The following is a 144,179-nucleotide window of genomic DNA, read 5'->3' as shown; positions in this document are numbered from 1 at the left end:
TAGATGCATATTTCTCATGAACACTTTTCACTGATAGATGACCTTTCTTTATATATTTCCTCATTTAGTATAAAAAAAAATACTTGTTAATAATTTACATAAATCATCAACTAGGAGATCTGACCCTATAAATAATAAAATCTTCCATTGAAAAGTAAAAATAAATTTTCATTGATTTGGGTTGGGTTGAAAATTTGTGGGATCATGAGACTGATTAAATCCACCCTTTCGGACAAACAGGATTAAATCCACCCTTGAAGGTTAGGGTTCGTCCATCAATAATTAGCAGAAGACAGAAGTAAAGAATATGAGCATATATATGCGACGAAAAGGACCAATTTTTTTGCTTCCCTAATGCGCAAGTTTGTTACATCGAATGTTACTAGGTTTTACGATTAGAAGAAGTATATTTCACCATCTTAAACTCCATCAAGAATCAAGATCATCCAATTAATAAAACAAGATGAGGACCCACGTGAAAGTTCATGTATCATATCAAATTCAAATCCTCAGTCAAATTAAGGGCCCGAAAGAAAAAAGCAACAGAAAAAGGTTCCAGCTACTGTTTTCATCAATCATGATTCCCACTTTCTTTTCGAATCGAATCATGCTTAGCGTCTCCTTTCCCACCCTATATTAACCATGGTTGGTTATTGTCCAAAAAAAACAAAAAAAAAAACCATGGTTGGTCAATTCATTCTCCTACTTAATTTTATAGCCATGTTAGCTAGATTAAATTTACAAATTAAATTATGGATCGCTGTTAAGAAGAATAATAGTAGGGAGACCAAAATTTTAAATTATATTTGCAAACCAAATTATGTGTTACCAATAAAAAATAGGCACGTTAGTCGACAGTTAATTAATAATTAATCAACACTTAAATAATAATTCAATCATTAAATTTCATATTATTTAGTTAACAAAATTTAATTTAAGCATTTACTTTCCTTATCATTACCCCTTATCTTAATTAGTATTATTCAGAGTTCGCAAGTCATCAATGTCATCAATTATTCTAGTGGACAGAGTTTTTTTTATCTTTAATTCATTATGTTTCGCCTTTTTAACCAAAATGATCTCTGAGATCTGCATATCAAATCACTTTGGTCCTTGAGATTGAAATTCAATAGAAATAGTCCCTGAGATTGTCCACCATCCATTATTTTGGTCATTCCATTAAAAACTCCATTAAGTGTCCTGAAACTCTAGGTCAAACGTTTGGGCAATTTTTAAAGTTTCGAAACTCAATCGTTTCTTAACCAAATTCAACCCATAATATATCAAAATGAAGATAGGAAAGTGTAGAACAAGATTATACCTATTTGGAAGCCCAATGGTTGCCGGAGATGGCCCGAAAATAACTTCTTCAATACTAAACGAAATTGAGTAATTCAAAAAAGAAAATCATACTTCTTGACGAGACGAAGAGAATGGTACCTTTCTCGACAGGTAAATCGTCGTGGTTTGGCCGGAAAATGACTCGAAAGGCTGTCTTGGTCTTGAGTTAATCACTTTCGAACCGTTTTCTAGCCAAACCACAGCAAATTAGTGGTCGAAAAAAGGTACCATTGTTTTCATCTCATTGAGAAGTATGATTTTTGTTTTTGAATCACTCGATTTCGTTGAGTATTGAAGAAGTTATGAACGTTTAAAGTTTACCCAGTTTCCGGCGAGTTTTTCAGTTTTCCCGCGGACCACTCACATTTCAGGCTATTTTCCGGCCATCTTCAGCAACCATTGGCCTTCCAAATAGGTATAATCTTGTTCTACATTTTTTTTTCTATCTTCATTTTGATATATTATGGGTTGAATTTGGTTAAGAAACGATTGAGTTACGAATCTTTGAAAATTGCCCAAACTTCCGGCCAAAAGCTCTAGGACACTTAACGGAGTTTTTAACGGAATGACCAAAATAATGGATAGTAGACAATCTCAAGAACCAAAGTGATGTGTTATGCAAATCTCAAAGACAATTTTTGCTAAAAAGCCCTTTGTTTCATATTCAAACATATCATTTCTTTTTCTTTTTAGTGTAGCTTCAAATAGTCATATTGCTAAGGGTTTAACTTTTTTTTTTTTCTTTTTGTAAGGGTTTAACTCTTGTTACTCAAACAAACAAAACATAAATGCTTCTTACGCATTTGTAACATGTTATATACGAAGATGCTTTCTTCTTAAATGATTACATCTGAACAGTTTAATAACATAATATGCAAATCAACAATGTGAAAAATCTAAGAAAGAAACAATAGTAGTTTGCAAAAGGAGTAAAAGATAAGAAAGCCAAAACAAGAAACACGATTTTGATGAAGCAGAGAAGGAAGATGTTGCTGTGAGATGTTAGGTTCGTGTGAGTGTGTGCCAATAATTTTGCAAATAAATCCAAAGAAAACCTATTGAAATTGAACAAAACCGTCGTATGCCCATACTGTCATACAGGCATACAGGCATGCAGCCATACACCAACCATCACATGTGAACTGTGAATATACATGCATGATTCTCCAGCTGCCCGTCAAAGTCGTCCTCGTTTCACCTGCCACGTGTAAGCATGCATGAGTGACAATTGGTAACCCTAGTTCTGACGTTTGGACAGAGGGTCACGACCATTCACCAGGATGAGGATATGTGAGTCTAGTTAACCAATCAGGGTGAGGAAATATTGGATCTGAAGCTACGAGCATTAAATGTTAAAAATTTTAACGAAAAACTTCCCGTACTATTTGTTTTAACAAAAAATCACATTTTTACATTAAAAAATCAATCATAGTACTATTCATTTTATCCTTTATTTTGTCCTTATCGTTAAAATTCAAAATTTCCAAATCATTTTCATTAATTTTCCTTTAAATATTTTGTTCTGATCTCTGATCACCCGTGCAACCGTGGTCCGTAGAGCCTGATACACAAGTTGTTGTTGGCTCATCTTGCAAGCAAGCACGTAAGTTTAGTAAAGGTTAAAGGAGTAGATGAGCATTCTCTCTATAGAAAATATGAATATTCTATCAATATTTTCATTCTCATTTATTGGTTTGTTGTTCTTACTGCAATATATTACAAAGAATCGAACTGTCTAATTTTTATATAACTCTTTAAATATTATTTACAAACCTTAATTAACTGTACAACTTTAAATCATCTAACAGTTATTCAATGGATAGCTGATCCGTGTTTCTCACTTGAACACTAAAATGTTGACCACGTTAATCAAACGGGTAAAGAATTTCTACTTTGGTTAGAAATTAGACTCTTCCAATCATCAAGACACGTTGAAAAATAAAAAATAATAAGTAGGAAGGTAATCAAAATATTCGATTGAAAATGTTGCTAGCATCCCCATAAATATTAACCACCCAGAGAAATAAATCCTCTATTGTCAAACAAAAATGTATTTACTCTTGATGGAGTAATAATATATGAATGTGCAGTCTCACTTAACAATCTAATAATATATCAAAATCATCGTTTAATAATATAGTAACACTATTTAAATATATAACATGTTTCTTTCTCATACAACTAGGGCTTTCACCTCTATTAAGGAGTATGTAGACAATTTTACATATATAAATAGCATTATTGTTAATAATATATTGTTACTGATGTTGTTTGGTAATGTACAATTTTGATTAACAGTCTAACATCATACACTCTTAGCTAACTTAAAAGGTAAATTGTGGTTGGAAACCAGTTGAAATTGAATTTGGTTAATTTTTTTATTACAAACGGTATCATTAAATTAATATATACTATAGTTAGTGTTTAAATATGAAAAACGAGTTAAAAAGAAAAAATTTATCCATAAAAACAATCGACCACGTACAAATTATGTCAACAATTCGATTCCTCTAACTTGTAACAACCATTACCATAACATATAAAATAATAGTCTTACATCGCATGTTTATTTTAGTATAATATTATGTACAATCTCAATTAAAAACTCTTACCATAATAATCTATTAAGACAAACACAAAGTATCAAACAAGTCATTGGTTGCAGCCGGCTAAACTTAAAAAAAAATCCTACTAGACTTTAGTTTACTGACTATGCTACTAAATTAGTAAATTAGCAACCCAAAGCTTGACCCAATTAGTTACTTACTAATTAAACTTTTGCTTCTCGTTAATCAAAGTTTTATTATAATTATATGCGGGGGAATGGTAAGCAGAGGGGAACAGAGAAGTACTTTTGGGAAGGTACACGGAGCTTCCCATCAATCGCTATCTGATTAGACAGTGGCTGATGGATGGAGCTCGACGACGGAACAGCATGGCAGCATGGCAGCATTGCAGCAGCAGCAGTGCAGCTCCTCCACTATCATCATGATCATCATGTGACGAATCCAACGCATCATGTTTGTGTTATGGGGGCCACCCACCTTCATCTTCCTCTCTGTTTATAATTATTTTTTTTTTTTTGTGGTGATTCTCTTTCTTTCCTTCTTTCCTTCTGTGATAAGACGCAGACCTGAATTCTGTTCAATGTGTCAACGCCGTTAGATTTTCTCCAAAATATAAAGTTGTTAGCTTGTCTTTGTCAACACCTTCTACACTTAGTTTCTTCCTCTTCTCATTTTACCCGACATACACAGAATTCACAGTACACATTTCTAAGGGAATTTTAACGAAAAGTTTCAATACTGTTTATTTTAATAAAAAATCATATTTTTACACTAAAAAATTAATCTTATATTGTTCATTTTACTCTTTATTTTCTCCTTATCGTTAAAACTCAAAGTCTTTAAACAATTTTCATTAGTTTTCTTTATTTCAAAACCACTCCCATTTTATTTATTTTTTGAATTGATTTTCACACTATTTTTAGTTAATCTGTCGCACATTTTTATTTATTTATAACTATCAGATTAAATAAATTAACAAAAATAATAGATAAAATTAAGGAAGAGAAACAAAAGTGTTTGCTTATCCTCTTCATCTTTTTTTCTAGCTTTGGAAATGATTAGAGTGATTTATATACTCTCTTTTATCTTCTTCACATCTCTACCTTAATTACGACTCTTGATTTGTTTTGAAACAAATCATTAAAGAGAGTACATAAATCAGTTTTTTAATGATAGTAGGGAGAATTAATGAAAAAAATAAAAGTAAAGAAAAAGGAGACGTGAAATGTGAAAAACACTAATGACTGCTATTTACATGTAATAACTCATTATCTTTAGGGGAAAAGTATTTCTTGAATATAACACTAGGACATATGCATTAAAAACTATCCTTTTTTTTTTGGTCAAGCATTAAATCTATCTATGTATTGTTTTTTTTTTTTTTTCCAAAGGCAAAATTTATTATAAACGAATAGAAAGATTAACATCTTGGGCTAAGATATTAAACAAAAACTCTGGACCAATACAATCCCATAAAAACATCTTTCTCTCCTGAAACACAAATTTAGCCACCGAGTGAGCAGCACCATTACCCTCTCTAGGCACAAAGGCAAAAGTGACAGACCTTATACTTTGCACCAGACTCTCAATGTCACCAAGAATGCATTCTAAAGTAAAATCAGGTTGCATCTCCTTCCTTAACATTTGGATAATGACCCGTGCATCAGATTCTACCACCAGTTGATCAAACCCCTACTTACAGCAAAACTCCAAAGAATCCCGAACAGCAACAACTTCCGCTATAGCAGTAGAGTGACAAAACAGCTCACCCAAGCCACCCGCAGGTTGCAGCAGCCCCGCAAAATCACAAACAACCCATCCCACACCTGCCCGCAACATATCCTTGCACCATGCAGCATCAGAATTGACCTTTAAAGTCCCAAACAGCGGTGGCTTCCACTGCACCCTCCTCGGCATCGACTCTATTGCCACATTCCCCATCCGTGGACTCTTCTCCACACCTTTCTGTGCTCTGGCACCCCTAAATTTCGCAATATTCTGCTTCCAAACCTCCACCACCTCCAAAGGCTAACAAGAAACACCATTAAACACAACCTCATTTCGATTTTTCCATAATCGCCATAACCCAAAGACAAACTCCTGCATGATCTCCACTTCATTTGCCATACCTCGAACCCGATTACAGAAATTCTCCCAACTTCCAAGAAAGTCAGGACCTTCCAAATGAAAGGAATTGAGTTGGAGATGAGAGGAGAACCAAAACAGGTGACTAAACTTGCACTGAAAGAATAAATGGTTCTCCATCTCATCAACTGTGCCACACACCCCGCAAACATTATCCACCCTCATACGTCGTCTTTGCAAATTATGACGGACTGCCAAAGCACTATTACAACACCGCCGTACAAAATATTTCATTTTATTAGGAACCTCCAAACTCCAAATCCTATTCCACACCTGAATACGTTCCGACACTCAACTTGTTGCACCCCTCCCCTTCCTCCCTAGGCTTCCATTCTCCAAAAGACTCCAAGCTACCCCATAACCAAATCTAATCGTATATACCCCATTAGTCGTGTAGTGCCACACCATCTTATCACAACACCCCATTCTACTGATCGGTATGCTAAGAATAGGTGCCACATCATCATAATTAAACCCAGCGAAGATGAAGTCCTTATTCCAAGCCTTCAAATCCTTGTCAATTAATTCACTCACCGTTGTTGCCTGCAAACCCTCTCATGGCCGAACCCTAAATGTAGAAGGCATAGGGAACCAAGGATCAGCTCGAATATTAATGCTCACCCCATCGCCTACACGCCAACGTAACCCATTTTCTAGCACCTTACGTGCTTCAAAGATACCTTTCCAGCCCCAAGACGTTCTTCTCCCACCACTGGCCTCCCTGAAAGTCCTACTTGGAAAATACTTCTCCCTCAAAACACGCCTTAAAAGAGACTCCAGATTGTGACGTAAACGCCACCCAATCTTTTCCAAAAAAGCAAGATTGAAACATTGTAAATCTCTAAAACCCAACCCTCCATTCTTTTATTTTTTATTTTTGTTTGCTTAGTTAACTTATCCCAAGCAACCCAGTGGACCCCCTTTCGCTGATCATTCCCCATCCACCAACAGTTCCTAATGGCCTTCTCTACGTCACGACATACACCAACAGGGAGCTTAAAACAACTCATGGCATGGTTTGGCGTCGCCATGGCCACAACCTTAATAAGAATTTTCTTCCATGCTGGCGAAAGAAACTGCTCAGCCTATCCCACCATACGAGATTCAATTTTCTCCCTAACCTCCTCAAAAACAGCTTTCTTTGAATGCCTGAAGTCCGCTTGTAGCCCTAAATACCTCCCAAAGTCATCCTTACTTTGAATATTGAAAATTCTCTCAATCGTCTTCCTAATCTTCTTCGGAGTTTTGGAGCCAAAAGAGATCGAACTCTTACTCAAATTGATTTCCTGCCCGGACCCAGCCGCATAAGTTTTCAACACCTCCACTACACCCTTCAATTCCTCCATCGATGCCTTACAGAACAATACCAAATCATCCATAAAAAAGAGATGTGAAATCGGTACACCAGTATATGTCACTTTAAACCCATGCAAAGCACCTATCTCTATCCCATTCTGAATTAAAGCAGAAAACCCTTCTGTGTATATAAGGAACAACTATAGGGAAATTGGATCCTCCTGCCGCAACCCCCTATGCGGGTGAATGTATCTCTGAGGAGTCTCATTCACTATAACATTGAAAGAAGCCGATGAAATACATTCCTTAATCCACCTACAAAACTGTGGAGCAAACCCCAATTTAGCCATCATAGCAAGCAAAAATTCCCATTCTACATGATCATATGCCTTTGCCATATCCAGTTTTATAGTCATACCCGCCATATCCTCCTTCGTTTGATGCATTAAGGAATGTAAAATCTCATGCACAATAAGAATATTGTCCTATATATGTTTCCCCGCCAAGAATGCCGATTGATTTTCACTTACTAGCCTTGGCATTACTCTCTTTAACCTGTTTGTAAGCACTTTCAAAATCACCTTATAAAGGATATTGCATAAAGCAATAGGTCTATACTGAGTCATATTCTTCGGGCACCCCACCTTTGGAATCAGCACCAAGTTTGTATGATTAAGTTTCCGTAAAAGTGACCCAGAATGCCAAAAAACTTTAACAATATTGACCACATCTTTCCCCACCACATCCCAATGGTCTCAATAAAAACTACCAGAGAACCCATCAGGTCCTGGAGCTCTAAAGGGGGGAATTTGGAAACTGCCTCTTTAATTTTTATCCCTGTCACTGAAGCAATCAAAGCCTCATTATCTTCATGGGTCATCTGAGAGTCAACACAACCTACAATTTCATCAACTTGTCTCGGACAACATGATTGAAATAACTCAGAAAAATAAGAGACCGCAATCGAACAAATGCCCGCTTCACTCTCATGCCATATCCCATTCCCATCCTCCAACCCTCGAATTTGATTGAATCGCCGGCGTTTCATTGTTTGGGCATGAAAAAACTTTGTATTCTTATCACCCTCATTAAGCCATTGAACCCTCGACTTCACTTGCCAATAAGCCTCTTCCTTGTTAATTGCTATCCGGAGCTCCTTTTCCATTCACCTAACCTTCGCCCAACCAAAATTATTTGACTACAAAGCCAGCCAGAGCGCACCTTTCAACCGGTCAATTATCCTCTTAGAATTCTGACCCCTCTCCTTATACCAAATCCGAAGACACCGCCTCAATCTCTTAAGTTTCTCACAACCCCCGTAAGCATAAGATCCCCCTTAACTCCCCCCCCCCATTCCTTAGCCACCAAGTCTCGACACTCCTCTAACTTTCCACACCTCGCATCATACGTAAACTGTCGCCCCCTCCGAACCCACTGCTTCTCCATGGAAAGAACAAGCATGGCATGATCAGAACCTTCCAACACCACATGTAGAATCTTCGTATCCGGATAGAGCTCATACCATCCCAAACTTGCCAAACCACGATCTAATCTTTGTTGAATTGGCATTACCTCCCTATTATTCCTCCATGTGAACGGATAACCGTCATAGCCCAAATCTATAAGTTCATTCCGCGCCACAAAATCACGAAAGTCCCGCAAACTAGCCAATGTTCTATAGTTACCCCCTTCTTTCTCATCATTACTCAGAATATCATTAAAATCCCCAATGAGGAGACATCTATCACTTTCTTTTTCAAGGCATCCACTCAAAGCCACCCATTGCTTCTTTTCTTTTTTTTTTGCATCCGTACTAGCATAAATGGCAAAAAGGCGCCAAAAACACTGCTTACAACTATCCCATATTTTAACCTCAATGACAAAATCTGCATATTTCATAAGAGACACATGTGACACATCCCTCCAAAACAAACACATCCCACCACCAATGCCACAAGGTTCCACTGCATGCATATACTCCATTCCCATCCTCCTTTTTAGATAACCATAGCGCCTAGATTTGTTCTTTGTTTCTAGTAGGATCACCATGTCGGGGGTGTGGAGGCTACATTGCTCCATCAAATTGTCAAATGTCAGGTCACCCCCGATACCCTGACAGTTCCATGCTAGTAGCTTCATTGGGCACTTGGAGACCCCTCAAGGCTGGTCTCCTCCGCCTCAGACAGAACAGTTGACGACCAACGTCAAACACACCTAAAGTCCCCTATAGCCAGAGCCGCATCAAACCTTTCAACCTCCTTTAACCCTCGCTTCCTTATCTTCCTCTCCCGAGAAATAGCCTTAATAATTGGCCCCAAATTAAAGGGATCCGAATCTTGACTACCCCCCACTGGAAGAAGCTCTGATTCTCCCTTGATCACCACTCCCACCCTCTCACCACCAAGATCACCGTCCATCGGCATAAGATTCAAATCAAACCCACCCCCAAGATCTTCAGACACAGCCCCACCCTTAGTACCATTCTCCACCTCATCCAAACTAAACAGCACCAAATTCTCTACTCCAGACTCAACCGTTCCCCCCGACCCAATCAACCCCTCGTCAAAAGCTTTCTCCCTTGCCTGCCACTCCAATTCCTCCCTCGCCTTTCTTTCCCTGATTTGTTCCACCCGCGTGCCATGCAAGTTACCATCCATCGTCATCACGCCTCCCCCTTGCGCACCATCCTGCTCGCCACTACCAGTCAATGACTCACTACCACTTCCATGTATTATATTATCCACCACCCTACCAAATGGTCTCAGTGTAGGACTACTACACCCACTACTCTCCCCTAACCCCGACCCTTGTCGATTAATTTACCGAAGTGGATAACCACGTAAATCCGATACCGCATTAAGACCCATAAAAGCATAGCCGTACGTCTGTCCACCAACACCCACAGCAGTAACCCCATCCAAATAATCTCGACACACTCTAATAGGGTGTCCCATATGACCACAGATCAAACAATAGTTTGGTAGACATTCATATTTAAAGTCCACCCAAATCAATCCTTTATCAGGAAACTGAACAAAAGTGCCTCGCATTAGTGGTTCCTTTACATTAAAACGAACCTTTGTTCTCAGAAATCTTCCAATACATTCCTTGCTCGCACTTCTATCAACTGTCAACACAGTACCCAACAGACCACCAATTGCATGTGCAACAGCCCCAGTCATGCTAAGGGGTGGAATGTTATGAAACTACACCCAAAAAGACCCAAGAGTAAGAGGCTCCCATCGATTCTTACCCATCTGCGTCCTATCCGCCACCATAACTAAATCATCCTTGAACGTCCACGGTTGATCCGCATCAACAACACGAGTCATATCCTGTTTAGTAACAAAACGTGCAAGGAAGCGCCGATTCCCCAAATCTCTAAGCAAGACCCCACTCCTCCCTCGCCATAGAGAAGTAAACCGATCAATGAAAGCATCCCTATGCACCTCCTTTGCAGTGAGAACCTCTGCAACCACACAAAAGTGGAATCCAAGCAAAGCCTCCTCAACCTCTTTTTTCCCTATAACAATGCCCTTTTGCTCCTTATCAGACAGCCTAAGGTTAGACCCAAACCTACGCCCCAATTCCTCCATCCCTGGATCATCCATGTGCGACGACCCCCAGAATACTCTGCCCCACCAAGAGATCAACACAGTATTGCTTTCTACCCCATACAGTCAACTTTCATGCAAACCCTAACCCTAGCAGACGAAGCGACACTCTGACTCCCCCAAAACCCTAACCCCTCCTTTCGAGGACCCTTTATACAAAATTTTCTTTTCTATTCATATTTTAATTTCAGTTTTAACAAAAACACTTTGAAGGTTTGAACTTTCAATAGGAGCTGACGAGATCAAATTGTTAAACTAAATTTATAAATTAAATAATGTATCATCAATACAAAATAAATACATTGATTAACACTTAAATAACATTTAGTTTAAAATTTTGAACTCACGCATTACCTCTTTGGGTTTAGAGAGAATCAAATCAATGATTCTTTTATCTTTGTAAACAGTGGTTGGCGGGGCATACTTGAAACACACTGTTGAGGATTGGTGGGTCCCGATTTCCACCAGCCCTACTCATTTAAGTGGACCTACCGCCCAAAACATCCATGATGTCAATCGCATTGAAGCAAAGTTTGTACATAGATAATGCGCAAAGCCCATGAACAATTCTGATCAAATAAAAATAAGAGAGGATTTGGAATTGAAATTATGAGAGAAAATGGGGCAGAGAGAGAGAGAGATGGGGCCTCCCTTCCTCTTTTCATCTTATTTTTGTTTCTGCAACTTATAAACATATATAAACATCCTCATAAAAAACAGAGAGAGAGACAGCAGTGCAGAGCACACTCTCCTCTCCCTCCACTTTACATCCCCATCTCCTCCCCTAATTACTTTAAATATATTATCTATAAATACTCCTTACTCTTAATTAAAACCCTAATTAACTTGGATTAAAAGGTAAGATGATCAAAGTTGGAAAAAAAAAAGAGGAGAAATTAAACTAAAAAAAAGGAAGAAAAAGCATTTCCATGTATAATATGGCATCAGATCTTAGAACCATTAACTGCAATCACCATCACCAGAACCACCACAAACTCAGCAAATTAACCCAAATCAGCAGCAGCAGGACCAATTTTCAGTCAATTGTTTGTTTTTGCTTTTTCACATCACATTGCAACTTGAGGTGTTCTCATCACTGAAGAAGTGAGTGTATGGTTCACCAGCTGGAGGAGGAGCGTATGGGTATGGGTATGGAGGTGGGGGGCCGGGCGGCATGTAGTTGACAGCAGGTGGTGGCCTAGCATACATCATTGGTTGGAACCTCTCATTGCCCATTGCCCTTTGCTGGTTCATCACAGCCTGCAAGTATTGTTGTTGTTGGTAGGGGTTACCAGGCATGGCCTCGGGCCCACCTCCTTGGAAGTACCCTCCGCCGGGGCCTCCTCCACCACCGCCATTCATGGCGCCAGCCGGAAGGCCTTGAACAGCTGGAATGTTGCCCATTTGGCTCATAGGCATGCTCATTGGCCCCATTCCCATGTTCATGTTGCCCATCTGACCCACATTAACTCCAGGCATGCCCTGAGGACGGCCACCCATGTTCTGAAAAGCATTTTTCATAGCTTGAACTTCACTCATTCCTCCTCCGCCGCCGCCGCCGCCGCCTCCACCACCCTTTTTACCCCCATTGCCATTGTTCATGCTCCCATTAGGACCCCCTTGACCACTGTTCCCATTCTTGGCATTTCCCCCACCACCATTTTTGCCATCCAACGGAGAGCCCCCACTTTTGCCTCCATTCTTTCCACCCCCGCCTCCTTGATTGTGGTGTTGGTCTCCACCACCGCCGCCGCCCTTCTTTCCTCCACTTCCATTTTTACCCTCATTGTTCCCACCACCAACAGGCACAGGCCCACCACCGCCTCCTCCTCCCTTCTTCCCATTAACCACAGCACCACCTCCATTCTGGGCACCACCATTCCCGCCACCACCCTTTTGGGCGGCGGCATTCATCATCTGAGGATGGTTCCCCTTCATCAACTCATTTATCATCCCCATGTTCGGAGGCATCCCCTGGCCACCATTGCCCATCATCACAGGCTTCCCCTTTGTGAGAGGATGATGGGGCTCATCCATGTTATCATCAAACTCATCGTCGTCATAGTCATAGTCATCATCGTCATCAAGGTCATCGTACTCATCGTCACTCAAATCCTCTTCCTCCCGCATGTTGAACTTCACCGCCTTCTGATTCGGGTTCGGGTTCTGGTCCTTGAAATTAGAGGGCATTTGCATGCCCTTCAATGGGGGCAGCTTCAGATCTTGGAACCCTTTCATTTGCTGGAGTTGCTGCAGTTGCTGCTGCTGGAGTTGTTGCTGCAGTTGCTGCTGCTGGAGTTGCTGCAGTTGCTGCTGCTTGAATTGCTGCAGTTGCTGCTGCTGAAGCTGCTGGTTCTGCTGCTGCTGCTGCTGCGGTTTCTGGCCGCCTTGTTGGCCGCTCTTTGGCTGGTTGTTAGCACCACCGCCACCGCCACCGCCGCCACCACCCTTCTGCCCGCCTTTACCGCCGTTGTTTTCACCCTTGCCATTGTCAATTTGCATGTTCTTGAACTGATTAGGGAGGTTGCTCTGGTTGTTGTTTGCCTTCGGAGCGCCCCAAAGCTCTGCATGTTTGCCGGATTTTGCAAGCTTCTTAATCAGAATAGCAGGGTCCACATTTCCGGAGACCGTCACCTTCCCCTGCTCTGAATCTATGTCGGTGGTGAAAACCCCTGTTTAAAAATCAAAACGCAAAATTAACCAACAAAATTTCAGAAAAAGATGCAAACTTTGAAATTCGTATCACACAAAACCAAAAGGGGAAATGTGATTCATCGCAAAGAAATATTTTTGTGACCGAATTTAAAATATGGATTAAAAATGGAGCATACCATCGATTTTCTGCAGGATTTTCTTTACTTTGTGTTTACACCCATCACAGTGGATGTTCACTTTGAGAACACATTTCTGCATGTACAGATAACCCAAAGAATACAGCAGAGTAAAAAGAAATATTCACAAAGGTGAAAAATAAATAAAAGTAAAAAAATTAGAGACATTTGAGTTCAAATGAAGCAAAGAATTAAGAACAAGAGAGGGAAAGAGTGTACCTGGATCTTCAAGAACTCTTCTTTACTCATAGTCACAGCTCAAATGCAACAAATTAACACAAGGTTACAATTAATAGATCTAACAAACAGAGGCTACAGAAAACACACACACACACACACGCACACAGAGAGAGGGAGGTGAAATTACAGGAGCTACAGAAAATGGGTTGTTTCCTTTTTTTTTGGGGGGACTTTTTCCTAGCGAAGAACACAGAGAGAAAACAAATGGGTCTGCGTTTCTCTGAGCAGAGAAAGTTTTGAACCAACAAAGTTTCAGTCTTTGTAGAGAGAGAGAGAGAGAGACAGAAGAGCTCAGAAGAAGAGGTGGGTAGACATTAAACTCTAATGGGCATCTCTGCTTCCTCTATTTCAGGGTTAGAGAGAGAGAGAAAGAGGAGTGAGCTAAAACAGAGACACAGAGAGAGAGAGAGAGAGAGAGAGAGTGGTGCCTCCTCCAAGGCGTTTTCTCACTCTTTTATTTTTGGGGCTTTATTATTTACTGATATTATTGCTATTTTATTATTTCTCTGCTCTGCAATTTGGCTTGGCTCGGAAGCTAACAATTGCTTTCTGGCTTGGCTTTGAACGATGGAGAACCGAGGGAGGAGGTGAGTGTTAAATAGTGATGGTCAATTGAAAAGGGTGAGATTTGGATTTAATCTTTGATAATTATTATCAGCGGATGCGGATGAAAACTGTGTCAGATTTTCCTCTCCCAAAATGGGTGGTACAATAAATAACGCCATTAAATAAGACCTTCTCTTTCCTTTCGTGTCTATGCTTGCTTTGTGGACGGGAAATGCGAGAACTTTAACTTGGCAGAAACATTTTTACCTGACCACCTCTTTAAAATCGACTGGATTTTGAGGGTCTGAGTGAATCCAATGCCATTGAGTGAGTAAATTCCTCGCAATGTCAACTTCTTTTGACATAAATCAACCAATGGGCAGGGATTTGTGGTGATGCAAGAGGTCTTAAAAGAAAACAAGAAATTTGAGGCATTTTATCAAATATATAACTTGCTTTTGGCTTTAAGGAAAACTCAAATACTGAATTTAAATTATGTAACTTAGTCAGAGGAATGCCATTAGACTAATCTTTTAGAGACATAAATAGGTGAGATGAAATTGATGATGATAAGTTCAAACTGCAATGTTATATAAAAAATAGAGATTGACTACAATACTTCTATGTAAAAAGAAATGGGAAATAAAGTTAACTATAAATTTAACATTGAAATACGTCTTGCACTTATAGTTAGGGTGAACAAGTTTTGAATTAGAATCGATTCATGTCAAGGTTCTAAAAGGCACTAGGAGCTAGTCACACAACAAGCTATGGCCTAACGCCTAGGCGTCTAGGCTCCCTTTCTTATTTTTTAAATGCCTGAGGATTAATTGTGACGGTGGCTAGCCACTTAGTACTTAGGCGGAGACTTTTAGAACATTGATCCATGCTCTTGATGATAAAATAGAATAAGAGCTCCCCAACCCTTTCCCAACTAGAGAAATCTTGTTCTGGAGACTGGTCGTATTACCTGAAAAATCATGGAAGCGCACTTAATCCCCTCACTATGACTACAGAGGTAGAGCACGATTTCCTCCATTCCATATTAAGTTTACTCGGATGTTACAATATATACATAATCATATCTGAACTCATAAAAGATTACATACTAATTCGACTTACACGTATTATAAAGTTCATGACTGGATCCTACACAATTAAGTACACATCAAGTGTACTGCAAACACGTTACATTGTAAGCTTTGAACCCAACACATTTCATTTAATTTGGTCAACTTGTACAGTGAAAATACTCATATACAATGTAACGTCAAAATACGTCATTGGAGACTAAAATCGACCTTAAAACAAAATATATTTAAATTGATAAACAAAATCTTACTACCTCTTAAAGGTGTACATAAGAAGATAATTGTGGTAAAAAGATTACCGCCTACTGAGGATTTAACACGTGTACATAAGAAGCTCGAGTTGACAAATTTACATTTCAAGAGCGTGGTCTTGAAAATTTCGCTTGGCACAGAAGATACATACATCGAGGTCATATGCTCGCTACATATAGTACATCACAACATGCCGTTTTTCTTAGCAATGATATTAGGGGCTGGTTTGATATTGATGTGCTTTGAAAAAAACTGCTTCTGCTGTGCTATAAGAATAAGCTCATTTTTGCTGCTTCACGTTTTTAGCTTTTTTTCATCCAAAACTGTAAAAATAAACTGTTTTTAAGTGTGTACCAAACACCTTTTTGAGCTCAACTTTTTTTTATATTCACTTTTTATAAAAGCACCTCAGTACCATACCAGTACTAGGTCAAAACGGCTTAGCACAGCTCACACTCTTCAAATATAGCTAGACATAATGAACGATGACCCCATCATGGTTGTGTTTGGGTGAATAATTAACATTAGGATGAATTCATTAAACGCCCAGGCGTGCAAAGGCTTCTTGGCTACAGTTAGTTGAAGCACATGCCTAAACAGATTTAAATACATTTTTGGCAGCTAATAGACAGCAAGCTTATGATGGAAGTGACAAGGGGCAAAGGGCAACTCACCCTAGGTAAAATGTACTTTTCCGTGGCATGGGTAGGTAAATAACAAAAGCAGATGATGACTCACCTTGCTTCATAAGCTATCACAAAAAATGGAAGGCTTGGACACTCGGGCAAGAAAGTCTATAACAGCAACAAAGAGTGTAGAAGAAAAGACTCTCAACACACTCAACTCTGAACTCAACAGCAAAAAAAAACAAATAGCTTTATTTTGTCTAACTCTTTCTTTTCAAGCATTAGGACCACTATAGAAAAGCTCTCCTTTGTCAGTTTTTAGAAGCTCTGCTACGATTTTATTTTTGTAGTATCGAATCCCTTTTGTAAACCTTGGTTGTATTCTACTTTCTAAAAACATATGTTTTGTAAAACACAAGGAGAATGGTCTACGAGGAAACAAACCTTGCCCGCCAAGGTTGTAACCTTGCTCGCCAAGGTTTTAACCTTGCTCGAATCTCCTACATTTGCATACCTTGGCTCGAATCTCCTACATTTGCATTTATATACAGTAGATCTGACTTTTATGCATCTTATTTGGTCTTTATGTTCCATTCCATTGCTTATTGTAGGGGTATATTTAATCCTGTCTAACTAACTACTCTGATTTCTATATTGTTAATAAAAGTTGATCACTAAGGAAAGCACCTAATTAAACATGAACTCCCTTATAAATGGACATACGATATTCAAATAAAAGTCCTTGTTTACAAGGCAAGAAAAAGAACTTGATATAGGCTTAACCCATCTGTAAACAATCCCAACGAATCAAGAAGTCTAAATGACTTGCGGCGCAAGTAACTAACGAATCTAATAACCAAAAAGATAATCAGTTGAACAAAGATAACAGTGGCACGCTCAGATCTATATTAGTTTTGATTGTGAGCCTGAATACCTAATAAAGGCCCCACAAAGGCACCATTCAAACTAATTCTGAACTTATGTTGCAAAAATCAAGCAGCGAACCTTGCCTGACAGGCAAGACATGGTAAGTTATGCGAGGGACACTCTAGCTTGAACAGGTTAAATAAGGAATGATCCTGCATAATCAACAACAAGTTAAGAAAGGTAATGTTAAGGAGACTAAATCGTGGCTTACCATGTTGGGTTATACTCGATGTGGTTCTAAAACAAGACTATTAATTGGTGCTTATTGTCACGTCTCCTAATGTCAGATACATGATGCCTTCATAGGTTGGATTACGAATTTCAAAAGTGACAATCACGTAACACCATGCGTGTTTTAGTGAATCACCTTCAAACTTAAACTTGTCACTATATAAATACTTGGTCACCTTTAAGATGTAATTATTCATGTACAAATAAATTTAGAGCTTACATATTTATTTAATCTACTACATATATCTTAGGGATTATAGAACTTGGTTCACACCACATAGTTGTGACAAATCTAACTTGTCTATCCTTTTCTTAGAGCAAGTCCACCAGAGCCAACATTGCCCAACACCCAGTCCAAATATCAAGCTGAGGGTCAGTCCATTTACTCCAGCCTACAAAGTTGCCTGGCACCCAGCCCAAGCCAGGCAACAGACCAGCCCATTTTTTACAGACCCAAGAGCCGGCCTATTTGGTTGGCGGGTGCACGGCACTCGCGCGTGGCCGCGAGTAGGGGACAAGGGGGCAGGCGTTGTTAGCCCACTTGTGCTTCAAATGCAGTCAGTGACGTGGCATGCTCAAGGCCGTTGGATTTCCAACGACTAGTTTTTCTAGACCGTTGGATTTCCAACGGTAAAAAAAATTTAAATTTTACTTTTCAACTGGACCGTTCGATCACAGATCAACGGTCCACGTTCCCCCCCCCCCAAAAAGGGCCCAACGGTCAAATTTATGATCGTTGGCCATGTGGCAGATCCCTGGCTCTTGGAATTGAATATTTTTCAAATCCAATGGTCCAGATTAATTAACTACATTAAAATTAATTAAAAATTATAAAAAAATACAGATTTTTTTTTAAATACAGTAAAATTTTAAAAAAGTTATTTTTTTTTCTATAAATACCTAACCCTCATCTTCCACCTTTACACCACATTTCAATATTTTCTACACTTTCTATACTATCTACATTTCAATATTTTCTACATTTAAGAGAAAAAAATGTCTTCGTGGAAGCTCATTGAAGATGTTACGTTGTGTGAATGTTGGGTTCACACTATTCATGACCCGATTACGGGTAATGAGATGGATAAGCGAGAAATGTGGAGTAAAATTACGAATGCGTTTTGTGATGTACATAGAAAAAAGGCCAGAACTAGTCAAGGTCATTGGAAAAAACTCAACGCATCCTTTACTTGTTGGAAAAACGTCATCTCTCATGCTTCCGATAACCTGCGTAGTGGGACAAGTTTAGCGGATCAAGTGACAATATTTTTATTTATTTATATGCATTCCACCCACATCAATATTTTAATTTATTTAATTTCGTATGTAATTTTTATGTTATTTCTTATGTACTTTTTATATGCATTCCACCCGCATTAAAATTTTAATTTATTTAATGACATGTGGCATGACTTGATTGGTTGAAAATCTTATCGAAATTTTGGCTAAATTATTGTAAAACGGAAGTGACACGTGGCGCGTCGGGATTGGTTGAAAATCTTAGCGGAAATCTATTCACAAAATAGTAAGTTCGGATAATGACACGTGGCGTAACGAGATTGGATAAAAATCCTCTCCGAAATTAAAACTATTTTATTTTTTTATTCTTTTAGAAAATCTTTAAAAATATTTTAAATGGGTTGGGTGCCAACGCATTTTGTAGGGGTGGAGATCGTTTATGCCAACGCATTTTTTTAGGGGTGGGGATGCATTGACCTATTACTATTCATTGTAGTCTATTACTGTTCACTGGAGTAGATAAATGGGCTGGGTGCTGGCACAAAGTCCTTAGGGGTGGACTTGCTCTTAGTTGCAAAGGCAGGAGAGTAATTATACGCGTGTAAAATTCATTCTCCACAATAACAGTTCAAAATCTATGAATTTGAAACAATAATTTATTTTCAAATACATAAACAAATGTAAATTATGAATTTGAAAAAAAAAAAGAATTTTGAAACTTAACAAATAACACGGGATACCCAAAAAAATCTAGGGAATTTTAACGAAAAACCACATGTTTACACTAAAAAGTTAATCCTAGTACTATTCACTATATCCTTTATTTTTTTCTTATCGTTAAAACATAAAGTTTTCAAACATTTTTCATTAATTTTTCTAAAAATCTATGCTTTATAAAACATTAAATTGGTGTTTATTAATAATACAATTAAGGTACGTACAAAGCAAATCAAACATCTGCCTTATCTTTTAGCCCACAAGTGCGAACAGTCGCCTATCCGCATAGGTCATTGTGCATCGGTCCCTCTAATTGTTGATGAAAATTGCTAGTTTTTCTTCAAAAGTCCGAGAGTAATCTCAAAAATAAATGGAAAAAATTGACACTATAAAATCGAACGGTAAAAATTGTTTAGAAAATCGAATCAATTGGTAAACTGGACTAACGAAGAAAATTCTGAAATTGCTCTATTAATACTAGTACTGGCCAAAAGTTTAGATATTGTTTTTAAATGCCATTAATTGATAAAAAGAACATAAAAGTATGTGAAAGAGACTAGCTTAAATTCCACAATCCAATTTCTAATCCCCCATGCAAAAATATCATATTCCCAAATGGTGGAAATAATTCGACAAAAAAAAAAAAAGGTGGAAATGAAAATAGTGCAAGTATCCTTTTCTACATGCATCAGTCATTCTCCCCAAAATTGTTTGCTAGTTGAAACACCAACTAGAAGAAAGAATTTCCCAATTGGGCTAAGGGTTTGGTTCAAGGGAAGCTCCATTATTTATGAACTGTGGGAAAATATGGGGGAAAAGGAAAAAGTGAAAGAAGCTTTTACAATATAAACTACCTAAGATTTTGGTATTTTCCACAAAAGCAGTGATCCGTGGTGAAGAAATTGTGAGTATTGGCTGTCACAGAAGTTTTTTAGAAAGAAAATTAGGTAGCTGTAGATCAGGTTAACAGCAATTAGGCAGAAGAAAGCTACTGCAGAGGGCCACAAGCAAGGCCCTCTCCTCCTCCTCCATTGATGCAGATGAACCGTGCTTCTTGCTTCCGGGTAGGTTTTTTCATGAGTTTTTGGACACTTGTTTCATGAGGTTATCAATCATTGATGTCCTTAGAAGCCTAACGGTGAGGTGAGAGAGGTGACAATAAAACAAAACCCTAGTGGCTTTTTTCCCCCTTAAGCTTTTGCTTTTTACCCCTTTGGAGTGGTAGCTTTACTAGTAAAGGGATGTTTGAACGGTGAGAAAAGGGACCTAAACCAAATGGCTTTAGTTTCCTGTTCTAATTCAAACGAAGAGGATTGCTTTTGAAGCATTGATTGTGTTTTTGAGGTGACTTATGGATTAGGTAAAGGTTTGAGCTAAACCATTGACAAAAGTGACACTCATAAATAGGACAAGATCTGTCTTGTCATCGGTTGTAATCCCTGTTTCTCTGTCTCTCATATCATGAGACTTGACTACGCTAGAATTCCTCATAAACAATGGAGATTGTGACCGGTTGTATATTCATTCGTGTATATTAATCTAATAACGTGAAATCTGCTTTGTAACTGGTTGTATATCTCTATCTCTAGTTGTATGTCTGCATATAACTACCTCTCATTACGTGAAATCTGCTTCGTAACCAATTGTGTGTTCACATCTTCAGTTGTATATCTGCTTTTGTTTATCTCTCATGTGAATTCTACCTTACAACCAGTTGTATATCCTCTTATGATGAGATATAGATAGACGGACCCAAAAGAATATACAACCGGAAATAGCTGAGAATCTCAGTGAAAACATATAAAAAAAGGGTGAAAAGTTGAAAACTATTGGGGGGTTTCCAATTTCCATTTAGCCTCCAGACACAAAGAGACGGTGATCAACACGGCAACACTTGAAAGCAGAAGGGTCTAAAATACAATGGGGCTTTTCAACTTGGTTGAAACTTGAATGATGTCAAGTGGGTAGCTCAGTAGCCTCTCCTATAAATGGAACATAACATCTTTTCAGCGTGAGGGTTTTAAAAAGGAATGACTTGGGCGGCCAAGCAATGCCATTGCCATTTATGCAGAAGTTGTCACATGAAGCACCACATGGCCCTCTGCAGAGAGAGAGAGAGAGAGAGAGAGAGAGAGAGATGAAGATTTAAGGTCGTCATTTATTAGATTTTTGCCTGCAAACCGAAAAATGCTTGCCAACCCACATGCTCTCTGCAAACGCTTTACTCGTTTCAACCCTTGATTTTTGTCTGTGTGGGAAAATAATGGAGGGGTGGATGCTCAGAAGTTGACTTTTGACACAATGATTCGTCTATAATATGGAAAATTTCCAGAAAAATACTATGTGCTTCTGCAGATTATGTGAATGTAATAAGTAAGATTCTAACAATTTCGATCAGAAGTCCGTACGCAATGACAATAGTAATTAATGAAATTTGTAACAAGATTTCTTTGTTGTTTTTTCCAACCAGAAGAGAAAAAGGAAACCAATTCTTTGCACAAGTGTTTCGGAACGATATCAAGAAGTTGCAGAAGTGAATATACATATACAGTGCTTAACAGACTGCAACAGACAACATTATGAAGGATGCAGGATATACAGTGGAAAATGGGAGATCAATATAGGAGTTTTATGGCTAACATTTGGTGTAGGCAAATAGCAATGAATTATGCAGAGGTACCCTTAAATGTAAGAATACAACGTGACGAGGTAAAGCGTGAAGTTTTGTATGGTAACAACGAAAAAGCTGGTGATTTAAACACTGCTCGGATAATCTAAGCGGGATATTACCAGCAATTTGTAATGTAGTTAAGGGAGGTTAATAAAGTAGGATTATGACACATAAGAAATAAAGGACTCAGACCAAATACAGAAAGGATGTTCCATAAGATGCAAATTGTCCCACCTAAGCTTTATAGATTCTTAAGTTGTTCCTTTAAACGCTAACTTCGACGGAAAACATTCCCTCCCAAACTTTTTCAGATGTATCCCAGAGTGAAAAAAGTACTTCCTTGAGACACAGAATGTTTGTCCTTTCTGGATGTCCCAACCTAGAATGTTCTTCATTCTCTTCCTTGAATGCATATGTACACATAAAGATATATGCATAGAATGTAAAGATATCATAGAGAACCGACTAAAGAAGCAGAAAGTTAACAGACGCATGCCTCCCCCACTTTCTTCTTCTCCCCCCAATAAAAGAAAATGGTGAGTGAGGAGAAAAAAAAGCATGGAAATTGATAACTTGTAAGGAAATACTGTAAACCTCATAAAATTCAAAAAGTTATTCAAACATCGCGTTGAATATGGAAAATGAAAAGATGAAGACCCTTAAATGTATACAAGCTTCACAAAAAAATCAAGGAAATCAAACCCACAGTTTTTACTTATTTGTTTATTTTTCAGAAATTCTAAACAAGTTGCCTGCAGAGGGGAACCATTGAAGAGAGCTTGCGGTTCGCACACACTGTGTGTATATAGTGGTTAAGAAAGTTCATTCTTTGAGGATCAAATTTGAATCATCTATGTAAAGATAGTCACATGAATATTAGAAAGCAACGCAGCAATTACAATATACAAAACAAAACAAAAATGCCTTTATACAAGTGAAAACACACAGATAAAAGAATTCGATAGCCTTACCACAATCCACGTAGTATGGAGAAACAAGTATCTTCATTGATCACTTTTATTTATCTTGATTTCTATAAGTTCCTCAATGGGTTGACGGCAGATAGGGCATTTATTGGATTGTATCCGCAATTCTTTTGCACAGTCACTGCACATACACTGGAAAATACAAATGAAATGAGAATAAACAACTGTAGTCTTAAAAATTTAACCAAAGAAGCAGGATAACAAGAAATTTAACAGAAATCTAGTGTGGGACTATCGCAGATGCGTTATTGGATGAGTCAAGCCCATCTGCCTGGATGAGTCTATTCACGACCACAAGAGACATCCTTGAGCACAATGGGCTTGAGTCTTCCGGACCATCATTCTTTATAGATTTTCTAGCATATGGTATAAGTGCAGATTCTCCAGCATACTCTATGATAACTACCACCCTCTCAATATAATTATGTATCTTGGACACATTCTCACCATATGTCGACAAGGTAACACAGCAGTGTCCTTAGGCTCAGTCATGCATATCACGCATTCCTTCCCTGGTTCAGTGTCATCAAAGCTTTCCACTGTCGAGGTTCCTATTCCATATATCTCACGTAGCTCATACCGAACTTCATCAATCCACAGTATCTGCCTAATTACTTTCACTTGGAAATGATCACCATTGTTCTTTTCCAGTACAGCTTGAGTAATCTGCATACGAGGGGAAACATCTGGGGCAGGCTCACCAACATGCTCATCTGTTGAATCAGGTGGCAAACATGTTTCAGCAGATATTACAAGGGGAAATACATCTTCTCCAGGTGATGGTTTTGAAAGATCATCCAACTCAAAGAAGCCTAAATCAATGCCTGTTCCTGAGGGCTGACGAAATTTTTGGCCAAGACCCTTCTGAAAGGGAACTCTCACCGGCATAAATGCTTCAGGAAATAGTGGAACAAACCTACAGTCTGGCTCTTCCTTGGCAAAGTAGAAAACCGTGATGCTGTCAATAAGAAGACTTGATCAGAAAAAAGGAATGTGATATAGCCCATAAGAAATGAAGACCACCTAACAATACTGTTAAAAAATGGAAACTGTTACCAATAAACCATGGAGAACTAGCCATGGTCTTTACTGTTAGAAAATCATGACCGTGGCCAATAGGCATGTGATGTAAGCGGAACCCAGTTATTTTTTTCTATATACGGAAAACGCATAGGGTGAGTGCCATATACATGCACAACATATATAGCTCGCTCCACGTAAATGCTCAGCAGGAATATGCAGCAATCATAACACAAAATGTTTTACATAGTGCTACTTCTGGACAGTAACTCTTGCACTTAAGAATGCTAATCTCACATCAAATATATAGACAAAAGTGCAGACAAACTAAAGCGCCTACCAGCATGGTTTTCTGCATAACACAAGTAGCACTAACTCAAGAAAGTTGTATCCAAGCACTTTTGAAAAGCAAATTAAATATAATACTTCACTGAACAACTCAGATATTTTATCATAAGTTCATAACTCTTTTTAATATGAGGATCAAAGACTCAATTTACTGCTTCAAATTGCATTTTAGCCTTTTTTTTTTTTTTTTTCACACTGCTCGATTATAATTTGATATTTTTAAACCTCTAGACTGAAAGAAATGTGGATAAATAAGACATGGACTATAGCACCACTGGTACTAGAAACAGGGTGGACCAAATAAGAAAGAGTTACTTAAAAAAGAATTGCCTTAAATGAAGCGCAAGAGCATATAGACTCAATTACCAAGATAAAACCGTTACTTTACATGATGATTTCTCAAAACCTATGAAATACTTGACGAAAGCTCTAAGAAACAGTTTCAACATAGCTGCATCTTACTTTGGTAAAGATAATCAAATGTGAGAAGGTTCGGTTAGATGCCAATATGACCCTTTTTTCTGTACAATTAGTGAAGTATATCAAAGGTAGTATGACCTCCTAATCCAGAGTTTATCATGAAAAGCAGTAATCTGGAAAAACTGAAGATAAGCTAGGCCCAAACAAGCGATTGCAGTAAATTATAGGGTTCTTTAGATATAGACCCTTGCAACTCTTATTTTCTAGACAAAAACCCACCTAGATATATTCCTTCCTATTTCTACTTCCTCTTGAGAGCAGTGTTCAACAAACAAAAGCAAGAAAATTAAGCCTTTGTATATGATAGGGAACCTTCCTATGGGACGAGGACCCATACCTTCTCAGGATAAAAAATAAAAAAAATAAAAAATAAAAAAACCTAGAGCTTCAGGGTGCAGAGCTCAAATTTCTACCAAACACTTATACTTCACACACTAATGTGAAATTATTTGAATCATTGGTTTGCCAGCGAACATTGACAGCCGTAACTAATTTCTTGTTTATGTTCATATCTACCACTGTCGTCCCTCGTCTCCCAGGCGAGGAAACATATTAAAAGGCGAAATTCATGAGCTCCATTTGTTTTAAGAATTCCATCAGCAATTACATCAGCCAAAGACTCAAAAATAAGCATCAAGTAACAGTCGTTTCATAAGTCCCACATCTTATTAAACTTTCATATGCTTAGATAATCAATATAATGGCAGTTTGAATCAAATTGTTATGTATAGCTCACAGAGTATTATCTCTTTACCCTTCTAATTGATCACATATGGGAACTTTATCCCACCTCCCCTAATTTCATCTTGTTCAGTACCATAGGAGCAACACTATCATTCCATTTTCATGGATATCGACAATGAATTCAAAAGCAGCATTACATTTCTCTTCCCTTATATCTCATTAACACGCACACTCTCTGCCTATTAATTGCTAGGAAATTCCATCTCGGGTAACTCAAATTCTTAAACTTAAGCTTATACTATTACAAGTTTAATATTCTCAGGTCCTAAATGCCGATAACTTTGAGATCGAAACCCCATCCCATTTCTTGTCCACAACACTCAGCATGAATACAAAGAAAAGAATCTATCACAAGCTACAAGCTTCAAACATAGACAAAGACATAGAACAATTCAAGAAGCAAACAAATACAAAGAAAAGAATCCCAATTTGCTCACCTCCCATCATACATGGCGTCAAAAACGAAAGACACCAAATGCTGATCAGGGTTCAGCTCATCAATCTCAAGCCTCAACGTGTCCTTACGCACGTTGACATCGTTCTTAACCTTCTTGGCGTTCTGATGCTCAACGTAAGGCGGCGGAGGCGGAGGCGGCGGCGGAGGCCGAACTGCGGGCCACCCATTACTCTGACTGGCACCATAATTATAAGGCTGCTGGTAATTGTAATTGTAACTGAAGCGCCCCATCATGGAATTCCCATGGTTGCGGGAGTTGTATTGGCCATAGCTGTAATGGGTTTGCTGCGGCGGAGGCGGGAAAGGAAGAGGGTGGGTGGGGTAAGGAGCTCTGGGCTGCGGTCCTTGTGGAGTGTAAGGCGTGGCGGAATTGGCATATGGGTAGTTATTATTTGAAGTAAAAGAAAAAGAGGAAGAAGGAGAGGCAGAAACCAGAGGACCAGGTGGAAGTGGAGGAGGAGGTGGAGGTGGCAGTGGCGGTGGCGGTGGAGAAAGTGAGGCATGCTCTGATGAGTAATAAGGATGAGAACTTGAGATGTAATGGAGCTGACGTGGCGGCGGTGGCGGCGGAGGCGGTGGTGGGTTTTGGTAATAGTTGTTTCTTCTTCTGTTGTTGCTACATGAAATCCCCATTTCTGAGAAATTTGGGGAAGAAGAAAAGATCAAAGCTTTTGGGTTGTGAAATGTGAGTAAACAAAAATGGTGGGTTTTGGGGAGGCTTGGTCTGGAAACCGCGTATCTAGACGACGACGGTAGGAAAAAGGAGAAGAATAAGGTCGCGTTTTGATAGCGTGAAGAGTCCAATTATTTGGGCTAGATTTTTTTCTTGTAGTGAGACATTATTTTAAATCGACCTATGTAGTGTTAATTTTAATTTGAAGTACGTTATCAATAGTAGTTCAAATTAAAATTTTTGTCAAAATCTCATCCATGTACAGGGTAAAAAAGTCATGTCATTCTTTTTCCTTTTCTTTTTGGTAAATCCATTTTTTTATAATCCACAAAAATAGAAGGAAAAAATTAAAAAAAATAAAAATCTCTTTCTAATCCCTACCCTTGTTAGCCACAGCAACATCGACCACCCACCACCTTCCTCCCTTTCTCTCATATAATACTAGTCATCCCGTCCACCACTGTTCTTCTTAAAATGAAACTAAATTTAATGTTTACATAATAATTTATATTTTAATCTAAACGCGGCAAGGTACTTTGTGATTTTTTAAATTTAAAATTTTGACTTTTGACTCTCTTGAAATGAGAAAGTCTGATAATATGAACCTTGTAATTTTCTTGTTTATTTATTCTTTCATTGTAGCTCTAAAAGTTTTAAACATAAAAAACTTTATGTCCATATGGCACTTTATGATTGGTTGATGGAATCAATAAGAACAAAAATAACAATTTTGTCCCTACAAATGACAGAATAATGAGGAAAATTTCAATTTGGGCTATTATTAATAACGAATTTCACCACTTGATTACAATTAATAATTTTTTCACCATAGGGTCTATTTAAAAGTAGGATATCACCACAAGGGTCACAAAAAAAAAAAAAAAAAAAAAAAGGCCAATTATTTGTATAAAAACGTTAAGGATACTATTTGCCATGGTTCGGGGTAATTCGAGGTTTATATAGAGTTTTAGGTTGCTGACATATTTTTAAATTTTTGACACCTATTTTGGTTGGTCTATAATTCAACATTTCTGACTTTGATTATTTTTTTTTTTTTAAACCAATGGATTCAATTCTTCCATTCGTAAGGTTGAATTGAATGGATTTGAAGGGATTAATTTCTGAAGGCTTTTCGTTCCATACGTGCGTCATTAAGAGAGATAAGCGTTTTTTCAAACTTGGAACTTTGAATTAAAAAGAAACAAAAACACTATTAATCAATTTGCAAAATGATTAATTTAACATAAGCAGTTTCAGCAAACAAAGCAAGTAAATTTGTACATAACACACATATTATTAGACATGGCAATTTCTTACACGACACATAAACGACACAAAAATAATGGGTTTCGGATCACACGATAAGAACTCGTTAATAAGGGATCCTTAACAGGTTTACACAAGAGTGACACGCATGTAACATGTTTTAACACGATTAAAAAAAACAGAGTTTTAATGAAAATGTTTGAGTCAACATTTTCTTAACCAAAAATCATCTACAACTCTTTATTTTTTGGACAAAGTAACATTCCAATGATGTAAGGGAAAGTACAATTTGTGAGAGATGGGCCTAAAGTCCAAATAAAACACAATGCCGTACATAAAACAAAGCAGGACATAAAAGGTAAAACATACCCAAACCAAGTAGAGCACCAACCCAAAACACAAAGGGAGGCCCATACATCATTAGGCACGTAGGCAGTAAAAGCATAAAAGCAACAAAAACCCTAATCTTCAACATCCAAAAGATCACCGCTGCCGCCTCCACAGCTTCCACCGCAATAAAACCCATCGCCCAAAAAGAAAAAGAAAACCCGAACCATAAACTAGATCTGAGAGGGCTATGTAGAATCTGTCCACCACGAAACAAAGCCTCAACATCCACACCTGTAAGGAAGGTCACAAAACGTAACAACAAGACGGGTAGGGCAAAGCGGGTGTGTAAAACACCCTTGTTCCATAGAGAATCGTTCCACATTTCGCCCAAATTTTTCGGCAAGTCGGTTCGGCAGTGGGATGGGAGGGTTTGGTCTTGTGTAAAAGACGAGCCCAAAACTCCAAGATCTAAATCGTGGTTAAGAGTTGGAAAAGAAGAGTGGGAGCAAAAGGAAGGACGAAAATGTGGGTGCGAAGGTGAGGGGAATAGGGGGAGGCAAAGAGCAACTTATGGGTGAGAAGTGGGTAGAGATATGAGACAAAGGCTCAGAGATTTGAGCGACGATGACCTCTGAAAAGGCATGCCAAGGACCCACAAACCGGAGGAGTCGATTTGGAGCGGTGGGAGCCAAAAGAGGATGGAGGAAAGGAAGAAAAAAAAGAAGAGGACAACAAGAAAGACAACTGAGAAAGGTGTAGGAGGGTGGGGAGGATGCTAGGAGGAGGAGAGGAAATGGTGCTGCCAACCCAAGCCGAAGCAAGGGCCAGCGGAGCCATGGACGCTAGGGTTTTGAGCTCTTTCAGAGAGAGAGTACAAGTGGGAAAAAACCATCTACAACTTTTATTTAATAAAAAGGGCTTGGAATTTAATGAAAAAGGACAAAAGTTACATAAAACAAGCCAAAATCAATTTAAATCCCACGGGCTGAAACAAAGCCCAACATGCAGCATTAAATCTTTCTTCCAGTTTTTCCCCTGAATAAAGTTAACCCATTTCTGATAATACAACTTCACATTATTTATGAAATTGTCATTAAGCCCATAAAGTCAACTAAAACCAAAATTAATTTAGTTTTCAATTCCTTTTCTAGCAGCAAACCATTATCCCAATTAAAACCAATGTCATTCCACTTCCATTTTTCCTCTCTCGCGTCCACCATCCCTACTTCCATTTTTCCTCTCCACATTTCCCACAAACTAAAAATATTACTTTTCAAATTCAATTTAATAAACAAGAAACTTATCCCATTTGAAGCTTTCAATAGTTTAGACCTCCCATGGAAGGAGTAGATTTTGCTTCAAGATGCAATAAGGGTGTAGAGGAGCAGGTCACCCTGGAAAAGAATACAAGGAGGGAGATAGTTGTGTGGAGGAAACTGGCATTTGGTTGGTGAAAGGTTAATTATGCTGGTGCATAGAGAAAAGACGACGATTGGTGGTACGGGTTGGGTGATTAAAAACAACAGTGGTTGGTTCCAATTGGGAGGATGTCGTGGTGGAGTGAGGGTAGCCTCTAGTTTAGCCATCGAATCTATGGCGGTGAGGGAGGCCTTATGGGCCTACGTTGAGAAGGGAGCAAGTAATTGTGGAGTCTGACTCCCTTAACCTCATCTTCTGACTCCTTAACCTCATCTTTGTGCTAAATGGTAAAGAAATATATGATGCAGCCATTGAAAGTTTAATTAGGTGAGGATCTTCATTCCAAAATTATAACCTTCATCCCCAATTATTAGTCGGTTATTAGCGGCTCAAGGTACATAGTCTACTTCAGGAGCACTTATGAAGAAATTGAATTTCAACAATCTGAGTTGAGGCTTCATCAAGATTGGATTGGTGGTAAATGGGTTATGCCTTCGCGGGGCCTCATCTCCAACGTCTGCTACTCCCACCTCCGCTCATTCGACCGCCTCTTCAATCAAATTACAGCTCGAAGCAAAATTTGACCAATTTTTTGAGGGTTTGGAAATTTTGCAGAAAAAAGATTTTGAGATACGAAGAGAAGATCTGCTTGGAGCTTCGGTATTGAAATTCTAATTTTGTAGTTTGAAGCATGATTTGTGGCTGAGGAGGGGAAGAGTTGGCGGCGGCGACGAAGACGAAAATGAAGAGGTCCAGAGACGACGAGCAGTACATCTGGGAGTCACAGGCTGGCGGTTCCTTCACTGTCATAAGGGATGTCAATGGCGAACTGCTCGGCAGGGGCACCAAGATCACCATCTTCCTCAAGGAGGATCAGTTGGAGTATTTGGAAGAGATGAGGATCAAGGATCTTGTGAAGAAGCACTCTGAGTTCCTCAGCTATCCAATCTATCTCTGGACCAAGAAGGAAATCAGTTCAAGAAAACCGACCACCAAATCGAAGAAGAAGATAAGCTTTCTCGATAATCAATCTATTATTATTCCTTTTGTCTGCCATCTGCCAAAAGAAAGAAAAACAAAGAGAAAGCAAAAGCAAAAAGAGAAAAGAAAGAATTATGCTTTCTTTAGTTGAAAGCTGAAGCAATTCGATAATAGCGGTTGGTGCTTTCTTTATTTTGTCGACCACCCACAGAAAAGCTATGGATAGCAGGCACGCAAATCTGCAAAAGCAAGGAATAAAGGGAGCAGATCATGCCTACTGACCAAACCCCATGATGTAAACCTGCAATGGGAAGAAAAGGAATATAAAAAGTAAAAAAATGTCTGGAGGGGGAGAAAAACAAAAAAGGTGTCGATCACTGGAAGAAGATAAAGAACTCTATTATCTTTATCAAGCAAAATGATGTGATTTATTTTTCTTATCTTTCGGAGACATATGTATAACCCCATCAAAGGGTAATAAAAAAAATTAAAAAAACAGGGCAAGCCCAAAATAATGGGCTGGAATGTTATGTGGAGGGCGAAGGTCCATATGCCCAAAATTATTCGGCAGCCTGCCGCTATCATCACCAACCAGGTGATCAAAAGTACGTCCAGTACTCCAAAATTATTCGGCAGCATACCGCTATTATCACCAACCAGGTGATCAAAAGTACGTCCAGTACTCCAAAATTATACATGAGTATCACTCATGTCAATCATACATAAACATTTATGAGCATCACTCATGTCAATCATACATAAACATTCATGATCATCATTCATGAGCATCACTCATGTCAAACATCCATGAGCATCACTCATGTCAATCAACATAAACATTCATGAGCATCACTTATGTCAATCAGCTTCGAAAGCTTCATTTACAGAGCTCTAGCTTCGAGAACTCCAACTTCAAAAGCTTCATTTACAAAAGCTCCAGATTCAAAGCTTCACTTGCAAAACTTCACCTACAAAGCTTTAGTGCAGGGTATACAAATACCGCCTCTGAACAACCGCAACTTCGGCCCATACATGGATTGAATTTAAAGTCTCCAGTCAACAACCTCTATTAATGAAGACTTGGGGGACTAAACTATGTACCATATATTGGGCTTCTGCAATTGGGTCTCATGAAAAATACTTGGGGGACTTAGCCTATTATTTATGTACTGAGGAGCGAACCCTTATTTTATAAAAGGGACTCCCTCACCTTCATTAGAGATCAACTCTAGCCCATCATTTATGTACTGAGGAGCGAGCCTTTATTTTATAAAAGGGACTCCCTTACTTTTATTAGAGAGCACTCATCACTTATGTATTGAGAAGCGAGCCCTTATTCTATAAAAGGGACTCCCTCACCATCATTAAAGAGCATTGCCGCCTGCTGCGCAACCGCCTCATCGCGAACATCACTCCTAACCCATCACTTATGTATTGAGAAGCGAGCCCTTATTCTATAAAAGGGACTTCCTCACCATTATTAGAAAGCATAGCCGCCTGCTAAGCAACCGCTTCGCCGCGAGCATCCACTCTAACCCATCATTTATGTATTGAGGAGCGAGCCCTTATTCTATAAAAGGGACTCCCTCACCATCATTAGAGAGCATCGCCGCTTGCTGAGCAACCACCTCGCCGCTAGCACCAACCCTAGCCCATCGTTTTTGTATTGAGAAGCGAGCCCTTATTCTATAAAAGGGACTCCCTCATCTTCAACGCCACAAGTCGAGCCAACCAAGGCAACATAAGCTATAAGCAGAGCAGCCTCACAACATGTGCTATTTCTGGTTGAGCATCATTTCAGATTGGGCACCGCCTCATATCAAGTATCAGTTCTAGATGACATCTAGATACTTCGGCCCATATATGGACTGAATTTCAAGTCTTCAGTCAAGACTCCAGCCAAAAGACTCTCTTGACTGAAGACTTGGGGGACTACTGTTTATACCATACTTAGGGCCTCTGTATTTAGACCTCGTATAAATACTCGGGAGACTCAAATGTAATTATGTAATAAATGAAAGGGCAAATATGTAATAAGTGAAGAGCCCTTAGTCTATAAAAGGGACTCATCACCCTCACAATCCTCAAGCTTTCATCCTTACAAACAGAGAGCTCTCTTAAACTATCTCTTTCTCTGAAGGACTCCCCCTCACCCTTGTAACCCATACATACAGTTAGAGAGAAATACAAACAACATCAGTGTGGACGTAGCCCAAGCATTGGGGTGAACCACGATACATCTTGTGTTCTTTACTTTCTTGCAGATTCACGGTCGGATTTACGTTGTTCCAAGACCTCCGGTTTTGTGCATCAACAATTATCTTAATTATTAATTTATTAGCACTATAATCAGGCCTATAAATATATGTGCATCCACCATAAAATACCATATCAAAAATCGTGTTGAAATGCTTATTGAATAAATAGAATCAAAGTAAGATTAATATAAATTTCATTTAAGTTATTTACAAAGAGTCAGTTTGAGATTGTTGTATAAATATATGTGCATCCACCATAAAATACCATATCAAAATCGTGTTGAAATGCTTATTGAAATAATAGAATCAAAGTAAGATTAATATAAATTTCATTTAAGTTATTTACAAAGAGTCAGTTTGAGATTGTTGTGGGTTTAAAAAAGTTACTACCAATCATTGTTTCTTAAACAGAAACTATTTCTGAAAATGAAAATGAGTATTACACTATTTCTGAAACAGAAACAGTACTACACTATTTATGAAACTGAACATGAGTACTATACTATTTCTGAAACTAACTATTTCTGAATTGAACACGGGTAATACACTCTTTCTGAAACTGAACACGAATATTACACTATTTTTGAAACTAAACACGAGTACCAAACTATTTTTGAAATTGAACACAAGTACTACACTATTTCTAAAACTGAACATAGGTACCACACTATTTATGAATCTGACTATTTATGAAATTGACCGCGGGTACTACACTATTTTTGAAACTAAATAGGGGTATTATAATATTTATGAAACCGACTATTTATGAAACTGAACTCGAGTAATATACTATTTTCTGAAATTAAATATTGGTACCATCAATATAAAATGTATGCACATAAAAATCAAAGTTTATAATAACATGAACCTCCTATCTTGGCAACTTCAACCAAAACTTCAAACAACCAGAAACAAAAATTTCACAACCAAAATATTACAAGAGTCGAGAAAACTATCTTGTAATTGGTGACACCACTTGATAAGCACATAATGGGAAAATTGTACTATATAAACACATGATAATTTTATCTATCGCACCATTGAGACCTTTAAAATAATATATTTGTTGCCCGCAATTTTCACTTACAAATAAACATGAATACTACTAAACGCAATGACATTAGCAAGACGAACCAAAGTTAACTGAAGGTCTAAACTCGAAATAATAAGAAATATCCAAACCAAAGCTTAAAGAATAATATTTATTTGGTTAAAGTTTCACTCAAGCTTGACAGAATATATCAAATCAAGCAAAAGCTTTGTCACCCTAATGCATGTAAACTCAAAATTTGATTTCAATAACTCAAAAGGCCGCAAATAGAGAGAAAAAAAAAACAAAAAACAAAATGCAAAGCCGTGCCGCACACAAATAGCTCTTGGTAATTTTGAGATAACAGTTCACAACCAAAGGCAAAGCTGATAAGGTTTTCTGAATGATCAATTAATTTTGGTGGCTATAGGAAAGATTGATGAACTTTAGATTTTGATGGTGGACTGACATATATAAGAGAAATAATAATAATCACTAAATCAAGTTATGCTCTTAAACCTGATAAGATCTTCTCGAAACGTGGTTCTAGTTCAACCATGGATCCGTCCACCCATCCACATAGCAATATAGCATCCTGCGGGATCTGAAATACAACGCCATCATCGACGGGAGAAAGTTTGTTGATATCGGGAAATTGAGTTTGATCTTGAGGTTGCCGAAGATGGTGGATGCAAGCGCTTTGGAAAACGTGGATGGCTTTTGTGGTTGCAGAGACGGTGGGTTTATGAGGTACTGAGATGATGTCGTGGCGGAGATGGAGGAGGAGGAGAAGTGCAGGCAGGGAGAGAGGAGACGATCTTCAGATGAGAAGAACACCTGTGATGGAAACAGAGAACATAAACAGCCAATACTGACGGTAGGGTAAAATTGGAAGCTCAATAAATTATTTATTTGGGTCAGTCTTTATTGAGCTGGTTTGATATTGTGTTTTGTCATAACCATTAAATATAGTTATTACATGGGTTTTTATTAAAATTCAAAATATTGAAGCCTTTTTCATTAATTTTCCTTTAAAAAAATGTTATTTTGATGATTTTAAAATTTTAAACTACTATAAAAATACAATAGATATAGTGGAAATGTATATATTGTTTATTAATTATTATTGAATTATTATTCTATATAAATTTCAAAAAAATTAGTTTTATTTATTTATTTATTTGTTTTTTATAGTATACTATAGGTAAAGAGTGAGAATAAAAAATTATAAACACTTTAAAAATAAAAATATCAGGTAATTTAAAAATATCAAACACATTAAAAAAATTATAATAATTAATTTACAAGTGCAAAAAATATGAAAAAAAATATGCAAATGCTCGTAATCATCGTTTGAGGATGGGTACATCGTCGTTTGAATTTTTAAAACCATGTAAACCCTCATGAATAATATTTTTAAGGAAGTTCAAAATGAATAAAATTCATAATCATTAATGTAAGTCTGAAAAATGTTAAAGCATATATAAATGCTCGTGATTGCATCCTCTACTGTCACATCCCGACCCGAGCCCCCACCACATCCTGGGCTCAACTCCACCGTAGCACGATATTGTCCGCATTGGGCCCTGACGGTTTTGTTTCTGGGAACTCACACGAGAACTTCCCAGTGGGTCATCCATCCTGGGATTGCTCTCGTGCGAACTCGCTTAACTTCGGAGTTCCGATGGAACCCGAAGTTAGTGAGCTCCCAAAAGGCATCGTGCTAGGTAGAGATGGAAATATACATATAAGGCTTACAGGATCCATTCCCCTGGGCAATGTGGGATGTCACAATCCACCCCCCTCAGGGGCCCAACGTCCTCGTCGGCACACTTCCTAATACTAAATTATCACATCCCGACCCAAGCCCCCACCACATCCCGGGCTCGACTCCACCGTAGCATGATATTGTCCTCTTTGAGCCCCAATCACGCCCTCACGGTTTTGTTTTTTGGAACTTACACGATAATTTTCCAGTGGGTCACCCATCATGGGATTACTCTCGCGTTAACTCGCTTAACTTCGGAGTTCCGATGGAACCCGAAGCCAGTGACCTCCCAAAATGCCTCGTGCTAGGTAGAGATGAGAATATACATATAAGGCTTACATGATCCACTCCCCTGGGCGATGTGGGATGTGCCCGGGCCCCCACCACATCCCGGGCTCGACTCCACCGTAGCACGATATTGTTCGCTTTGGGCCCCGACCACGCCCTCATGGTTTTGTTTTTGGGAACTCACACAAGAACTTCCCAATTGGTCACCCATCCTGGGATTGCTCTCGCGCGAACTCACTTAACTTCGGAGTTCCGATGCAACCCGAAGCCAGTGAGCTCCCAAAAGGCCTCGTGCTAGGTAGAGATGTGAATATATATATAAGGCTTACAGGATCCACTTCCCTGGGCGATGTGGGATGTCACATCTACACTTAGGCGATGGTTACATGGTCGTTTAGGTTTTTAAAACCCTCAAAATCTCATGAATAGTGTTTTTTATTTGAGTGCAAAATTAATAATAATTAGTGTAGAAGTGCGAAAATGTAAAAATAAATAAATAAATAAATACAATCACTTGTAATGACAAGTTTTACAACTTTCGTGAAAATGTCATCTCCGAAATCTGATACCATAATCCATAAACCTTAGATTTTCATTTATGAAAGTGATCTTTTAGCAAATGTAGAAAAATGAACGGTTCGGATCATTGATATGACATTCCGATATTTACCATTAACTAAAAAATGAGGTGATGTTATATAGTTTCTAGAGAAATTATAAACTTTAAGCTATATTTTCACTAATGGTAAAACTCTTAACGTAATATCAACGATCCGAACTATTCATCTTCCTACATCCTCTAAGAGATCATGTTTTCAAAAAGGAAAATCCGAAAACAAAAAACAAATTGGTGAGAATAATAAAGCGTAAATATAAACAACAATCAACAGTTAAATTTAGATATATAGTTTATGGATTATGGAAAACCTTGGTGAAAACATTGTCAATATAACTTTGGAAGACAATATATCAAGCTAAAATTCCAATATCATTTCCCTTAGTGATTGATGAAAATTGAAAAGTTTTATTTTTATTGTCAAAAATGTGCAAGGTTTCACAACCTTGAAACACAACTCTCTTCATTTGCATATCTTTGAACATTTGTATTTTGTAGTATGCACTAATTTTTTTCATTAGGCTCTTATTTTGGGGTATGTAAACTTGGAAGACAAATATATATATATATATATATATATATATATATATATTTTTTTTTTTTTTAATGTTTTGAAGTAATATTTACGTGACAATGTGGTATGTATATACTAATTAAGTATTATGTTTTACATTTTTTTGGGTCAAATTATGTTTATTTTTTTCATTATTTATTGATTTAAATATATATTTTCTTAACGGGTAACCGGTCGGGTCATATTACTTGATAATATTAACGGATCGATTTCAGGTTTGGTTGTATTACCCATTTATTTTAATGGGTGTTACACGACACAACCCGTTAAGCTATTAGGTACGACACGAACACGAGAAACACGACACGAATGTTAGGTCTACATATTATACACAGACATGCCTTTTTTTACAAAATATTTTCATTTTTCAAACACGTCTCATTGATTCATTAAATTTCACAAAATTCAATGAACGATATACGTTTCACGCTTAATAGAAGTTTATTTATATAGATTTTACACATAATGTTAACATATAAAATTCACATATCTCTAATAATTAATGAAACCTTCTTTGTCAATCAAAAGAGGGTGAAAAGACAAATTAGTCTTCTATCACACAAAAAAAATGATAGGCAATAATGTAATTTCACAGGTCCAAATTTTACTGTTCTTTACTGAAGCCTCACCTACATGTGATGTTAAATTACATCCAATATTAAAAAAAATTAAAAAAAAAAACCAAAAACCAAAAACCAAAAACCAAAAACCAAAAACAAAAACCTCTCACTCCCCCCACGTTCTCTCTCTCTCCCTCTCCCTCTCTCCTTCTCATTTTCTAAAAACAATGTGTTCATACACACAAAGTATTTAGACAAATACTAATACATATTAAAAGGAGTGTGTAAGAATTAAAAATAGATATGTGGATAACACTACCCTAAAAAAACTACCCCATCATTGTCCCATTTTTCATAACTGATTTTTTTTTTTAAAAATTAAAATTTAATCATACTCAAAGAATAAAATAAAATGAAATTTATTCACACATCTGTTGGTTTGATAATTTAAAAAATGACCGAATTTTTTTAAATATCATTTTAGCGACGAATAATGCGTGTATTGTATGTATTCTGGTTTTGTAAGCTTCTTGCATTTCAAGGTAAACCTCGTGTCAAAGATTACAGGCAATGCCCGGTCTACCATTGATGGCATAGGCCTTTTCGCGACACTGGTCTCTCGAAAGGCCCAAACTCCTCCTCCACCCTCCTCTTCACCACCACCATCACCGCAACTGCAAGGGAAATGATACTCACACATTTTTTTTAGGCTCACACGCTCTTATTTAGTCATGCTATTGTTGCCATTTAGTACAACCGTTTAATAGAATTTATTTTCACTTGTAAGTGAGATATTTTATATTCGATTCTCGACAATAGAGATTTCACAATGAACTTATTCCCTCATGCTCTTAGTGTAAATATATTGTTGTATAAAAAAAATCATATCCGTTGTTTCTGTTTGATTTATTCGATCTGGTATTTACACACCCTAAGTATAATTAAACAACTAAAACTGTCTTCTTGATAACGAAATACTCTATTGCTTTTTTTTTTTTTTAAAGAACTAAAGCTGCCTTCTTCAACAATTTCTTTTTTACTTTAATACAAAATATATGGTTTTGAGTCCTTTTGACAAAAAGAATCCAGCAACAAAATCAATTCTAAAAACACACTACACAACTAACACGCTAATCAACTAAATAAATTCTCTTACAATCAATATATTGTCTCAGTAACATCACCGATGATATAAACGATTGTTATATATTAAAACAATAAATCATCCGTCAATTAGCTGCTTACTATTTTGTTTTTTAGTTTTCATTTTTCTTAGTTTTCTCTTCTTCTCCCTATTTGTTTTTTCTCAATGACCAAACACCACATTAAGATAAACCAAATCCAAACCTGCAACAATTTGATTCAGTAATATACATCTTTGTGCTACGTACACATCTCTTCATAATTTGACCATAAAACATCTGAATTCTTCAATCACACACAATAAAACAAACAAATTAAACCCCCGAAGATGAAAAAAAAATCCCAAGAGATTAAAATTAGCATACTTTTACATTGCCATTACAAACACATAACATACAAACTTACAAAAACAGATACCAAAAACAAAGCCCGTCAGCAAAAATCCGGCCTCGGTTTCTTCCGAACCGAAACGCAGCCTCTCTGATGATCCCTGAAAATCCTGATCTCACAACACTCCCTGAGATCCTCAAGACTGATATACTGCTGCTTGACCATCCTCAATGTATCACCACCAGTGTCATGAATCCAAACGTAAGGGTGGCAAGTTTCGTCGTAGTAATACAGCAAGCCCCTCATGCTGCCACGGCCGCTGCCGCCACCCTCTCCGCCGGGCATATAGGCCTTGTATATGCTCTTGCACTTCAGCCTCTTGGAGGAGCCTGGTTTCAAAGTGTGAACCTTTTTTAGTATGGACCCAACTCTTATCTGCAGTTCCACAGGCTTGTCACTCAGGTTCCAAACCCTAGTTCCAAATCCTGAGGATTGCTGTGTGTGATCCCTGCATCCATCAAAGCAGCCACCAGTTGGGAAGATACCAAATCTGGGCATCTTTGATTTCAGGGACTTGAAATGTTTGGTGACTTTGGTCACCTTGGATTTAAGGACAACGTGCATCTTTTTGGTTTCTCGTGTTGCAGAAGATTCACACCACTCTTATTTAGCATCTTTAAATCCATATATAACCTGTCAGTCACCCCATATAGTGAATTCATGACATACTGTCTCATTCTTGAAAGTAGAGGTGGCAAATTAACTCATTAGGTTATTAATAAGTACCCGTTAAGATCCATTTAATTTGATATCACCATAATAAAGAGGTGAGATTCGTAGTGATGATGATGGTGCAAGGTGAAATCAAATTAAAGGGGTCTCAATGGGTTGATTTGCCACCTCTACGTGAATGGATGGTTGTGATTATTTTTAGTGGTACTAGAATACAATCACGTGGTATACTCAATCTGTATGTTATATATATGTAAATTATTGGCATTCACTCTCAAGATGGGATATATGAATGGGAAAATGAGTGTTTCAATATGTCGTCGATACATAATCTATTTCGTTGATATTTGATCACTATGTCGTCGATATTTAATTTTAATAAGCTAAGCAACTAAAATTTAATTATACCACGTGACTGTATTCTAGTTTCACGCAATAATGTTTCCTAATTGTGGGAGGCTATATGTAATCATGTGACATGATAGAATATTGTTAGCCCTTGCATTAAGGAATTGGTAGGGTCTCCAAAAGGCCAAAATATGTGGAGACAAAAACTTAATTAAAAAAATAGTACAGACTGCTTTTTCCTTTGTTTGGGAGGCAGAAAGAGAGAAATGGCATCCACACTGCACACAAAGCTTAATGATGAGGTCTCATGTGTAAATGATGTTGCTTCCCATTTGGTCATTCTCCTGTTCAAGTTTCAGAGCAACCACCTTTTGCTTCCCAATTTCACTCCAATGTCTATCTTCAGCATATTAAAACCCTGGTAATTTGGACCACAAGCAGTTGGGACTTCTTTCATGGGTCATGACTCATGAGTCCTGATTAGGGTTGGGCAAATACCCATCGATTATAGATAACCGCAGTTACCCGTCCATTTAAATTTCACGATTATGGTTATGGGTAACCGTTTAGATAAATAAACTGTAATGGGTATAACCGTTTACCCGTGAAATTTAAATGGACGGTTATGGGTATTAACCGCGGTTATAAACGGGTAACCATTTACCCATTTATTTTATATATGTAAAATTAACAAAAACCATGTTCCCTATCAGACAAAACTTAGATCAATGTTATTGACTATAATGCATGATTTCTATAGCTAATATAATATAGTTTTTCTTAACCACTTTAAATTTCATGGTTCATTATATATATTATATTAATATTTTACATTCTGAGTTAAAGAATACTGTCTTTTAACAGTTTTCGTAACCCAAGAATACTTAGCAAATTTATATTACCTTCATTGCTAACAGTTAAAAATAGGGATGTGATATCCACACACCTTTTTTTACTTCTCTCACACCCTTTTAATTTTCGGTTGTCGGATCGGATGAATTAAAGAAGATCAAATAACAGAAATTAACAAGGGATGTGGGAGAAGTAAAAAGGGGTGTGTGAATTACACACCCCTTAAAAATATTATCTGTAAACTATTATTTCAATTATTGAAATAGTATAAGGACTTAAAAAATTAAAATGCGGAAACGTATGATGAATGTACCTATAATGGTGTTTAAACGAATAATCATTTACCCATCCCTACTCTTGACAGAAACTTGAGCGTAACCGAAGATATATATCGCCATTCCCCTATAGCACTCGTCAAGTGATTCACTTCCATAAGTGCTATAGGATGTCGGTGATATATAGTATCTTCTCGTGACTTTTTCGGGTGGATGGATGGTGGTGTTTCTGATGGTTGAACAGAAGCCTAAAATACGTTGCAGGTGGATCAATTTCTTCATTTCTTACCAAACCAAATCTTCAAATTTCAGACTATTACCCACCCACCATGACATATTGTAGCTCACAATATCATATCCAACAGATACATTACCCTGGCACCACAGCAAATCCGATCGTCAATGTTCGGCGCAGAAAGAACATTATAATAAACTAATGGTAGAAGCGACTCGTACTTCGACCAACTTTCCAAGAGGACGACATAGGGCACAACAAATCTTCCGATAAAGATATAACCTTCTGAATAAGCACTTAACGTGTAGGGAGCAAACAGATTAATCGTTTCAAACAAACAAGTCTCACAAAAATGATCTCAATGATTTCTTTAATCTTTCATTTCAAGTTGAAAAAAAAGACATATTTGTTCAATCGTAATAGTCAGTGAAGCCATATTTGTTCAAAATACAAAATCTAAAGGATGGGAGGCTGTACAGAGAACAAAATGATAACTATCAGATGCTGCAGTATTAATAGAGCATAACACTTTGAAAGGAGGAGGTGGGAAGAAGAATTTACAAAGAGCGTGGATTTCATTTCTCATGATGGTCGTCAGACGCGTCTATCTTGATTAAAAGAGGCTGGTCGAGATCCACTGGTGTTTCGGAGACAACAGGTAACTCTGGTATAATATCAATGTTATCAATGTCCTCATTTTCGGCCAAAGCTTTTTCCAAAGCGGCCTTGGCAACTCTTGTAACACAAATCATTAAAATCACTGCAAAAAATCCAAAGAAAAAGAAAAAGGATGACAAACTGAACATTTCAAACTTCAATATATGTACAGAAACTTCAATTGTAGTACAATGTTTAACCAAGTTTTGCTTATTAGCCCTTTTCAGTAGTAGCAATTTCACTTGCTCCATAATCTTTACGGGAAATATCAAAATGCTTTGTTTAACTACAATTAATAAATAACTACCACACACGCCAACATGACAAATTTCAGGAGTAATTTTAATATATTTTCCGTCCCAATTTCCCCCCCTTTAACCATTCAACACACCTGTAAATCCAACTACACTGCCATTCCAACTTAAGAGTGCGCCAAAGTCCAAAAATCATATTCTCCCGTTTCACTCATTTCTTTCTTCTTCGTTACATTGACATGTCACTTGTATATTAAGCTTCATGTTATGATAGTAAGAACTTAAAACATCTTGGTCTAGCATAGTAGTCCCAATGCTCCTACTACACTAAGGAAAAGAAGAGAAGGTGGCTGAAAAAAAAAAAAAAAAGGTAGTGTGTGCTTGCTGAGCTGCTGTAACTTACCAGAGACTACAAGGCCCAATATGATAAAAGCCTGCATACAAAATATAACAGAGTGAACATATGTCAGAGATAAAGACAACAAAGAAACTTAAACATATCCCAAAGCCTCATTCGAAAATCCATAAACTGTGCTCTCTAAGAGCTTATATGTCCATAATAAACAGTTATGATGCACCATTTTAGGACACGTGCTCACAACATGCCCCGGATACTTAATCCCTATAAACAATGTTGAGGTGAGATCATTTGAACAACTTACAAAATTACAAGCAGTCCAGAACAAATAAAAGATGAGATAACTCTTACCCAACGGGTCTTTGAAAATTCACCCCATCCATGGGTCACATCAGAAAGATCCTTGAGAGTTGTTCCAACATATACTAGCGCAAATGTTATTGGCTGTAACAGAACCAATATCAAACACATTAACATCAAAATCTCCATCTATGATAAAGATATCTATTTAACAAAAGGTGTTAAAAGTATTTGAAGCCTGCTCGGGCAACTTGTCCTCTGAAAATATGTTGCAACAAAAATACGAGTTGATCAAACAATTGATAATCTACTCAGCTCGGTAGGACCTAGAACCATAAAGCCAAAAAGATTCTAACAGTACATTATTTTTCCCTCAAGCAAATCCAAGTCCTGCAGATTCAGGTACATGCATTTGTACACAGTTTCCCTAATCAGAACTCATACATGTATTTTACCAATACATTTTACGGTCAGAGGTTACATATTGTCCAAACAAAAGGCTGACAACAGCTTGGAACTGATGGAAACGTACATATGCATCACATATTAAATTGACAAGTTCATGAATATGCAGACCACCTTTTAACACAATGCAACTCTCCGGTAATACCTTAAAAATTTATATGACCGATGTCTAAAAGATGCTGAACCTTTTTCGCAATTGAGTGTAACAATGTTACTTATAAGAAAACAAAGGAAGTTATGTTTACCGCATACTAATCCACAAGAAGTCATGATGGATGAATTGGCAGCATGTTAAAAGCTCAAAGTATAAAACATGGAGTAACTGATGGGGGGTAACTGCTAACCTCACAACATGAACAAAGCTTGCTAGTCAAGCATACAATTATAGTCCTATAAAGACACACTAAGACAACCATCTTGACCAACATATATATCCAAAAAAGAGACAATAAACATGACAATATTCCATTATGCATCTTCAAAAAGCATTGTGTTCGCCACTTTAGATTAGAAAGAAACAAAATAGAATAACAAGATGTTGGGATGGAATGACATAAAAGTAGTGCCTCAATGAGGGTGAAGAAAATACCATCATCCCTATCCAGGAAGCCAGCATGTATTGTCCTATTGGAACAGGAGTCACAGAAAGGAGGTAATTTAGCATGTTGAATGGGAGCAAGGGAACAAGGCGAAGCAACAAAACAATCTGTAGAAAGAATGAAACAAATAATATCAGCATCTATTTACTTTATACTATAGATAATATTCATTTTACACTGTAAACATTCCACTACTTCCATGCTTTATTGTTTACTATTTGTAAAACAATTTAATTAGGGTAAATTAATCAATAAGATGCAAGTGGAAACACCATTAAATTTGAATACTGAGAATGTCAATTCACATTTTGAAGGCGAAATATGAATCAAGCAAACCTTAAATCCGGATCTCCGAATTGCAATTGCAACTGCCCGGAACTGAGGATAATCCTTCAACCTTGAAACAACAAATGATCTCCCAATCTGCATGGGTATTCAAGAATAAGATAAAGAAAGCATAGATACTATATTTATGACCAATGGGCAGAGGACAATATACAAACAAAGCATTTACATATGAATGAGGGAGAACAGAAATGAGAACGGAATATCAGTGAAGAGTGCGTGCATACTCACACATATAAATGCATTAATATTTTCTCTTTTTTCAGAAACTCAAAAAATCAGGAAATTCCAATACAAGAGTTTAGGATAGAAACATACAGTTCTTCCTAGAAGGAAAGCAGCCCCTGCACCTAAAGTGGCTCCAATTGAATCAGCAACAAAGCCAACAGGTAGCCCAAAAAGATAACCACCACCGAGCTGAACCATTAAAATGAGGAATCACATAAGGGTGCAAACTTGCAATTAAATAAAAATACAATATTTCTTTTTTGAAAATCTTTCCTCTCTGTTTCACCCTAGACCATGAATTGATATAGCAGAATATAATGGTAAAAGAAAACTATAAGGGAATTATGCAAAGCACAAGCTAGATCATTAGTCTACAAGAATTACAGTGCAGTAACAACAATTGCTAAGGCATCGGAGAAATGCTTACAGTAAGTACTGAAGCTGGTACTGCCAAGACTGTTAGTGGAATGTATGCAACAGCCCTGCATGTTACCCAAAGAAATATAAGTTGAAAGGCAAATAGAGAGGCAGACTGTTACTGTTTTAAGACATGTTTGAGGACAAATTAACCTGTAGGCAGTCTGTTATTGCGACTAACTTTTAATATTGCGATCAAAATGTTGACAAAAATCAAAATGAAACATGCACATCATTATTAGTCAGGGTCCAAACCCAGAGAAAAGAACGTTTGGTAGAAACAAAATTAAAGTCCTACAATTTACTTACAGCACAAGGGGACCCCAAGGACCAAGATCCTGCTCAACCCATAATAAGAAGTCCTTCAAAATCTGCAGGTAGCAGTTACTTTATCAGTCAACAAACATGACCATGTTCGCATAAGACATTGGTATCAGCATCGTTGCCAAAAATTTGGGGTAGCAAAATGTCTAAAAATAGTGATCCACCAAAAAAATCCTCCCTATTGCAGCTGACATAACTAATGCAATTCAGAAAGAGAAGTCCTACGGCATTGTCACGTCTCAAACTAAATAGAGAAGTGTGATTGTTGTTATACTAACGAGCAACAAAGTGATAACCGTGTCCATATTCAAGTGTTACAAAATCTAGTTACAAATGAACTAAAAATCGAAATGAGTTTGCCATTTGGGCATGCTTGAAAATGCAATCTCAGTTTCAAGCCCATCAAATTGGGCACCTCCCTAAATTCCTTTCAAACTTTACTGTCAACGTCTAAAACATGTCAAGCAGCACCAAAGCATCGCTCTAATCAAAACACAATTCCACACACAGCTGAAGCAAAATCCAACATTTCCGTCAATTCGAAATGTGAGACAATCCAATAATCCAATCAACAAAAAGATGCATACCCAAATCAAAATCAATCAAAACACACAAGAAAATCATCCAACTATTGAAACCCTATATCGCAAACTAAACCGAAAACAAAACCCCACGAAGAAACTCACAGATTGAGCTATCAAAAAACGAAAACAAAACCGACCCAGATGAGAAAAACCGAACCTTTTCCACGGGAAGAGTGAAACAAGCAGTGGCAACGGCGGCCAGGAGGAGGAGGAGGAGAGCGATCCTGAGCGCGGAACCCCAAGTGAACGCCATGGAAAACCTCCGACGCCAAGGCCTGCACTCCTCGTCGTCGTCGTTGTAAATAGGTTGCTTCAACGACAAGCGAGGCCTCAATCCCCCAAGGTTTGCCAGATTTGATTCGGCTCCAAAAGATGTGAGCTTCCTGCCTCGTTTTTTTCTGGGTACCCACTGTTTTTGTTTCCTTGCGTTCTTATCTTCTCTGCCTGATTTGATTGAGAAATCTTCCGAGATTAATTGGGAATTTCAGATGATTAGGAAGGCACAGAAAGTCGAAGAAAAATTACTGATTAATTAATTAATATTTGTTGTGTGTTGGTGGAGTTTTTCTGCAGTTATTTTTTGGGGTATTTATAAATCTCGTGAATTATGTAAGTTTGATTGATTTGGAGAGGGGGGGTTGTGATGAAGGCGGCGGTTCGTGTTTTGTTGCGTTTGAAATAATTAAAAATGGTTCCTTTTTTCCAAACGCGTTTCGTATCTTTTTATTCGTATTTCTTTTACAATTTTAATAATTTTTTTTGTTTATAAGAAGTCATCTTTAGGTATCAAAATAATTGAAAAGAGGTACTAAAAAGGAAAAAGGGAGAAGAGAAAGAATCATTTTGTAACAATTATGATTATTTTATTTTTAATTTTTATTTTTCGTGCCGTAATTGAAGTATAAGTATGCGAAAAACATAAAATGTGAAAAAGAGCAAACGAAAGATGTCGGAAGAAATGTGAAAGAATATTTTTAGAATGACAAATAAAATGAGAATTAAACAATAAAGTATGAACTACGTTTATATTGTGTTCACTTTCAAGTTCTAATTTTCATGTGATCTCCTTTATTTTATTTCCTCCTCTCTTCGACCAGGTCAAGTCATTCTTCTTCATTTTTCATGTGTTTCGTATATTTTTCTTTGATTTTAGTGCAAAAAAAGAAAGAAAAAGGTCAAAAGAAATTAAATTTATTAGCAAACAAGCCATAAATTACAACAAAAAAAACTAAATAATTATATTGTGTGTTTAATATTTAAAATAAATAAAATATAAAATGTTTTTCGTTGTAAACAATCTTAATATTAACAAGCCGCAGGTGGAAGTTGTTTCAAACTTTACAAACCCAATCTGTATGTAGATGGGCCCTGCCTTGGGTTTCTCATGCATTTCATGACTCAATTAATCTTTAATCTCTTTTTATTGGATCAATGGGCTCCAAAAATGGGTTCACCAAACCTAATAGTGGACTGGAGGGCAGGTTTGAATATGTAATATTTCAAGGGGCTCTCAAGTTATTTAGGATTAAATTACAAAATGTTAGATCAAAGGAATTAGATTTGTATATAACTTCTTTCAAGTAGGGATTTGCAAATCTCTCACACGCCTTAGCAATGCTCATATAGGTTTTCTAATTATATCTAACATTCTGCGATGCATCCCTTACTAACTTGATCTCTCCTAAATGACTTGAAAATCACTCGCACAAATGTAACCTTTTAAAGATGTTTTTTATTTATTTATTTATTTTGATTCTACTTTGAGTTTAGGTTCATAGAACTAGGGGTAAACCATAGAAAGGCAGACGTCTAAGAAAGTGGTCTTTGCGCACTTATTTTTTTCTCATGTTCATAGATTGGACAAAGCAAAGAAAACAATAAACGTAGGTGGACAGAAGGTAAGGGCATAGCCAAAAATTTTCATTGAAGTGTGCCACTTAATTTTTTTTGCTAACGGGATTGGGCGCGGTGGTGTCTCTTGCTTTACTTACTATATGTGAGTTTACTGCAACTAGGTTTAGTTTGGATGGGCTACAAGGATTAATTTGAGTGACCAACATTAAACATAAGCAAAATTATAAGTAGAAATTCTTTCTCCCTTGAAAGCTGACCTAGGCTATAACCCACGGTAACCTTGTATGTGACTTCGCTATTAGTGGAAGAAGAAAAAAAGTGTGCGAAATTCATTTTTTGTTACCAAAATATGGGAGTAGAATTCTCCCCCCTCCTATTCATATCCTCTTCCCTCCCCTCATCTCACACATTGTTTTTTGTGACCGTTCAAATAGGAGAAGAAGGAAGGGAAGAGAGATTAGGAAGGGAGAGAATTATTCTCCCAAAATACGACCGAAAAGGACAAACGGAATACTGTAACTGCTCAAGCCTGTTTAAGTAGGCCACCATCTTGATTAGCATTAAAACTTGACCAAATCTAGCTAAACCAATCAAACCTTTCAAGAACCAATTAATGCAGCCCACTGACGAACCAAATATTCAGACTACTACCTAATTCCTATTGAAGACGTGTATTCATCACTGTTGCCATTCAACTTTCATCTGATTCATTCATCTCATTTGCGTCTTGATTAGAATCAGAAAAGAAATTGATATGAGGACGTAATTTGTGTGGTTTAAAGACTTAACACTACTTGACTCCTTGATTTTTAGGGTTGATTTCAAACTAGTAGTCGGACTTTGACACCTTCACAAGCTCATACCTATTAATGCAAGGTACCTTATGACCCCGAGATGTCCAAAGGAACACCAGCCCAAAGAAACACCGGCCCAAGGAGCACAGGCTCAAATAGGATGGAAGGACAATCCCTAGCGCTATCGAACACCACACAGCAATCCAGAGTATTTATCATCAACAAGGCTGAACGCCTCCCCATAATGTATTTGCCAACCACCGAGATACAAGTTGGTGCACTGACAGCTTTAGGGCACGAGGTCCTAGGAACATAGGCATATGCCTAGTCAGATATCAACTTCAGGCCACGTGGTGGCTATTCAGGAGGACAAAAGCCTAAGGCTAATAGGGTACTTCGGTGTGGGTTTCCACCAACCCTCAAGCCCAACAAGGCACTTGGCATATGTATTGTCCTAAGAAAGCATGCAAGTGGACCTACACAAGTATCACTTCGTTGACACGTGGGTCGCCCAAAGAGCGGAGGGACAACTAGTAGGTCAAATCAATGTATTCGACGCATTAAATGCAATGGCAGTGGATGACTCAAGCCCAGAGACTTAGGGCTCACTGAGGGCTATATAAGGAGGATGGGTGCTCCTTAGAACAGGTCAAACGAATTTAGAGAGAAATTATATTGTGTTAAGCAGAGCATTGTTTTGTAATCTTGCATTTGATATATTCAAGTGACTCTGTGAATGTAGCCCAATTTTAAGGAGTGAATTACTTAAATTATGTTGACCATTTCTTATTATTCGCAAACCCCAAGCCAACCAAGGGCCAACACACGACCATTCTGGTCATTGTGCGACCTCAACAATTTTGATTAAACTCACGAAAATTCTACACTTATAGTTATATTCATATTTTTGACCAAAAAAAGAAGTTATATTCATATTAGTCAAACTGTTAGTTAATCTGTCCACATATAATGAAAGCTTAACTGTCTAACTAGCGGATGTAGTTATATTCATATTTTTTTTGACAAAAAAAAATGGTTATATTCATATTAGTCAAACTGTTAGTTAATCTGTCCTCATATAATGAAAGATTAACTGTCTGACTAGCTTTGGATATGACATTGTTGACATGGCAAAGTTTGGGTACAAGTTTGAAATCAACCCTAAAATTTGGATAGTTAACCATTCTACAGTTCCACTTGCAACAATTCACCACTTGAAAGGATACAACTTTATTTTTTGCACAAATATCAAATTGGAGTTCGTATTTAAGGATAAATAACTCTTTACATGTTTAAAAGTCAGGTATTTTTTGTAAGAATATTCTAGTATAAACCGTTGTCTACTAGATCCTTAGTTGTTTTTTTTTTTTTTGGGGTCAAAATATAGATTATGTTAGATTAGATGTTAGATTAGCCAACAACGGGGTTCGAACTCACGCCGTCATGCAAGAATTCAATACATTTCCATCAATGTGGTAAATAGCCACTTGCCTTAGTTGTTGAATCTTTAATTGTACATCCAACCCTTCATTTACTAATGTGCATGTCATACACCAGAATGTAAAAGGATTTACATATTCCATCTTTGTTTTAGATTTCAATGAAGTGTCAGGGCATGGTCCATGAAATTCCTTGCACTGCATAACTCCAATAGGCTCAGACCCAAAGCGTCAAAAGGATCCATCTATTAATTTGTCCGCAATTAGGCAAATTGTGGAGGATATCAAGGCGTTACTCCCGACAATCATTAAGGCTACTTAGACTAACGGTATTGCCCACAGGCTCGCAAGTCTTGGTCCTTCTTTGAGTCAAGTTTGTGATATGTTGCCTTGATTGGCTCTTTGTAAAAGCCAGACAAACTGGAAAATTGGAAAAGATGCATTGAGGAATAAAAGCCAGACAAACTGAGATACATTTAAAAGTGTCTTTATCTCTTCTACCCATAAAGTTAATCATTTCATACCTTTCCTTCTTGGATCCTAAGGAGTGTCATCAGAACCACAGATGCCAAATTCAAAACTTCAATTGCAAAAATGAAGATGTTGCTTGCTATTCAATTTGAAATTTGCTTTTAATTTACCGAAAAATCTACAATAGTCTGGAGTATTTAACATTTTGTGACTCAGAGCACCCATTTTTTAAACAAACGATATTATTTATACTAAGGGAAGGAGGTGAGCTTAGTCTCACTATGAGCTAGCAATAATGTGATGCAAATTCACCTTTAACGAGAATCAAACCTAAGAGCTCTCACTTACAAGTGAAGATGAATACCACTAGACCGTAATACTAATGACTGCGACTTAGAGCACTTAAACAAAAGAAATTTGGATAGCCGAAAAAATTAGATAAAAAAAAAATACCAAACAAGCTCCAAATATCTCCTGATAGTAAATGATAACTAGGCTTAGGAGGCTTAATCGTAATTACTTGAAATACAAGATTCTGTAATGATGTACAAAAGTGGTCTGAGACCATATGTGACTACATATAAACAAAACAAATAAAGAATGCCGAAAGCTCAATCTAATGAACAATATGGATCAAAACAATGAATGCATCACCCTCATACTTTGCCTTCAAGCACCAGAAATAACTGCATTCTGGCATTCCGGGAAGAGCCTGCATTTCGGATTCTCGTGTTCTTAAATCGCCGCAAGGTTTTTAATTTGCTTCACATGTTTGTAGAAGCTTGCCTTCCTGCACAGAGTGCATTCAGCAGTATATGATCCAACATAAGGTCGACAAAATAATAGTGCCCAATTTCGCCATCTCTCCACTTCATCTTCAAAGGAGCTCGGCCATAGTGCACCCCATCGTTGCACCGATTATCATAATGCCACGGGTAGGTCATGTCGAAATTGTCAATTACACCAGAGAGGAGCCCGGCTTCCTTCAACTTATCTAACAACACAGAATTAAATGCCTCCATTTTACTCGGGTTAAATCCCAGAGTTCTTGCGTACCCACCAGTGGCTATTGTTGTCCGGTAAAAGACTTTTGGCACCGTCAATCCTCTCTGCCTTATCGACTCCATGATTTCCGCCCAAAATGTTGCTGCATGGCTTGCACCAATAGAGAATGATCTTATGTTGCGCCAGTAATAACCGTCGTGTAATCCAGAGTTCATGATTATAGTATCTGGAACTGTCTCTTCTGAGAAGTACTTCTTTAACAAGTTCCTAAACCCTTCATCTTTCAAAGAATTCAACCCTTGGTAGTTTTGCGTTTCGTTCCAATGACCATTGAAGATGCTTGTAATTCGAACGGTCTGAGAAGGGTCTTTCGGATTTGAAAAGTTGCTATCGAACCGTCTAGGAACTGAAGGTATATCAGGCCGATCCAATATAAAGTTGAGAGTGTTGCGTATTGAGTCTACGTGATTGGAGTCGCCCCAAAAGAAAATCCACCGGTTGCTCAAGCAATTCCAAGCATCATTAGCCGAAAACAATCTAAACGAACAATGCGCGGAGTAAACCCAACCATTACTCTCCAAAACCCCCAATGAGCCATTGCACCATGGACTTTGGCAAGGAAAATCCCGGGCTAGGCAACGATACCGACCGTCATTACTAATTTCACAACCATCATTCTTCCCATGCCTAGTCCACCTTCCTGCCCAAATCTCTCTCCCAAAGTCTGACTCTTCGCAAGTACGCAGCTCAGGCAACTTCGCCGTGCCCTTTACAAACCTGACCGGAATCTTTCGCAGCTCTCGATCATAAGAAAACCTAGCTGGTGAAAATCTAAGACCCTCAAAATGCCTGAAAAGTAGAATGACAGTAAAATTGTACAACCCCACAAAATCCGGATGAACTTGAAGCTTAACAGAATAAGAACCATTGCCAAAATCTGTCACCAGAGGCCTAGACTTCCATGACTCCCCAGAAAGATCGGTTTCGAAGTAATCCCCACCCAAACATCTAGGGCTCTTATCCTCCCCCAATGCCAGAAACTGGAACTCATAGATTTCACCAGCCGATAATTCGATCAGATCCTTACCGTCCAAATCAAGGATAGCAATTTCTACTGTTCTCGAAACTTTACAGGGCTCTCCTCCCGGAGCTAGCCACCTAGCCAGAAGACTCTTCGTGAAGTTAGGTTCCAATTCAGCTACAACCCAACTCGAAGTTCCGGATTTCAGAGAAACCCCAGTTGAATTCTGGGCAGAAACTGGTCCAGATTGGGAAAAATTAACTGGGTTCTGAGAATCCAAGTGGGTTTTGAACTGGCTCGCATTGATTTGGTTCTGGGTCATATTGGTTTGTCTCTGGGTCGGATTGGTCTGGTTGATTTGGTTCTGGGTCATATTGGTTTGGCTCTGGGTCGGATTGGTCTGGTTCTGGGTCTGATTAACCGCAATGTCGAACGATTTGACGTCGATATTTTGATGGGTTTGGGCGAGATTAGCTAAAGCACTAACCTTTGTGGTGAGGTAAGCTTGGCGGGTCCTTGTAGCGTCGACGAAGTTCTGCATAGTTCCGGCATCGACGCTCCAAACCACCACCATTCCGACGAGGACCGCCGCCGTTAACAACCCAACTCGCCATTGAAGCAAAGGACCCAACCTCGGACTCGCCGTCCACGGCTGCGATGGTGGCCAGCCCAGTCCCTTCTCCGGCATCTCTCACAGACTGCAACAACAAAAGCAACATTATCAACTCGCCATTAAAGCAAACCCAGATGGTAAAAAGCTACCAACTCGACGACAAGGAATGTATTTTTCTCGATCTTTTCGAAGCAGTGCATACAGAGAAAAAAAAAAAATACTTACTTGGTCTGAGTTTGCAGAAGTACAATGTTAAATTTCCTTTTTATCTGCCCCTTGAATTCTGAAAACAGAGAGAATCAATCTCTCTCTCTCTCTCTCTCTCTTTTATTTCTGGTCAGTTCATGCTCTTATTTCGGTTCTTGGAGTCCGACTCATGAAAGAAGAAGGAATAGCTGCTTATAATTTATAAGCTCTGCAGAAAAACATAAATTTAGGCCTGGTTTCTGGGAAGAAATATTAAATACAAATAGTTATATAATTGGTCACAATTTTAGAATTTTCTTCGAACAATACGTTATATTAATAAAATAAAATGAATAATTGAAATTACAAATAAAATTTAATAATCACCCATCACTACGGACTAGTATTCTTCTTCGAAATGTCTTAATTCCGATTCTTGACAATGTTAAATCACATTATTATGACAAGTCTATTTTACTTAACTCACTCTTCCATTCTAAAATAATTCTAAAAAATAAAAAATAAATAAAATTTAAATAATTTTAAAATTGAAACTTTTTCAGAGAAATCTAACGATTAAACCAATTGTTAATTTTTATTTTTGCGCGAGTTAGTTTTTAGTTGAGAGTTCTAATCCTGGCAGGAACAAATTATTAGAAGGAAACTGACTGGTGAGTAGGAAGGCAAATCTTTCTTAATTTTTGTGGACGGAAATGCCCCTGTTATTTGGTTCGGGTTGGCGATGAGGTTGATGAGCAGTGGATCACCGACCGGGGGGAGCCAACTGGAGGGAGCGTCGCTGCGTCGGCGGGTGTGGGGTAAGGGTATTTATGTCAATTAATGCATTATGATTAACTGATAAAAAATTGATTGTGCATGGGTGACGATGGTTTGGGATGTCGTGCCACCTGGAATCACGTGGCGACGTTTGAAGGAAGGATTGTGGAATAGAATGTGCTATACACACGTCATTTTTTATTTCTCATACATCACTTGTTAATTTATGTTCATTAATTTTTTTTAATTCATTCAATTTGACAATTAAAAATTAAAAGAATATGTGAGAAGTAAAAAAAAAAAAATACGTGGATATCACACTGTTGTGGAACACAAAAACGAAAGGCCAAAACCGAGAAATCGAAACCATCGTGAGCATTGCGCAAGAGCAATAAACTCCGGTGGAATATCCAGTCACAACACTGGCGCGGTTTTTTTTTTGGTAGTGTTGTCGACACATTCATTATACTTTAGAAAACTAATGAAAATTGTTTTAAAACTTTGAGTTTTAATGATAAAAACATAATAAAGGATAAACTAAATAGTATCATGATTGACTTTTTAGTGTAAAAATGTGATTTTTCGTTAAAACAGTAGCGGAAATTTTTCGTTAAAGTTCCATTATACTTTTCACACACTTTTTTCAAATTTCGCCCATCCAATTGAACAAATTGAAGAAAATAACATGTCAAAAATTTAAAGGAAAACTAATGAAAATGGCTTGAAAACTTTGAGTTTTAATGATAAGGACAAAATAAAGGGTAAAGTGAATAGTATCAGGATTGACTTTTTAGTGTAAAAATATGATTTTTCGTTAAAGTGAACAGTACCGGGTGCTTTTCGTTAAAGTTCCCATCAAGGGTATATGAGAGGTAAAAATAGATGTGTTAATAGCACTTTTTTTTTGGCCAAATTTATTTGCACATTCTGATTCTACTATTCTTTGGCTTTCTTTTCTAACATGTAGCCTGTAACATGTAATATACAAATCGTTTATCTCACTGAATAAGATATGGCCCTTTTATTGTAGTGGCATGTCTATGCACTAATGTGATGGTTCAAATCCCATTGATTCTCCACCCTCTAATAACAACTATTTAACTCAATAACGCTATCATTTATCAAAAAAAAAGAAAAAAAAAGAATCACCCATTGAAAACTAACTGTAAAATAGATAAAACATTGTTATTTTGCTAAACACTATATATAATGTTGACAACATTAATCAAATAGCTAAATGATATATGATTTGATAGATTTTTTGGAGAGTTAATTTGTAAATGGTGAACTAGATCTATAACAGGATGAGAATAAGAGCTGAGAAAGTGTGAGAAGGTGGATAGTGTCGTTTTGTGTTTTTCTGTGGATATAATATATAACATCAAAGTGGTAACAATAATACTACACAAATTTAGAACAAATTATTTTCTTTGAAGAATAGTGTTCTAAACTAAAAATAAGGACAATTTATTTTCTTTTAATTTATTTTTCTAGCTTAGAACAATTCAAAATAGATGTTTATACAACGGAGATATAGGGAAGTATTTCTCGTAATTAACTTGAACTTGTAAACTAATTGGAACACCATTGTATTAATTATATACTGACAACCAGAATAAACAGTAGTTATGTGATTACGCAGCCACCAAACGAACCTAAAAAATCAATCAACATTTTTTAATTGATAAAACATATATCTAATTTATTCAAGAAAATGGTAGACAAAGATATTGAGAAAGCGATTAGAGTTGTTAATCTGTCACACACTTGTAAATCTATAGATTTTAGTTCTTGATTAACTCAACAAATATATACACCACGTTGACAAGTGACAAGCACATGTAATGTCATGCATATGCAATTAATTTAGCTAATAATTCATTTAAGTCAAGTTAATTAAATTAAAACCAATAATTAGCACATGCATGCATTACGTAGGAAATTAATAAGAAAACTCACTAGATCATGCATGCATTACGTAGGGAATTAATAAGAAAACTCACTAGATCATGCATGCATTACGTAGGGAATTAATAAGAAAACTCACTTGATCATGTGGCTCAGTTTCCTCCCTATGCGGTTGATCCTACGATCATACGATGACGATGACGTACGATCGCCGGACATGCACCGTGAGATTCGATTCTCCTCTCTGCAGTTCAAACCCTAAACAACTTTTCACCTAGATTTCCTTCCTGAATAATGGAAGAACAGCTTCCTTCCGAGTTTCTGAGATGGATGCTTTTTGGGGCCTTTCTATCGTATTTTCTGTTTAATTAGCTGCTAATTAAGCAGCTTGTCTTTTGAATGTTCTTGTTTTGCCGTTCTGGTTTGTTAATTGCCTTGTGGCTTGTGTTTATATTTAGTTAATAATTGTGATTTATATTGGGTTTTTTTATTATTATTTTATCAGTTATTGTCTTTGTTTAAGCTGTTGGTCAGTTGGTGTGTGACCGTTTTTACAGTTGGCTTTTGTTGTATTTTTGTTTCTTCAGTTTCTTCGTTCCTTTTAGTTTGGGGTCTTTTCCTCTTGGCCTTTGGCTTCTATTCTTATTCTTTACACACACACACACACACACCCCTTAATATATGATTTTCTTTAGAGAAAAGAAAATATAGTTTTTGAAGCCTCTGCAAATAACCTAAATTAGATAATGATCTCATAATGATCAACTCTTAATCATGCTTAAAGATTTTAACCCGATTTTGAACTTCTAAAGTGTCTCATCTTCGTGGTTGGGTTCAAACTACTTGAGTGGTTGTATTTTCACATTGTATTAGAAAAAAAGGTTTAGTTTGCCCATATTTTCATTGATTGTGGAAGGAGGTTGGTAGGAATGGAATAAAAGCCCCATAAAAGAAATTCAAAATTCTTGAATGCCGACAGTCGGCAAATTTTCTTGAGTACCTTCCGTCATTCAGACTTCGTTATTGATACATATTTGATTGTCGGATTTGATTCAACGGTTATCGATCACCGATCTATAGCCGTTGAATCCTTTCATGCCTACATCTGGGATAACAGTTGGCAATTGAGTTAAATGGTAGCATTGGTGAAGTGATGGTGTGGACCATGAAACGAAAGGAGGAGGCAAGTCACAAGTGGAAAACCAAAATGTCAAAGAGTATGATGGGTTGGGTGGGGTGGTGAAGGGCATTGGTGGAGCAAAAGGGGTAAAAAGCCAAATGTTGAAGTGCGTGAAGCTTTGAATGACTGTTCTTTGTACCTTTTCCTCCAGGAAAGAAGATATTTGAGTCAGTGTGAACGTGTAAAGTTTTGATGTTTTTGGATCCAAAGTTGTTTACAAGTGGAGAAATTTGACATTCTTGAAAGAAAATTTGTGAGCACACATGAGTGGGTGAGAACACCACCAGCCATCTATCAACAACCAAATTCCACCTTAATCCCTCATTGATCTAGTTTTGTCCATGCTTCAACATGGACAATGATTATACGACACGGATTTACGGTCATCCTGATTCCTGGTGCCCACTTAATGAAGCAATGACATGCGAAACATTTTCAATAAATGTCACGCCATGTGGTGATAAACTCGTTTCATGTAAATTGCTCTTCTGAACATAACAACATCCCTTTATTAACAGATGTTAGTAATACCATTATCAGTGACGTGTCGACATCATCCTAGATAACATGTCAATAACAAAACATGTTCATAATACATTATTAACAATATCGATACAAAATCTATCCTTTTGCAAAAGAGCAAACGCCTTGCTGAACTAATTTCTGCTCTTTGATCATACCCTTAACCTAGATACGTTCTCTCCTATGATTCCAAAAAGCTCCTCATTTAGTCTAGTGGTAATTAGTCTCTATTTCATATCTCATGGACGAACTGATTTTGTTCTCATGCATGGCACTTGTTGATTAGTAAGAAAAGAAAAGGTGTCATTAGCGCTACGGCAAACTGATATTCCTCTCTACTCGTTAGGGAGAGGTCTCAAGTTCAACTCCACGTACATGACGAATTCGATACATAATATGATTGACACATTGTGTGACAACCTAATCCCAACCCAAAGAGGGTGGTGATTTTCAAACACCCACAAGCTAAAAGACAGATTATTATAACACTAGACTCTAGACACTGCTTCAACAGCCACAACAGCCGTATTCAAATCTTCCAAAAAGCCATAACAGCCATATTCAAATCTTGAGTAAATCCCAAGAGATTAGGCCAAATAAGACAAACAATTAGCATGTATGCACACACGTTAACGGTATATATGGGATACAATGATGGCGAGGATGAATATGGTTGATGCAAATGAAAGTTTTTGTGATTTTTAGTAACACCTACATTGACACGACCACGACTTGTTAAGCTATCCAACCCGAGAGGGCAAAACGACGATACTATGTCATAGGAAGAAACGACCAAATATGTACAAACAAGACACCAACCCTAATAAGTTTGGAGTTGATTCCAGACTGCTACAGCCAGACAATAGTGCAAAAAATATGACTTTCTATTGTTTTTTTGTTTCTTGATAGTTTCACAAAAACGGTAATTTTCTCTCTATGGACACAATTTCAACAATGTGAGTGAAACATGATCGAAATTCACTTGGTGTTTAATATAGAAGGAGATGAAGATGAAGAAACTGGAAAAAGCTGAGAAGGTAAGAGATGAGAAATCAATAAGAATAGAATAAACGAAAGAACTTAGAAATGAAAAATAGGAAAACAGAGCAACGCACTATAGCTAATGCCACGGATCATCCCAGCCTTTCGGTCCGTCTCTTTTAACAAAATCAATGATCGCATGAACAGCTTCATCAACTCTGTTGGACAGGGAGTGATTCCCGTGTTCAATTTCAACTTTCTCAGCACCACCCATTGCTTTGCACAATCTGCATGAGATCCACAAATAGCAGTACAATTATTTAATCGGATTGGAGATTAATCCCTTACACATAAACAGATAACGTGTGCACATGGAAACACTACAAGAGAAGACATTTATGTGCTGTTTTAAACGTAACCAGCATCAACAATCATTTGTTCATAATACTATCATGAGGTTCTTAACAACACAAATGTCGTATAAAAATGAACCTAAAAGTTTCTGTTTCTTACCTTTGGACCAGTGCTTTCTTGTCAACATAGTCTGGCACATATTCATCAGCCATGGAAAATATAACCTACAAAAAATATGACGATTTAATTTGTACTGCCTTACACTAAACCAGAAAGTAGCATCGTTCTTGTATAAAAGGTAAAAAAAACTTATGCTTGTCACTAGAGATAGAAACCAAGAGGCTGACAATGAATTCGCCATTTTTATGTAGTCTTTCCTGAAGCAATACTATTCTAACTTAGTCTTGCTATATTTCTTACCCTTTTTCCTATCATCCCTTATAAAAAAATCTGTGATTTAAGTACTTGCATAACAAAACATATATAATTAAATTATTCTGAAATTCTTTTAATTGTGGCCCCTTCTAGAGTCGTTAAGATCTTGCCTAAAGGTTTACTTCAAATCAAATTAAGTTACTATATAAACACACTTCCTTGCAAATAAGAAAATAAAATAAGGGATACTCTACCTGACAAGGTGTATTAGCCATGTGCCCAAGTCTCAACCTCAGCTGGTCATCAGTAAGGTCAGAACTAAACATGTCATCATCCCCGTTGTACGCACAAAGGGAGTGATACCTGCAAGGCATTTCTTTCTTTAGATGAGGACGAATAGCACTAATGAAAGGCAATATGGTATTTGAAGGCTGAGTAGCAAGACGATCTTAATGTCATGGTGCAACCCATTGCAAACCTCTATGTATTTTCACGCCTATTCTTTCTAATAAAGTTCATCCCAGGACTGGTAATACTTCTTATTACTAATGATAATATGGGTGTATACCCACCGATAGGCAGTTATCGGGGCTCCTGGATCTGCTGCACTTGGCATTAATTCCGACCCATGTCCTTCACAAATCATGGTTGAAGCCAAGTCAATCATAGCAGCTGTTTCGGGAAGAGTTGCTCTATATTCCCGATCACTGACTGGGGCCTGACATTTTAATTGGAATTAGGACCACAGATTCAAGTAAAGGTTCATATAAACAAGGATAGAAGATACTGCAACAAGGAAGTTAAGAACTCTCACATCAATCATTGATTCACCGGACATCAAATAAAAGATGGTTTCACATGATGCTGACAGAATAAGAGCCAGAAAACATATTTCTGTTATGAAAACATCGTTCTTGAGAAAAACAAATCTCTCAGCATAATATCAATCACCTACAATTTATAACTCAACATTTGGTGGAATTGACAAGGAAACAAGGGAGCCAACTTTGCACCCAAATGGCAAGATGATAATCCTAAACACCTTAATTCTGAACGAGGTGCTTCATGTCTAGCATCTTGAACTTATTCACATTCAAATTTCATTTCAATATAGATCAAAAGAACCAGAGTATGGAAAGGGTACTACCTGAAGAATGGCAGCACGGACTGCTCGGGAGCATGCAGCATTGGTGCATATGTAATGTACAATATCCTAGAGTCAGAACCAAAAACATAGTATTCTAGTTAAATGCATCAAAAAGTGACAACTATGAGTGCTCTCATTAACTTCAGAAGCTCAAGTCTAACTGCAATCAACACAAACCTGACAGCCAGTACTATGGCCAAGCAGTACCACACCCTCAGAATCTTCTTTGTTTATAAAGTGACTGATCAGCTGATCAAGTTCCACCGCATCCTTCAATACACAAGGCAACAATATCTCATAAGTAAAAGCAGTAATATTTGTAACTTCAATGCCCAGACCCCAAAAAGATACACACACACACACACATATCAATATTTAGAGAGAAAAAAAAATTCAATTTTCCAGTCCAACTTAAGCCCACTTGAAAAAAGAAAGCTTAAACATGTAACAAACTAAACTTGATGAAAGGTCCAGGCCAGTCACCAAGGATCCTTTCAAACATATAGATACAATATAAGTAAAACTAACTGTCTTGCAACTTACAAGGATATGTTGTTTACCGTACTGTACATAAAAACACAGGAAACGGTGCATGAATTAAGAACCTATATTAAAAAAAGAAAAAAAGGCAAGGGATTGGTTGAATTAAGTTACTTGTTTCAAGCTGGAAGTGCCATATCCACTGTATGAAGATGACAAGAGTGGTTGAACAAGTGACCATTTCTCTTTGTCCAAAGCAATTGCAAGAGGTTCCAAGTATCTGTAAATTGCATAAAAGAAAGATATGAAAGGAATAACACATTTTCAAAATTTTCTTTAAGCACCTCACTACATTATGCAGTGAACTTGCATTCATAAATGAAGAAAACTGCTGAGTGAAAATCATACATATGATGCAATCTAGTCACACAAACAAGCATTGATGATGGAAGACAAAATATCGCTTCTCTTCAAAAGAAGTTAACAAGCGGTGTTACATACTCTGTTGCCAGAAAACCATCAGACAGTCCACCAATAAAAATGACTTGCTGTCGATAATCACCTGTTTTAAATGCTACCTGCATCACAAGGATAATTCTCATTCATCATCAAGTAAATTATATGTATAAGCATACAAGATAGACTCCTAAAGGTGAGCACAATGAAAGTGACTGAACTACACTCGACAACAATAACAAACAGCAAGAACTTTATATTAAATGAAAGTTGATTATTTTTCAAAAGAAAATAACTTATATAAGACAAGCACGTGAAAAAATGAGAAAGACAAAAAAATCATAGTTTGATCTGGTTGAACTAGCCTAGACTACGATAGTAACTTTTTTGTTCGAATGCTGGGCTTTAGCCTAAAATCCAAAGTACTTAATTCTATGAGCAATTTAAACAGAAATCTAGTTTACAAGTTTAATCTTGCAAAATGTTAACCAAACCACTGAAACCAAAAGGCATGAAACTTGTGTTCTTGATGCAGCTCACTGAACCTTCCAACATTTTCTACGGGGAGCAATGTGTTTTATTGAACTAAAGGAATAGTTACAGTCTACAGAGTAGACACAACTGAACCTTCCAACAACAGAACCAGGTAATTTCTCCTCTTAGTATCCGTAGATAAATAGCATCGAAACAAATGAGTTTGAAAATCCTATCATTCTTGAAATGCTGTTCTCCCTCAATAGCTGCCAGTGAACTACTTCACGTCTATTTTTCACATGTTACCAAAACCCATCCTAACCTTCTAAGTTCTCACCCAAGCTCCAGCATTACACCTCAAATCCCAATCTCAGTAATTGGCATAAACTTTATCCACCAAATTCAAATCTTCCCAACATCCCAATAACATAATTCAGACTAGCTAACAGTTAAAAATCGCATTTTTCGATGGCAAAATGGCACGAATTACCCCATTCTTTCAAAATACCAATCTCAGTAATTGGAAACTGCTCAAAAAATACTTTAACCACCAAATTCAAATCTTCCCCACGAAATGGCACCAATAGCTCCAATTATTTCAAATTACCAACTTCCAAACAGAGATCGAGCTCTCGCAACTCAATCACTACTCAAATGCAGCACAATCCAGAAACAAAAAGCATAAACTGACATAAGAAACAGACAGACCTGAATAGGTTTGGGGCCGTACTTGAAGAGCACGCCTCGGAACTGATTCTTCCGCACAACGGGGCCGGAATTGTCGCCGGAACCGCCCGAAAGGGAGTCTGCTCCCATCTTGACGGACCCGGCCCGGTCCGACCGGCCACGGACGACGCCGGAGAACCACGAACCGGAGGAAGACGACGGAGAAGAAGACGAAGACGACGCAGACAGCGAGCGATTCATGTCCGAATCAGACGCTCCGATTGAATAACATTTTTATTTTGTTTTTGGATTTGAATGCAAATTTCAGGTGAAGAGTTGATAATCTGCAAATCTGCAAATCTGCATCAGACGTCATCAAGGTCCTTGGTATCTCCGTCCCTGCCGGATATGGATCCTCTCCTGAGCAGGAGATCAGGATCCTCGGGATCAAACAACATGCGGTTACAAACAGAATTCCTCTAAAAGTTATAATAATTATAGCCATTGGTTTAAAATCCAACTGCCCATGTTGTTTGATCCCGAGGATTCTGATCTCCTGCTCAGGAGAGGATCCAAATCCGTCCCTTCCAATTACAGTCGCAGCTGACGTGGCAAGTTATAGACACACGCGCTTCTAGAGCGCGAGCGCGTGTATTGTGAACTATGGGCCTTTTTACTTTTCCTTTCTTGAATATATGTGGGCTTATGAAAATAAACCAGAAGGCCCAAATGGTTGGCCTTTTTTTGTTCTTTTACTCTGGCTCATTTGGGAGTGAAATGTAATGTGAGGTTCATTTGGTATCCAACCTAGAAATTATGTTTTTGGGTCAATGTAACCTCCCTTTTTTTTTTTTTTTTTTTTTTTGTCAAGGACAATGTAACATTTCATTCCGGAGGTTTTCTCTCCAGCACATAATTTCACCAAAAATAATGAATGAATGCAATTCAACTAAACCTTATTTAATTAAATTCAGCCGTTCACTAGTGAAAGAAAATGTTCGAAAAGATTTTCCATTTCAATTCAATATTACAAGATATAAAAGCCTAAAATAAAAAAGCCCAGAAACATAAGCACAACCTAAATAAAACAGCCCAATACAAGATGAAATTGAAAACCCTAAATGTGAGACAAGAACACAACCAAGAAAATGTAAATTTTCGTATTAAACACATACGTACGCACTTTTCACAATACCTTATTTTTCTGTACATGTTTTAATGATTCATTAAATTGTACATTTTTTTTAAAAACTCCAATGTATCATACACGTGAGTACGTACTTTTCACGTTTAATACACGTTATTTTCACACATTGTTTCAATAAGGCATATATAACATATTCTCTATACGTATTTTTAACATATTATTGAAGAAATAAAAATAATTAAATATTAAAATTTTAAAAAGGAGAAATATTCCAAAATATTCTTTTATCAAAGTTGTCGGATATATAATACACGTAGATATTTTTTATGTACTATGGTTTCGTGTTTCACTAACTATGGTTCCTTTTAAAAGCTCATGTTTTCATATTAATGTTTAATGATTCAAATTTTTCTTCAAAACTATTTTAAAATCTTAAATATTTGAAAACTGTTGTAAATGAGGCAAAACATGAAATTTCAAAATTGTTCCAAAACATTTTCGATGTCTATACTAAGATTTGGGGGAAGGATATAACAACGAATGCCATGGAGTTCAAATCCAAAGTCTGCATGCATTAGAAAGGATGAGAAGCTCCTTGGTACTATTTTTTTTAATTTTTTATTTATCAATCCTTGTTACTATTTCAACTACAATATATTAACTATTCTTATTGTTTAGATGGCATCCATTACTTTAGTTGAATTCTAGATATTTTTTAATTATTTTTATTAAGATTTACAAACATACAAAATTAAATTATAAATATGCTATTTTAATATCCATGTGCTAACATTGTACATATATTATTGGGATAGTGCTATTCGCATACCCGTTTTTACACCCATATATACCTTGTTAATATTTGGTCACTAATATTCTTTAATTCATTCAATTCGACGGCCGAAAATTGAGAGGGCGTGTGAGAAGTAAAAATTGGTGTGTAGATAACACTACCTTATTATTAATTCAATTAAACTTCTAAAAAGAAATAGGTTGGTGATACCCGACACCCTCTTTCAATTTTCGACTATCAGATCAAATGAATTGAAGAAATCAATAAACTCAAATTAATAAGAATGTATGAAAAGTAAAAAAAATGTGTGTGAATAGCACTACCCAAAAAATAAACTTTAAGCCTAATGGTTATGAACATAGTCAAGCTACATTGTTCCAACCATATTTGTGATTTCTAAAATCACTTACTTCATTTAGCATAGCCACTCACCCTAAACCAGGCCGGGCCTCTTGTCTCGCATGGATATCATCATGTTGCTTACATTAATTTATCTCCCATTAATTATGCAATGTTTACTATATTCACCAATAACTATTCCTCTAATGATACTTCTTTTCCTAACGCTGGAAGATGCCGCGTGTCACATCCTAGGCCCGCTCCACCACTGTAGCACGATATTGTCTGCTTTGGGCTTACCATTCCCTCACGGTTTTGTTTTTGGGAACTCCGAAGTTAAGCGAGAAGGAGACCAGAGCACTCCTAGGATGGGTGACCCACTGGGAAGTTGCTCGTGAGTTTTCAAAAACAAAACCGTGAGGGAATGGTAAGCCCAAAGTGGACAATATCGTGCTACGGTGATGGAGCGGGCCCGGGAAGTGATCCGCCCAGGGCCATGCAATAAGCGTCAATAACAGAATAAGGGTGCAACATTATAACAGGTGAAATAAGGAATCAACTGGAGACCCTGCAGTTGGTCCTGTACAGTTAATTCAATAACTCAATATCCAACCAACCAGAGTCACCACAGTGACCTGTACGACGCTACTCTGCACATACATCGGAACTACCTAAAGTAGTCTATACGATAAGAAAGGTGTAAGAATACGCTCTAGTGATTCTCTCATCAACAGTTGTATAAATCTAAAATCACCTACAAGTCGGAACCACCTCACATGGTCTGTACGACATGTCGGAACCCTCTAATGGTCTGTACGACATGCACCTACTTGGATCCAAGGTGAGCGTGTGGTACGGGGTGAATAATATAAGCACTAACACCAGGGGTGCAGGTTTGAGCTTTCAATACAATTCACATCACAATAAATCACATGATTAACATAAAACTCATCTGATACTCACCTGTGCGTCCACAGCACCATTTCACATATATATATGCATCAATTACTAACTCAGATATTTCATAATATGCATGCATGGCATACTTTCTGGTTTTTGATAAAGATTGGTGATTTGAGATATTTGAATAATTATATGCATATTATGTTATTTTCTGGGAAAATATACAGGTTTTACAGCGAGAGGTTAGAAATGTTATTAAATGAAGTGTTTTCAAAAAGCTTTGTTTTACTGACCCACTCAACTTTGTTTTGCGCCCCTCTAGGTTCTAATTAGCGGTGTTGGTGGCCCACAAGGATTTCCACGGCGTACTGACAGACTACATAAATGTAGGACTCACCTGCGGGTGTTGTAATTTAGTTATGGTCCTACTTGACTGCACCTAGTACTTATGCTCTAAATATGTGTGTTTCACACTTAAACTCACTCTAGCATGTTAGTTAGATATTATTGCTAGTAATTGGTTTTTATTTCTTCGTATTTCTCTTATCTATTGCTCCCACGTCGCACTTTTGGTTACGTCACGCCCACGTGATGGCCAGCATGTCTTGATTATAGGATCGGGGTGTGTCACCACGTATTTTGAATCTCCTATGCTGTTTATATTGCCATTTACCTGCTTATTCTTTACTTAGTGGATCATGGTTAGTAGCTAAATAAAGCTTAGGCATAGGTTAATTAGACCTAACCCTCTGAAAAACACTCATGCAGAGGACTTGCACAACGAGGCCTCCAGTAGATATGAATATTCAGTCACACGCAAAACCAATGACCCACAATGTTGGTGGGTTTTGACAACTCTAAAAAGTTTTCGTACTAATTTGGCAAACGTAATTATGGAATTCTGAAAATAACCGTAGCCATAATTTGTAAGATTTGCTGCCACATGATATGGACAACTTTGGTGTCGGAGATAGGCTTCAAACTTCAAAGATTGCCCTTGAAATCCAACCCACCAACTTGTGGATGGAAATCACTTGAAGGTTTATTCAGCATATGCCCATCTTCCAATTTGGTTTAAATTAATGAGTATGGTTTTGGAGCTCAATTAAAGTTGGGAGCAAGTCCCACTCAACTGCTTTCTAATTATTACTCCCTTAACTATGATGCTTTTATTGAGAGGTATGATGGATCTTATGGATTTATCTCTCAAATTCAAACTATGTGCTCATTTCTGTCAATGATTGGTAAAAAATAAAAAAAGTGAAACAGACATACATGTCAAACGTGGTTCTCAAAACAAACCAAGAAGTTACACATGTCAAAGAAAACACACAACTCCACAATTATGAACTGGTCAAAAGAATAATGTTAACGGCTCCACCCGGGATTGGGTGTAAGCAGGGATTCTTGCTGAAATGTTCAGCAGGGAAGTCTTGTTCTTAAATTTATACTGATTAATAATTATAATAAAATTTATATGATATAAGATGTGCCACATCATTTAATGTCAAATTTAATGCATGAATTTGTGTATATAGCACCACCCCTGCTAGAAAAATATAATACAATTCTAGATAGTATTTTGTAATATGAAGATAATTAAGCAAATTTAAGTCAAATTTGTTGAGCTAAGTATATTTTATATACTCACCTAAACAAAGGTATACTTTTATATACCAAATGTTGGATCAGTTCTTTCTTTATGAGAAAAAGAAGGCAATTTTCTTTCTTTTTTTTTTAATTTTTTTTTAGAGAGAAACAATAGTGGTTTTATTCCACATAATAGTAAAGTCATACAAATTCATTAAGTGTATTCAGAATCAAGTTCGGAGGATCCTCGTACCAACAAAAAACAGAATTGGAATGAGAGGCCAACTTGGCCATACAATGTGCCGCAACATTGGCGGATCGACGAATATGACAATTTTCTTTTTACTATCCTTAAGTTTCGCGAAAATTGCACTTAATATGAAAGCGAGACGAAAAAATAAGTGTAATAAAGCGGGATATCTGTGAAGCTTGAGATAGTAAAATGGAAATTATATAAAAAAAAAACTCAAATAATTTGTAATTATTACTATCAAGTGACCATGGTATTGACGAGCAATGGACTTAGGTTGAAGATTATTCAAAGGACCACTTAAATGTTATTTTAAGCAGTTGACAAAATTATTTGCGGCAATCAACCACATCAATATTGCAAATTTAAGTAAAAATTAAGCCGCCGAGACTCCATGATTATGCATATCTTTATATATAAAGCCAACACTATTTTTTGGGCTCACAAGTTTACTAAATTTTTTAGAGAAAATGCCCCCAAAACAAAAAATTTCAAAAGCAATCCAAAATAATCCACCAAATAATGCAAGGGTATTTTTGTCATTTTAATATTTTTAAAATATTTAATTCTTTTTGTACAATTTTTTTAATTATATCTCACAATAGGCTAGCAATAATAATGTGATTTAATCAGTTGTTCATGAAATATTATTTTCTCTATTTTTAAACACATTCAAAACATCTTAAGAGGCGTGTAACGCGTGTTATAAAAAATGTATTTCGCATGCGGATAATAATGTGATTAAATTAGTTGTTAAATGATTGTTTTTTTGTTTGTTGAACAAACGATATTATCTACACTAAAGGGGAATGGGTGGGCTTAGCCTCACAATGAGTTAGCAATAATGTGATTCAATCATTTGTTTATTAAATATTATTGTCTCTATTCTTAATGTAAATTCAATAGAATGTAGATGGAAATTGAAAGATTGATTTTATTTTGTGAATTCAGCTGCTTTGATTGGTTTGTGAGGGGTTTTTTCTAGCATGATCTAAGATTATTCATTTACTTCAAAAATTTGAATTTCCGTTTGTCAATTCACGCATATAAATACATTTAAAACGTGTAAGTCGCGCGTATCATGTCATGATTAAGAAAAAAAAAAAACCTTCTACACTCGCACCAGCGCATACGTGAAGGCTAGTATGTATAATATGACGAGTGCATATGGTCACTATGTGTATGTTTGGAAAATTAGATGTTCTTGTATATCTCTATATTATATATTATTTAATCTAGGAGCACTAAAAGTAATATGCTAATGCAACCTTAATGTTTACAAACTCAATTTCTCTCTTCCATTACCTACTTTTCCTTAATTTTCTCCTGCAAGCACATACATAGCATACAAGGAGTAGAGACTATTTTTAATTGGGGTAGATCATATAGCGAAGTAAATCGAATATCAAAATGAATGACACAAATTCGGCAACAAAATCTAAACTTTACATAGTTGGAATTCAATGTTCGATTTGGACCCTTGACCTGCTATTTTAAAGAAAACGACGTCACAGGTCCAACTCACTGGTAAGATGCACTATATAAGCATTCTTTAGGGTGTTATGTTTTGCTATCTTATATACTATTCAATGAACAAATTTTGAGGTTTTCTTATATTCTTTGATGTATTCCAATTTCTTTTTACTTTAAAATTATCGTTGAGTAGCAAATACCTTCTCTTTATCACCCTACGTAGAGTATAAAAAGTGGTAGCACCATTAAAATTTAGTATCACAAGTGCATTGCATAGGGGGCCATTGGAATCAAAAGAAGGTGGGCTCAAAGGAAGAAATGACCCTTGATTAATAAATTGGTAACTTGACATGGAAATGAATGCATATGCCCTCTTAAAGTCTTTGATTAGATGAGGAATCATATTATGGGTGTCTGCGCACGGGGTGGTCCTTCCTTAAGGATATTATATATTTATGTGGATTCTATTATATAAAGCCTATTTGTGTAAAGCCATTATATTGACTTGCTTATGATTGCTCCCGAGTCTCATCATCGCTCCTGTGCAAGAGCAAGCGTGATTCCTCAAAAGATAACTATACTCCAAATCAAAAGTTAAATCAACGTGAAAAAATGTCTCTTGATGGATGTGGAAGGAAGGATATACTTATTTGTAGTGCTCTCACACTCTCTCATGATGATTTATAAGAGAATCACAAGCAAATTAACTTTTAGTTAAAATTAGACTTTGTGTTTGTGTGTGTGCGTGTCATATTTACAGCTAGATCTTCGTTGCTAAAAAATATTTAGGTTATAACTAAGTAGGTTTCAGTGTTATATATACTAACAAAAGTACAACATATATATATATATATATATATATAACAATATCAACACAAAATATATAAGCATATGATCCAAAGTTGAAAAAAACGGCAATGCGGCAACTATTAGTCGCGCTAGATGATCATGAAAAGCAAAAAGAAAACTATTAGTCACGCTTGATTAAAGATTAGGAATCAATGATTAGCTTTGTATGTTGATTAGTTTCAATATTCGAAGAAATGGAAGACCATCACACGGTATGATCGTGAGGTCCTTTTTATCTCGTCCTCATCATATATATAAGTAATTTAGTGGCACCACCATTTGAATTTGTTATTTTAAAGCAGCTTTGCATCCCACGAACACTAAAACCCCATCATAGTGAATCAGTGATCAACCGATCATGAGAAAACAAAAGCTATATTTGTGTACACTCTCTCATGCTAGCTCTCGATCGACTCCAACTCTCATCGAGATTGAAGCTTAATTAATTGTTTGACAATATGTTTTACAACTTTCAATTAGAATATTTAACAAGTTGGGTACTTCAGATAATGTTGATTATTCTCTTGATAATGATTATTAATGTTATATTATGCCCTATTGGTTTGAGTGCTAGCATTTTTGTTACATATATAACAGAGATTGTTCGTTTTACTACAAGACGTAGATTAAATGGTAGCACGTGTAAAGTCGATTTTCTTTTTTGATAAGACAATGGTAATATTTTACATATATAAGTCGCAATTTTAAGTAAAAATCTACATACATATGCCAAGTTGATTAAGCTAATATATTCTATCATTATGTACTCAATTTCAAATTCTCGTTGTACTCCATGTTAGACTAAAATATTGCTTTATTAAGAAAAAAGGAAAAAATTCACACAATATCATTAGTCCGAACGATTAGTGTGACAAGATAATCTAATATACACTATATCATGAAATGTAGAGAATCAAACACGACTTTTATATTACATGCGAGGATAAATAATCTTAATCACTTATTTCATCAAACAACCTTGCAAAAGGACATATTGTGGCATTATATGAACTCCACAGGAGAAGAGAAAAACCTATAGTGCTCCACTAAAAAAGAAAGGGCCCCAAAATAAGTTCTAAATGAGGAAATATACTGTATCTATATATGCATAGTACAGTTGTTTAACAAATGAGTTGCATGAGTTGAAGTAAAGTGCATATAGCAAATATCGAGCTCGGTTTGTATAATATTGCCAACAGTTAATAATCAAAGTGTATTTCAACCAGTAACTACCAGATGATAGCAACTGTTATTTGTAAACCAATGTATATCAGAAGCGAGAGAGAGAGAGAGAGAGAGAGAGAGAGAGAGAGAGAGAGAGAGAGAGAGAGAGAGAGAGAGAGAGAGAGAGAGAGAGAGAGAGAGAGAGAGAGAGAGAGAGAGAGAGAGAGAGAGAGAGAGAGAATTTAGCTAAGAAGATTGTATTTCCATTGATTGATATCTCAGTACATACACTATCATTTATATAGTTTCTATTCATTTGTGACTTACACAAGAAGATACAACAGTAATTAACTATAACAACATTCTCTAACTAACTCAACCGATCTTTGACAAGTGGCACATTCTATAACCATTGGATTACAATCCCTAACATCCCCCCTCAAGCTCAGTGGATGGAGTACCAAGACTGAGATCGTGACAATGAGTTTCAAAGATTGGTGCAGACAAGCCTTTTGTCAGTATATCTGCATATTGTTCAGCAAAGTGAACAAAATGAACTTGCAGCAACTTTTTGGCAACTCTTTATTTAATAAAATGAATATTTACCTCGATGTGCTTTGTTCTTTGGTGTAGAACAAGATTACAAGTCAGTGCAATAGTTGACATATTATCACAATAGAGAACAAGATGATAAGGAATTGAAACTTGTAGAAATGACAACATTGCTTTATCCAATCCAATTCTGCCGTGGTTGATGACAAGACTCAATATTAAGCCTTTGTTGAAGATCTTAAGACAATTTGCTGCTTTTTAAAGGACTAGGAGATTGGATTAGAGCCTAAAAACACAACAAATCCTGTTGTTGATCTCCTGTCATTGGGGTCTCCAGCCCAATCTGCATCATAGAAAGCTATCACATCTAAGTCACCTTTGATATACTTAATTCCCAAATTGATTATGCCTTTCAAATATCGAAGGATCCTTTTTACTGCAATGAAGTGTGATTCCATTGGATTTTGCGTAAATTGGCATACTTGATGTACTGCAAATGCTATATCAGGCCTAGTAAATGTTAAGTATTGTAAAGCCCCAACTATGCTTCTGTATAGGCCTAGATTATTATAAGGTTTCCCATCATCAAGAACCAATCTATTATAAGGAAGACATGGTGTGGCACAGAACTTTGAATCTTCCATTTTTGTTTTTGTGATAAGATTTCTCACATACTTTGCTTGAGACAGAAACAACCCATCAGGTTGTGTTATAACATGTATTCCCAGAAAATAATGAAGCTGTCCCAAGTCTTTAAGTTCAAACTCCTTGGTCAAAGCATAGATCACTTCATGAATCACAGAAGATGCATTACCAGTGATGATAATATCATTTACATATAGGAGCAATATGACTATAAAATTGCCATTTTGTTTAACAAACAATGAAGAATCTGCATTAGTTGTAGTGAAGCCAAGAGAAGGAAGAAAACTTGTAAATGTCTCATTTCAAGCCCTTTAGGCTTTTAGGCCATATAAGGATTTGTGTAACTTACACACATAATCTGAGTGATGATAATCAATAAAGCCAGGTGGCTGTGACATGTGTACTTCTTCTTGCAGAATGCCATGTAAAAATGCATTCTCAATGACCATCCATAGTGTGCTGCCAATGCTAACACAAGTTAAATAGTTGTTGGTTTAACAACTGGACTAAAGGTTTCACCATAATCAATCCCTTCCTCTTGACTAAACCCTTTTGCAACAAGCCTTGCCTTGTATCTCCCAACTGAACTATCTGCATTCTTTTTTATTTTAAACACCCATTTGCATCCTACAAGATTTTTCTGGTGTGGTAGAGGTAACTCTTTAAAGCAGATTTGTAAGTTGCAAGTTCCACAGAAGTAAGATCAACACCTTCATACTCATGCAAAGTAGATAACAATACCATCCTTTTTATTATACCACTTTTTGATGACTTGAAGACTTGAAGACTTGAAGGAATGGGTAGGATGACTTGAAGGCTCTCAGGTTGGAATTCAGGAACCACATAATTTGGTGCTGAGATGTTCTGTTCAGTTGTAATAATGGATTGAACAAGATTTGATATAGGTGATGACATTGGGATGGATGACATAGAAACAGATGAAGTAGGTGATGGACCCTTAGTGTTTGATGAACTAGATTTAATAGGTGTTGAAGTGATGGAGACACTGGATTGAGGTGTAACCAAAATATTTTCCAAATTTGGTACCATAGCTGATGTATTAGACATTGTGAGTGATGGTGAATTACTAGGTTTTTGAGTTGTAGATATTAATTCTTGATATAGAAACTCACTTTCATCAAATAAGACATGCCTAGATATATAAAACCTCTTTTTAGCAACCTCATCGCATATGTACCTTTTATATTTTGATGCATATCCCAGAAAGATGCATTTGGTGGTTTTAGGTTGCAACTTGGATGTATTGAAGGGTCTTAACAAATGGTAAGATGAGCATCTGAAAACCCTTAAATTTCTCATATCAGGTGCAGATCCATATAAAACTTCAAATGGTGATTTCTGATTCAAAGTTTGAGAAGACATCATATTTATGAGGTATACTGAAGTTTGAGATGCAAAGGAACAAAAATTCAAAGGTAAATGTGATGTTTGAAGGAAAGTAATAGTTGTCTCAATAATATGGCGATGTTTCCTTTTTGCCAAGCCATTTTATTCTGGTGTATAGGGACATGACAATTGGTGCTTAATACCCTTTTCTACAAGAAATGCTTGAAATTGTTTTCCTATATATTCACCCCCACCATCACTCTGTAATGTCTTAATTGGCATTGAAAATTAAGTTAACACAAACTGATAGAACTTAATGAATGTGTAACAAACATCAGTTTTATTAACAATTGGAAAAATCTACATAATCTGGTACATTCATCTATGAAGGTTACATAGAATTTAAACCCTTCAATAGACAAACAAGGAGCAGGGCCCCATACATCACTATGTACTATCTCAAATGGTGTAACAGACCTATTTTCAACATTCTAAAATGGTAACTTGGTGATTCCCCCCCAACAAACAATTAGAACACATAACAGGTAATGTATCAGAAACAAAATGAACACTAGACTTTTTAAGCTTATGAGAAACAACAATATTGGAAGGGTGACCTAATCTATGATGCCAAAGACTGGAATTTACTTGTTTTCCTATGTATGCAGCAGGTTGTAAAACTTTCTTTGAGTAACTGGAAGGAATTGGTATAGGGTACAATCCATTATTACAGGGACCTTTGAACAGAATTCTCCATGTGGGTTTATCCTGAATCCAAAAACAAAATGCATAAAAAATTAGCCAACAATTGTTGTCAAGGCAAATTCTATGTACTGAGAGTAAATTCTATGATATTTTGGGCACATATATGACATAATTTAATTTCAAATTGTGAAATGGAGTTTGCAATATTGAAGAACCTTGTGAGACACACACAAACATTCTCCACTTGTTGTTTGAATCATTTCATTTGATGAAAAAGGTGATAAGAATGACAAATTGTTCAAATCTGCAGTCATGTGACTTATTGCTCCAGAATCTGTGAGCCAAACTTGTTGTGGTTAAGACTCCATAGGTGGTTCTGAAGCAGAATCATGCATTACATTCATTGGTGTAGTGTGGTTTTGTGTATTTTCATTTTTGAAGTGATAGAATTAGCCCCCTTCTTGATATTCTACAGATCAGATTTGAGTTGAAAAATGCTTGTGTAAGTGACTGTAGAAAACTGCTCCTTCAATCTTGTCCACATATCACAAGCACTAATACCTCCAATTATGCAAGAAACAGCCTAAGATGAAAGGGTAGCTGTGAGTAATTGCATTAATGCATGATCGTGCATTTTCCAAATCTTGAATTCATCACTTTCTTCTGTGGAAGAAGAATTGCCAGAATGAACTTTTGAATTGCTAGATGTAGGAGTTGGCAATCGAGGAGGGCACAGAGATGACCCATCAATAAATCCCATGAGACCATGCCCTTCAAGAAGAAGTTGCATCTGAAAATTCCAGTCAAGTAGTTTGTATCATCGAGTTTCACTATCATTGATGTTGAAATAGTTGAAATCAGATAGGTAATAGGCAATTGAAGAATCTGTAGTTGTGTAGCAGTCACCATTGTTGCAAGAAACCAAGAAATTTGTGGAGAAAATTGATTGAACCCTTTTATCAAACACCTTCTGTGCTATCAAGAACTAGTCGAAGAAAGAAGAAATGGAGAATCACGAAGCTCCAAGAGATCAAGAGAGAAGAAATTTACGCAGCAATTCTTTGCTGTGAGAGGAAGCTACCAAGATCGATATCATGCGATTAGCTTTGCATGCGACGATACCATGTAAACCAATGTATATCAGAAGCTAGAGAGAGAGAGAGAGAGAGAGAGAGAGAGAGAGAGAGAGAGAGAGAAGATTTAGCTAAGAAGATTGTATTTTCATTGATTGATATCTCAGTATGTACACTATAATTTATATAATTTCTATTCATTTGTGACTTACACAAGAAGATACAACAATAACTAACTATAACAACATTTCGTAACTAATTCAACCCATCTTTGACAAGTGGCACATTCTATAACCATTGGATTACTATCCTCAACAATATTGACATATATATAACTGCATGTGAGTGTATATAATAAGTTAATAAATCTTCTTCTTTTTCTTTCAAGCTAGCTTAGCTAGGTTTTGTTTTGTTTCATAACTCCTTTTTCCTCAAGCTTGCATAATATAATGATCAGGCAATCAGATTTTGCAGCTTTTTAGATTCATAATTTCACACACTATGATGAATGTATACTAATATTCTTCTGCTTTTCCATGGCCTTATTATGATTCCTAAAGATTAAGTTAAAAGAACAGTTGTAAACATTTTCTTCATTGCTTCCTTATTTAAATCTCTCTCTCTCTCTCTCCAAAATGTTATCAAATTTACCGATCTGAATAGGTTAAGAGCATTTGAATAAGGTTCCAACTCCCCTCCTAGCTATAATATTGCTTGCATATATATAAAAAAAAAAATTCTAAACTTGTACTAAATATTGAAGCATTGAGAACTGTCAAATAAGTTTTTGACTTTATAATGTGATGAGGATCCATACAACGAGCTATTGTTGGTAAGAGAAATGCTAAGGAGACTCTTTTAAAAGTGAAATTCTTCATGGACTCTTTTCCACTTCATGCTTTTGACACAATTCTCGTGCTAACTTTATAAAACATTGTGTCAAAAATATGAAGTGACATGAGGTGGCGGGGAGTCCATAAAGAGTCCCACTTTGAAAGAGTCTCATTTCCCTTTCTCTTGTTGGTAATGACTAATCATAGTATCACAAGGTTAAAACTCGTTTATTTAAAGAATATTTAATCAATTGATGTGGTACAAATGGTGTGACTTAACAATTTAGCTCGGTTTATTTTTATATAAATAATATTGCATTTGGTTTGAGAAGGCTCCGCATTTTATTTAAAAGGTTGTTTTGAATTTAGTATATCTCATTTTTAATTACCATTATTTTCTTAAAAAGCAAAAGGATATTTAATCCATGACATCAAAGAGAAAAATAATATTAAATTCAGTCAAATTATATGTTACTTTGGTGGATTGAGTTTTGATTTTGAAACTATTGCATTTGGTATTTGAAACTCTCTCATTTTCTTATATTGTGGGGTACCAATATATATCTTACTAACGTAGCGAGATATATCAAGAAAAATTGAACGATATCAGAATGCTAGAATCCACTAGCAAATCCCAGAATCCGCTAGGAATAATAAAGAGAAAAACTCACATTTTATTGATAACAGTCGAAATATAACAATTCCAACACCACATCATAAAACCCCAAACCTTAATAGGACTTTACATTCAAGCAAGAAATAAAATAAACGGTTAACAAAGTTTCAAAAATATCCATAACTTTAAATTTGTTTTGGGATAGTAAATGAAGGAATTTGGCCAATTTTGCCCTATTTCATCACGAGCAAAGCTATCTAGTGTTTATTGTTCATTGCGTCATTCTCTTCGAAAATATATGTATTATACAATGTCTGATTCTAACACTGACAACGAAACCTGCATCCCATGAGCCTTACTGCCAATTTTGCATCTTCCATTCTACATCCCTTGTTTTCAGAAAAATCATAGTCAAATTACATCAGTTTTTATGTTTCACAGCCCAATATAAACTAATTCAAATTGACAATTAGATTTTAATGGATCGACCTTTGTATTTTTTATTTTTGGTTATGTAGTTCAACCTCACTCTAACTCTCCTCAGTTTAATGTCATTCACTTACATAAAAAATTAGGACCAAAAAAAAAAAAAAAAAAAAGACAATTGTAATCAACATCCGACCAACACCTAACGCAAACCCTAAACTGTGAGATAACATTTTATCAACCTAAAAAATTGTAATATTTTCGGTGGGTTTTAACAACTAATCGAATTAAATTGGTTCTTCAACTTTCTCATATTCCAATTGAACTTAACTTAAAAGTTGCTCGGCAACCAACATTCGAACTAGGGCTAATGATATAGAGATTAAATTTGTAGATAAAATTTTGAAAACTAAAGGATATAGAAGTTAATGATTGGTTTATTACTTAAATATTGATAAACATGTTTATTCCTATTGGTGACACATAATTTAGTTTGCAAATTTAGCCTCCAAATTTAGTTTCCCTAGTATTACTCTTCGAGCTAACATTTCTTTATGGAGCTTCCTCCACTCAAATTGAAAGATTAGATATAAAGTTTAATTCACATATTATCTTTTGTTAAAATATATGACAATTAAGCGCATGCACATTTTGTATGTAATGCCCACGTACATTTTATCGTCTTCTTCTCAACTTACAAAAATTAATTAATTATTTTTGCAAATTTTCTTCCTTCTTTTATTTTAACACTTTCTTTTAATTAGTTTGTAATAACTAATAATTTTGTACAATAAATGGCGCATCATGACGAAGAGAAAATAATTAATAAGAACAAGAACACTCGAATTCATCAGAAAGTATGAGAAAACCTCAATTTTAATATTGAATAGTTGATAAACTTTAATTTATGATTATGTTGGTGCAAGACGCTTTTTTTTTTCTTAGACCGGGTAAAAATTCCTGGCAATATTTTTATTGAGGCCCTTGTTATGCACCCTTCTTTCAGCTTTGTACGTTTTCAATTGCTATTAATGACTATTGTACTTCAATTTCAAAAGAAAAATTTTTTTTTGCCAAAAAAGAAAAAATACTGAATAGTAACAACTGTAATGCCAAAACGGTATATTCATAATGTCACTTAACGCTAAAAGCCATAAGAGTTCAAATAGAAATGGAAATAATTAAATAATAAAATACCAAAAATGTCCTTAAATCTTAAAACCTTAACTAAACATAGAATCTAGTTGAAAACCCCCATATATCATGACAAAACACTGAGTTTAATGTGTCCTTGTTCTCTTTGAAATGATGGGTAGGGACCAAGTCGGACACCAAAACCTAAATATTCAAAACTCTATTATTTGATCTAATTTACGCATTTCGACTTGATCTTCAATTCGTAAAGATGACAGAATCGAAGAACTAAGAGGAAAGAACATAGAGAAATATTGATAGAAATGGATAGCAGTAAAAGTTTTTCTTCATTGATATCTGTTGGTTTACAATCTTCACCTATACAGGTGTTTTTGATACCAATCTTACAGAGCAAGTAATCTTCTTTTAACTACCTCCTTATACCAACTAACTATCTCCTTATCCCAACTAACTATATCTCTAACCACCAATATTCCAATTATCATAACAGCCTATTTAATCTCTTAACAAGTGGCTTTGTTTTGACCGTTGATATCCTTCTCACTTGGATCACTGTTTTGTACTTCATTCTTCTTACATCCCTCTTAATCTGATGCTCTAAGGCACTGAGCATTAGATTGCCACAATGCTATTGAAACAAAGGTGCAGATAAACCCTTTGCAAGTATATTTGCTGACTGATCTGCTGAAGACACATGTTGAACTTGAAGATCTCCTCAAGTGACTCTCTCCCACACAAAATGATAGTCTATTTCAATATGTTTGGACTTAGCATGGAATACAAGATTTGTAGGCAGTGCAATAGCTGAAACATTATCACAGTATATCATTGGAGATAAATGTAAAGGTATATGCATATCACAGAATAGCTATCGAATCCAAGCAAGTTCAGCAGCAGTAATTGCTAAAGCTCGATACTCGACTTTTGTGGATGATTGAGACACCGTGTGTTGTTTCTTAGATGCCCAAGAAATAGGATTGAACCAAGAAACACAACAAAACCTGAAGTTGATCTCCTATCATTTGGATCACCTGCCCAATTTGCATCATTATAAGCTTGCAGATGCATTGGTCCTGGTTTGAAATGAATACCATAGGTAGATGTTCCTTTGAGATATCGAATGATTCTCTTAACTGCAATGACATGAGAGACCATAGGATTATGCATGAACTGACAAGCTTGATTGACTGCAAAAGCTATGTCAGGTCTTGTAAAAGTGAGGTACTGAAGTGCTCCAACAACACTCTTATATTGTTCAGGAGTTTGATAAGGCTTCCCATCATCCTTGAGTAACCTATGATAAGGTAGACATGGTGTGTTACATGGTTTAGAGTCCTGTAAATCCACTTTACCAACCAACTCATTAATATACTTTGTCTGTGATACAAACAAGCCTTCTGATGTATAACTGATCTGCCCAAAAAGAAATGCAACTGTCTAAAGTCTTTCATTTCAAACTCTTCAGTGAGAGCTTGTATAACTTGATTGATCAATTGTGAACTGCTACTTGTGAGAATCACATCATCTACATATAATAGCAATAACACAGTCCCCCTTGAAGATTGTTGCACAAACAAGGAATGATCAGCTTGAGAAACTTGAAATCCAAAACTCGACAAGAAACTGGTGAATTTCTCATTCCAGGCTCTAGGAGCCTGTTTTAACCCATATAATGATTTCTGAAGTGTGCACACATAGTTCAAGGGATGTGTTGCACTCTCAAATCCTGGAGGTTGTTCCATATAGACTTCCTTTTGAAGTATGCCATGTAGAAAGACATTTTTCACATCTAGCTGCCTAAGAGACCATTTGAATTGAGCAGCTAAGGCAAATATGAGTCTTGTAGGTTTTACAACAGGACTGAACGTTTCTAGATAATTAACACCCTCTTCTTGGCTATACCTTTGTGCCACAAGTATTGCCTTATACCTTACCACAGACCCATCTGCATTCTTCTTTATTTTGTAGATCCTTTTACATCCAACTAAATTCTTATTAGGTCGTAATGGAACTAAAGACCAAGTCTTCTGAGAATGAAGAGCATCTATTTCCTCTTTCATTGCAACCTGCCATTCTGAAATCTGAGATGCAGTTTTGAATGTCTTAGGTTCTGAAGTGACAGTAGCAATGAAAGCTATCTTGTTGAACACCTGATTCTTGGATATGATTTGCATAGGATGTACATTCATTGGTATTGGTAGAACAACATGTAGTTGCTCCTGTTGAAAATCAAGATCCACATGGATATGGTGCTGTGTTGTGGAGCTGGTTTGAGGAAATTGATGTATTGCAGAATCACAATATATGTGTGATGTATTGGTATGATTTGTAGGAATAGAAACAAACTCTACAACACTAGATGCAACTGTTTCCAAAGAATATGAGGCTCTGGATGCAAACAATGAATCTAATGCACTAGATGAAAGCATAATAAAAAAGTCTGTAGTTTGAGATGATAATGAATGAGATGGAGGGGAACATGCTTGATTTGTTAATGTGATGATTGGATTTAAATGCGGTGAATGTATTAGAGTGTGTGATGAATTCAATGGAGATGATGCAGATAACAGTTTTGACTGTTGAAACAAGCTGGAGGTTGAATATGGAAAACTAGTTTCATCAAATAAGACATGTTTAGACACATGAATTTTACTAGTAGCAATATTTAAACAAATAAATCCCTTATATTGACATGCATAACACACAAGTTGTAGTTTTAGACTGAAGTTTAGAAGTATTGTAGGGTTTTAATAGGGGAAAACATGCACACCCAAATACCCTGAGATGTTTAATCTTAGGAACTATGTTATATAGCTTTTGAAATGGTGACTGCATATGTAAAGAAGCATAACTTTTGAAATGGTTACTGCATATGTAAAGAAGCACAAGGCATCATATTAATCAAATAAGAAGTAGTAGCACATGCATGAAACCAGAATTGATTGGACAATTTTGCAGTTTGGAGAAGTGTAATTGCCGTTTCTACAAGGTGTTTATGTTTTCTTTCTGCTAAGCCATTTTGTTCAGGTGTGTAAGGACATGATTTTGATGCAAAATGCCATGTTGTGGTAGATATTGTTGAAACTTAGTGCTTGTAAATTCACCATCACCGTCAAATTGGAATATTTTAACTATAGCAGAAAATTGTGTACATAGATAGGCATGAAAATGAACAAAGGTTGCAAACATTTATGATTTATTTCTTAATGGAAACATCCATGTGTATCTAGTACAATTGTCTATGAAGGTTACATAATACCTAAATCCTTCATATGATAGTGAGGGGGCAGGTCCCCATACATCACTGTGTATTTTCTTTAAAGGTATTACAGATTTGGTTACAGGAAAAGCAAATGGTAACTTGGTAAACTTTCCCTCTAAACATGGAGTACATATTGATGAACATGAATGTATTGATGCAGGAACTTGAGATTGATGTAGAATTGCAGAAGTGATTGCATTTGATGTGTGCCCTAGTCTTTTATGCCATATGCTCGAATGAACTGGTTTTGCAAGGAAACATGAATGTGATGTAGGTAGTGTAGGTGACTTCCTCAGTGAAATGTTGAATGGTATAGGGTAATAACCAACTCTACACAGCCCTTGAGTAGTATCTTCCCTGGATTTGTCCTGAACCAAGAAAGAAACATCATCACAAATGAATATGCACCTATTGTCTTTGTAGGGTTGATAAATGGATAATAGATGCTGTGAAAGTTTTGGAACATGTAATACATTCTTAAGTGTGAGAGACTGATGTGGAACTACCAATTTAGAAGTACCAATATTGGAAATATGCAAACTTGCACCACTTGCATTGCTGTTCCTTGATATGGATTAGACAGGTCCAAATTTGCCAACTCAGATGTCATGTGTGCTATAGCACTAGTGTTTGCAATCCAAAACGATTCAGATGGTGTTGAGGGTTGATGATTGTCATACATAAAAGTGAGATTGACAGTTGGAAGCCTCACTTGATAAGCAAAATTACTCATGTGACAGCATTGAATGGCTGTGTACCCATATTTCCAGCAGATTTGACATTGAGTAGAAGAATTTGAGGTTGTAGTGGTATGTCTCTGAAAACAGTCTGCAACAACATGTCCCTTCTTATTGCATATTTGACAAGTAGGAATGTCAGAGGGATGATCTGGGCAGTGAGATTGATATGGCTTTGGAGTGCCAAGAATGCCAGGATTACCATTTGAGAATCTTGGACCAGTATTGTATTGAAATCTTCCTCTGCTTTTGCCTTTGAAATTATTTCCTTTATAGCTTCCATAGTTATGATAACCCCCATTGAAATTATTGTACGATCATTTTCCATGACTGGAATTAGTAGAACTTGATCCTCCATTGTGCTTGAAGGACTGATCAGAAGATGACCTTGTTTGATCTTGATCAAGAACAAGAGTTTTTCATTTTTCCGATTGAATGCCAACGATCATGGCATTACCAAAAGACAATCCAGAAGAAATGTCAAAAGATTGATCAATGATAGCTTCCTCTGCCAATAGTTGCAACCTAAAATCTTTGAGAGATATTCCATTCTCTCTTCCTCTGATCACACATCGAAACGTGTTGAAATCTGCAGGTAAACCTTTCAATGTAAGAATGATAATATCATCATCATCATCAAAGATTAATCCAACTGTAGCAAGATGATCTCTTGCATCTTTGATTTTCTGAAGATAAACAGAAACTGATTCTGACTTTCTTGATATTCTGAAGTTCTGTCTTCATCTGAAAGATTGTGGCTTTTGTAATTGCAGAGAATCTTTCTGTGAGACTTAACCATATCTTATAAGAACTCTTACTCCTAATGATGCACGACATGGAAGTCGCAAATAGTGTAGCAATAAGCAACTACATCAAAGCACGATCGTGCATCTTCCAGACCAAGTAATCATCATTTTCGACCCCTTTAACATTAGAATCATTGTCAAACCTTGGTGGACACTTTCTTGAACCATCAATAAAACCCATAATTCCATGGCTTTCTAGAAGCAATCGGACCTGAAAGCTCCAAGTAAGATAGTTGGAGTCATCCAGTTTTACTGTAACAGAAATGGAGATGGTAACCTTTTTTTCCAAATTCTTGAAAAACACTTTCACTGAAGCTTTTAATCAAACAGTTGGTGGGTAGACGAGAAGAAACCAACTTTTTGAGTGACTGGTATACTTCCAACGCCAGAAATCACAGAGAGAAACAAACTAGAGGGTATAGAAGAGAGAAATATGCTTTAGAGACTGAGCGGAAGCACCGGAAAGACTGGTGATGATACCATGTAAAGATGACAAAATCAAAGAACTAAGAGGAAAGAGCAGAGAAATATTGATAGAAATGGATAGCAGTAAAAGTTTTTCTTCATTAATATATGTTGGTTTACAATCTTCACCTATATAGGTGATTTCGATACCAATCTTACAAAGCAAGTAATCTTTTTTTAACTACCTCCTTATACCAACTAACTATCTCCTTATCTCAGCTAACTATATCTTTAACCACCAATATTCCAACTATTATAACAGCCAATTTAATCTCTTGACAAGTGGCTTTGTTTTAACCATTGATATCCTTCTCACTTGGATCACTATTTTGTCCTTCATTTTTCTTACACAATCTACTACACCATCTGATCTTCATCAAATAATGTAACGGTGTTTCTAACACTTCGAGGACATCCGATAAAGGAGTAATGAATTTATAATAATGTAACAATGTTTCCTTTTTCTTTTATCAATAGGAACAAGAAGAGAGATTTGAATTTGAAATATCTTCTAAGAGGTATCAACAGATTATACATGTTTACTTATGTTTGTACCATACTTGACCAATCCCGAAATTACTGAGCACCGGTCAACGTTATACCGTCAAGGACCCAGAAGAGTTTCCCTCTAACCAGGAGGCCAATCACAGAGCGACACGTGTCGACATCAGAAGCCAATCATAGCGTGACATGTGTCAACATCGGAAGCTAATCACAACACAACAAGTGTCAATGTTAGAACAAGGCTAAAAACTCTCTTCTATAAAAGGAGATCATTCTCCCATAATATTTCCTAATGTCATTTGTACTAAATCATTCACTTGTACTCACTAAAGGAGAGGTTGAACCTATGTACTTGTGTAAACCCTTCACAATTAATGAGAACTCCTCTACTCCGTGGACGTAGCCAATCTGGGTGAACCACGTACATCTTGTGTTTGTTTCCATGTCCCTATCCATTTACATACTTATCCACACTAGTGACTAGAGCAATCTAGCAAAGGTTACAAACTTAACATTTTCTGTTGTACCAAAGTCCTCACTGATTTTGTGCATCAACATTTGGCGCCGTCTGTGGGAACGACACTTATTCCCACTCTCTTCAGCTTTGCTAAGCTGGTTTCCACCATTCGTACACTCCCTTTTGACAAGGCATCCCTCTCCAAAATAGGGAGCGAAGGAAGCCACAACACACAGAATGACACCTCTCTTGCACCTAGTGCGAAGTAACGAAAGAAGGAAGGAAATAGGGTTACTCTTCAAGCTAAAGTCGAAGAGCTAGAAGCTCAGAACAACAAGATAACAATGAAGAATGAGGTCCTCCAGAAGCAGTATGAGAAGCTATTTGAGACGCTCCACGAAACTAGGTGTACTCAAACACGCGAGCTCGTTGCCCCTGTGAACATCAACCATTATCTGGATGCCCCACAACACGGAGGGTCACCTCCATTCGACATGGGTATCCCTGATGATGAGCGATCTAATCATCAAAACATTGATCAACATGAGACTTCTCTCAACCTAGATGCTTCAACCCGAAGCAGGAGAAGTGGAGGAAGATACCTCATTGCAGAAAGGTTGGAAGGATCGAAAGTCGTTTATCGTGACTGCCGAGGCTTCTTAAAGCAACATCGAGAGAATCCCTTCCACATATGCTCGAAGATCAATGACCCAAGGGTTTCTGAAAGACTCGGTCCCATCCCATGACCTAGGCCAGCTGCCAATCTAGAGAAGGAACGACATGTCCCAGAGGAACATGAAGGTACATGAGACTCTGAGGTATTTCGACAGACTCGCCCTATAAGTCAGTATGGCGAGTCCAAGGAAAAACCACATGCCCTTGCTCAAATTTTCCTACTTCCAAGAGGCGATAGAGACTTACGAAAGAAAATTCCAGTGGTACATGACTTCACTCAGGACCCCTTTATCCTACAGCTTATTGAGGAAGTAAACAAGTTGAAGGCCGAACGTCAGGCCGAGATACCTGACTGGAACCAACCCAGGCCTGACCCTCTCACAAGGAGGATCCTCGACACCCCATTCAAGCGAAGACAAAACAAGAGCTTAGTTTACAACTCTATACTAGAAGGGAGGACCCAATTGAACACCTTAACCTCTTTGAGTCCACCATGGCATATCGGATGAACACCGACGAAGAGCGATGTCTTCTCTTCCCCTCCACCCTCTCTGGCGGAGCTCTAAATTGGTATTGCCGTCTTCTACCTGAGACAGTAGACTCATTTGAGGAACTGAGGAAACTGTTTGTCTCTCAACACATCTTCCAAATCGATCGCTTGCATTTTACAGATGACTTGTACACTATTCATCAGAAGCCGGATGAGTCATTATGAGAGTATGCCTGTCGCTTTAGCCATGAGTATTCTCGTTGCGCTGAGGCATATGACAAGACCGCCCTCAAGGCCTTCACGGCAGGCCTACGTGATTGTTTCTTCAAGTACATGATTAATGCCAACACTTGGAAGACTTAATCTGAGGTGATGGCACATGCTTACAACCACGCCTCTGCCGAAGCAAGAACATACCAAGGGAACCCCCATATGGTTAACCCCTATCAACAAGTGGGAAGTGGAAGTCAAGTTCTACCAAGTGAGGAGATCTTGGCCATTCAGACACCCATTACATCATCTCCTGCCTTATTTAGCTACTTGCTAAATCACCAAACATATCTGTCTCTTGGTAAGAGGAAAAAGTTTTACTCTCAGCAAGCCCATTACAACAAGAGGGATAAAAAGTTCGTATCAAGACAACCAGGGGTGAAGGTACCGTCGACTATTATGACTATGGGGCCAAGCCTCATTCTTTCAAAATGGAGGACTAGGTACAGAAGGAAATGCTATTATAAGAAGGCATACACATTATAAATATTTTGACTCTCAACCGCATGAGATCTTTTGTCACACAAGCCATTCGGCAATTATTTAAAGAAGAGGGAATTCAGACAACTTCTTCTAAGTCTTTTGCGTTCCTAGCATTGGAACACTTGGTCTACGCTGACCTACCCTTATATTCCAACTCAGAGCTTCAACATGCGTACTTTGACACAAAGTATGTGATACTAAGTGTTACAACAAACATGGTTCACATATCAAAAGCATGGATCCCGTCATGCATAGCAAAACATTCATAAGCATCATTCATATCAATCAACATAAACATCATACATTCCAACACATTCATACATAAACATCATACATTCCAACAAATCCATACATAAGCCAATTGTGCTTCGAAAGGGTTCAACATACTTTGTGTCTTCGACACTTGCTACAATATGCCTCGGCACCTTGCCCTTATTCTCACCAACCAGGTGATAAAATGTGAAAAAGGAACTCATCTTCATGCCACCAACCAGGTGATGAAATGTACAACCCGTACTCTCCTTCATGCCACTAACCAGGTGATGAAATGTACAACCTGTACTCTAATATCATTTGGCAACTTGCCACTCATGCCACCAACCAGGTGAAGAAGGAACTCATCTTCATGCCACCAACCAGGTGATGAAATGTACAACTCGTACTCTCCTTTATGCCACCAACCAGGTGATGAAATGTACAATCCGTACTCTAATATCATTTGGCAACTTGCCACTCATGCCACCAACCAAGTGAAGAAGGAACTCATCTTCGTGCCACCAACCAGGTGATGAAAGCAACTCACCATTCATTCCACCAACCAGAAGACGAGTGGTACAACTTATATATGTGAACTCCTATCATTCACAAATAATCAAAAACCCTCATGTTTTACAACTCAACTAGGGGAGCACTTATGCCCAACAAGAGTTATAGTCACCGACAAAGTCTTATTGCAAGCCAACAACAACTTCAATGCATGACATACGAAGATTATGCTATTCAGCTGTCTTGCATTTGCTTCAGACATTTCTCATTTGTAACAATGCAAATACTACAAGGTGTGGCTTGTATCATAATCTCTTACTCAACAGTGTGGAAGCAAAATTTGTATATGTTGTCATCAAAGGAGTTCAACCACAATTCTCAAAAGCTTCACACACTCTTGATCAAGACAGTGTGAAGCAAAACCAATCTATGGTGCCAACAAGAGCTTCATCAATGGAGGGCAACCACAATTCTTAAAAGCTTCACACACTCTTGATCAAGATAGTGTGAAACAAAACCAGTTTATGGTGCCAACAAAAGCTTCATCAATGAAAGGCAACTACAACTCGTAGAAAGCTTCACACACTCTTGATCAAGACTGTTCAAAGCAAATTCAATTTATATGGTTCATCCAAACCTTCGACTACTACAAGGTGTGGCTTGCATCACAATCTCTTGCTCAATAGTGTGGAAGCAAAATTTGTATATGTTGTCTCTCCCACATTTTCAAATTTCTAATTTTCCCAAAAAAAAAAAAATGGAAATTGGGAAATTCAATAAAGCTTCATCAATGGAAGATAACTACAAATTCTCAAAAGCGTCACATTATCTTGATCAAGATAGTGTGAAGCAAAATTAATTCATGGTACCCAACAAAAGCTTCAACTCCAAAGCTTCACCTACAAAGCTTCACCTACAAAGCTTCACACAAAAGCTTTACCACTACTACAAAAGGGGCTACCATTGGCGGTATAAAACCGACAAGAAACCCCAATTATTGTCGGATTTTTGTTAAAAATCCGACATTAAATAACAATGTCGAATTGGAGAACCGCCATTGATACTACCGTCACAAAAAGGTATTAATAACCAATATACCGTCACAAGGAAGTAAAGTAATATAAAATAAAAAGGATAGTAACGTTGGTTAAAAGCGACATCGAACATCACGTCGGCTACATGCGACACTAAGTACTGATAGTCTGATATAAAATAACCAATATACTGTCGCTCAAAAGAGACACCACGAACTATTAATATTAAAAAAAAATCTGTTTCAGATTTGAATTGTTGGGAATCGAGATGCCCTCGGACTTGAATTTTGGTCTGGAGTGGTTTGGTGCGTGGTGTTATTCACTTCGATGTGACAGGACTTCGCTGGATTTCCCTGCTGGTTTTCTGGGAATAATAACACCAATACATGCAAAGGCTTAATCCTTAAATCTCTCTCATTTTCAGTAATTTTCCCTACTAAAAGCTTTGAAGCTTACCCAGAACACCAAAATAGACAATTTTGAGCAGAAACTATATGAATTAGAAGTTGGGACAAGAGAAACATAAGTATACCAGATGGTTTCAAGGTGGCAGGAACTGGCCGGAAAACGGCCTGCAAGGGCGGAGTTTCCTGCCGGAAACTGGAGAAAAACCCAAAAATCAGTTAAGGGTTCCCGAGTTCGATTTTGATGCATTTCCAAGTAAAAAAAACACAGATTTAAGTCTAAAAAAAGGTTTAGATTCATACCCAAAATCAAATTTGGAGGAGCAGATGTCGAATCCGCCTCAAATTTGACGAATGGAGCTTGGTGAGGTTCGGCAGCTTCTGGAAATGGGAAACAGTAAGCATGCATGTCCAATCTTAGTGAATTCCAGCTAAAAAAAACCACATGCATGAGGATATTTGGTACCTAGGATCGATTCCAAGTGAGTTTGAGTGTCACCACTCGCGAACTCGACGGAAGTCTTGCCAAAATCCATGGCAACTCGTCGGGGATCTTGTGCAGCGAGCACGCCAAGAGAGAGAGAAGGAGAGGTGGTATGGGAAAAGAGGGTGGAGAGCGAGGTGGTTGTGGTGCTCACTGAAAATGCAATGACATGCTGATGGTGGTGCTCCGGTCGATGGTAGAGAGAGGACGAGAGGGATGAGAGCTGGGGGTATGAAAGCTGGCTTCGTATACAAGTGTTGAAGCTTGTTTCCAATAGCTCTCGGGTCCAAAGGCTGGTATCCATTGAGATGGCGAGTTTGATGATTTATGGTGCCTTGGGGATTTCTGTGCAAAACAGAGAAGAGAGTGTTGCCTTGGGCGATGTGCGCTCTCTTTGGAAATAGAAAGTTAAAGTTTTTGGGCGCCATGCCAAAATTTTGGCAGCCCTCCAAAATTTTTGACTCTTGCTTCCTCGAAATAGGACAAGTTTGCGTCGGTTCAAACCGACGTGAGCCTGACATGCCAGTGCACTTGGATGTGGTGTCGAAATAAGGAAAATTTACGTCGGTTAAAACCGACGCTAATACTGCACTCATACTTTATGTCGCTTAAAAGCGACACCAGTATTTAAAAATTATTAAAATGTATGTTTACGTCGGTTTAAAAGCGACATATACATTTTGTGACGCTTATAAGCGACAGTAAATCCGACGTCATGTTCAGTTAGTGTCACAATTGTCTTATCCGCCATTATATTAGATTAAACCGACACCACCCACTGACATTATAAGACCCTTTTGTAGTAGTGTACCAACAAAAGCTTCATCAATAGAGGATAACTACAAATTTCAAAAGCTTCACATTATCTTGATCAAGATAGTGTGAAGCAAAATCAATTCATGGTACCCAACAAAAACTTCAACTCCAAAGCTTCACCTACAAAAGCTTGATCCACAAAAGCTTGACCCATAAAAGTTTCAACACAAAAGCTTCACCTACAAAAGCTTCACACACTCTTGATCAAGATAGTGTGAAGCAAGATCAATTCATAGTACCCAACAAAGCTTCAACCTCAAAGCTTCACCTACAAAGCTTCAACATCAAAGCTTCAACCTCAAAGCTTCACCTACAAAGCTTCAACATCAAAGCTTCACCTACAAAGCTTAATATATATATATATATATATATATATATATATATATATATATATATATATATTCGGAAATTTGAAAATTCAGAAATTCAGAAATTTAAAAAAAAAAATTAAAAAACATTTGCCTAGGCCTCATCTTCTTTGGGCCTAACAACTTTCATAATATATATATATGAATGAGAAGTTTTGGGTTACCACTTAGAAAGGAAAATGGTGAAGTTTTGTTACTTTAGAAGCTTGGCTACTAGCAAGACACCTCCTTCGTCAACTCCCTCTACCGGAGACTTGGAGGACTCCTACCATATGCTATTGCACCTTGATACTCGGAAGTCTCATAACCACTCAGTGACTTGGATTTTTCAAATCTCCAACCAAGAAGTTTTCCTTACTCGGGAAATTAAGGGAACACTACCTCAACCTACATGCTTCACTCATAAAGCTTCAACATACAAGCTTCAACAAAAGAAAAAAAAAATCAAAGAACTTAGTGAAGAAGGCTTTGGTGTATTTAACACAATACGTTGAAATGAAGCAAAGCTTATTTATTGATATCTCTGATAAGTTAGAAATATGTAAATATACATGAGTCAAAATAAACAAACAAAAGGGAGCATTCATAAAGGTTTCTTAGGAGAAGTCTTAGCAGTTGGTAGAGCCACAGAAAGAGAAGGCACCAGAGGGTGATCATTCGGAGCCTCAGTACTGGACAGAACCCCAGAAGGAGGAGGCATCAGAGGTTGATCATTTGGAGCTTCATTACGCGGTACAGCCCTAAAAGACGAAGGCAATAAATGCTTTTGGAACAAACCCACAAACCTCTGATGATCAAGTAAAATCTGACCATCAGATTCTTGCATCTGGTCAAGCTTCCTCTTCATGTTTGTAGGATAGTCATATATGAGCCTGTGCAACTGTTTATTCTCATGCTTGAGCCCTCTAATCTCCTGTTTGAGACTTATCACTTCAGTCGCCAATGATTCAACTTGGGGGGTTCGAGCAAATAGGCGTTGGGCCATATTAGACACATAACCTACTGAACACTGAAAGCCAGGGAATCTTTAACAGCCAACTCATCAGACCGTTTGGAAAATAGTCTGTTATCTTTGGGAGTGAGAAGGTTCCTGGCCACCACCGCAGCGGTCATATCATTCTTTATCATAGAGTCTCCAACGGTAAGAGGACCAGTAAGGGATAAGAAGGATGGGCGCCATATGTTGTCTTGAGGAGACATAGCTGCCTTTTTACCAAAGTTCAAGTCAAAATGACCGTCAGATGGGCCAGACATTTTCAGAAATGATGAAGGAGAAATAAGGTCTAATAAATCTCTGAAGTATAAAAATAAGGGGAAAATTCCTACAAGCAATAACTCTCTGAATGTACTTCTTGCTCACAATTGGTGCCCTTATAAAAGAAAGGGCAACATGGCTGTTGGTTCAAAAATCGAAGAGGCACCACTCTCCGGATTTCGAAGAGGCACCACTTTCCACACGCAACATTAGCTCCTCGATAACTTTGCCAAATATCTCTGACAAGGTTTAGACACGTGAAGTTTGCAGCTCCCACTACATTGCTATGACCAAGAAGGGTAAAGGAATAATAAAGAAAGGGTAACATGACCGTTGGTTCAAAAATCGAAGAGGCACCACTATTCGGATTTTGAAGAGGCACCACTTTCCACATGCAACATCAGCTTCTCGGGTACCACAAATAACTTTGCCAAAGATCTCTGACAAAGTTTAGACACATAAATTTTGAAGGTCCAGCTACCATACTATTACCCACAAGGGTAAAGGAACAACACCATTGCTTGATAACTGGAAAGTCCCTATTGTGTCAACCTCTGTGCTCCGTGGCAAGGCAGACTGGCAAAAATGCCCGACCTTTACTCACATTCGAGAAAACACTCCTAACAAGATTGCTTGCTCAAAAATCGAAAAGGCACCGCTTTCCAAATCTCAAGAGCCAGACTCCCAACATGATTACTTGCTTAAAAATCGAAGAGGCACCGCCCTCCGAATCTCGAGAGCTAGACTTCTAACATGATTACTTTCTCAAAAATCGAAGAGACACTGCTCTCTGAATCTCAAGAGCCAGACTCCCAGCAGGATAACTTTCTCAAAAATTGAAGAGGCACCGTTCTCCGAATCTCAAGAGCCAGATCCCCGACATGATTGCTTGTTTGAAAATCGAAGAGGCACCACTCTCCGAACTTCGAGAGCCAGATTTCCTGGGATAAAGCTTGTTTGCAATCTTCACACGCAATATCAGCTTTCCAGATACCACAGACCACTTTTTCAAAGTGCTATGACAAAGTTAAAACACGTGAAGCTTACAGCTCCCACTACATTACTATGACCAAGAAGGGTAGATGAATAACATTACTACTTGTTGTTAGGGAGACTCCTATATATGTCGACCTTCATCCTCAACGGACAGGCAGACCTGCAAAAATGCTCAACCCTTTCTCATATCTGGGAGGGCACTCCTAACGAAGCCTCTCGAAATACTCAGCTTTCTTTCCCCCCGATAATACATCTGCAAACATACTACACCAGAGCAAGAGTATCTTATATCATCAAGGTTAAAATCAAGAGTATCCCATATCATGCTTTTTCCCTGTCTTTTCCTTTGGCCTTGTTCTTACCTGCAAGACAAGGAGAAAGAGAACAATCAGTCATCACTTGAAATCAAGCTTCCAGTCAAGAACTGACCGCCTGGAACCCCTTACTTGATTACTTACCTAACATTGCTCTCGAGTACTCATCTTCAACATCTGCCTGAGGAACAGATAGGGCAAGTGAGAAGATACCACATCTGCCTGAGGAACAGATAGGGCAAGTGAGAAGGATACAAGGAAGCATGTGGAGACAAGCGCAACAGAACACGTGCCGATACATCCACTACTTTGTCAACAGCAAAAGTATCCCATATCATCAAGGTCGAACGTATTCTAGATTTGATGGACTTGTTTTGACCTTCAAATTCTTATGTCGGCCTTATACTCTGGAGGAAACCAGAAAACCCTCCAGCCTAGTTCAAGAATAAGCATGTGGAAAGTTACTTTTTTAAAAGCAAAAGTATCTCATATTATCTCTTCTCTTTTTTCTTCTCTTTATCCTTCTTGCTACCTGCAAGATAGGGAGAATGAAAACAATCAGCCGGAACTCGAAATCAAACTTCTGATCTGAACTGATTGCTTGGAGCTCTGATTGCTTACCTTGTCTGTCACCTCTTTTGGCAAATCTCCTAACTCGGCGACTTGGGAGACTCCTACTATATGGTTTGTATCGCGCTTGACCAAGCCTGAAACTACAAGTAAGCTTCCAGTCAAATTGATACATTACCTTGTGCATCTTCATCGGTTAAAGATACCACCCCTGGATGGAGGAAATACTTCCAGAGAAGATGCCACATCTACCTATGAGACAGATAAGGCAAGTGAAGACGATACCACACTTTGGTACTTAGAAGTTTTGTGATTACTCAGCGGCTTGGATCTTGCAAGTCCCAACCGAGGAGCTTCCCTCACTCGGGAACTTAGGGGAGCACTGTTTGTACCATACTTGACCAATCTCGAAACTACTGAGCACCGGTCAACGTTATACCATCAAGGACCTAGAAGAGTTTCCCTCCAACCAGGAGGCCAATCACAGAGCGACACGTGTCGACATCAGAAGCCAATCATAGCGTGACATGTGTCAACATCGAAAGCCAATCACAACACGACACGTGTCAATGTTAGAACAAGGCTAGAAACTCTTTTCTATAAAAGGAGATCATTCTCCCACAACATTTCCTAATGTCATTTGTATTAAATCATTCACTTGTACTCACTAAAGGAGAGCTTGAACCTATGTACTTGTGTAAACCCTTCACAATTAATGAGAACTCCTCTACTCCGTGGACGTAGCCAATCTGGGTGAACCAGGTACATCTTGTGTTTGCTTCCCTGTCTCTATCCATTTACATACTTATCCACACTAGTGACCGGAGCAATTTAGCGAAGATCACAAACTTAACATTTTCTGTTGTACCAAAGTCCTCACTGATTTTTTGCATTAACAACTTATAAGGAATATGGAATAGGGAAAAATTAGGTTCTCATCCTTCCTTTTACTACTCCATTGATTAAAATCCTATTTATTTTCAATTTTTGATCAAGGTCCTTGGTATTATTAAATCATTAATTATTTCAATAATAAAATATTTTTTATTTCTAAATATATTCATTTAATGTTAAAAATGTTACAATTAGTATATTTATATTTATGACTAAATTTTTTATCATATATTTTTATTTTTAGTTTGTATCCATTTTTAATTTGTAATTTTTTTTTAATTTATACCCATATATTAATTTCTTTTGGTGCCCATATTTTTTAAAGTTTATCTGTATTTGTACCCATATTTTTTTTTATTTGTACTTTTTATTTTGCTAAATGTACCCATGCTAATTATATGTACCCATTCATGTAAAACTTTTTAATCTTAAAATGTACTCATTCTTAAATATACAAATTTGTTATATGTAAAATCTACCATTTTTTTAATATAAAATCTATTCAATTTTTTTCTAATCCATTTTTAAACTTATATGGGTACATTCTTTTTTTCTTTGATTTTAAAATGTATCTATGTTAAGTTTAACCGAATAAATTTACTAATGTTATTAAGCCTAATATCTTTCTTTTTTTTTGTGATTTTGAAGAATGTACCCATATTTTGATTTTTTTGGTTAATTTTGATGAATGTACCCATGTTTACACACACACACACACACAAAATAGTAGATTATATTTTAATATTTTTAATCCCACAAATTATGGTTTTTTATTTAAAATCTCATTTATATAAACAACTAAAATTTCTAATTTTTAATTTAAAACAAATAGTAACGTACATAGAAATAAATTATCACATTAATTTCAAGGATCTCAATCAAAAATTAAAAACTAACAAGGTTTCAATCAAAGAATATTCATGACTAAGGACCGCATCCAAAGTCTCCCATGGAATAGTATCATTTTGATTCTTGAGTTCCATGCATTTACTAAAATATGGATAATGAAATCATTTCATTCATTAACTTTTTCATGTGTTTACTTACACATAAGAAATATAAAAAAAATGCAACCTTTTCGTTAAAATTCTGTAATAAAATATCTAAAAATAAAAGAGAATTAGATCAATTAGGAGAAATTAGTTGATCTGATTTTTTTTTTTTTTTTACTTCTCCTACTAGTGGTGTAGCGTTGTTTCTCGAAGGAATAATAATTTTACTGGGAATCAAAGGACCCTGATTAAAGAGTGAATTATCAGAAACATATGGGCTAGCACTTCACCTAGCTTGTCCCTTCAACATATAAAAAAATCTATATTGGTATCAAAACCATGAAGAAAATTCTTTTTGCCCACGGCTTTCCTGAAACAACTAATTCCATTCCCACCCAATTTACATCGATGGTGATGCATACGTGTTCTTAATTTTATTTTATGGAGAAAATTATAGAACCTAAAACCAAATTAAGAAAAGTTAGTCACTGAACAAATGGTGCATCCATTTGGGAATCATACCCCGAACCACATCACTTCCTCCTACTGAGTTGACTAACATTATTTAGACTTTTAATAATTTTATTATTATACAGGTAACACCTCTTTAACACATTAAAAAGACGATTAATTTGTAGCTTAGCTAGCTACCTACTTACACTTTTTATGTAATTAACAGATCATGCCCCTCCTAATTAAGCACAAGAGGCCCATTTAATTGTTGGTATATGAAACCCAGAAAACATGGCTTCGATAAAACTTTCTATATGGTCCCTCCTAACCCTAAGGCACTTTTTTCTTATTTTCAATTAAAGAATATTCAAACACACTAAATCAGCCCACCTTAGCCAATTCAGTCCTTGACCTAACCTTCAAGCTCCACATTATAAAGAGTAATGATATTTATATCATGTTTTTATACCACATTTCTATACCACCTTAGGTGGCATCTGATGTGGACAACCACATCATTTGAAAAATTTGCAAAACCCAAAGAAATGAAGGAGAAAGACTCATCGTATACCACAATCATCATTTAATTAATTTGTTTTTCTTAATTATTAGTTTATTAAATAATGAACTAAATTTAAAATTTTGATTAATTCAAATGATGTGGCTATCTACATCAAATGCCACTTGGTATAAAAATGTGATATAAAAACTTGGTATGAATAACATTAATCCACTATAAAACATTGATTCTGCCCAGAACAATTCACAAAAAATCTACATGTGTCTTTCATTCCATTGAAGTCACAAGAAACCCTTATACAACCTTGGTTGCTTTAGTTTATTCCCACCACTATAAATCCCCGACCTCTAATCTCTTCTGCTTAGGCAGTGATCATTCAGCTTCAAAAACTTGGTTTTCTCACAAACCCGCAGTTTTTTTCCCCAACTTTAATTTTTCTTTTTGAAAAAATAGGAAGCAAATACAAGATACCTAGCTCTGCATATCAGGAGAGTTTCAATTCTGATCCTAGCTTACTCGGACCGATCGATCACCTTTCCTACCTACCACTGGGCTAACTCCAGTGGCTTGCATCTCTTTCTGGTTCTCTCATCTCTCCTTAAAACTCCACATCAAGAAGTTTGTGCAGGCCATTTTTTATCCAACAATTCGCCGCGTTTATTGTAATTTAAAGGTAACTGTTCCAGAAAACTATGTGGGGTATTTTGTCGATTTATATTGAGGACTCCGTTACATGTGTAACTTTGGATATAAAGTTTCCATGAAGTGAAATCTCACCAGTGTTTTTGGGTCAACCTTGCAGGTTTCAATAATTATAAAATGAGAATTCTCATGTCTGCCTGCAAACAAGTAGTACAGCCGATGGTGAGCTTCCAAGGCCCCGGGCTCACCAACATAAACAGGGATCCGTTTTTACGGCGAAAAGATAAGGTTGTGATCGTAATGGGAGCCACCGGGACTGGCAAGTCCCGGCTTGCCATAGACCTCGCAAGACATAATCCGCCGGCGGAGATTATTAACTCGGACAAAATGCAAGTCTACAAAGGCTTGGACATCGTCACCAACAAAGTCACTGAGGACGAGTGTAAAGGCATACCTCACCATTTGATAGGCAAAGTCGATCCCGACTCAGATTTTACTGCCAATGATTTCAAGCACCATGCGTCGTTGGCCATCGAATCGATCTTGGAGCGTGACAGATTGCCAATCATTGCCGGGGGTTCAAATTCGTATATTGAAGCCTTGGTGGATGAACACTCGGAGTTTCGAATGAAGTACGAGTGTTGCTTTCTTTGGGTTGATGTGGCCATCCCCGTGCTCCACTCTTTCGTGTCAGAGAGAGTGGACCGGATGGTGAAGATGGGTTTGGTGGAAGAGGTGAGGAGAATGTTTGACTCTACAACTGAGAAAGAATATACGCGCGGAGTCAGGCGAGCCATAGGCGTGCCTGAAATGGATGAGTATTTACAAGGCGAAGCAAGTGATAATAACGATGATGAAACTCAAGAGAGGCTTCTTCAAGCAGCAATTTCTAAAATCAAAGAAAATACTTGCATTTTGGCGTATCGCCAATTGCAAAAGATTCGCCGGCTGCAAGCTCGGCGGGGTTGGAACATGCACCGCCTTGATGCCACGGAGGCGTTCTTAAAGCACCACGCGGAAACGAATCAAGCGTGGGAAAAACTCGTGGCAAGACCTGCCACGCGGATAGTGCGTCAGTTCCTTTTGGACCCAATTCCCTCCATTCTTCCGACAGAGAATATCACCGCCACTACCACCGCTCCGGCTCTTTCCACGTCTATGCCGACAGTGACCGCTGCAACACGATAGCTAGAGGAAGTAGGTCTGGCAGTCTCTGCGGTTAAAAAAAAAAAAATTTAAGAAGAAAAACATAGTTACTGTGGGAATGGAAACGCTGCTGTCACTGTCAGGTGGGTGGTTAAGTTCAGTTAAAAGTACCTTTTCATCTTGGGTGGCCGTACAGTTGGAAGCATTTTAGAAATCCGTGCTGGCTGCTTTGAAGGGATGATGATTCTTTCCCCTTTTAATCTTTCTTTCATTTTCTGTCTTTTACTTGAACGATTACGATTAAACCATATTAGCATCTTATTTTGTATTTTTATAAAAATAAAAAACAAAAAAAAGAGTTTGAGAGAAAAAGAGAAAAGATAATAGAAATAGGATAATAGAAAATCTTACCCGACTTTAAAGTGCTTTCTTTCACAGTTCGTGTGTCCGTACGTACCACGCTGGGCGATGCGCCTGCGTCAAATCATCATCAATCATGAGTTGATAATTAGGCTGTGGGGTCCATATATATTGAGCCGTCCAATAAACCCTAGCTAGGCGTAGGCCCCATTAATTTGTTGTGTATGTAAGTAAATATATGAGAGTTAGCAGAGGGTGGTGTTTTTTTGGCCTTTTAGATTGTGTGCTGTTTTTACACCATGAGTGATGACGAACTCATTGTTCTTTTTATTTTACATGTATATTGCTAAATTGCTATGGTATATATGTGATTTGGGAATTGGGAATTTCCAACAAAATAAGAAGAGGTGTGTGTGCATTTGATTCTTCCACCCATATCCTAATTTCTAAAGTTGAGTACGTACGTACATCTTCATCATGATTCCACATCTAAATGCAAACAAATTCACGATAGAATTGGTCTTGAAATATAAGCAAGTTAAATCTAGCTAATTACAAAGTTCAAAGGAATTCACTAGGTTTGACATGAAAATTAAGATATTTATTAAAATGTGTATTGATCGTGGAATTAATGTGCAATTTCCGTACGTGAAGATGTTCAAGCGCGCACAAAAAAAGAAATACATTAAAGCTAAGTGAAGATGTTCAAGTGCACACAAAAAACAAATACGTTAAAGCCCCTTAAAACAATAATGTTTGATTAAACGAGAAAAATTGTTAAACAATTCTATAAAAAGTAATGCTAGATAGACCAACTTTTTAGACTACATTATTTGCAAATCATGTGATGACATGATCTGTCACTAATCGGAAATATACACATTAATCAACACTTAAAAAAGTAATTTAATTATTAACAACCACGTTATATAATTTACAAAATATGGTTTAAATAAATGGTCTTCCTAGCATTACCCTTCTATAAAAGTGTAAGTCTAGAATTCAAATTAATATGTTACAATCTTGAAAGTAAATAACCAAGTGCGATCATCAATTAGATTGATAAGTCTGAATATATGAGCTATATCTTGAACACTCCAAGTACTATATGTGTTTTGTTGTTATATATTTGTGAGAAATTCACCGCAATACTCAAATTAATCACTCACATGACCAAAGTCAACCTGTTATATATGCATGGGTAATTCACCATAGGATATATATCGATCGACTCATAGTGATCTAAGAAGGTGAACAACTATTTATGTGTGTGGAATCTATTGTAAGATGCACACATCATTAACACGGTTGAGTAATGTTCTTTAGATTAGCTCTTCTACCTTACCAAGTATACAATCATGATCAATCACCTTCTTGGACAACAGAGCCAAAGGTGAAAGAACCTGCAACGTGCATGGAAGGGACACAGAAGCCTCTCTATTTGCTGGAAGTGAATATGCTGTAATTGAAATTTTTTAACATCTAGCTTTGAGAACATATTGCTAATTGCTATATTACAATTGGGAATCTTTGAGATTAAGAGGGACCAAAAGGAAAACTGCTGTAATTGGTTGGGTCGTCTATGCAAGATCCCTTGTCGTTTTCCTGCAAAAATGATTCCAAGTTCCAACTATGCAGATTATCTATAATATGGATTGGCCTTTATACCCACTCAGCACAGGCACTCACTCACCACCTCTTATGTTAAGAGAGGTGCGTGCGGGCCAACAGTGGGAAAAAAACATCTTTTGTTCTTAAGCTTCATGGCTTTTCTAGATAGGAAATGTCACATTAATGGTCAAAATCAACTTTATTAAAGGGGGCTAGAGAGAGTTAGGGCTTAATTTTTCTTATATGGGAATGGGATGGTGCCCAAACATACGGCAAATGTATTTCGCTTAGTGGATGAAAAGCCTAGAGAGGCCAATTGGTCATACCTTTTGATACTTTTGGAGAATGAATAATCGAATATAAATATTAGAAGAGTAAAATACATGGGATTACTCTTTTCAAAAAAATATATTGGGTTTACTAATAGTTAATTAATTTAATTGGTGTTACTTAAAAATTCTGATTGTGTAGTTACTAAATGTTTTTATAAAGTTAAGGCTGACCGAATCGGTATGTTTATTAAAATATAGTGATATTCTTTTTCACATGCAAGTAGAAGGTTTTATATTGAATCTCGTTAATGACAATTTCAATACAATTTTATTATGATTGACTTCCAAATTCTTCACTCCTTAATATAAATATATTGTTATATCATAAAACTTGAGAGATAGTATTTTACAAAAAAACTTTTCTCTATAGTGTCAATTGATGGTGTCTATCCTCTATATACAAACCTATGCCTTACTTGACATGACATCATTAAAACTCTACCCTTTTGATCAGACTTCTGAGCAACTGAATGTTTGAACTTTGAAGACCTAGCTACAACAAAGAAAAAAAAGTGTTACGTACACCAGAAAATAATATTTTTGCCAAACTTAATTAAATTGGATGAACGTACAGTAGATGCTAGCCACACACACACACACACACACACACAAAAACCAAGTTAACTAAGATCGTCAAATTAGCACTACTATTCCTTGTCATTTCTCTGTCCTGTTATCCTTTGGCAGATTTCTAATGGAAGAAAAAGTTAAGTTTGATTGGAATGGTAAACAAATTCCTGTTGTCTTCAACGATGCGTAACACCGTCCATTCAACTCATCTGTTAATTTGTACTAAACAAGATCAATAAAAAGAACAAACATCGCACTATCATATATAATACTATCGTTGATCAATGCATAATGTACATGCGTGATATACTAGAACAGGCAAAAGGTTGCGGCTATATATTTGACTGGACTCTTAAGTTGTCATCTAGTCGGGTATGCATAAAAGGACAGTTCACTCTACGGTAGTGTGAGGGTTGTGATGATTTCTATCAACATGCTATTGCTATCACAAATAAACGACGTTCCAAGGGTTTTTCTTTTTCTGATCATATATGGTTTTAGGGCTTCTTTCCATTTTTTTCTGGCTTCGTCCTTCCACTTTTGATCAACAAGTTTGTTTGAACTTGCCGTGACATGAACCACAATATACACGTTTGAAATATCACTGTACTTGAGCTAGAGCTAGCTAGGGTTTTACTTTTACAATATGATCTACCCAAATGATGTGTTTAGTTTTGTCAAGAGTCGGGTTAGAAATACTACTAAACTAATTGCTAGATGACCGAACGTGGGTCGAATGTCGTAATGAGAAATATCAATTAATGTTACTTCCGATCTTTTATTGTTTTTCCTTTTTACGATTTCTTGATTGAAGGGGTAGGCCTTAAAACAAATATCATCCATGGTCCTTAAAAGTACAAGACAATTATTGAGGGAACCATGCATGCACAATCCTGTAATTTTCGAAGCATAGCACATGCAATGAAATTGACTAGCTAGCTAGTATACATAAGGGAACTTTTAGATTGAAAACGTAATGCCAACCACAAGTTCCTATGGACACCTGCGAAGTCAATTGAAGATAAAGCCTCACATGAAAACAAAAAACAATTGCAAGTATCCGAAAAGAAAAGAAAACCTGCCAGAACGCTATCATAGTCAACTTGAATTAATCAAACCCTACTTTCCAACCCTATTCCAAAAGAAAAAGAAAAATCGATAATTTCCTCTTGTACTCTTTTGATAATTGGCAACTTGTTTCTACTTATTTTCGATCCGTAGTTTCTTGGAAATTTAGGTCAATTTGTTTGGTTTTCTTGTCGATGTTTGCTGGCGGTGGCATTTGTTTTAATGGCGGTGGCATTTGTTTTAATGGCTTGAGCAGCAAGTTTTTGTAGTCTTGTATATGTATTTGGGTATTAGGGTTGGTCTCGTTTGCTGTCGTTAGCAATTGTGATATAAAAGCTTTTGTGTACAACTCAGAAACGCGTAGCCACGATCGGATGAAAGAGAGAGAGCAATAAAACACGGTTTTTGGCTAGGGTTGTCGGGCTTTCATAAGTTATAACCACTTATAATTATTTATTAATACCATCTTAATCTTTTGCATAGCTCATTCATTTGGTCATGCCTCCATCTCAATTTTGTAGTCTAAAACAAAATGAAGGTGATTAAAAAAAATGAAATTCTTTGTTATATATGTGTATATACACGTTGGAAGATGTTCACTCACCAAAGTAAACAGGAAGTGATTCTCACACACAATTTTCACCTTTTGCAGATGTATGTTGATTTATGATCTTTGAGTCTCCTTTTTATTTGTTCAATCTAAAGGCCAAAAGTGCAAAAGGGTTTCGTATACAAAAAAATAGTATGTGAAAATCATTTCTCAATAAATTTGTAAATTTGTGTGGATCATTAATCAGAACTGATTCTTACTTGAATATGCCATTGAAATTGACAAGATCTCAATTTGAGCAGATATTCTTTGATAATAATATGTTTGACACAAAAATATTATTCTGGATTCATAAATGATTTTCTTTATGTGCCATTCCTCGATATAGAGAGGTTACACTTGCTATAATATACAATGGAGCTCAACTACATTTTCAACTCGATCTCTCATATATAGGAGGTCTCATAGGGATCTCAATATATAGTTAGACTCCAAAGATTTTTCTTAATATTCATCCCTTACATGGGGGTGGGAGGTTGAGATTCTTGTAGTGGGTCTGCCCTATCTGGAAGCTTATAATTAACTTAGAGGATATATATATATATATATATATATATATATATATATATAGGAAATACAATCTAATAGAATACAATGTAAGCACGCACCAATCTGGCAATCTGGTTAATTCAAATCCAATATTTGATGATGAAAGAAATACTATCTAATACAATGTAATCTTTTACTTGTGCACTAGAGAGATTTTGGTTTTGATTCAAGTGTGGACTAGATTTCATACGAAAGATATCCTCAAAGACTATGAGAGGTAGTACTCATTTCAAATCTCAAATAGATTTTTTCCAAATATTTATGGGGTTTGAGTTCCTCACAGATCATCATATCATATAAGTTAAGACTAAGATTACATATAAAATTATATGAAATATAATTTTCAAGGACTATGAGTTCGTCATATAAAATCTCAATTAGATTTTGCCTCCACTATTTGTGGGGAGGTCTTAGTTGAGTTTCTTACCTGGAATATCAATGCATCCTTAATGCATTACAAAAATGATGATGCTGTTTTTATTAATCAAACGATCAGATTTTTTGTGTGGTTACAATCACTACAATTTTTTAATCCTAAACGCGATGCACATGCTGTTTATACGCTCATAAGATACCTCTTTTTATTAGTTAGTGTTTCAACTTTTTTTTTTTTTGGAGAACTGTTTCAACTTTTTTTTTCCTATCAACAAGATTATTAAGTTCTTTCAAGTTAACTTCTTCCAAGGTTGAATATTCCACGAGATATAGTTTAACCACTGTGTTCCGTGATAAATTGTTTTACTATTATTATACAGACAATTCTAAAAGTTTCGGACTCAAACCAAACAAAAAAGACAGACAATTTCCAACCGACAAATTAAGGAAAAATGTGTGCATAGAACGCGCGACGATATTGGGCCGTTTCATTTGAATTTGATAATTCTAGTTCATAATTTCGGTTTGTATGAAAACACCGAAAGTAATTTATAGGTAAATGGATCTTTTGGTATTTGATAGTGTTGATCATTGACGGAAATGAGGCCTACATTTGGAAATGTTGCATGAATCTTTAGAAATAGTTTAATCACCTAACGCACATAAACTTACGAAAATTCTATTCACATGATAAGAATATGACATGTAAGGGGATGCAACGTGCCGATCGAGGACAATTGAAATTATAAAAACAATCATTATCAGGAAAAATCAAAGCATTCTTTTATTGGAAATTTGATTAGGATGATATATTTCTCATAAAAATTCACTACAAGCAAGTGATGCTACTTGACCTAGTAAAAGTATATTCTCGGACATGAAATTCGTACACACTACAAAAAATAAAAAATTATAAAAAAATAAAACTCTTTACAGATGAAAGGATTTTGTCTGGCAAAATAAGGTTTTCGTCGCCTAAATTTTTGCCTGACAGAAATTTGTCGGCAATTTTAGTCGGCCAAAGGTCGTCACAAATATTTGTCCGATGATGACTATTAAAATTTCGTCGGGCAAATAATGCTTGCCTGACAAAAAATTTCGCCAGACAAAATGCGTTGACCAACTTGGCCAGATGAATCAAACTTTCCTAATGATAGTATTTCATTGGGTTTCCGGAAATACAAAAAATTATAAAAAGTTTGCCCAAGAAACTGTAGTCGGGCAAAGGAATTTAAAGAAAAGATGGACAAATGTTTTTAATTTTTTTTTTAATTTGTGATTTATGTATGTAAAATATCAAATGTATGTATGTAAAATACCTAAACTAACTACTCCTGGAGTGGTGCCACTTAGTACTACGGTCTAATGATATTCTTCTTCACTTGTAAGTGAGAGATCCTAAGTTCGATACTCGCTAAAGGCAAATTTGAACCACTTATTGCTTGCCCATTTTGAGGCTAAAACCACCCCTCCCTTTTAGTGTAGATGGTATCGATTGTTTGAGAAAAAAAAAACTACTCATATGGAGTGGTGGTTGAAGATCGCTCGAATGACCAAGGAGGTGAATGTCCAAATTTGTCATTACCTTCGCCATCCCTACAATGTACCGCTGAAACTCCTCTTCTTGCTATCGCGCAATTGCTCCCCAAGCTTCTTCTCGCTGGTGCATGGCCTTTAACTCAATTTCTAACTGTTGCAGTCTAGAAAGCTTCTTGCTTTAAGGCTGAGAGCTAGGTAAAGAAGATTCTCCAAGGTCCTGAACTCGACCCGCTCCTTGGCTACAGAGCTCTTTGCTTTTCCGTCGCTCAACCCCGTCTATCAGCAACTAGAGAGACACATATGGATGAGGTGTTAGTTGCTCTAGTGACATGTTTGGTTGCTGCTGGGAGAGGTTGGTGAGATACTCGTCCTTCTTCTACAACATAGAAGCCTACAATAAAAAAGAGAAATCAATTAAAATCGTTGATCATAATTTTAAAAATTTTAAATAGGGAAATTTGAAATTAAAATTTTTAATGTTATTTTATATAAATGTCGTTAGCCACCTGGTTGTCATAATTGGCATGCATATCCCCCCAGATGTTGACTTCTGGAAAAAGTGAACTTTTCTCACGCTATTCCTCGACTCGAAAAGTGAGGGGCTGAAAACTAGAGTGATGGAGGTACTGCTTCGCTTCTGGTTACTCGTATTTTTTTTTCTGCTGTGAATAAAAAATTAAATTAAAAAATGAACAGATATTTGAATTGAAATTTCAAAAAACTTACCATAAGTAATAAAAATTATTGCAAAGTCAGTGCCAGTTGTCCATCATTTCTACAAAATCCAGGGGTGGATCGGTTATAGCTTCAACATGAGATGCACAAGTCTAGTAATACATGTGTAGCTTGTACTTCCACTCTTTGTACTGATTTGTCCACACTCGGTTTATGTACTCGAACATACCCAGCTTTTCCGTGTTGATCTGAAATAGACCAAAAAAAAAAGAAAAACTGTATTAGTTTAAAAATACCCTAAATAAGCAAAGGTAATAAAAATTAAAAATTAAAAAAATAACACTTACCAATATCTCTTTCATCATCGCCTCATGCATCTAGTGTTTAAAATATTAGTATCAGTGAAAATACCAATGCAAATTTGTGAAAATATTGATAGATATATAGATACCGTTATCAATATCGGTTGCCTTCAATGGAAATGATGAAAATTGGCTCAAAAACGTGGAAATTTAAAATGAAACTTAAGGGAATGTCAAACATTGGTTTAGATAAAATACTAGAGTTTCACTGATAGTTAACCGATATTTTGGAAATATCGACTCACAATAACTGCCTACAATGAAAAGTAACTACCCAAGTGCATCTTCACCCCTAAACTGAATAGCATAGGCAATTCATATTAAAATATTAGTATTTTTTATTTTATGAAATAATAAAAGATAGCTTATTTTTAATTTTGGATAATAATAAAATATTTGTTGAAAGTATATGAAAATATTGAAATGTAGGATAAAGTGGAAGAACATGGTTAGGTATTTATAGAGAAAAAAAAGTATAACTTTTTATGTTTTTAACTAGCTTTTTTATAATTTTTTTTTTTATAATTCCTAATAATTTCTATAATTTTTCAATTTTTTTAATAATTTATATTGTGGTTGACATCATGGTGAGTGTAACGACCCGAAATTTTTAATTCGGAAGCCAAACACACAGGTAGGCCACAATAAAATAATGGTTAATTATAATTCTAACTAACCACACTAAAAAAAAATATAATCATTTTGTTTAATTTATGGCTGCATCTAACATTCTGGTTAGACTGCCTACGTACCCTAAACGAAATGATCAAGCCATTCATAGTTCACCTTACACTTCTAGAATAACATACTAAAATTTCATTCCGATCTAATGGTCGGATCACCGCCAATCACGAAATCAAGTGGCAGTCAACGCTTTATTTTACAAACTTGCAAATCCAATTTGGGAAGATCCGTACGTCGGATTCCCGATCCATAAGTTCCTAAGGTCCTCAAATATTTTGTACGATAAGGTCTCAAAGTTTGGTGACAATCCAACGGTCGGATTGTCAATTCACAAATTGATCAAGTAAGGTATCGAAGTGAATTTAAGTTCAAACGATCAACCTACGTCATACGAATATCAAAACTAAATTTAGGAATCGAATTTAGCCTAAAAATAACATTGAAGGCCCTTTGGCCACGCACCACTGTGGATGGTGGTCGACCGCCTCGACTCACCTGAAAATTTCAACTATTTCTAAAAATTCTTAAAATTTACAGAAATGAAGATCTCAACGAGGGGACCAATTTTCATACATGGGTCGAAGTCTAATTAGGCGGGAAGTGGCCTGAAAATCACACGAAAGGGCGGCGTGGCCGGAATCTTTCGAGCCTTGCTGCTCCTCCATCGAAGGTCTGAGGACCGTGGTTTTTGTCGGGTTTTACTCCTGCAAGGGAGGGCTACCAAACCCAGGTCGTGCGCCGGAGTTGGAGGTACCAGTTATAGGGTTTCAGCGAAACCATGGGGGTTCTCGGGCTTTCTCTGTTAATCCTAGTAACCCATAAGTGAAATTAAGGGGAGGAATCAACTGGGTTCAAAAAGATGAGCATTTTTGCACCAGCCTCGACATCAACGGTGGCCAGAATAGGGAGATAGGACCGGGTCGGGTCAACGAGTCAAAGGGATCTGATTCTCTCTCCGTCTTCTCCCTTCCATTCTTTCCCTCCATTCCTTCATTTCTCATTGGGCAACCACCATCACTCCCACTCTCATTTCTCTCATTACTGTTCCATCTCAGCCATACACATGGCACTCCCATTGCTCCAGATTTTCTGGAGCCTTCCAAAATAAATAGCAAAGTGACTATTTTGGCCTTAACTTCTTTCGTTTATAACTTCCTCGTTATAATTCTGTTTCGTGAGTGGTTTTCGCCTACGCGCTCATAGGATCGAACTCTATCCCTATATGTCAAGAAATATGATAAAATATATAAGGATAAAATACATCCTCGTAAAATTATGTTTTAATCAACGAGGGGCATTTTTCACTTATCGATAATTTTTTCTACATTTTCATATATTTTAAATTTTCTAGGGGGCACTGGCTAGGTGATTATTGCCTGACTTCTCTGTTGGGCTCGCCTTGGGTCCAATTGCCCGAGTGGGCTAGAGTGCTTTGGAGAAGAGGATAATGAATTGGATTGTCTACCCCAAGGAAATAAGCAACCGTTGAGTTGCTCTTAGTGCAGATGATGGCTCTTATGTCGTGAGTCAACAGGTTGTTGACTTTAACATCCGCTCGCCAATGTCATAGGTCGTAAATGACCATGATCCTGACTTGCGTTATTCGGTAATCTGGTTCGAGAGCAAGCCTTTATAGATCATTTGCACTTTCACTTTCTACCTACCTTGGTTAGAGTTCTCCTCTCCTGTTGGGCGCATGGTCGCCAAATCGACATCGACCTCTGCAGCGTAACTAGTGGGGGCTGGCACATCGCTGTTCTATTCCTGGATGAGAATTTGCAAGGCAGATCCTTGCACCCAGACTGATGAAGCTGATGCACTAGGCTCGACCGCCATAGACGGTGACCACTTGGGTATTGGTGGTCTCCATCAGTGGAATATCTACCATCTTTACCGTTGAGTTATTCTAACTCGAAGCAGAGGTAGAGCGGTGACCACTAATGATCAACCGCGATGATATCCGTTGGAAAAAAAAATCACAATAAAGAAATACTTATTTACAAAAATTGACATTATTTCTAATAAATCACTGTAATTTCCAAAAATTTTATTAATTAACATTTTTAATAAAACTCATACAAAACTACAAAAAACAATTCTAATATTACAAAGAAATTTAATATTTCCTAAAAATTTCTATTACTTCTAGGAATTAAAATTTTCTAATATAACATTGTTTCATAAAATTCATAAAAAAATAATTAAAAAACTTACTCTAAACCCAACCACCCCCAACCCCCCAAATTAGACCCAAACTCTCCCACGCCGTCCCCCCTAATTAGACCCAAATTATACAAACAATGAAGCTCACATTTTTATTTCTAGGAGTTAAAAATTTCTAATATAACAAACCTTTCTTCGAGCTCGAGAGTGAGAGAGAGGGAGATAGAGAGATGACAGAGAGAAAACTGAGAAACGGCACGAGGAAGAAGAAGGCTCTAGGCATGTATATGAAATATTATACCTTTGCCCTACAAACTTATTCTTGATCCAAACATTTAAAATGTAACACGTGTATTATGACTTGCTAAATTTGTCGGGCAAACCCTAACTCCATTCATCGGACAAACGTTTAAAATGCGACCTACATTATTCATCAAGCCAAATGACCTATTCATCGGGCAAAGGTTGCACAGAAATGTCCGCCCAATTTAATTCTTTAGCAAAAAAATTGGTGAGCAAGTATCTTTGCCGACAAATTTTATAGTATTTCATTGGGCAAACCTTTTAATCTGGGGAAAACATTGATTTTTTGGGGAAAAAGTGGAGGGAATTTAAATGTTTGCCTGAAGAATTTAGTATTGTTTCACAACGAAATATGTTAGTTGGCCCAATGAAATTTACCCATTTCGTTGAGTAAACACCAAAACATCAAATTTTCCCTATTTTTCTATTTTATTTTCAAACGGTTCAAAGATCATCAAATTTGATGATTAAGACAACTCAGTGTGTGATTTTACCCTCAATTAGTCCTTACAAAAAATCATCAAAATCAAAGGTGATATAGCCGTTAAATAATAATTATACGTTTATAACCGTGGAACCTTTTATCCTGTTACCTAATCCCTAAAATTTTGTTTTTGGTGATTTTTGTCATAGGTGATCTCATACCATATTCAAACAAGTTTGATAGCTAGATCACGAAAATTAGTTTTGCAAACTATGGATCCCATCAAAACAATAGATTTAACAAACACTTACAGTTTATTCTATACTTTTATTAAGTAAAATGTAAGATTTTGGTGTAACCACTAGTGTAAATACTTTAAGTTGATGATTGGGTCTGTTTATTGTAATCTTCTCAGGCCAATGAGTGTAGTTGTCAAAAATTATCAAATAAGAGCTAAAATAAATGTTAGATCATGTTACATTTCTAACCGTCAAAAGATTTCGTTTCGTTACCTAATCTTGGAAAGTTATTTTCAGTGATTTTTTGCATATGCAATCTCGTGCTATATTCAAGCAAGTTTGAAGGTTAGATCATGAAAATTAGTTTCGCATACTGCGTATCCTGTCAAAACAATAGATTCAACAAATACTTAAAGTTTATTCTATAAAGTTTTGTGGGAACCACTATGAATATTTTAAATTGATGTTTGAGTCCCTTCATTGTATTCTTCTAGGGTCAATGAGTGTAGTTGTTAAAAAATAATCAAAATCGGAGCTAAAAAAACCATTAAATCATAATGATACATTTCTAACCGTCGAAGGATTTCGTCTTGTTACTTAATCCCTGAAACTTTCATTTGGGTATTTGTGGCATATGACATCTCAGAGTATATATCAATTACATTAATGGTTGGATTGCTGAATTAACTTCGCAGACGACGTAACTCATTGAGGGAATTAAATATGCGAAAATGTCCCTCACTTTTGCCCGACGAAGTGTAAATCTAAACCCTAAAATATACCTTCTTTTGCCGAAATTTAGAAGGTTCATTGTGCAACTAATTTTTTTTTTAGTTTAAATTTAGTTTAATTATATTAATTTGACACATCTCTTTAAATTAATTTAATTTACACGACAATTATATTCAATGAAATGGCTCATCGGGCATAGTTACCCATGCTGACGAACCAAATTTTTGTAGAGCAAAATGTCGCATAATATAGGCCAAATTTTTCCTTGGGGTGAAAATTTTGCTGTATGAAGGTTACTTTGCCCGTTGAATATTTTTTGTCGCTTAAAATCTTTGAAAAATCAAAACGTTGCCCATCAAATGTTTTATGATCACTTCACTAACTAAACAAATAAATGAACAAATCTCCTCTCTACCACCGCCTATTGGAAACCATAAACCCAACCTCTGCAAAACTCAGCCGCCGATCCCTTGCTTTGGCTTAGGGCCGGCAGCAGCTTCTCACGTCTCCCTCTAGCGTCCCCTTCTCCTAGCCTTTCATCACTCCTTAACCCTTTAACCTTATCCTCGTCCACTCCTCCCGTGACCTTTATTTTCCCTCACTATTCTTACGAAACCCCTCCCCCTTATCACTTTCTCTTTGGTATTTGGTGCTGCCCAGCACCTTTTTCCCCCAATCTTCTGTGGGCAACGAAATTTTCCCAACTTTGTTGAAGTCCTCCAACGGATTCTCAAGATTCATTGTTGTACAAGGATTCATCCTGTGTCTAGGGATAGATCTGTGGGCTTGGGTTAGTGTTTGTTTGGTTGATTGATGGGTCAGACCATCCTTTTATGGTGCACTATTTCGATTTTGTGGCTCTTTTCGTCTGTGTTGTGGTGGCACCGCCCTGCAGTTAAGTTGCCGATGGCGAGGGATTATGCGATGGAGTCATGCCCTTCAAAGGTTTTTTCATTTTTTTTTTCGAATTTGTGATGTTTATGTATCATGGGTAAAGTTAGATGTGGAGTGTTCTTAATGGTGGCTTCCTGGGTGCCTATATTTGGCGTGCAGATTTACTGTTGGAATTTCTCTCGGTGATTTGGGCTTTCTGAGGGCTTTGCCCTTGGAACTATCGTTTTAGCCCTATTTAGGTTAGTTGTGGTGGTGGGATTTGGCGGTGTAGCATAGTCGGTGGTTTTGGCCTAGCAACCTCTCTGTCATCCCTGTTGTTTATCGCTAATTTGACTACAATTGTGACCCACGCTGGTTGGCAGAAATTTTCGTGGGTTTTGGTGCTAATATGTCTTATGTAGGTTTATGGGCTGTGGTGGTGTTTCAATGACGATGGTGGTTTTGACTGGGTATCCTTTCCCGCCCCAACTTTCTGAGTGTCGTCTCGGCTACAGCTGGCGTCCCACACCTCTTGCCAACCAGCATTTCAATTGCTTTCATTCTCGGTAATGTGATCAACAAAGATTGATTTATGTATTTTGTGCAGACTTATCTTTTAGGTAATACACCAGGGCCAGTAAAGAAATTTAGAGAAGAAGAGTTCGATAACTTGAGAGAATATAGTGATATAAGAGAGCTGAAGGAATGAGACAAGGTCTATAACTATGCATGCTACAATAATTTGGGGAATCTAGACAAAAGTTCGAAGTATGTGTGTCCGATTAGGCAGCATATTTAGTAGATTTCCAACTAAAGCTCTAATTATCTCTCTCTTTTTCTAAAAGAGTCTTGCTTGCCTTCTTATTGTTTTACAATATCTGGAAGAATGGAAGGTTGGAATGAGTAGTATAAGAAAGGTCTTTGGACAGTGAAGGAGTACAAAATTCTAATGGATTATATTAGGGTGCATGTTTCACTGGAAATTCTGTTACGATTGAAAACATAATGGATTGAAGGGGTGCTGCAAAAGTTGTAGATTAAGGTGGATGAACTGATCCCAACATTAAGAGAGGTGATATCTTTGAGGAAGAAGATGACTTCATCATTCAACTTTGTTTGTACCATACTTGACCAATCCCGAAACTACTGAGCACCGGTCAATGTTATACCGTCAAGGACCCAGAAGAGCTTCCCTTCAACCAGGAGGCCAATCACAATGCGACACGTGTCGACATCAGAAGCCAATCACAGCTCGACGTGTCAACATCAGAAGCCAATCACAACACGACACGTGTCAATGTTAGAACAAAACTAGAAACTCTCTTCTATAAATAGGGATCATTCTCCCACAATAATCTCTAATGTCATTTTGTACTAAACTATTCACTAGAACTCACAAAATGAGAGCTTGAACCTATGTATTTATGTAAACCCTTCACAATTAATGAGAACTCCTCTACTCCGTGGACGTAGCCGATCTGGGTGAACCACGTACATCTTGTGTTTGCTTCCCTGTCCTTATTCATTTACGTACTTATCTTCACTAGTGATCGAAGCAACCAAGCGAAGGTCACAAACCTGACACCTTCTGTTGTACCAAAGTCCTCGCTGATTTTGTGCATCAACATTTGGCGCCGTCTGTGGGAAACGACACTTATTCCCACTCTCTTCAGCTTTGTCAAGCTGGTTTCCACTGCTCGTACACTCTCTTTTGGCCAAGCATCTCTCTCCGACATGAAGAGCGAAAGAAGCCATAGCACACAGAATGACACCCCCATTAGACCTAGTATGAAGCAACGAAAGCAGGAAGGAAATAGAGTTACTCTTCAAGCTAAAGTCGATGAGTTAGAAGCTCAGAACAACAAGATAGTGATGAGGAACGAGGTTCTCCAGGAGCAGTATGAAAAACTTTTTGAGATGCTTCACGAGGCTAGGCATGCTCAAGCACACAAGCTCGTCGCCCCTGCGAGGTCAACAATCATCTGAATGCCCTTCAACTCGGAGGGTCACCGATATCCAACACGGACATCCCTGATAAGGATCGAGCTACACATCAATGTGATAATCAACATGAGACTTCTCTCAACCCAACTGCTTCAACCCGAAGCAGAATGAGTAGAGGAAAGCACCTCCTCACAGAAGGAGTGGAAGGATCAAAAGCCATTTATCGCGATTGTTGAGACTTCCTAAAGCAACGTCGAGATAATCCCATCCACATAAGCTCGAAGATCAATGACCCAAGAGTTTCTGAAAGACTCGGTCCTCTCCCACGACCCAGGCCAGCAGTTAATCTAGGGAATGGGTAACAAGTCCCAGAAGAACATGAAGGTACAGAAGACTCGGAAATGTTCCGACATACTCACTCTAGGAGTCAGTGTGATGAGTCAAAAGAAAAATCACGCTATCTTGATCAAACTTTCCTACTTACAAGAGGCGATGAGGACTTACGGAAGAAACTTTCAGTGGTGCACGACTCCACTCAAGACCCCCTTGTCCTACAGTTCCTAGAGGAAGTAAACAAGTTGAAGGCTGAACGTCAAGCCGAGATACCTGACTGGAACCAACCCAGGCCTGGGCCCCTCACAAGAAGGATCCTCAACACCCCCCCTCCAAGCAAAGACAAAGCAGAAGCTTGGCTTACAACTCTATACTGGAAAGGAAGACCCGATTGAACACCTTAACCTCTTTGAGTCCACCATGGTATATCGGAGACACACCGACGAAGAACGGTGCCTTCTCTTCCCCTCCACCCTCTCTGGCGGAGCTTTAAACTGGTATTGTCGTCTTCCGCCTGAGACAGTAGACTCATTTGAAGAGTTGAGAAAGCTGTTTGTCTCTCAACACATCTTCCAGACCGATCGCTTGCATTCCGTAGATGACTTGTACATTATTCGCCAAAAGCCAGACGAGTCATTACGAAAGTATGCTGGCCGCTTCAGCCATGAGTATTCTCGTTGCGCTGAGGCAGATGACAAGACCGCCCTCAAGGCCTTCACGGCAGGCTTACATGACTGTTTCTTCAAGTACATGATCAATGCCAACACTTGGAAGACTTACTCTGAGGTGATGGCACAAGCTTACAACCATGCCTCCGCCGAGGCAATGACATATCAAGGGAAACCCCCTACAGTCACCCCTTATCAGCAAGTAGGGAGTGGAGGCCAGATCCAACCAAATGAGAAGACCTCAACCTTCCAAACGGTAGCAGCACACCCCCTGCCTCATTTAATGCTTCGCCAAGTCAGCAGACATATCAATCCCAGGGCAAAAGGAAAGATTTCCATCCTCACCAATCTCATTTTAATAAAAAGAATAAGGGGCACTATCGCAATAACTCAGGATATCGTCACAATAACGCCCGTCCCCAAGCAGTCAATGCAGTGAGCCAATCACGTGTCAAGACAGGCCCTACCCCGAGGTATGAGACATACACACCTTTGAACGCTACATGCGCGGCCATCTACCCCAGTATAGCTCATTTGATACCAAAGCCAAAGCCAAGACAGCCAGATTACAAGTCCACAAAAAACACGGGCATGTTTTGCTGCTACCACGAGTATAATGGCCATGATGGCGAGAAGTGCGTCATCCTCCGTGATCAGATTGAAGCTTTGGCACGTGAAGGAAAAATTGATTAGTTCCTCCTTCGCCCTCCAAGGGATAACCGTAACCAACGCCAGGTGAATGTGATATATTCTATAAGCGGCGGCACACCTATGTCTGAATCTTCCAATAGGGCCATGAAAAACAGTGAACGAACTTTGAGACCTGGCCATCAAGTGTTTCACGTGGAAGACATCAGGGGAGGCAAGTATCAAAAGCCTAACTGGGATCCAATATGTTTCTACCCTGAGGAAGAAAGAGGTATCATCTACCCTTACAACGACCCGCTGATCGTGGAGGCTCACATAGCAAATTTTGATGTGAAACGAATCCTGATAGACACAGGTGCTTCAATCAATATCATGTTTGCTGAAGCTTTCAAGGCACTTAATGTAGCTGAACACTTGCTCGATCGCTCAATTTCTCCTCTGATAAGCTTCTCTGGCGATATCGTGCAACCTTTAGGGAGTATACACTTACCCCTCACCTTTGGTACATGCCCCTACACAGCTACTATTACCACTAACTTCCTAGTGGTCAATTGCCCGACGGCATACAATGTCATCTTTGGGCGCACAGGCATCAATGATCTCAAGGCCATGGTATCCACACATATGTTGTTGATGAAGTTTCTAACCCCTTTCGGCAATGGATACATCAGGGGAGATCAACTTAGTGCTCGATCATGTTACAACACTTCAGTTAAGCAACAACACCTGCCTGTCCCCAAGGAGACCCTCTCTATACATAACCAAGTAGTAAAGACCAGTCCAGATGAAGCCAACTCGGATCTTCATAATGGCAACAGTCAACCCGATGACCCTCGAGATGACTCCTTCACCCAGCAAGCACAACCCGCTGAAGAGTTAGAGAATGTCTCTATCTCCAAAGACCATCCAGATCGCATGGTGAAGATTGGCACCACTTTGTCACTACCCCTTCGGTTGTCGTTGATCTCATTTTTGCAAGAGAACGCCGAGGTCTTTGCTTGGTCATATAAAGATATGCCGGGCATCTCTCCCGATATCATCTGTCACCACTTGAGTATTGATCCCAAGACCAAACCAGTAAAACAGAGGCGAAGATCTTATGATGTTGAACGATACGAGGCGATGAAAGCAGAAGTTGAAAAACTCAAGGACATAGGCTTCGTCCGTGAAGTCAATTACCCAACATGGGTAGCAAATGTTGTCCTTGTTAAGAAAAATCCGACCAAGGAAAGTCTCCTGCTTCAAAAGGTCTTGTGGAGAATGTGTGTCGACTACACCGACCTAAACAAAGGATGCCCGAAGGATAGTTTCCCCTTCCTCTCATTGATAGACTTATAGACTCTACGGCAGGGTGTGAGCTCTTGAGCTTCATGGACGCTTATTCAGGATACAACCAAATCCTCATGAACCCCTCAGACCAAGAACACACAGCCTTCACTACTGACAGGGAACTATATTGCTACAAAGTCATGCCCTTCGGTCTAAAGAATGCAGGAGCAACTTATCAGAGACTGGTCAATTCAATGTTCGCCGAACAGATTGGGAAGAGCATGGAAGTTTACGTTGATGATATGTTAGTCAAGAGCAAACATGCTGACCAACACATCACCAACCTATCTGAAACTTTCACCATTCTAAAGAGGTATCGAATGAAGTTGAACCCCAACAAATGTGCCTTAGGCGTGGGCTCTGGCAAATTCTTAGGCTTCATGATTAGCCAACGAGGCATTGAAGCTAACCCCGAAAAGATCAAAGCAATCCTCGACATGAAAGAGCCAGTAACTTCAAAAGACATCCAAAGCCTTACTGGCAAAGTGGCAGCCTTAACCAGATTCATCTCTAAGGCCACAGACAGATGTGCTCCTTTCTTCAAAGCACTCAAGGGAAATAAGAAGTACATTACATGGACAGAGGAATGTGCCAAGGCATTCAGGAACCTCAAAGAATACATGAGTAAAGCCCCTCTGCTCTCCAAACCAGAAGTTGGTGACACTCTCATTATTTATCTATCGGTCTCGGCTTCAGCAGTCAGTTCTGTTCTTATCCGAAATGACAGTGGTGTCGAACGGCCCGTCTACTATGCTAGCAAGGCCCTACAAGATGCGGAGACACGATACTCCAACATTGAGAAATTAGCTCTAGCATTGGTCATGTCTGTTCGAAAACTTCGCCCTTATTTCCAAGCACACGCCATCATCGTGCTTACCAATCACCCTCTTCGAGAGATACTCTAGAGTCCTGACACGTCTGGGTGAATGATCAAATGGGCGATAGCATTGGGTGAGTTTGACATCTCCTACCAACCAAAACCAGCCGAAAAGGGTCAAGCAGTAGCAGATTTCATCGCCGACTTCACATATCCTGTTGACATTGCTTCTACACCTGAAACAATAGCTTCATTACCATCGGAAGCTCAGAAGATAGGATCAACAACCCCAGCATGGAGTCTGTATGTTGATGGCTCATCCAACCAACAGGGTTGCGGAGCAGGATTAGTCCTCACTACCCCTGACAAAGTGACGATAGAATACGCTCTTCGTTTCAAATTCAAGGCATCGAACAATGAGGCCGAATACGAAGCCCTTCTAGCAAGCTTACGTTTGGCCAAGCATCTTGGAGTTAAAAAAATTGATATCTTCAGTGACTCCCAATTAGTGGTCAACCAAGTCACGAACAACTTTGATGCTAAGGATAGCTCAATGGCAGCATATCTTGCGCAAACACGACTTTTGCTCAAGCACTTCCACTACCAGATCACCCAAGTTCCTCGAGCGGCAAACAGTCATGCAGACGCTTTGGCCCGCCTCGCCTCGGCAGTGGAAGACAAGATTGGGAGAAAAATTCATGTCGAATTGTTGGCAGTACTAAGCACCATGGTCGCGGAAGTGTGCAATTTACAACAAGGAGATAGTTGGATCACCCCAATTTATAAATTCCTTGCCCATAGCACCCTCCCAAATGACAAAGTCCAAGCTAAGCAGATTCGATACAAGTCTGCTCGCTACCTGATCATTAATGACCAACTCTACAAGCGCGGTTTTACCCTGCCCTACCAAAGATGCCTTACACCTGCAGAGGCGGAAATTGTCCTTCGGGAAATACATGAAGGAGTCTGCGAAGATCATGCTGGGTCTCGATCCCTAGCACACAAGACTTTTCGCCAAGGATACTATTGGCCAACACTCCATCAAGATGCCATCAGAATATCTCGCTCATGTGATAAGTGTCAACGCTACGCAACTATCCCTCACTCCCCTCCCGAGCCGCTCACTCCTATGATCAGCCCTTGGCCCTTCGCCCAATGGGGACTTGATTTGATCGGCCCAATGCCTGCAGGGAAGGGCAAGGTCCGCTATGCAATCGTTGCAGTTGACTACTTCACAAAATAGGCTGAAGTAGAACCCTTGGCAACCATTACTGAGGGAAAAATAGAAGACTTCGTATGGAAGAACATCCTCTATAGATTCGGCATTCCCAATGCGATAGTCACGGACAATGGGCGGCAGTTCGACAATAAGAAGTTCAAGATGTTCTACTCTAAGTTCAACATCAACTTATGTTTTGCCTCTCCAGCCCATCCCCAATCTAATGGACAAGTCGAGGCCGTTAACAAAATAATCAAGCGCACTCTGAAAACTAGCTTGGACAAAGCTAAAGGTTGTTGGCCAGAATTCGTACCCCAAGTTCTTTGGTCATACCGCACTTCATATCGGACTTCCACAGGAGAAACTCCATTCTCACTTGCTTTTGGTACATAAGCAGTTGTCCCGGTTGAGCTTGAGCAAGCAACATACCGAATCCAGAATTACATGCAGAGTGAGAACGACAAATAACTCACCCTCAACCTGGATCTAGTCGAGGAACACAGAAATCAGGCTCACCTGAGGAATGTCGCCTACAAGCAGCGCATTTTCAACTACTACGACTCAAGGGTCAAACCTCACCCTTTCAAAGTGGGAGACTGGGTACTGAAGAAAAGATTACTCTGTGATAGGGTCCCGAGTGAAGGAACACTCAGTCCTAATTGGGACGGACCGTTCGAGGTCATCGGCATCAGCCGCCCTGGCTCCTACAAGCTCAGGAACTCCGACGGCAAGACCCTTGGCCATCCATGGAATGCTGACCACTTGAAGTACTATTACAAATAGACTCACATTGTACAAGTGTTAAGCTACAGTCGTTCGGCATCCTATGTAACAAAGACCATTTGGTATGAATTCAATAAAGAGGTGATTTAGCCAACTCGGCCCTAAACTCTTTTACATTCTGAGCAATGAAACACTCAAGTGTTGAAGCTTCAACGCAAATGTTTCCAATACAAAACAAAATCTAAGTATGTGTCAACAAGACTATACAAAGGATCTACATCATACATTCCAACACATTCATACATAAACATCATACATTCCAACACATTCATGCATAAACATCATACATTCCAACACATCCATACATAAGCCAACTGTGCTTCGAAAGGGTTCAACACACTTTGTGTCATTCGACATTTGCCACAATGTGCCTCGACACCTTGCCCTTATTCTCACCAACTAGGTGATGAAGGAACTCACTTTCGTACCACCAACTAGGTGATGAAATGTACAACCCGTACTCTAATATTATTTGGAAACTTGCCACCCTTATCACCAATCAGGTGAAGAAGGAACTCATCTTCATACCACCAACCAGGTGATGAAATGTACAACGCATACTTTCCTTCATGCCACCAACCAGGTGATGAAATGTACAACGCGGACTCTCCTTCATGTCACCAACCAGGTGATGAAATATGATGAAAGGTGATTAAGGAATTCACATTCGTACCACCAACCAAGTGATGAAAGCAACCCACCATTCATTCCACTAACCAGAAGACGAGTGGTACAACTTGTACATGTGAACTCCTAGCATTCACAAATAATAAAAAACCATCAAGCTTTACAACTCAACTAGGGGAGCACTTATGCCTAACAAGACCTATAGTCACCAACAAAGTCTTATTGCAAGCCAACAATGGCTTCAGTGCATGGTATACGAAGATCAAGCTCTTCAGCCCTCTTGCATCTACTTCAGACATTTCTCCTCTGTAACAATGCAAACACTACAACTCATAGAAAGCTTCACACGCTCTTGATCAAGACTGTTCGAAGCAAATTCAATTTATATGGTTCATCCAAACCTTCGACTACTACAAGATGTGGTTTGCATCACAATCTCTCGCTTAACAGTATGGAAGCAAAATTTGTATACGTTGTCTCTCCCACATTTTCAAATTTCTAGTTTTCCCAAAAAAAAAAAAAAAAAGCAAAAAGAAAAAAAAAAGGAAATTGGAAGTTGGGAAATTCAACAAAGCTTCATCAATGGACAAATATCAATCTCAAAAGCTTCGCACTATCTTCATCAAGATAGTGTGAAGCAAAATCAATTTATGGTGCCAACAAAAGCTTCATCAATGGAGGACAAATATCAATCTCAAAAGCTTCGCACTATCTTCATCAAGATAGTGTGAAGCAAAATCAATTTATGGTGCCAACAAAAGCTTCATAGTGTGAAGCAAAATCAATTTATGGTGCCAACAAAAGCTTCATCAATGGAGACACATATCAATCTCAAAAGCTTCGCACTATCTTCATCAAGATAGTGTGAAGCAAAATCAATTTATGGTGCCAACAAAAGCTTCATCAATGGAGGACAAATATCAATCTCAAAAGCTTCGCACTATCTTCATCAAGATAGTGTGAAGCAAAATCAATTTATGGTGCCAACAAAAGCTTCATCAATGGAGGACAAATATCAATCTCAAAAGCTTTGCACTATCTTCATCAAAATCAATTTATGGTGCCAACAAAAGCTTCATCAATGGAGGACAAATATCAATCTCAAAAGCTTTGCACTATCTTCATTAAGATAGTGTGAAGCAAAATTAATTTATGGTGCCAACAAAAGCTTCACCTATAAAGCTTCAACCCCAAAGCTTCACCTATAAAGCTTCAACACCAAAGCTTCACCTATAAAGCTTCAACACCAAAGCTTCACCTATAAAGCTTCAACACCAAAGCTTCACCTATCAAGCTTCAACCCCAAAGCTTCACCTACAATACAAAATTTCAACACCAAAACATATAAAAGCTTCACACACTCTTCATCAAGATAGTGTGAAGCAAAATCAATTCATGATGCCCAACAAAGCTTCAACCTCAAAGCTTCACCTACAAAGCTTCAACACCAAAGCTTCATCTACAAAGCTTTTAAATATATATATATATATATATATATTTATTTTTTTTTTTCGGAAATTCGAAAATTCAAAAATCCGGAAAATTGAAAATTCAAAAAAAATAAAATAAAATAAAATAAAAAAAAAATTCAAAAAAAAAAAAAAAAATTGCCTAGGCCTCATATTCTTTGGGCCTAACAACTTTCATAACAAATATATATGAAGAAGGAGTTTTGGGCTACCACTTAGAAAGGAAATGCTTCATTCGTCAACTCCCTCGACCAGAGACTTGGGGGACTCCTACCATATGCTACTGCACCTTGATACTCGGAAGTCTCACGACCACTTCGTGACTTGGATTTTTCAAGTCTCCAAACGAAAAGTTTTCCTCACTCGGGAAATTAAGGGAGCACTACCTCAACCTACATGCTTCACTCACAAAGTTTCAACATAAAAGTTTCAACAAAAGGAAAAATTCAAAGAACTTAGTGAAGAAGGCCTTGGTGTATTTAACACAATACGTTGAAATGAAGCAAATCTTGTTTATTGATATTTCCGATAAGTTACAAATATGTACATATACATTAATCAAAATAAACAAACAAGAGAGAGCCTTCACAAAGGTTGCTCAGGGGAAGTCTCAGCAGTCGGTAGAGCCCCAGAAAGAGAAAGCACCGGAGGGTGGTTATCCGGAGCCTCAGTACTGGACAGAACCCCAGAAAGATGAGGCATCGGAGGTTGATCATTTGGAGCTTTATTATGCGGTACAACCCCAGAAGACGACGACAATAAATGCCTTTGGAACAAACCCACAAACCGTTGATGATCAAGTAAAACCTGACCATCAGATTCCTTCATCTGGTCAAGCTTTCTCTTCATGTTTGTAGCATAGTCATGTGTGAGCTGGTGCAACTGTTTATTCTCATGCTTGAGCCATCTAATCTCCTGTTTGAGACTCATCACTTCAGCAGCCAATGATTCAACTTGGCGGGTTCTGGCAAATAGGCGTTGGGCCATATTAGACACAGAAGCTGCACACTGAACACTAAGAGCCAGAGAATCCTTAACAGCCAACTCATCAGACCGTTTGGAAAGTAGTCTGTTATCTTTGGGAGTGAGAAGGTTCCTGGCCACCACCGCAGCGGTCATATCATTCTTCATCACAGAATCCCCAACGGTAAGAGGACCAGTAGGGGATATGAAGGATGGCTGCCATATGTTGTCTGGAGAAGGCGTGGCTGTCTCTTCTCCAAGGTTCAAGTCAAAACGACGGTCGGATGGGCCAGACATTTTCAAGGGTGTTGAAGAGGGAAGAGGTCAGACAAATCAAGATCTTAGAAGTGCAAGAAGGGAGCTTCTACTGGTGGAGATTCAAGTGTGCTGTGGAACTTAATGCCAGCCTCTATAAAAATCTGCACTTGACGGAGCTTCAGAAATCGAAGAGGCGTTTGCTTTCTCAAAAGCTAGGCTGCTCAGAGACCACGAGGGCCGATCTCAAAAATCAAAGAGGCGCTTCCTTTCTCAAAAGCTGGGCTACTCAGAGACCACGAGGGCCGATCTCAGAAATCGAAGAAGCACCTGCTTTTTCAGCCTCGTCAGCACCTGTCACATGCACACTCAGCTTTGCGGAAATTACGAGCAATCTGTCGAAGATTTCTGATGAAGTAGAAAGCACGCGAATCTTGCTGTTCAATCACCACTCTCCACACGCACCATCAACTCCTCGGGTACCACTTATAACTTTGCCAAAGATCTCTGACAAAGTTTAGGCGCGAGAATTTCGAAGTTCCAGCTACCCTACTATTACCCACAAGGGTAAATGAGCATCACCACTGCTTGACAACTGGAAAGTCCCTATGTGTATCGACCTCCGTGTTCTGTGGCAAGACAGGCTGGCAAGAACGTCCAACCTTTACTCACATTCGAGAAAAGACTCCCAACATAATTACTTTCTCAAAAACCGAAGCGGCACCGCTTTCCGAATCTCGAGAGCCAGATCCTCAACAGGATTGCTTGTTCGAAAACCGAAGAGGCACAGCTCTCAGAACTTCGAGAGCCAGATTTCTTTAGATAAAGCTTGTCTGTAATCTTCACACGCAACATTAGCTTTCCAGATACCACATACCACTTTTTCAAAGTGCTCTGACAAAGTTAAAACACGTGAAGCTGGCAGCTCCCACTACATTGCTGTGACCAAGAAGGGTAAAGGAATAGCATTACTACTTGTTATTGGGAAATCCCTATATACATCGACCTCCCTCCTCAACGGACAGGCAAACCTGCAAAAATGCTCAACCCTTTCTCGCATTCGAGAATGCACCCTCAACATAACCTCTCGAAATATTCAGCTTTATTTCCCCCCGATAATACCTCAGCAAATAAGCCACACCAAGAACAAGAGTATCTCATATCATCAGGGTCGAAAGCAAGAGTATCCCATATCATGCTTTCTCCCTGTCCTTGTCTTCGTCCTTGTCCACACCTGCAGGACAAAGAGAAAGAGAGCAGTCAGTCGAAACCTGAAATCAAACCTCCAATCTGGAACTGACTGCCTGAGACCTTTGCCTGGTTGCTTACTTAACATTGCTCTCGAGAACTCATCCTCAACTGCTATCAAGGTCATGAATTCCACCGGCACATACCTCATGACAGTTGATCAGATATTGGCTCTTTACACTGAAGCTGCCAAGCATGGATGAGTCACTATGAAGGAATGTTCTGAATGACCATTTAAATGCAAAGGTTGCACACCACTTCTGCCATGCAAAAGATTGAAGCAGAAGGTTCAACGGTGAGCTGAAACAGATCACTACAGCACGACACCTTTCCATACCACATTCATTATTCCGTCAACAGCAAAAGTATCCCATATCATCAAGGTCGAACGTACTCTAGATTTGATGGACTTGTTTTGACCCTCAAATTCTTGAGTCGGCCTTATACTCTGAAGGGAACCAGAAAACCCTCAAGCACAGTTCAAGAATAAGCCTGTGGAAAGTTACTTCTTCAAAAGCAAAAGTATCTTATATCATCTCTTCTCCATTTGCTTCTCCTTATCCTGGCAGCTGAATGAGAGACAAGGAGAATGAGAACAATCAACCGGAAGCCGAAGTCGAACCTCCGATCCTGGGTTGCTTGCTTGGAAGTTTGACTGCTTACCTTGTCTGTCACCTCTTTCGGCAGATCTCCTAGCTCGGCGACTTGGGGGACTCCTACTATAGGGTTTGTATCGCACTTGACCAAGCCCAAAACTACAAGTAAGCTTCAAGTGAAATTGATACATTACCTTGTGCATCTTCATCGGTTAAAGATACCACCCATGGATGGAGGAAAAGTACTTCCAGAGAAGATGCCACATCTACATATGAGACAGATAAGGCACGTGAAAATGATACCACACTTCAATACTTAGAAGTTTCGTGATTACTCAATGGCTTGGATCTTGCAAGTCCCCAACCGAGGAGTTTCCCTCACTCGGGAACTTAGGGGAGCATTGTTTGTACCATACTTGACCAATCCCGAAACTACTGAGCACCGGTCAACGTTATACCGTCAAGGACCCAGAAGAGCTTCCCTTCAACCAGGAGGCCAATCACAATGCGACACATGTCGACATCAGAAGCCAATCACAGCTCGACACGTGTCAACATCAGAAACCAATCACAACACGACACGTGTCAATGTTAGAACAAAACTAGAAACTCTCTTCTATAAATAGGGATCATTCTCCCACAATAATCTCTAATGTCATTTTGTACTAAACTATTCACTAGAACTCACAAAATAAGAGCTTGAACCTATGTATTTGTGTAAACCCTTCACAATTAATGAGAACTCCTCTACTCCGTGGACGTAGCCGATCTGGGTGAACCACGTACATCTTGTGTTTGCTTCCCTGTCCTTATTCATTTACGTACTTATCTTCACTAGTGATCGAAGCAACCAAGCGAAGGTCACAAACCTGACACTTTATGTTGTACCAAAGTCCTCGCTGATTTTGTGCATCAACAAACTTCGTAACCTCCTTGGCAACAGGTTCCTCCACAAACTCCTTAAGAATAATCTAGAAAATAAATTAATGTTGGAAATATTTCAAAACAAATGAAGCGCAAAATTAGGCGAGATTTCTGAAAGGTAAAGGGAAAGAGGGATGGAACTAGAAGAAATAGAGTGGCTGTGTACAAAAGTTCTTTCGAGGATAACTAAGATTGCAGCTGTTGCAGCCTTACCATCATTTGACTAGAGAGGTGTATGTTCTTACTTTATGATAACTATGGACATATGTGTATAAATCTAGCTTTCGTAGCGCCTCTATCGAGCAATTGAACACTGCCAATGTTTTAGAACTTATGTATATACATTATTTGCTAACAATAGGCAGTTTAACACTACCAACCTTTGAAGATGTATTTGTGGTGGTTGGATGGCCTGTTGAGGGAGTTTTCTTTTATGATATAACGTGTTTATCACCATTCATCATGTCCTTTCTACTGTCAGAGTTTTGTATCTTGAAATTTTTCTTGTTAGCCACTTTTGAGCTATTTTTCAGCCAAACCACGACAAGTTAGCCGTTGAGAAAGGTACCAGTCTCTTCGTCTCGTCGAGAAGTATGATTTTTGTTTTTGAATAACTCGATTTCGTTGAGTATTAAAGAAGTTATGAACGTTTAAAGTTTACTTAGTTTCTAGCAAGTTTTCTAGTTTTCCCGCAGACCAGTCAACGTCCAGGCTATTTTCCGGCCATCTTCGGCAACCATTGGGCTTCCAAATAGGTATAATCTTGTTCTACACTTCCTATCTTCATTTTGATATATTATGGGTCAAATTTAGTTAAGAACCGATTGAGTTATGAAGCTTTGAAAATTGCCCTAAGAGTTTTTAACGGAATGACCAAAATCATGGATGGTGGACAATCTTAGGGACATTTATATTGAATTTCAATCTCAGGGACCATTTCTATTGATTATGCAAATCTCAAGGACTATTTTGGCTATTTAGCCTTATATTATTAAATGAGTAATGTCCTATACACAAAACGTTGGATGACCTTTCTTAAAATATATGCTACTACAACATACCTATTTTTGTTGGCTATGGATTGTGCTTTACTGCAAACTGTTTATGTGCTTTCTTTTTGTATGCAAGTATGAATGCGTTTTAATCAGTGTTTATCTTTGATTTGTAATATGGATTGTTGATGTAATTACAAGTTAGTTTTATACTCATTTTAACAATTATGCATCGAAGTTAATCTCTTGCTTGGAGTTTACATTTTTTGCAAGTGATGCCAAAAAGGAATAGGAATAGCAAAATAAATCAGATGTTGCAATATCATACTTATGGCTCTCCCTGCAATAGAGTGTGAGCATTTTTGCTCATTATAATCTATTTATCAGATACTTACGTTGAGAAACTTACTTACTCCGAAGTGTATATTATTTTCCCTTTACCTATGACTCTCGTCACATATGACTCAGTTTAGGCTAGAAAAAAAATATATACATTTATAAAAATATAAAATAACTTTTTTTTTTAAATGACAACAACATCGTTTCCTCTGTTTATACAAGTTATAATCTCTTTTTGGTAGTAACTTATGGTGCAAGTCATCAATATCAATTTATACATTGTAAGTTTTAACATTACTCGCGTGGAAAATCAAAAGCCCAAGCCATATTCCTGACTTGGTTTTCTTGGTGCTAATAGACATGTAACAAAGCCAGGCCGCCCCGACAACCATAATGCAATCCACAATTTGTTTTTAACTTTACTAACATGTCAATTAGGCCCAAATAATATTGACTTTGAGCCTTCATCGGCAGTCCGAGTTAATATATTTGTACAATCCGGTCCACCTAAAGATACGTGTGCTAAAATATCTCTCACTTTGTCTAGCTACGTTCACATATTTATGGTTACTGAAAACCCTAACATGTATCACCTAAGTGTCTACATGAATTAAATTACATGCACGACGTTGACGAGAAATGCATGCAGAAAATCGTTACAATCAGGAGAAAAATAAACATGGGAAGTGGTTTGCTCCTTGGTTTGCGTATATACATGGTTGCTCATTGGCTGAGCAAGTTATATAAGAATAGAAAGGTGGGTATTTTAGGGGTTGGGTATGTACTTCTCAGAAATATTTAAGAAACTAACATGTATCATCTATCATGTACATGTTTACATGACTTATTTTACACGAGAGCTTTCGTGGCTTGAGGGTTTTAATTGGTGCATGTATATACATGGCTTATAGACGTAAAAAGAACAATCTTATCATCCTTTAAAATACAATCTAATTTGTTAGGTGCAGGATGCTCTCTCTCCCTTCATCCGAATTGAAATTTTCGATAAAGTTTTTTTTTTATCAAGGCTCATTATTAGCACCCTATTCTCATTATTTGCACGTATTCCCTTTTCTTTGATAAATATCTTATTTGACCTCAAAAAATTCACTCAAAGAATATGATAATCTTCTCTGTGATATCATTCAACAATTAATAAACTTCAATTCCTGCAGTTTTGGTACCATAAATTGTTGGGGTCAAATAACAAATAGTGCAAGTCACTAATTTTCACTTATATATATTGTATATATATTTTAAATACAAGCGATTTATTATTTTACTTTACATTACAAGTGAAGAAAGTTGATGTTCTATTATAAAATTAATTAGCAATATGAGGAATAGTTCAACAAGTTATAAGTCATTGCAAGATTTCTCTTTTCATTGATGTGAGAATCTTTTATCTTCACATCCTCTTACACACCCTCATGTGTAGCGAATTTTAAGCCAAACAATCTGCTGTTGTGTACCATGAAAAAAGAAATCAAAGAAAGATCTCTAGAAACGAAGAAGTTGAAATGCAGAAATGAAAGAAACAAAGCTTTGTATTTCTTAATAGAGAAGAAATAACAACTTTTATTATTTCGTTAGTTACAAAATGAATCGAGAGAAGAGTATTTACTGTTTATACTCTCATACAAAGATTAGGAATTATACTCTCCTTGCAAATATTAGGATTTAAGCTATCTTAACAGCATATGAACTGACTAATGGCTAGACAAAGTATTTGGTGTTGATTTTACTCTTCTTTAGTTGACTTTGTTTATCGATAGTCTAGATGTTATGCAAATTTATAAGATGATGTTATTCGAATATATGAACAGTAAAGTAAACATGCCATAAACAAACACAAAGAATTTGGCGAGGTTCGGCGAAATTTACCTACTCCTCGGGTGATCTCTCTTGGGAAATCACCAGCAATACGGAGAATAACAACTCAGTTAAACAAGAACTTATTAAACCCTTATGCTAAACCACAAAACCTTGCGTTAGATCTCTCTATCACTCTTGGCTCTCTATCCTTGTATTCTCTCTAATGTTTGTATAAATCAGCCCCCAACAAGCTTATTTAAAGTGCATAAACCAGTGGTTACATACCTTACAAATATAGAATTCCTAAATTCTTTTAGAATAGGGAAAACTAACTTATTTTCTAATCCTAAATTGATTGGAATTATAAAGTGTTGATGCACAAAACCGGAGGTCTTAGAACAACGTAAATACGACCGTGAATCTGCAAGTAATGTAAATAACACAAGATGTATCGTGGTTCACCCCAAGGTTTGGGCTACGTCCACACTGATTATGTATTTATCTGAGGGAGAGAGAGCTCTGAGAGTGAGAGCATTGAGAGGGGTGAGGAGCCTTAGGAATTGGCCTCCCCTCATTGTGAGGGTGAGGAGTCGTTTTATAGAATAATGGCTCCTCACTTATTACACATTTGCCCATTCCTTTATTACATAATTACATTTAAGTCATCCGAGTATTTGTACGAGATCTAAATACGGAGGCCCTAAGTATGGTATAAACAGTAGTCCCCCAAGTCTTCAGTCAAGAGAGTCTTTTGGCTAGAGACTTGAAATTCAGTCTATGTGTGGGCCGAAGTAACTAGATGTTGTCTTGAACTAATGCTCGATATGAGGCGGTGCTCAATTTGAAATGATGCTCAACTAGAAGTAGCACATGCTGCGAAGCTGCTCGGCTCGTGGCTTATGTTGCCTTGGTTGGCTCGGCTTGTGGCGTTGAAGGTGAGGGAGTCCCTTTTATAGAATAAGGGCTCGCTCCTCAATACATGAATGATGGGCTGGAGTTAATGCTCTCTTAATGATGGTGTGAGAGTCCATTTTATAAAATAAGGGCTCGCTCCTCAATACATAAATATGGGCTAGAGTTGATGCTTCCGGCGAGGCGGTTGCTCAGTAGGTGGCGATGCTCTCTAATGATGGTGAGGGAGTTCCTTTTATAGAATAAGGGCTCGCTCCTCAATACATAAATACGGGCTAGAGTTGATGCTCTCTAATAGTGGTGAGGGAGTCCCTTTTATAGAATAAAGGCTCGCTCCTCAATACATGAATGATGGGCTAGAGTCCCCCAAGTATTTTTCATGAGGCCTAGTTAAGGCCCAATATATGATACATAATGTAGTCCCCCAAGTCTTCGGTCAATAGAGTCTGTTGGCTGGAGACTTTAAATTGAATCCATATATGGGCCGAAGTGGTGGTTGTTCAAATGCGCTATTTGTATACCCTGCACTGAAGCTTTGTAAGTGAAGCTTTGAAGCTGGAGCTTTGGAAATGAAGCTTTTGAAGCTAGAGCTTTTGTAAATGAAGCTTTTGAAGCTTTAGCTCTGTAAATGAAGTTTTCAAAGCTAGAGCTTTTGTAAATGAAGCTTTTGAAGCTGATTGACATGAGTGATGCTCATGAATGTTTGATTGACATGAGTGATGCTCATGGATGTTGTCATGAGTGATGCTCATGAATGTTAACATGAGTGATGATCATGAATGTTGACATGAATGATGGTCATGAATGTTGACATGAATGATGGTCATGAATTGTTTATGTATGATTGTCATGAGTGATGCTCATGAATGTTTATGTATGAATGACATGAGTAATGCTCATGTATAATTTAGAGTATTGGCCGTACTTTTGATCACCTGGTTGGTGGCATGAAGAAGAGTACAGATTGTACCTTTCATCACCTGGTTGGTGGCATGAATGGCTAGTTGCCAAATGATATTAGAGTACGGGTTGTACATTTCATCACATGGTTGGTGGTAATAGCGGCGGGTTGCCGAATAATTTTGGAGGGTGTACTTTTGATCACCTGGTTGGTGCTAATAGCGGCAGGTTGTCGAATAATTGTGGAGTACTGGGCGTACTTTTTGATCACTTGGTTGGTGGTAATAGCAGCAGGTTACTGAATAATTGTGGAGTACTGGGCGTACTTTTGATCGCCTGGTTGGAGCTATTTTGGGCTTATGGGCCTTCACCCTCTACACAACTTTCCAGCCCATTTATTTTGGGCTTTGCGGGTTTTTTTTTTTTTTTTGGTATTATTACCCTCTGATGGGGTTTATACAGATGTCTCCGAAAGCTAAGAAAAATAAATCACATCATACAAAAACAAGAAAAGTAAATCACATCATTTTAGTGGGGTGTTTATTCATTGCTTTTGCGGGTGTTTATTCCTTAATTTTGCTTTTCTCTTTTGCTTTCTCTTTTGCTTTCTCTTTTCTCTAAAATGACAGTTGCTTTGGACAGCCTTTCCGACATCGCCCATTTGCTTTTCTCTGGCTTTTAGAAAATAGGAACATGTGTCCGTCGACAAAAGCAAAAGTATAATTTTTCTCTTTTAGCTTTTGCTTTTACTTTGCAGAGTGCAGATGGCACTCAAGTTCTCTGTTTCCCCATGCACCTTTGTTGCTTTTGTGGATGCTAGCTAAGCCTAAGTGCCGTTCAAGGCTTTCATTTAAATGTGGTTGTGGTCGGAGGAGGGGATCTGATAAAGGCACTGGAGAAAGAGACGATAGAGGGAATGGCACCATTTTTTGAGGCCTTCTGCGGGTAAGGATAAGCAGCCTTGCGCTTTGGCCGCGAAGGAGGCACGTGTGTTATTGTCCCGCTCTTTTAAATTTTTAAGAAGTACTCCTGGGCATGACTTCGAATCTCTCCCACCGAACGCCGACCACCACCAAAGCATCCCACAACCATCCCTCTCAGCCTCTTGATTAAGAATCTCGCTATATGTTTCCAGATCCTTGATACTACAAACCTACTTCACAGAGACCCGCCATATCCGTGACGTCCACGGCTACCAGTCGGTGTTACGAGAAATCGAAGCCCTCCATGACTGTGCAATCTTATCTGAGACTTTGGAGGTGCTTGCTGGACCATCTTTTTAGATTCCTTGGCTACTCCTTGATGACTTGCAAAGTCAGCAAGAGCATGAATGATCCAAGTGCTCCAGAGTTTGCTAACTTGATAAACGATATCGGGCCTGTAAAGAGCAAGATCCTTTTTGTTCTTCCACAGGAAATTTGAGTGGTCGTCATAATTCAATAGCTGATAAGTATTTCCAACTTTGGCAACTTCCAGAGAAGCTTTCTTAAGGATAAATATAGCACCAGTCCACTCTTGGGGTTAATCTCTGCTGGGGCCAATGGAATACCATCGAGCTCAATTGGGTAGCCCTCATTTTCCCTTCACTGCATATGGTCTCACCATTTTTGTAGCTTGCAGTCACGGTTTATTAGTTTCTTAGAGACAAATGCGAGCATAATATTTGGTTAAAATGGAGAGTATTTGTAGGGAGCAAGGAAGAAAATATCGGTAATATCGGAAATATCGGTAGTCCGAAAACACGGAAATATCGATGGAAATATCGGGATAATATCGATATCGATAAAAATTACATGGAAACCACGGAAATTGTAAGAAAAACTTGGAAATTTTTATTGAAACTTTGCAGGATGTTTATTTAGTCAATTATCTATTAGTTTATCACAAAAAATTGGAAGGAAATGCATTGCATGATGAATTTAACATTATCAAGTTGATTATATAGCGAGCTGACAAACATTGTGAGTGTAGAAAATATGTAGAAATTAATGAAAGAAGTCTAAACACACCATAATAATTTATATATAATGAATTAGTACAATATTTTACACTTTATACATTGTATGGTAAGATACATGAGTGACTTAGTACCACATAGAGTTCCTATGAGGTTCAAAATTTTCACTATCTTCATCATCTCTATGTGTAGAGTGAGTGTATTTTGAAGAGTAGTTAGCAACCATGGCAATGGTTTTCAAGAACCAAAACCCAAAAGTCAATAGGAAACCGAATACTTCGGTATTTTTCGGGATTACCAAACAAATGGGATTTGGAAACCAATCCCATATCGAAAATTTTGGTATTTTTCGGGATGGGATTCCTGAACTTCAGGATGGTTTTGGTTTGGGATTTTTCGGTTTGGGTTTGAGACTTTTTCGGTTTGGTTTGGGATTTTTCGGAATTTTTTCCAGCCCTACCATGTAAGTGACCAAATAAAAAATAGAAAAATTAAAAATCACATGCCATTGACTAAGTAATTAATTAACACAATTTAAAATATAATACCACAAAAAATTTGGAAAATGTGCAAATTTGTTTCTTGTAAAAAGAATTCAAAACAAAAGCATATATATTAATATTGTAGCATATTATCACAACAACACAAGTGGTATAGTGGTTAAGGCCTTAAGGAGTTAAGTGGGAGGGGTTCGAACCCCTCCCTCCATGCTCAAACTTGAGACTTTTCAAAATTTTCAGGAATTTTTGGACTAATATCGCGATATTATCGATAATATCGCGATATTTTGACGAAAACTCATTGGATACTCATTAAAATATCGATAACCCAAAAAAACGAGCGATATTTTGGATATTTTCTTCCATGTAGGGAGAGAGTGTTTACACTTGACTCCCATTTGGAAAAGACAACTACTTATCATAGGTTTAGGGTTTTTGCGTTGTCCCCCATCTGCACTCTTAAGATGAGCCCACTAACGGAGTGTCTCTGGAATCCATCACTGTCGTCGTCTCCCTTGCCCTACTTTTCTTCGAGCTCTACGGCGCCGTTTCCAAAATCATAAGCCTTAACACAGTCTGGCATTCGTTGTTGTTAGTCTTGTCGGACTGCAAGAAGTGCTAGAACTCGGTCTTCTTCGGTCGGTGGATTGGTAGTGAGGCCCACGTGGCGCAGAGATCTGCTGTCGACGGACTCGGAGATCCAGTGGGCGGTGAAGGTTGTAGAATCCTCCGATCTGGAGCATTTTTCAGCCTGTTCAGCGACGGAGCTTCGGTGCTTTTAAACTTCGAGATTCGTGTGCCGGGACTAGGGAAGTTATCAGATTTTCGAGACGCCATTGAACCCTTCTTTATCGCGCCTAATCTCGGTGAGGACAAAGGCATAGTTGTTCAAGTCCAACGAGGCGGGTCTTGGCCGGTCTAATTTCTTTGATAAAGCTTTAGATCTAGGCCGGCGGTCCTGGCATTCTTTGAGGGTGAGAGAGAAGGAGCTTCTGGCGGATTTGAGGATGAAATTCGAGTCGGACCACTCGAGCTTTCCTCGTGACGACGATCGCGGAACCGCATCATCAACATTCAAGACGTTCACCGCTGTGCAATCTTTTGTTTCGACCGAGCCTACAAATCCACCTGACCCATCACTCGAAAACCTGACCCAGGAGGAGAAATTCGACTGGTATGCCCAAGGGTATCCGTTGATGCCGGTTTGCAATCTCGATAAGAGGGTCCCGCATGGAAATAATGTATTGATGTTTCCGTAGTCTGAGAGTAGGGTTTTTGGGTGACAGGGGAATCTTTTTGAGAAATACAATAGCTTTTGCAGATTTTGTGGAGGTTGAAAAAGACAGGAATTTGAGGAGAGAGAAAGAGAGAGTTTAGAGAGAGAAAGACAGAGATTGGAAGAGCCAGAGAATGAGTCTTCCTCTTTGCATTTTTGAGAGATGAGTTTTTTGCAGTGACTTTGGTTCCTGGATTTCTGCAGATTCACGGCGAAGGAGAAAAATTGAGAGAGAACCGACATAACTTTTCATGTCGTTTCCCACAGACGACGCCAAATGTTGATGCACAAACCGGAAGTCTTAGAACAACGTAAATCCGACCGTGAATCTGCAAGTAATATAAATAACACAAGATGTATCGTGGTTCACCCCAAGGTTTGGGCTACGTCCACACTGATTATGTATTTATCTGAGGGAGAGAGAGCTCTGAGAGTGAGAGCTTTGAGAGGGGTGAGGAGCCTTAGGAATTGGCCTCCCCTCATTGTGAGGGTGGGGAGTCCTTTTATAGAATAAGGGCTCCTCACTTATTACACATTTGCCCCTTCCTTTATTACATAATTACATTTTAAGTTCTCCGAGTATTTGTACGAGATCTAAATACGGAGGCCCTAAGTATGGTATAAACATAAAGAAAAACCCAGTTTCCAATTCTTAAGGGAAATTACATGTGCACGTTTCTTTTCTCCTTTCCCCTACACCTATTGGAAACCTAGTGCAATATACTCCGCTTCAGTAGTAGGCAAGCTGTAATTGACTATAGAGTAGCTCTCCAGCTAATCGGTCATTCACCATAAACGTAAAGGTAACCTGTAGTGGATCTTCTTTTGGCTATGTCTTCTGCATAGTTAGCATCTACATAACCCAGCACACATGCTTCATCTTCTTGTTTTTCAAACAAGATTCCTGGACTCTTTGTACCTTTCAAGTAACAAACCATTTAACCGCAGATCAATGCTCATTTTCTGGATTCGCTATATACTTTAAAACAACACTTAATGCTTGAGCTAGGTCAGGTCCTGTGCAAACTATTGCATTCATGAGACATCCTACTCCGCTTGCATAAGGAATTTTTCTCATCTCTTCTAATTCATTTTCTGTGGTAGGACATTGCTGCACTCAACCGATAGTGAACTGACAATCGAATAGGCGGGCTTCACTCCATCCATATTGAAACGCTCTATATATTATGTCCATTTTTTTCCTGTGAAAGCCATATCTTGCCGGATTCTCTTATTGGATGCTAGACTCTAATCCAACGGCTAATAGGTCAATAAAGTTAATAAGGATTGATGTGGAATGTAAGTACGATTAGGGTTTAGTTATAAGCTATAACTTGGACTCCAAGTAAAGTATATATTCTGGTTATAATTGGAAAATAAAGGCTCTTGATACTATCCTATTAGGACTGAGATTTGGTAGATTGTATCCTTGTACAATAAGGAATTCTAGTGGCATTATTATGGGAATGTGCACTAGGGTTGTAGTAGTATAATTACCAAAGGAAGGTCCCTGCATGCACCACCAAAACATATACTCAGAGAACTCCCCATTGATTCGAGTAATACAGTTGTAGCTCGAGTTCCAAGGTGTTCTTGGCGTGCTTGTTGCAGTTCGTGTTCTTGTTGTGCTCTCAATGATGTCTTCTCAAGGTTAGTTATATGGTGTTTTAATATTGCATGAACATATTAAGTCTAATAGTTAGTATTAGAGCCAACGTTTATGTGATTAACATACATGAAATCATGCATGCAAGTCTGAAAGCGCATGGATGAACTGATATTTCTTCAATTTGATCCTGATTTTTCCACTGCTATATTTAATGATTGCATGCATATGTATGTTTTAAAGATGCTATTCCTGCATATTTATGTAAACCTCGACTGTTATAAGAACTAAGTTACACATCAGCTCATAATTTAAACCAACTACTTCTTGTGTTATGCATATCTTCTCAAGGAAACCCTAGAACTGTATGAAGATGGAAAACCCTACTATGTATAACTAGTATAAGAATTAATTCTGGACTAAATAAAACTAAAAATTGATTGCTTAAAAATCTTATTTGTCAAGCATGTCAATGACCTAAAGTTTTAGAGGTTCATAGCATGCTGAAAGTTACAACAAGATCAATGTTTTTTGAGATGTAATTGGATGAATGGAACATAACAAATTCATTTCAGTCATTCGAACTGCTAAAAAATTAAGGATTAATTGATCAACTTGTATAAGTAGCCATAACAATTAGGTTATATCCCCAAATAAAGGTGTGACTAATTGATATTGGTTAGGTTACTGATAACTCAGTGGAAGAACATAAGATGGATGAGCTGGGAAAGTTAATTGCCAAACAAAGGTGGATGGCTTTCATGTTATTCTATTACTTATGCAACTTATGTACTTTGCACCGATACTGATTAAACTTGAAAGCAAACAAAGGTGGATGGCTTTCATGTTATTCTATTACTTATGCAACATATATACTTTGCACCGATACTAATTAAACTTGAATGCCAAACAAAGGTTGAGTTATTTCAGTTATAAAAAATATAGTCTTGAATGTTTATCTTGTTTTTGAAAAAATTCAATAATTTTCTCCCTAAATTCAATTCAAACACTCAATGGAACCAACCAAAACAAGTGAGGCGAGATATTGAAGTAGCTCTAGGACTTATGGATTTCGATTTAGCTCTAAGAGAGCAAGAACTAGCTAAGCCTGTGGATGATGCACCTGCAGATAAGAAGAATGAATATGAGAGATGGGTTAAGGCTAACATAATGGTGTTGTTGGTGATCAAAAGGTTGATGTCTGACCGAGTTTGAAGAGCCATCATTGAGTTAGATAATGCTAAGACATACCTTGACTCCATTAAAGTCAAGTTCAAGGAATCCGAGAAGGCTGAAACTAGTACCCTTATGAACACCGTGATAACCATTAAGTATGTTGGTGGTGATGTGAGAGAGCACATTTTCTCAATGGTTGATACATCTGCTAAGCTTAATTCACTCAACATTAAGATAGATGATCCTTTCTTAGTTCATCTTGCCCTTAACTCCCCACCTCCTAAGTACTCTTAGTTGAAGAGCACATACATAGTTGTATAAGAAAAATGGGACTTAAATGAGCTAATTGCCATCTATGTGCATGAAGAGCAAAATATATGAAAGATAAGAACAAGAAGCTAGTCAATGTAGTGCAAAGAGTTAATCTTCCACAAAGAAATAACAATAGGGGTGCTGGAAGGGTTAATAGGGTTATTGGAATAAAGTGTTTCTTCTACAAGAAGGTTGGACATCAGAAGAAGGAGTGCACCAGGTTTAAACGTTGGAAGGAAAACAAGGAGTGCAAGAAAAACAAAGGTATAGTACATAGAATTTCAGTTTGTTTTCAATCAAATTTAGTTAAGATATCTTATGACACATGGTGGCTTGATACTGGTGCTACAATTCATGTGACAAATTCATTGCATGTACATTAGTAAGAGGGTGCCAAACAAGGACTAGGTGTCATTGTTCGTGGGCAATGGAGCTAAAGTTGCAGTAGAGTTCATTGGAGTAGTTAGGCTTGAATTATTTTTTGGTTTTTTTGCTAGATTTTGTAATACCCCTTATTTAAAAAAATGGTTATATATATGTGATGAGTAGATTTTATATCATATATTTTACCCTAATCTTAGTATATTTTGGTTAATATATTGGAAGAATTTTGATACTTTGAATTGTATTTTCAATATAGGACTTTCGACTTCCTCTGGAGCAAAACAGGACCAAATGGACGAATTTTGGAGTAATTCCAATTGGAGGACGTTCGTGAGTCACTTAGCTTGATCGTATCAAAATTTGGGATTTTTTCACCAAGCGGTTATTTTCTGGTGATGAAATAAAGAAACAGTGTGCAGTGCTGGAAAATGACGTTTTTAGGCTTAAATTGCGTTTTTGGAGCCCAAGATGACCTCGGATGGGTTCGTGGCCTTCTGGAAAAGTGTTCAGAATATTCCAAACATCAAATCCAGCTATACTGGGCCAGTTTTGGAGCAGCTTATGGGCCAAAATGTGGCTGTTCAGATTTTAGACGAATTTTATCATTTAATTTAGGGTTATGTTTCCTAGGGTTTGTGTGGTGGCTGAGGAGATATATTTTTTGGCCGTCTACAGTTTTAGGGGACGCTTTATTTTATGCAATATTGGAGACAGAGAGAAGTGCTAGGGTTTTGAAGATTTTCTACTTGAAGGTGTTTTCAATCCTTTTCTTAATAATATTTTCTATGATTTCAATTATGAATATGCGGAACTAATTTCTTTTGCTAGGGCGAAGCCTTGAGCCTTAGCATGAATATGTGATTTTTATTTAATTGCTTATGATTGATTGCATGCATATTTTGAATTGTTAATCACCGGGATAAAAACTATCTAATTGTCTTAATGCCTGATCACCATTAGGATCTTTAGAAAAGTAATTTGATGCAATTTTGGTCGGAAGGTTCCCTGAAATTGACGCTGGCTTCTTGTGATTAATAATTGTAATTTCTCTTAGGATGAATATCACGTCTTAAGGATTGCATGGTTTTTCAAAGGATTTTCATAAAGCATAATGAGTCTTTCATGTTTAGATTTGATCCGAACGTCCGGACGGGTTGCATGTTAGATATACGTTCTATGTTGGAGGTTCCAAGTAGAATATGAATTAGGAAAATCTAACCTTCAAAGTGGCATGTGTAGATCATAAGTAATTGGTTTTTTTGCTAGATTTTGTAATACCCCTTATTTAAAAAAATGGTTATATATATGTATGGATAATATTATTTTGTTAGGCCTTAAACTTATTCTTTTTACTTGTTGATGGAAAATCACCATTTGCTAGCTTCATTGATCTTTAATTTGACGCACAACCAGGAACAAAGAGCTGAGAGTTTGAAGTGGGGATTATCTAACTAGAATTGGTGTGATATTTTTTAACAAATGGTGAGGTGGCAAGTTGAGTTAATGTAGTGTGATTATTCACCCCTAAACATTGGAGAGATGTGAGTCTATATAGGGCCATAGACTAGGTACGTGTATCTATTGGCTTGCAAGTGGCAATATGTTGTTGTTTTAGAGTGCTTACTCACTAGCCTAGGGGAATTTCAATTATTTGTCTATATTCTCTCTTCAATGCTTCAATCTATCATTCCAAATGCTACAATGAGATAACCATAAGTGGATTTGAAATGCAAGAGTAGACGTAAGTGAAGATCTTTAACATCCAGTAGCACAGCTTCTTCGATCGGATTTACTCTCTATAAATGAAGGAGAAAAACGAAGGGAAGGGGGGAACATCAAGACCACCACACAAGCAAGAAAGATGTCTTCTTTCTCAGACCACTCCCTCCTTCACTATCCATTTCTTTCATATTATGTCAAGGCTTGAAGCCATTTCCATTGTATTTTGCAAATCTTTCATACATAGTGAAATACAAATATATATATATATATATATATATATATATATATATATATATATACACCTTTAGTGAACGTAGCCGAATTGGTGAACCACTTAAATCCGGTGCGTGACTCTGTTATTACAAGATCTTACTCTCTTCTTCTTTACTCTCCTAGTAAGAGCTATGAAAACACATCACCAATCAATAAAAAATAGTTAATTGTGTAAGACGAATTAACGTGACTACAAATGAATGGAAGAAAACAACATTAGAAAGCCAAGGAACCAAAAAATGGATTCTTTTGGTCATCATCACGTCAAGCTCGGCATTGCCAACCCAAGTCCTTATATCTTTATCATCAACTCAACCTCACCTTTCACGCAACAACTGCTACGCTTGGCCAGTCACACTCATCAATAGCAACCACGATGAATGAGACGATGGATGACGTTGTGGCTATGCTCTCATGAGAGTCACTCCATGTGCCTCATCCATCCCCGCCAACTATCACCACCCTTGGTTATGATTATTTGATAGACTAAAATGGTGAGAAAGAGATGAGGTGTTTTGTGATGAGTGAAAATGGAGAGTTGTGAGAGGAAATGAAAGAAAGGAAAAGAGCGGGAAGCAACATATGAGTGAAGAGAGAGAGAGAAAGAGAGAGAGAGAGAGAGAGAGAGAGAGAGAGAGAGAGAGAGAGAGAGAGGTTGGGTTGTAGCAAGTGGGAGTACCAATTAAAAAGAAAGATGGTAGAGATAGTTCTTTGGGAGAAATTCTGGGAAAAATTGTATGAGAAGATTAGTGGTGGGTTGAAATAAAAATAAAAGATGAGTGGGATGGAAGAATAGAGTGGTTGGATCAACACAAAGAAAACATAAAATGAGTCTAATGGTGTACGTACTAAAATTAGAGAAAAATGAGTGAATTTGGAAAGATGAGGTTGGAGGGGGAAAATTGAGTCATGGTTTCATGCCTTGTTTCTTTGGAGACATGTATACATTTTACTCTTATGATTTTGTTCATGTTTACAGAGGCAAACTAATAGCAGGTACTGGCAAGACGAAAGTGAAAAAGATGATGGTAATTCTATAGAGTGATAAATGATAAATATTTTAAATGATGGCATCAAATATTACATTGGTTACTAGTTAGTTTAATCTATGTTCATATTTATATATGGTGAGTACCTAATTATTGCTCTTTATGTGCAGTACATATACATATGCATTGCAAAGAAAAAAAAGGAGTTGTGTTGTGTCAAGTGCTCACTTGTGTAAAATGTTTGAGTTGTGAAAATATTCAAGGGTTGAAGTTTGCCTTGAATATAAAATAATGAACCTTGTATACGTCAGGCGTTGGGGGAAAGGCATGAGTATACAACCGATTGGTTATAAAATAATTAAATCTTGTATATATCAGGCGTTGGGGGAAGGGCTTGAATATACAATTGGGCGTCGGGGGAAGTGCCTGTATAATAAAGTGGAAACTGAGAATTTAATTACAAAAATTAGGTTTAAGGGATAAACGGGAGTTAACTCATATTCTAAGGTATTCGGAGCCAAGTGGTATAAGCATGGTATGGGATGTGCAGGCTTGGATGCCTTAGGTATGTGTTAGCGGGATTAGAAGGGAGTGAGTGCATCCATGCATCTCATTGCATACATTTTATGTATTGACAAGAGCTACTCATTTCAATTATTATTTTAGTTGGTACATTTGTTATGAATTAATTGTGTATACTAATATTTAATTTCTGCTACGTATTCAATAAATTATATGTGGTAAACTCAAGCTTTTATTATGTAAGATTTGTTATATGATGTATTGTGTAATCATGCCAAATTATTTTAATTTTTCCACCATATCTTGGTTGCAGAATTTATTCCTATAACTAAGATATGACTCACACCCTAACTCATGAATAGTCTTTATTTGCCAGTTGGGGCATGACAGATTTAGTTGATGTTGCTTATATACCTTATATGAGAAGGAGTTTAGTTTCAATTAGTAGGCTTGTTAAATCAAAATTCAAGTTTGATACTAATGAAATTGGTTTTTCAATATTTCAAAGTTCTAAATTGATTGGAGATGGAAGGTTAATTGTGACATGTTCGAACTTAAATGCAAAATTCCAATTAATGTGGTTAACACAGTAGGGCATAAACGAACACTGACAAACGATACCTCATCCAAGTTATGGCACAAAAGATTAGGGCATATTTCTAGGGAGAGAATGCAAAAATTGGCTAGAGAACAAATCTTGCCATCACCGAATTATGGTGATTTCGATATTTGTACCAACTGCATTAAGGGAAAAATGATAAACAAGAAAAAGAAAGGTTCAACTAGAAGTACAAGGCTGCTATAACTAATCCACATAGGCATTTGTGGTCATTTTCCAACACAAACACACAATGGTTACAAGTATTTCATCATTTTCACTGATGACTTTTCTAGGTTTGGGTATTTATACTTGTTGGGAGAGAAATCTAGTGCATTTGCTACTTTCAAAATTTATAAAGCAGAAGTAGAAAATCAATTAGACTGCAAGATCAAGATAGTAAGATCTGATAGAGGTAGAGAGTACCATTGAAAGTTTAGTATGCCTGGTAGACAACATGGTCCCTTTACATTGTTTGTGTAAGAGCATGGAATCGTTGCTCAATACACCAATCATAGGACCACTGAGAAAAATGGAGTTAGTGAAAGAATAAATAGGACATTAATTGAAATGGTAAGAAGTATGATGAGTAAATCGAAGTAACCTACTTTTCTTTGGGGAAAAGCAATCAAAACTACAAACTGCTTGATAAATAGGGTCCCTAGTAAGTCTGTTCCTTATACACCTTTCGAATTGTGGACCAACAGAAAACTAGTGCTTAATCACTTGAGAACATGGGGCTGCAAAGCAGAAGTAAGAGCATACAATCTAATGTTGAAGAAGCTAGACCCTATAACAATCACATGCTTCTTTGTAAGGTATCCAGAAAAAACTAAGGGTTACAGGTTTTATTGCCCTAACCATACCTTAAGATTCATTGAAACTGGGAGAGCCAAGTTCATTGAAAAAGTTAATTATGATTAATAGGAAGAAAATCTTGACTAGAATGAAAAACCCACAACACCGCAAGATGAAAACCTAGGTGATGTTCTGATAGATTAAGTTGTTGTGCCAATTGTAGTGCAAAATACAAATGAACAAATTGAAGAACCAATATAGGCTACTAAAGAAGAATAAATGGTTGCAGAAGAACCTGTGCAATTGAACAACACACTAGCTATTCAAGAGGAGCACATTGAACCTATGCAAATGGAAACCAAAATATCCACTCGTGCAAGAAATCCTACAATTTCATATGACTTCCTTGTGTATCTACAGGAAGCTGAGTTTAAGTGCCAAGAAGAAGATCCATTAAACTTCAAGAAAGCAATTGAGATTTCAAATAATGAACACTGGAAAGAAGCTATGCAATCAGAATTGGATTCCATGGATAAAAACAAAGTGTGGGAGTTAGTTGAGCTTCCACAAAGGTGTAAACCAATAGGATGTAAATGGCTTTACAAGACAAAGAGAGACTCAAAGGGTGAAATTGAAATATTCAAAGCTAGACTTGTAGCAAAAAGGTATACTTAACAAGAAAGAATTAATTACAATGAAACCTTATCTCCAATCTCTACAAAAGACTCTTTTAAAGTGATCATGTCACTAGTGGCTCACTTCGATTTATTTCTGCATCAAATGGACGTTAAGATTGCATTCGTGAATGGAAATCTTGAAGAAGTGATTTATATGAAGCAACCAGAGCGTTTCATTCAAGAAGGGGGAGAGAGT

At 37.5% G+C, this 144,179-nt stretch overlaps 8 protein-coding genes and 1 pseudogene across 8 annotated transcripts; 1 reads left to right on the top strand and 8 right to left on the bottom strand.

The window, feature by feature from the left end:
* Positions 1–8,639: 8,639 nt before the first annotated feature.
* LOC126595275 (uncharacterized) lies at positions 8,640–9,488 on the bottom strand. The gene has a single exon (XM_050261626.1). The coding sequence runs from the start codon at positions 9,486–9,488 to the stop codon at positions 8,640–8,642; it is 849 nt and encodes a 282-aa protein (XP_050117583.1).
* Positions 9,489–11,788: 2,300 nt separating this feature from the next.
* Positions 11,789–14,596, bottom strand: LOC126596863 (heavy metal-associated isoprenylated plant protein 33-like). Its single transcript, XM_050263532.1, has 3 exons — positions 14,014–14,596; positions 13,795–13,870; positions 11,789–13,635 (listed from the first exon to the last, which is right to left on the bottom strand). Exons 1-3 carry the CDS (start codon positions 14,041–14,043, stop codon positions 12,026–12,028), a joined length of 1,716 nt encoding a protein of 571 aa, XP_050119489.1. The 5' UTR covers positions 14,044–14,596; the 3' UTR covers positions 11,789–12,025.
* Positions 14,597–23,159: 8,563 nt separating this feature from the next.
* LOC126596972 (probable E3 ubiquitin-protein ligase LUL4) lies at positions 23,160–27,204 on the bottom strand (annotated as a pseudogene).
* A 12,261-nt stretch (positions 27,205–39,465) lies between these two features.
* LOC126596973 (uncharacterized) lies at positions 39,466–40,286 on the bottom strand. The gene has a single exon (XM_050263699.1). It carries the CDS (start codon positions 40,227–40,229, stop codon positions 39,708–39,710), a length of 522 nt encoding a protein of 173 aa, XP_050119656.1. The 5' UTR covers positions 40,230–40,286; the 3' UTR covers positions 39,466–39,707.
* Positions 40,287–42,400: 2,114 nt separating this feature from the next.
* Positions 42,401–47,200, bottom strand: LOC126597228 (uncharacterized). The gene is made up of 9 exons (XM_050264011.1): positions 46,736–47,200; positions 45,980–46,041; positions 45,681–45,735; positions 45,344–45,442; positions 45,017–45,103; positions 44,671–44,787; positions 43,668–43,760; positions 43,362–43,392; positions 42,401–42,807 (listed from the first exon to the last, which is right to left on the bottom strand). Exons 1-9 carry the CDS (start codon positions 46,829–46,831, stop codon positions 42,623–42,625), a joined length of 825 nt encoding a protein of 274 aa, XP_050119968.1. The 5' UTR covers positions 46,832–47,200; the 3' UTR covers positions 42,401–42,622.
* Positions 47,201–51,611: 4,411 nt separating this feature from the next.
* LOC126597538 (uncharacterized) lies at positions 51,612–54,258 on the bottom strand. Its single transcript, XM_050264331.1, has 2 exons — positions 54,001–54,258; positions 51,612–53,860 (listed from the first exon to the last, which is right to left on the bottom strand). The coding sequence occupies exon 2, from the start codon at positions 53,848–53,850 to the stop codon at positions 51,901–51,903; it is 1,950 nt and encodes a 649-aa protein (XP_050120288.1). The 5' UTR covers positions 53,851–53,860; positions 54,001–54,258; the 3' UTR covers positions 51,612–51,900.
* A 4,953-nt stretch (positions 54,259–59,211) lies between these two features.
* Positions 59,212–63,728, bottom strand: LOC126597513 (UPF0613 protein PB24D3.06c-like). The gene is made up of 9 exons (XM_050264305.1): positions 63,324–63,728; positions 62,187–62,263; positions 61,860–61,965; positions 61,383–61,475; positions 61,206–61,271; positions 60,631–60,776; positions 60,313–60,421; positions 59,843–59,907; positions 59,212–59,616 (listed from the first exon to the last, which is right to left on the bottom strand). Exons 1-9 carry the CDS (start codon positions 63,540–63,542, stop codon positions 59,469–59,471), a joined length of 1,029 nt encoding a protein of 342 aa, XP_050120262.1. The 5' UTR covers positions 63,543–63,728; the 3' UTR covers positions 59,212–59,468.
* A 25,709-nt stretch (positions 63,729–89,437) lies between these two features.
* LOC126597634 (uncharacterized) lies at positions 89,438–90,283 on the bottom strand. The gene is made up of 3 exons (XM_050264441.1): positions 89,960–90,283; positions 89,797–89,874; positions 89,438–89,689 (listed from the first exon to the last, which is right to left on the bottom strand). The coding sequence occupies exons 1-3, from the start codon at positions 90,279–90,281 to the stop codon at positions 89,631–89,633; spliced, it is 459 nt and encodes a 152-aa protein (XP_050120398.1). The 5' UTR covers positions 90,282–90,283; the 3' UTR covers positions 89,438–89,630.
* Positions 90,284–97,409: 7,126 nt separating this feature from the next.
* LOC126595784 (adenylate isopentenyltransferase 5, chloroplastic-like) lies at positions 97,410–99,203 on the top strand. The gene is made up of 2 exons (XM_050262090.1): positions 97,410–97,828; positions 97,958–99,203. Exon 2 carries the CDS (start codon positions 97,975–97,977, stop codon positions 98,983–98,985), a length of 1,011 nt encoding a protein of 336 aa, XP_050118047.1. The 5' UTR covers positions 97,410–97,828; positions 97,958–97,974; the 3' UTR covers positions 98,986–99,203.
* Positions 99,204–144,179: the final 44,976 nt, after the last annotated feature.

This window comes from Malus sylvestris, chromosome 13, assembly GCF_916048215.2.
Source record: "Malus sylvestris chromosome 13, drMalSylv7.2, whole genome shotgun sequence".
Lineage (NCBI taxonomy): Eukaryota > Viridiplantae > Streptophyta > Magnoliopsida > Rosales > Rosaceae > Malus > Malus sylvestris.
This window is presented reverse-complemented; position numbering and strand designations above follow the sequence as displayed.

Excerpts from the sequence above, each read along its gene's own strand:
- LOC126597538 (XM_050264331.1), bottom strand. The coding sequence starts at position 53,850 with ATGCCGGAGAAGGGACTGGGCTGGCCACCATCGCAGCCGTGGACGGCG.
- LOC126595275 (XM_050261626.1), bottom strand. The coding sequence starts at position 9,488 with ATGAAGCTACTAGCATGGAACTGTCAGGGTATCGGGGGTGACCTGACA.
- LOC126597228 (XM_050264011.1), bottom strand. The coding sequence starts at position 46,831 with ATGGCGTTCACTTGGGGTTCCGCGCTCAGGATCGCTCTCCTCCTCCTC. Across the intron at positions 45,736-45,979 it reads CCTTGGGGTCCCCTTGTGCT|GGCTGTTGCATACATTCCAC; the intron begins GTAAGTAAATTG and ends GGTAACATGCAG. Across the intron at positions 44,788-45,016 it reads TTCGGAGATCCGGATTTAAG|ATTGTTTTGTTGCTTCGCCT; the intron begins GTTTGCTTGATT and ends TTCTTTCTACAG.
- LOC126597634 (XM_050264441.1), bottom strand. The coding sequence starts at position 90,281 with ATGGATACCAGCCTTTGGACCCGAGAGCTATTGGAAACAAGCTTCAAC. Across the intron at positions 89,875-89,959 it reads TCACTTGGAATCGATCCTAG|AAGCTGCCGAACCTCACCAA; the intron begins GTACCAAATATC and ends TCCCATTTCCAG. Across the intron at positions 89,690-89,796 it reads TCCTCCAAATTTGATTTTGG|TTTCCGGCAGGAAACTCCGC; the intron begins GTATGAATCTAA and ends GTTTTTCTCCAG.
- LOC126595784 (XM_050262090.1), top strand. The coding sequence starts at position 97,975 with ATGAGAATTCTCATGTCTGCCTGCAAACAAGTAGTACAGCCGATGGTG.
- LOC126596863 (XM_050263532.1), bottom strand. The coding sequence starts at position 14,043 with ATGAGTAAAGAAGAGTTCTTGAAGATCCAG. Across the intron at positions 13,871-14,013 it reads AAGAGTTCTTGAAGATCCAG|AAATGTGTTCTCAAAGTGAA; the intron begins GTACACTCTTTC and ends CTGTACATGCAG. Across the intron at positions 13,636-13,794 it reads AATCCTGCAGAAAATCGATG|GGGTTTTCACCACCGACATA; the intron begins GTATGCTCCATT and ends ATTTTTAAACAG.
- LOC126597513 (XM_050264305.1), bottom strand. The coding sequence starts at position 63,542 with ATGAATCGCTCGCTGTCTGCGTCGTCTTCGTCTTCTTCTCCGTCGTCT. Across the intron at positions 60,777-61,205 it reads TCCGTGCTGCCATTCTTCAG|GCCCCAGTCAGTGATCGGGA; the intron begins GTAGTACCCTTT and ends TTAAAATGTCAG. Across the intron at positions 60,422-60,630 it reads GCCCCGATAACTGCCTATCG|GTATCACTCCCTTTGTGCGT; the intron begins GTGGGTATACAC and ends AATGCCTTGCAG.
- LOC126596973 (XM_050263699.1), bottom strand. The coding sequence starts at position 40,229 with ATGCACGTTGTCCTTAAATCCAAGGTGACCAAAGTCACCAAACATTTC.